Genomic DNA, 139,772 nt, shown 5'->3' on the forward strand with positions numbered 1-139,772 from the left:
CTCTGTTGCTTCTCGAAGGCTATCAAAATTGTTTAGGCCAGCATTCCATGTCTGTCACGATCTGCCCCTGCTCACCTGGCCACATACCTACTGAATCCAGCTATGCAGAACTTTCTTGCAGATTCTCTGGGGACCCCCTCCTCATCCTTCCAGTGTCACCCTTCAAATGTCCCCTCTTTCAGGAAGGCTTCTTGACCTCACTTGAAACAATCAGGGACTTCCTCCTCTGGACACTTGTTCTACTTCGTCCATCTTCTATGTGATGGACGCACCCTAAGGTGACCCCCACGATGAGTCACACGCTTGTATAATCCCCTCCTCGTCATTTTGGGCAGAACCAGTGACTTGCTTCTAACCAACAGTGTCTGTATGTGGCTCCCTTGAATAGGTTCCCTTAAATGGTAAAGATGCAGGGATGGCACTCCTGAGATTACATTATGTTGCGGAAGATTCCATTGCAGCAGACCGGAGGGAGAGACGTCCTTGCTGGCTTTGAAGAGGGCAGTCGCCATGTGTGGGCCACATGGCAAAAAACGGTGGGTGGCTTCTAGGAACAGAGAGTGGCCTCCAGCCAGCAGCCAGCGAAAAGGTGGGGCTCTCAGTCATACTGTCACAAGAGATGAATTCTGCCATTGGCCGAGTGAGCTTGGACGTGGATCCTCCCCGAGGCAAGCTCTCAAATGAGAACGCAGCCTTGCCCACACCTTGATTGCGGCCTCGTGAGACACTGAGCAGAGGAACCAGCTATTAACACGCTCGGACTCCAGGAAACAGTGAGATAATAAATGTGTATTGTTTAAGCCATCAAGTTTGTAGCAATTTGTTACACAGCAATAGATAACTAATACATTCTGCTACAACACATAGTCAGTGTTATTCTTTATGTGTTATTCCCAGTGAGATGGGAGCTGTGAGCACAAAGACTAGAGCAGCTCTTTCAGCCCCTACACAGTACCTGGCACACAGTAGGCACTTGATCCATGTTTATCGAATGAATAAATGAGTATGATCTTTGAGATTCCATCAGTTTTTTTTTGTTTTTTAAAGATTGGCACCTGAGCTAACATCTGTTACCAATCTTCTTTTCTTCTTCTTCTCCCCAAAGCCCCCCAATACATAGTTGTATATTCTAGTTGTGGGTCCTTCTGGTTGTGGCATGTGGGATGCCGCCTCAACGTGGCCTGATGAGCGGTGCCATGTCCACGCCCAGGATCTGAACTGGTGAAATCCTGGGCTGCCATGGCAGAGCGCATGAACTTAACCACTTGGCCTCTGATCAGCCCTTCCACCAGTGTTTTTAAAAAACCACTATAATTCTAGAATGTTGAATCTTCCCTTACTGTTACCTTCACAGAAGGTCAACGAGAATATCAAATTTCCAAGAAATAAGGAAGAACGCAGAGAGCAAGCATTCCTCTGTAACAGATATAAATTCTCTGACACAATTCGCCAAGCACTTGGGCACACCGGGCTCCATAAATGTAACAACAATGTCTGTAATAACAATGACTTTGACCATCTGTTTGAAGATGGTCAAAGTCAAGGGAAAATGACAAAATCTGCTGAAAGGCTGCTAGGACCATTAGCTGCTTTTTGAGACCGGAGGCAAAGAGACATTAAGAGCCTCAAATCCGTCGGAGGCAGAGTCATCAGTCAGCCAGGGAGCCTGGGACAGAATTTCAAATGTGAACCTGGCCAGAACCCCCAGGAAACTCTTCATGCCTCCCCCTCCTCCTGGTCTCCTCCTCCCCCTCCTCCTCCCCCTCCTCCTCCTCTGCCTTAGAAACAAACACACACTTCTTAGAGCTAGGCGGGCCTGGAGAGCATTGCCTCCAAGCCCCTCATGTACAGACGGGAAGACCGAGGCACGGAGAGAAGGGTCTTGGCCAACAGTAGGCAGAGGGTGGCAAGCACAGCATCCTTTTTCAGAATCCCCTGAAGACTGAAGTTAAACATAAAAACAAAACACACAGCTTCCTTGAGGATCAGTGAGGAGGCAAATACACAGAAATTTAGGCATCTCATTATTAAAAAAAAAAAAAAGTTATACAGGATCTATATAGATAAGCAAAGCTAAGGAGTTATTTTCTCAAAGCGATTCTTCCAGTAGCCCAGAGCTGCCCTGGTCCCAGGCACCGTGCTGCGTGCTTCACATGCATTAAATGCCTTCCAACAACTCCGATTTTACAGCCCTTTTTATGGTTCTTTTTTAATAAATGAAGAAACTGAGGCTCCCAGAGGTGACGTGATTCCTCCAAGGTTGCATAACCAGGAATAATTTAACCAAGTCTGTCTGCAGGACGGAGCACTTTGCTGTGACGCCGAGAGGAGCAGGGAGCTGAGGCTCGGGGAAGGGGACGCCAGCTGGGACCCCCACGCCAGAGCTCACGATGCTCCCGCCAGCCCCGCATTAGCACATTTGATGCGCACAACCCAACAGCTCCTGACTGTCAGCTCCAGGAGGGCTGGAACCCTGGTGGTCCTGTTCCTGCTGAGTCCCCAGGATGTCGCCTGGCAGATGGGAGGAGGAGCTAAGTCAGGTGTGAATGATGCCCCAGGGAAGCCTGCCCATGTGTGCAGGGCAAGGCTGTTTCTGCTGGGGGCTTCTCTCGTCCGAACCAAGCTGATGAGTGGAGTGAGTGAGTGCCCCAGGGTAACCAACACATAATCCCCTGATTAAAAGCTCTTCCAGACCTCGGAGCAATCGGATTACAACACAGCAGGCCCGAGAAGGTCACTGCTGCTCCTCTGCCTCTTTCCAGCCCACAAATTGGCTCCCTGCAATTTATTATTGCAATTATTAGAGTTAGCTCTCTCCCCCACAGCTGTGTGAGAGACATCAGGACCGATCCCACCAGCTTTACGACAAGGTGCCACGAGAGCCAGCAGTGGGCTAGGGTGGTGAGAGGCTAAGAGAACAGACGTTGGGGAAACCACCTCACAGCCCAGACACTCAGTTTCCTCATCCGGAAAGTTGGGGTAATAATAATATCCGTTTCACAGCGCTGTTGTGAGGAGTAAAAGAAACCATGCCTGTCAAGTGCTTAGCTCTCTGCAAGCACTCGGTAAATTTCCCTTTTAGCTGCTAATGAGAGAGCCTGGGACAGGCACCACTGGCTCCTGCCGGACTGTGGACAAGGCAGGGAGCCACCTTGTCTGGCCCTTGGTTGTCCTATCTGTAACACAGGGGAGGGAGAGGGAGGGAACTCAGTATTCATTCCACAATTACCAAGTGCCTACTATGTGCTCGTCCAGGAGCTGAGCACCGGACACAGAGAGAAAGGAGATAGCGTCCTATTCTCGAGGAGCCCTGGTGTGGTAAGAGCTTTAAGCAAGATGGATGCAAGCATCATGGGAGCGCCTGATCAGAACTTTGCACAGATGAGCTCAATCAATATGCCTAATAACACAGATGACAATGCCACTGTCCCCATTTTACAGGTAAGGGCACTCAGGCACAAAAGCCCTCGGTGACTTGCCCGAGGTCACACAGGTAGCGAATATCAGAGACGGGATTGGAACCCGGAAATCACCTCTATGCTTTAACGCTCTTCCGGCACAAATATCACACAATTCTCTGTGACCATGAGACAGACTGGAGATTACACCCAGGCCAAGAGAAATACCTGTCTCTCCCCTTCTCTCCTGACATTTTTGTGCTGCTTCTTTTTCTCGCCTCTCTCTTAATCTCCCTGCCTTTCCATCAATGGTCTGTATTATCTGCCAGTCATAGAGGCGAATCTCCCCTTCTCTCTGCTCATCCCATCCCCACTGACATCGCAGGGGAGAGACGGGCTGTGGTCCTGCAGCAGAAGTTGTAATTCCAGCGGCTAACCTCCTTTCTCTAGGGACCTCGGAGCTGGGACATGCGCCCTGCGACACCCCGCATCAGATGGCTCGGAGCCTCCTCTTGCTGTGCCCAGGCGGAGAGCCCCGGGGTCCCCCAATCTTCTCCATCTGCATCTCTCTCAGTGATGTCTTCTTTATTAACCTCCTGCTCATTCTTCCCACCTTAAAAGGTCAGCTTGCCGGCCAGGAATCATTAGAAGGGGGCTTAGTGTTAACCTCTGATATTCCCAACCCAACTTTCGGGAAAATGTGGGCTGCACACCATTTCCATCTGGGACCTTTTAGCCTCTTTGAGCCAAGCAGCTGGAAGGCTGCTTCACAGTGGTTGCGTAAGAACTCTGGAGCCAGACGGCCTGGGTCGAATCCTGAGTCTCCCACTGACTCCTCTGTGACCTTGGGGATAGTTCCACTCCGACGTCTCAGTGTCCCGTCTGTTTTCTTAGGATGATGATGATAATGATGGTATCTCTCTTTACAGAGTGGTTGGGACTGAAGGAGTTAAAATATATGTTTATATTAGCTATTAAATATTACATATTAGCTATATTTTCCTGCACATCCCTTGGGAAATGCATCTCAAATGAAATTAATCTCTATTGCCTCCTGAGGACCCATTCCAGTGGATAAGAGCAGAGGGGAGAAGCTCCAAATGACTATGAAATAGCAGAAGCCTTTTTAAGATCACCATAAAAAAGAGGAGAAGATAATGAACAACTTTATGACACTCTACGAGCTGTGCATGCTTTCATTTACTGCACTGGACGTCGTGCTGACAGCTGCCCTCAGGGGAGACAGAGCAGATCCAGGAGGCCCATTCACAGGCGAGGAGAGAAGCCAATTGCTGTGGGTCACTCAGCTAGGAAAGGGACTTTCTGAGACGAGAATAATGGTTTTCTGCCTGATATCCACAGCGCAAGTCAATGTGTCTCTGGGTTGAAACAAACACGTAAGAAACAAGCAACAAACAAAAATCCGGTTCAACCCCAAACAGCTTCTAAGTTAAGTACAATTCAGTCTCATTCCCTTTGTCTTTTCAACAGATCCAGTGGGTCCAGGTTTCCAGGAACATCCAGAGAAGAAGGGCATTGGTTGGCCACAGTCGGGGAACAATAATAAACTATGAAAAGTGGCTTTGGGGAAGACAGCAAGGGAAGCTGGCAGCGTACACAGAATAATATTTTCCTTCTGAAGAGGGCAGTATGCAAGCAAGGCCAGGTCTGCTCACGTCCTCAGGCTTTCCTTCTAGATCTGGAAGGCGGGGGGACAGTGCAGTCGTCAGGAGCCCGCACATCTTGGGTTTCCAAGACGTTATTTCTGAACGACAAACACAGCTTCAGACATGAAATAGGATTCTGGAGGTTTGAGCACAGTTACACGCTGTCTGTCATCAGAGGGGACGCAGTGCAAACTGACACGGAGGTGTTTCTGCAAGAGGGATGGAGGAAACCCCAGGGAGTTCCTTTTCCGTGTTCTTGGACTCATCTGCCCTCCCAAATCGGCCTCTGTGACATGAAACAATAGCACGGCATCCCAGATGCTCTCTGATGTTTGCAGAGGAAAGTGTTTCTTTCTCTTCTAAGACGTGTGTGCAACGTAGTTTCTGCTGCCTAAGGCTACAGATCTTTTTGCAAACATCCTTTGCACAGAAAGAAAACATTGGGAATGGGGATCTTAGCTTCTGGGATGCATTTATCAAGCGAATCACAGTCATTCTAATTAGAACACAAACTAAGTGAAAGCTAAGCCTGAAATGCATTTGCAGAAAAGCTGAACTGTGTACAGTTAAGCTGTCCTTGGTGGCATCTTTGAGGTGTGCCATTCATATATTTTTGGGGGTAAGGTAGATTGATTCTTCTCTTAAATACCTTTGGCTAATTGCATCGAAGCCTTCAAAGGGAGTTCAGAGGAGGATGAAGGATACACATTATTAATTGCTAAACTTTGAACTGTTAAGACAGATGTTCAAAGGTAATGTCACTGGTTATTTAAAACACCCTGTCCAATACGTCCAGAGCACATTAATTTAACCTACATCTGTTTTAGGGAAGCGAAGAGGAGAATTGAAGATTTGGGGGGAAAATAAAGCCTCACTTCCTAGCCTCAGTTTTGGGAATGCACAAAACTAACAGTGTTGAAAATTCTTCCATGGTTCCCCAATGTCCAGAAAAGAAAGTCCATTCTCCTTAGGGGGTCACTTCTTTGATGGATAAAGTCCTTACCATTTCCCCCTCATCTAAACCTGGACTCTCTGAGCCAGGACAACTCTTATCCTACTGGTTTTTAACTTTATTTATTAATGTGATCTTTCTCCCCTTGCTAAACCGCGACCTCCTTGAGGTCAGAGATTTCATCTTTTTAATCAGGGTCTCCAGCACCCGCACACGAGCCAGCACAGAATAGGTGCTTGGAAAATGTTGAATAAAGTGTGAACGAATAAGTAAACGGACACACAGAGGAGTGAATAGGCGAATGCTCTTCTTTCTGGGCCTAGCTCAAACCCACTCCTCAGGTGACACCCAGTCTGTCCCTCCGCCAGACAGAAGTCAGATGGTTCTGCAAGGGCAATTCCAGAATATTATTAGGGAAAATACAGATTTCTATACAAAAATAATTTAGGAGAGGCAATTCGGGTGGAAGGGATGTATGAGAGGTGCGTGTGTATAGGGGGCGCTACTGGGCTCCTTAGAAAGCCGCCTTTGAATGAGAGCGCAGGGTTTTTTCTTAGCTTGTATTTGGGGGTGGGGTGGGGTGGGAGATGAGACGCTCCGGGTCACACCTTGGAACATCTTCCCAATTCGTCTTGGAATGGGAAGGCACAGAATAGTTTTTTCCCAACCCACTTCATACATATTTTTAAAATTTTGTAGGTTCACATGCAGTCTTAAGAATTAATACACAGACAGCCCAGGTACCCTTCACCCCGTTTCCCCCATTGTTGACAAGGTCGCAACCAAGACACTGACATTGATACAACCCTCCCACCTTATTCCGATCTCACCAGTTTTATATGCGCCCATTGTGTGTGAGCGTGTCGTGTACACTTTCTATTTCTGAAAACAGCTCTCCTGCCTCCTGGAGACCCCACAGGAGGCCAGTCCTATCTACCCTGCACAGGAGTTGGCTCCCGAGGCACCAGTATATACTGGTGTCTCTTTCCTGCACACAGTAAGTCCCAACAATCGTCCACACAAACACTTGAACTTGCACGTCGGGGCGTGCAAGAGGGGAGCGCAATGTTTTAAGGTGGAAAACCAGCCTGGAGCGTTCAGTATTCTAGAGGCAAAAAGTTGGCGATTTTCCCCCACAATTGCAAATTAGCTAGCTGGATAACCGCTCCGAAGCGATCCTGATGCTCACGCTTCGATCGCGGAAGGGCACAATTTTTGGACCAACCCGCCCCTCCTGCCTCCCTCTCCCCATCAGCGTGGCTGGAGAAGTGGGGGGGGGGGCTCCCAGTGTCCCCGGGGCTTCTCCCACCCCTACCCCTCCTTTCACCCCTTTCTTCCCCGGGGCTGGACTGTTTCACCCCGTCTCCAGGCAACCGCCAGGCGCGAACGGGACGTCATTTCCTGACGAGCCCGCGGGGGGAAGGGGCGGGAGAGGGGGAGGGGCAAGGGGGCGGGGCCAAGTCTGGGCTGGCGACAGCGACGGCGTCGGAACTCGCTGGAAGATCGGCCCCGGGCAGCTCAACAGTTCGCGAAGTCCGGGCTCGCGGCCGCGGCTCCATCTGCGCCCGGGGGCGCGGGGGCGCGGGGGTCCCCGGGCTGCTGCCTCCCAGGGCTGCCCCGGACATGCCCCGCACCCCCTGCCGGACGCCCGCACGGCTCCACCAGCTGCGATTCGGGGGGCTCTGGGACTAGAGCACCCCCACCCCAACTTATGACTTTGGGGTCCCCCAGCCCGAGAGGAACGGGCGGCCCGGCTGGGGGAGCCCCAGGCATGGTGTGACGGGGCGGCCAGCTTCGCTGCGCCCCCCACTCCAGCCTCCCGTCGTCTCTGCGCCCTCCAGAATGTAGCTGCTCTCTCTGCGTCCCCCCCGGACTCCAGCCGCAGTCTCCGCGACCTCCGGGCTCCAGCCGCCAACTCCTTGTCCCCCGGGACCTCGCCGCTGTCTGCGCGTTGCCGGAACTCCAGCCGCCGTCTCCGCGCCCCGCGGACTTCAGTTTGGCGACCTCCTCCGTCTTCGCGCTCCCGGGACGCCAGCAGCGGTCTCCGCGATCCCCCCAGGATTCAGGCACAGTTTCCGCGCTCCCCAAACCCAGACTCCAGGCGCCGTCTCCGCGTCTTCCCGGATCCGGCCCGTGTCTCCGCGCCACCCCCCCCCCCGGCGCCCCCAAACCCAGACTCTAGCCGCGATCTCTGCGCTCCCCGGCATCCAGCTGCCGCGCCCCCCGCGCGCGCCCCGAGTGCGCCCGGGCCTCGGCGGGGAGATGAACGCGCCGCTGGACGGGCTGTCGGTGAGCTCGTCCTCCACCGGCTCGCTGGGCTCGGCGGCCGGGGCGGGCGGCGGGGCGGCGGGGCTGCGCCTGCTGTCTGCCAACGTGCGCCAGCTGCACCAGGCGCTCACGGCGCTGCTGAGCGAGGCGGAGCGGGAGCAGTTCACGCACTGTCTCAACGCCTACCACGCGCGCCGCAACGTCTTCGACCTGGTGCGCACCCTGCGCGTGCTGCTGGACAGCCCGGGCAAGCGGCGCCTGCTGCCCATGCTGCGGCTGGTCATCCCGCGCTCCGACCAGCTGCTCTTCGACCAGTACACGGCCGAGGGCCTCTACCTGCCCGCCGCCACCCCTTGCAGGCAGCCCGCCTGGGGCGCCCCCGACGGCGCGGGGCCCGGGGAGGTGCGCCTGGTGAGCCTGCGGCGCGCCAAGGCCCACGAGGGCTTGGGCTTCAGCATCCGCGGGGGCTCGGAGCACGGCGTGGGCATCTATGTGTCGCTGGTGGAGCCGGGCTCTCTGGCCGAGAAGGAGGGCCTGCGAGTGGGGGACCAGATTCTGCGTGTCAACGACAAATCCTTGGCCCGGGTGACACATTCGGAGGCCGTCAAGGTAGGGCTCCGGTTTGGGGACGAGGACGCGGCAGAGTGGTGCATGTCCTCGTGTGGCGGTAGTCCCATGCTGTGTGTCCTTAGGCAAATCACTTGACCTTTCTGGGCCCCGTTTTTCTTAAAAGTGTTTCTTTAAAACAGGAGCGTCTAGTTTTTTTGAGCAAATAGATGCCAACCACTGGGAATGTATGACTAGCAAAACAGACACGACCCTGCCTTCGTGGGGCATAAAGGCTGGTGTGTGGGAGACAGACGTTATCAAATACGTGGACGGATGTATGATTACAAAGTGATGAAAAAGGCTGTGGATTCTTATGAGCATTAAAAGAAATAAGGTCTGCTCTGGACATATGGTTAGTAATCAGCGGGTGGCCTCTGCTTCTGCTGGTGTTATTCTCCTTATTCTGCCGGCTTTTGCCCCAGAAAAAAAGTTTCATTAGCTCCAAAGTGGCCCAAGGAGGCTGTTCTGGTGATCCACAGAGCTCTGGCCTGATCCTGCTGTTTGTGGACCAGGCTGTGCATCCTGGGACAAGTCACTTGCCCTCTCGGAACCTCTGGTTCTCCACTTGGAATATGGGGCTGCTGGACCAAATCAGTGTCCTTAACCTTGTTGGAAATGAGGCCCCTGCCTGAAGGTCAAAAATACATCCCACACCCCCTTGAAGGTAGTTGTGATTTTTGTGTAATTGGGAAACAGAAGGTCATGACAGCAAGCTGCCGGGGCTTTACCCGTGCTGTTGAGAAGAATGCTTGTGTTTGCTAATTGCGTGCCCAGGGCTGCTGAAAACTGGCTGGAGGGTGACATGGATTGTGCTTGGTCTGCGTGTGGATTCAAGCATCCTTTGCAGGCGTTCTCACACACACACACCACCTTTGTGTGCACAAAGTGAAGAGTTTTGGGGGAGAGGGACAGTGACACACTCTCCTGCAGGGAGAATGCTCCCTGGGGGCTTGGCAGGTGGTGACCCAGCTCCTCAGCAGCCCGCCCCTTGCCTCTGCCCCGGGTCCTCCTCAGTGCCGGCGTCTTGAGCTCCAGCCGCGGGCCTGCTGGCTGCCTGGAGGACCTAGGCGGCAGAGGCCTGCGGCTCCTTCCTCCGTGATGTCCAGTGACCTGAGGCCAGGTGTGTCTTGAGCCCCCTTTCTGACCGTTCACCTGGGACGTGACCATCTCATCTCTGACCTTGGCTTGCCCGATTTGCTTCCCGACTCATCTGCCCCCTGGGGAGGCCCATGAGGATTTTGGAAACTTCTTGGCTGCTTTTGGAAAAAGGCTGGTGAGTTTATATCGTTCCGGGGGCGAGTGCAGCAGACACAGCTCCTTGTGGGTTTCCATACGCCCGTCCTGTCGTCCCCGCCCTCTCCTCCCCCACAGCAGTCTCTTCCCTTGATCTGACATTCCTGTAAATTCTGTATAAAGAAATAGTCGATTAGCCTTTGACCCTAAAAGGTCTGGAGTTCCCAGATGATAAATTTATACTGGAAAGATCACTTGATCTAAATGGTCATTTATCAGCGTGGATTTAATTTTGGTGGCAATTTAAAAAGACTTGGGGAACTTAATCATCACAAGGGGTAGCCTTTGGGAAGGCCTTAAGTAGCCTGGATGTTAAACCCACAGGCTCTGCCCTTGCTTGGGGCCCCAGGCCAGCGGGGTCCATGGGGCTGAAGCCGCTTGGCTGGGAATTTCAGCTCGGCCCCCCCATCAGGTCGCTGACGCTCTGCTCTTCTGTCTGAATCTTCCCAAATGACATGCCAGGTGCTGCGACCCCGTGACCCGGAGCACCAGGCCTCAGCTCGGTTCCTTCCCCTTGGTGCATCCAGAGGAAGTCCTTGGCCGGGTGGGAGCCCGTGGGAGCTGAGCAGCCCATTTGTCCCTGACTGTCACTTTTCCTACTGAGACGGGTCTCTGCTAAGGCACCCCTCCTCCGGCCACCGTCACACACACACGTCCCTGCTCCTCTGGACCCTTCAGAAGCCACAGGCAAGATGAGTGCTGCATTGTGTCACCTTAACTCCAGGAGGAAAAGGGGCCAGACTTTCCGTGGGTGGAATTTAAAACGGAGGAGGCGGGACCTCATGCTGGGGCCTCTGGGAGCGAGCGCCTCTGGGTCGATGGATGGGCAGCCGGTTTCAGCGACAGTTCAGAACACCTGGGGCTGTTGACACATTTCCACGAAACTCAGGGGGCTGAGTCCCTTGACGGAAAGCCACCGTGGCCCTGGCTTCTTTGCTAGGTACAGACTGCCTTTGCCCGGGCTTTCTCCACTCCCAGCCCCTCTCTGTCAGCCCCAGTGCTGTAGGGCAGTGCCTCGGGCATTTGATGAGAAAGGTACATTCCTATTAACTGAACTTCAGACTTTATTCAAATGTCACCAGTTTTTCTGCCAACGTCCCTTTTCTGCTCCAGGATCCCACATTGCGTTTAGTACAAGGCGTGCTTTCTTTTTCAATTCTTTTCCTTCAATTTTCTTTTATTTATTTGTTTCTTTATTGTATCTCCCTCCAGCTTGATTGGGGCACAACGAAGAAATAAAAATTGTGTATATTTCAGGTCTACAGCATGAGGATGTAACATACCTCTACGCTGTAAGAGGATTACCATAGTCCAGCTAATTAGCGTATCCATCATTTGACGTAGTTGTTTTATTTCTGTGGTAAGAACACTTAAGATGCACTCTCTTAGCCAATTTCAAGGAGGCAACACAGAATTATTAACTATAGTCTCCATGCTGTGCGTTAGATCCCCAGAACTTAATTCATCTCATTCCTGGGAGTTTGTTCCCGCTGACCAGCGTCTCCCCATCCCCCCCTTACCCCCAGCCCTTGGCAACCACCATTCTACTCTCTGCTTCTGTGAGTTGCACTTTTTAAAATTCCACATATAAGTGAGATCATGAAGTCATTGTCTTTATAGGTCTGGCTTGATGTCCTCCAGGTTCGTGCATGTCTGCGCCAATGGCAGGATTTCCTTCTTTTTCATGGCTGAATAATATTCCATTGTATATACGTGCCCGCCACATTTACTGTCTCCATTCATCTCTCAGTAGACACTTAGGTTGTTTCCGTGTTTGGGGTATTAAGGAGATGTGTTTTCAATCTGAAAATCCTTGTTTTTCTTCTGCAGGTAGAAAGAGGGGGAAAAGATCCTTTGAGCTTCCCAAAGGAGAGATTAAGTGTGTTTGTGTATGTGGGGGGGTGTGTAATAAAAAGAAAATTAAATTTAGGAATCAAGTACTTAAGAGTTTCTGAATCAGAGAGGGTCATCCCCCCCCCCGCCCCCCGCCGGGGAACAGAGGCGATTGACCATAGGAAGGTTTTCCCACTTCGCTCTCCGGTGAACCAAGTGTCCATTGTTACGCAGAGCAGTTCAGCGAGGATTGATCCTCTGGGCTCGGATCAGGAGGGGCTTCCATGTCTCTCCTGAAGCCTGTTTGCTAAATCAGCGGGGACAGGTCCAGATGCGGCAAGCCATTTACTGTTTGCAATTATGTTGAAACGCTTGATTTTTGAAAAATCTATCTTGAATGAACAGGAGCCAAACTAACAATAATAAAAAAAAGTAGACCTTTCCAAGATTGGCAGACAAAAATGCTTGATAAATTGGCCAAGGAGTGCACAGATCCGGGATGCCGTACTGGGCCCTGCTGTCCGCTTGCTGTGTGACCTTAGGCCAGTCGCTGACCCTCTCTGTGTCCTAGTATGGATGGGCCAGGGGCTGCCCGAGATCCCTTCTGGCTTAGACCGTCTGGGATTTGCTCAGCATGTGCTACACAGAAGGCATTTGGAATGTCTGATCTGATGTTTTCTTGTTCTCTTGGAATTGCTTGTGTGTAAGGCAGAGTAGGGAACGTTGGCTAAGGATTGGGAGACGAGAATCTTGGCACTCTTGGATAGCCTCCTACTGAGTCAGGAAATTGCTGGGTTACCTGCTACTGATGAGAACTTGACTGCTGTCCTTCAACCCAGGAACTCCAGCCCTGGTGCCATTCCAGAATAAAGGGGCAAATGGCAACAGGATTGTGGCGGGCACGGCACCGCCCTGGGAGCGCTCAAAATCCACTTGACTTACCCACTTGCTCTCTGAGTCCCTGATTCCATGGGTGGCAGAACGCGGGGTATCCAGATGCTGCTGGGATGTGTCTCTGTACGTGTGTGTTTGATCTCCATCAAAATCTAGCAGTGTCGTTGCAGTCTCTCCCTGGCTACCTCCAAGAACACATTAGAATTTGAAACATTCCAGAACTTAGAAACAGTGGGCTGCCCTTGTATTTCATTAGGGTGATCACACCCTCCCTTCCTTCGCATAATAACCCAGGAAGAATCTGTTTGTATTAATATATAAGTCATTGCATTTGGTTTGGCACGTTCGAAACGACACATTTGTCACTTTCCCCATTGTACACGGTTAGCTGAAGCCGTTACAAATTATTACCCCTTCCAATTTTGTCTCTGAAACGCAGCTTCTCCCGCTGGTGTCATTTTCTGTCTTCCAATTCGGAAACCGTGAGAATGTGTTCATGGCTATGCGCAGACTTTCCCCAGGCCGTGTGCTCGCTCTGGGTCCTGTGGGTCCTCCTGGTAATGACGTGTTGAAAGCTCTATGTTAGTAAACCTCTTATTGAATTGATGTTTGGTTCTTGGATCCAGAGGCTGATGCAGCCCATTGAGAGGGTCCGTTTCTTTAGTTTTTAGTCTTTAGTTATTTGGCTCAAGCTGATGCTCAAGGTTTTAGAAAATGACACTGCCTGTGGAGGACAAAATCCTTTCCACTGGGTGTTTTCTGTGCTAGTCTAAGAAGCGTTTTGTAGGGTGGAAAAGAATGCCTTTCCTTTTTGTGAGTTGATATTTTTATAGACGATTTCTGCCTCCCGATTTTAAGCTGGAGATGAAAGAGTTATAGGCTCACCCCCCGCTGGCTTCTCGTGTTTCTGTCGCCCCCCTCTTCCGACAAACCCGGAGTTGTTTATTACCTGCCATAGATTCATTGTTTGGATGGAGCTGCGAAGGAGCTATGATCCTTTAACCCCTGGCCGGTTGGAGTGTGTGTGTGTTGTTGGTTCCCACCTCTGCCTGCTCCAGCCGCACGGCACACAGCCCGTACGCACCTGTCAAGTGCACGCAGCCCCTTCTGTGCCTGTCTGCTCACGCTCACAGCACGTGTGCATCGCCTCCGAGTCGTAAGCCCCCCTCCGCCGTGCCAAGGGCTTTGTACTGAAGCAGGCAGGGGATTAGGATCCAACGGGCTTCCCGGCAAGGCTCTTTGATGACCTGGACGGGCAACGGCTGGTCTCCACTGCTCAGAGGCCCCAGACCAGTGCCCGGCAAGGACCAGAGGATAAATTAGACAGAATGGCATTTAATGGCTGGAGGTGGCTGGAGGCTGAAATGCAAATCTGTCCAAAGTGATTCTTTCTCTTCCTTTTTCTTTGGAACCCCCAAGCAAGAATCTGATGTTAACGCAGAGCTCACACGGACTTCTAATGGCGCCCCAGGGTGGGGGCTGCTTTGTAAAGATTCCTGAGCTGCAGTTTCCATCCTCCTTTGATAGTGTGGCAGGTGGAAAGGGCTCAAAGAGCAGGAGTCAGGCTTTCCGTTCGTTTCCGTGCACCCCTGGCATCAGCCGCAGGAGGCAGCTCCAGGGGGCCGGGGCACGTGTGTGTGAGCTGTGCTTTCCTGGAACACTGTTGGGAAGAGAGGAGGCTGATGTTAGGGGTGCCCACTCTGTACCGTGCTTTCTCCCTTCCCGGGGAGGCCGGGAGGCCAGCAAGGTCATGCTCAAGGAGGTGAAATGGACTAGCCCAGGGTCATCATTGGCATTAGGAACTACGTGGCCCTTCTGCCTGACCTCCCGGCCGGAACCCAGCCCCAGGGTTGGGTTGCCAGCCTCCTGGAAGACAAGCCAGCCCCTGCTGGATGGCACGCAGACATCACATTTTGTGCCTAACATCTGGGGGCCTTTTAAGAACCATCCAGATGTTTCATTCTGCTAAGTGGGGAGTCTGATGCCCACGCGCCAAAGGAAGGTGGCTTGTTTTAGCCCAGTCCGTGGTCAGGCAGAGCCGTTTGTCCACACCCACTCTGAGCAGTGCTGACCACACCCAGGCCTGTGGCTGGACCTCAGAAGTCAGAGATGAACCATACATCGCCCTGCCCTCCTGGAGCCACTGGGGGGGACATGGACCCCCCATGGCCACAGGTCACCAAGGCTTTTAAGTGCTGTGACATCTGCATCCTGTTGCCCCCTTCAAAACAGTGCCCCTCACCCCATCTGACCCCACTCCTCCATCCCTTTACTGTGCTTTAATTCCCTTCAGAGGACTTGTCACTCCCAGAAGGACGTTTCACTGTTTGTTGATCATCTGCCTTCCCCATTGCAAGTGAGCTCCGAGAACGGAGAGTTGATCTCCATTGGTCACTCACATACCCCAGCACTGCCTCAGTGCCTGGCACATGGTAGGTGCTTCAATGAATAAACAAATATTTCCCGAATGATTGAAATGGTCTTGTTCCCAGTGCAGTGCTGGTGAGCTCCCTGGCTCCTGAGCGTGATATCTGAAGATGGTCCCTGGGTGGCAGCATCGTGGACACTGGGTAGAAACATCGAGGAGTGCCACAGGCTCTCATGTGTGCTTTCCCGCGAAGCTGGCTGTGGGGCTGTGGGCACGTCACGTGACGTCTCTGAACCTCAGTCTTTGGAACTATGAAATGGGCAGAGCCACCTTCCCAGGGATCCAGTGACTTAAGAGTTGCAAAGACATTTGGTGAAGAGGAAACCCATTACCGCTACTTTAGTGAAAGGTCTTTTAAAACAAGGTGGTCTGCGCCTAGATAGGCAACAGCTCTTCCCATCCTCTGCCGCCCAGCTCCACCCTACGAGACCCCTTGGGTTACTTCATTTGTCACTTTGGTCTTCATTTTAAAGCCACATCCCAGAAGGGAGTTATTTCCGAAGCCTCACTTTGTCTGTGATCCCAAAATAGAATCACTCCTGCATCGTGAAGCAATCAATGAACCAGTTTTGGGGGGAGATAGAGTTTCTGGCTTTTTGTTTAAAAAACAACCACCACCCAGTTCAGGTTTCCAGAAGCCCCAGCCTTTCAGGTGAAGGCTGAGCGCCTGCTGACCCCACGTGCGTTTAGAAGCAGCTTTATTCTCCACCAAGGATGCCCAAGTGGGTCTGGTTTCCCTTCTCTTGCAGGCCCAGCCCCGTCACCTCCTTCCCCCTTGGAGAATGGGTGCTCCTTCTGCTGAATGGGCTGTGGTGGCGCTTCACCTGGCAGCCGGTTTCCTAGCTGTTTTCCCTGTCTACCTGGGCTTTCGCATCCTCTGTACTTTGAATGCAAAGCCAATATATTTGCTTCCCGTGAACAAGTCCCAGGGGGGTCCTCTTTACGGGATTCTAAAGCTGCAGGTTACACGGAACAACATGCTAAAATGACACCAGGAAGTGTTTCCAAATATCCAGGTGCTGGGGCCTTAGAAGTATGTCACTTGCTGGGGAATTAACAAGCCCCCAAGACAGGTCCTAACCACCCTGAGGTTACAGCACCACCTTCCTTTAGGATTCGCACCCCCAGCCCAACATTTATCCACAGAAAGACTTGACCAGAGAGGTGGTCCTGCTGTGTCCCCATCCTGAGCTGTTTCGGCACACGATTCCAGATCGACAAGGTCAGCGTGAGATATTGGAAAATGAAGAGAAGGGAGGTCTGTACCCAAGAGGTTAGAGACGGCTTTTGGAGATGGACCCGGGTTCATCTGACAGTGTCCTTGGCTGTGACCTTGAGCAGCTCCTCTGCAGGTGACTCAGACCCCCCCCCACCTCTTGAACCCGGCTCACGGTCCTCGCAAACTGGTCCTCGCCGTGGCACATCAGAAGTTTGAAAAATGTGGCCACGGAGGTCCCACTGCACGCATTGTCATGAAAAATGTTATCGACTGTATTCGCTTGGCTTTGAAAGTCTTGTGTTGTGCCTGCTCAGTTTAAAAAAACAAAAAGTGCCACCGGGAGACAGTGTTGGGACTCGGGGCCCTCGCAATCCGTCGTGGCTGTTTGAATTGCAGAGTCATTTTCTAAGTGTACTTGGTATTCCCACGTAGGCAGAGTTTCTTTAAAGATGCAATTGCTTCTCTCTGGATTTTGGCATCTGCATTTTTGTTTACAGCAGTAATCAGTCACCCAGGGGTTGGGTGGAATCGTGTGTCCTGACCTCCCTTAAAAATGTTGGGGGGCAAGACAGATGCCTGGCCCAGAGGCCAGTGTGTGGCAGCATTGTCCCTCGGATCGGCTGCATTCCCATCCTTGTTCCCGAGCATCCTTCCCTGATGAGGAGGGGAGGGGGCTCTTTGCAGAGCCCGTTAAAGCAATTAATGCAGGTGAAAGTGGTGATTTGACAGCATGGGCATCTGGACTTAAAAAAAAAAAAACCCCTGTAATTTCTTTGACCCACATCTGAAACGTGTGCTAGGCTTCATTAAGAGGTTTCTGATTAAGAAAAGAAAAGTAGTCCAGCTATCAGAAATTAGCCTCCCACGCGGGTAGCGAAGCTGCGCTCAGAAATTCCTGGGAAGGGTTTTCCTTCGGCTATGTCCATCCTCCTGGCCCCGGAGGGAGGGCCTGGTGTCCCGTGGTGCGTCTGGACCCAGCGTGACCTTTATCCTTTCCTTTGTCTCTTTCTGCCTCCTGCCTCTTTCTCCTGGGAGGCCCCAAAGCTTTCCCAGATTTTCCCCAACTCTCTTGAACCCTCTCCCCCCTCCAAGAGTCCTTCCAGCCCTGAGATTTAAATCTACTGGGAAGGTCAGGATGTTTGGATGACCCTCAAATTCCTTCCTCTCTTCCTCGGAGGTCTATATCGTCACCCAACTCTGAAACAATGCTTTGTTTCTTGCTCCCTGTGGGCCCCCACAGCCCAGTGCATCATCCCAGCTGACCAGCCTGCCCACCCAGAGCTGCCCCACCTGTGGGAAACCTCTTCTTTCCCTCTGCATCCTCATTAGAGTGGCCTGTGTCACTTATGGCACAGATGATACATTTCCTACTGTTTCCTTGTATTGCTCTGTGGACCATAATAACCTTTGTCTTGAGGGTTTCCGAGGAGCCAGACACCCTTCTCGTACTTTCTGTGTATAAACTCGAACCTCATGACGGTCCTATCGGGTTTGAGGGAAGTACCACCTGTATCACGTCATTTTGCAAAATTGCAAAGAGTTTTGTCACTTGCCTGTCGTCACAAGGATGGAAAGTGGGAGAGCCAGGATTCAAACACAGGTTTTGTTATCTTGAGGGAATGTGTCCGTCACTCAACACCAGAGAGAGGTGACATCCCGCGATGCCTGGGCCTGGGCTGTGGAGCCGGATGCTCTGGGCTCAAAGCCCACCTCTGGCCACCTGTGGGGCCTTGAACAACCTTCTTAACCTCTCGGATTCTCATATTCCTCGTCAGTAAAATTGTGATGGGAATCGCAGTCAGGTGGCAGGCAAGTTACTTCTTGGTTCATCTCTGAAGTGGGGATGCCGATGGCCACGCGGGTGATGTGTTAAAACCCTGTGCCCATCTGTCAGTCAACATTTAAGGATTACCCACTATGTTCAGACCACTGGGTTGAGGTTTATTTTCCTACCAGATGATGCTCTTCCTGGTATAAAATACCTAACACACAAGATGCTTACAAGCTCCTAACACGGAGCACGCTGATAACCATGGCCACCACGGAGGGTCTCCTGTGCGACCCAGGAGCTCTGCCAGGGCTCCATGCGAGGCCCCCACCAACTCGTCACCGCAGCCCCCCAGGGAGAGGAGACTCAGCATCCGGAGGAGGAGGGGACCAGCCTCCTGCACACAGGTGGAGGTGGCAGGACCAGGATTCGAACCCAGGACTCCTTCCTGCAGACCGTGTGCTCCTTGCTGCTCTTGACCGCTTCTAACAGGCAAGGCAGGCGTGCAGCACAGCACGGCGCTGGGAGTCAGGGTCAGTGCCTGTGCATTTCTTCACTGACTTTTTTTCTTATGGAAAGGGCTTTGCAGCACTTGATGAGAAAGCTCGCTAGGAACCAGACCGCCCAGGCCACGGCCTCCAGCCCCTTTCCGGGGAAGCGCTATGCCTTTGATTGACTAGACGGTGGATATGGAGCTGCCCCTGGGCTCTCTCGGCCTTCTCCTCTCCCTCTATCTTATCTCTTTTGCCATGCCTTTTTGTGTATTGTCTGAAAATTCCCTTAGTAGATAACTGTGACCTCAATTCAACCGCCATCAGGATAAACCCGTAACTTATGAAATCATCCCACTGAACTCTGGAGTCTCTGAACCTGTCTACACTGTCTGCTGGGTGGGCAGGATGAGAACGGGGTCTCCTGGGCCTCCTGTAAAAGGCTGGTGGTCGTCGACCCCGTCGCAGGCTGGACAAATAAGGGGCCATTCTGTCTGGTTCGTAGGAAACATGAGGAGTCGAGGAGTCTGCCTGGGTTTTTAAAATAAAACGTTTGTGTGTGTGTTTTAATGACCTAAGAGATAGGGGTTCAATCTAGAAAGGTTAGAAGCCCCAGAAAAACACAGGAAAAAAACCAAAGATCATTAATAATCCCTACCACCCAGAAATAATAATTATTGACAATCTGGTTTGTGTCTGTCTGGTCCCCCTGTGTCCTTTGTGTTGGGAATTTTCTACAAAACTGCCATTCTGAACATAGTTATCAAGCCTGCTTCTTTCACCAAACAATATGCCACGACTGTTTTCCCACCTTGATAGATGTTTCTAGAACACGATTTTTAGTGATTGCATAATATATTACAGCGAAGAGGTACACAGTTTGACTAATTTCTTCTTGTTGGACAGTTTTTTTTTTAACCTTATCCATATTGCTGCTTTAAACATTCTTGCTCATTAATCTTTACGCGCATCTCCAATAATTCCTCGGGCTGTCTTTCGAGAGGCAACATTGGCTCAGGCAGATTTTTAAGGCTTTGATAACTGTTGCCAAATTGCTCTTGGGGAAAAGTTTGTTTTTTTTTTATAGTCCCTTCTACCAACGTTAATCTGAGATGCTTCATTTTTCCCCAGCCTTGCCAACCCTGGATGTTATATTTCTTTTCCATTTTAGCCAATCTGGTAGCCAAAAAAATATCCTGTTTTAATTTGCATAATTTAAAAAGCAAAGTTGAACTCCTTTGCGTGTTTATTATTTGTATAGTTGTATATACGTATATAAGGTACATAATATATCATATGCAATATTGTATATTATAGTTTGGTGAGTGCCATCAAGTCAGTTCTGACTCCTAGCGCCCCTGCAGACAGCAGAGCGGAACCCTGCCTGGTCTTTTTGCGCCATCCTCTCACCCTCCAGATGATGCTCCACTGCTGTTCACAGGGTTTTCATGGACAATTTTTTCAGAAGTGGGTAGCCAGGTCCTTCTTCCTAGTCTGTCTTAGTCTGGATCTCTGCTGAAACCTGTCCATCAAGGGGACCCTGCTGGTATTTGAAATCCAGTGGCATAGCTTTCAGCATCACAGCTACACGCAGCCTCCATGGTATGATGACCAACAGGTGGGTGGTTCCCTGACCAGGAAATGAACCCCGGGCCGTGGTGGTGGGAGCATCGAATCTTAACCACTGGACCATCAGGGCTGGCTTGTATATTACATAGACATATATAATCATGTATATGATATATGTAACATATTTACTTATTTTTGGTGTATTACTTATTGATGTCCAATGCCCATTTAATCACAAGAGTTGTACATTTCCGTGTCATCACATCTGTCCGTCTTTTTCTGTGTGGTATCTGCTGATAGGTTGTTAGGAGATGGTTGATTCGTCCGCCTGGGTTTGGACTCTTCCGTCTGAGGGTGAGTTGAGTTGGAAGCCCATCCCTTTGTGAACTGAGGATGCACAGAGAGCAATGAGGGCCAGGACTGGAAAGAGTCCAGGAGGAGAACACGCCCCATGCATGTGTCCGCTCATGGACCGGGAAAATCATACTGATAAATACAGGTTTTCCCAGTGGATGGATGAGCTGTGGGCGTCGATTCTAAACAAAATAACACTCCATTGCAAACCCATCGAGGCTCCTCTTGAGTGATTATATTTATGACTGCTCCCACCTTGTTAGTTCTTTTAAAGGAAAAAAGAAAACAATAGAGACAAAATTGAAAAGAACATTCGTAAAGCAATTTACTTAAATTATAAGAGGCTAAAAGCCAGGCTTAGTGGGTAATTGAAGAATTGCGTTAAAAAGGAATCAATATCTTTCTGGAATCTGCTCTGCCCTCATCTTGTGAGTTGTTTTGCAAACGGATGGTCCCTCTGTCTATCACTATCTTGCAGATTTCTCCTAGCCTTATCCCCCAGGACAACATTCTTTTCCTCTCTTCGCTGGTTCGTGGTTTTCCTTTTCGCACAGCCTTACCTCACTGAGACATTTAGGAGCAAAGATGCTGGAGAGCAGAGACTTGAAAGGTCAGGACATTGTTCCAGCCTCTGGGATGCCGGTGTTCCAAGCCCCGGGGCAAAGGTTTCTGTCTGTGTCTTCACCCTGAGCCTCCCGAGAAGGTCAGACTCATAAAGAAAAGAGGGTGGAGGGAACACAGTTCATTTTTTAAAATCTCCTTGCTAAGGCCCCAATTAAAGGCACATTTAAACAGCATTCAAGAAGATGAAAAGAGGAAAAGAAGATAGAAGATTCCCACCCTCGTAACTTGTCATCGCTTTTCTCCCGGATGCCTGGCCTTGAGCTGTGTGCATTCAGGTTCCCTTAATGGTTCAGTCCTGTGCTTTGTTCGTTTATGCTTTGTGTGAATGTTGTCCTGTTGTTTTGTGACCCTTGTGTTGAGCTGCGTTTCAGGGAGGGAGCCCCGGACGGGCTCTCCCAGCTGCTCTGCAGTCCGGTCTGTTTTCCCGGGATGCAGAAGCTCAAGGAGGTGAGGTGGCCACAAAGGGCCAGGGCAGACGGAGAGTGAGTTCTGAACACACCACTGCCCACTCACGTCAGCGTGCCAGAAGAATCTAGACTGACACGTTTTGGACTTTTGTTTAAAGGAATGCTCATACGTGACATGCATTCTTAGGCCCAAGTTAGCAGCAGCAAAGTATTTCTTGGGAGTGGAGGGAGAGAGTAAGATCAGAAAACAGACTTATTGCCCAAGTGCCTGTGAACAACGTTTCTCCCCTCCAGCTACATGGAGAAGGGAGCTAATCTTTGAGATGTGTTTTACCATTCATTCATCCACCACTTGGCAATTGTTTTATTGGGCCTCTCCCATGTGATTGGTGTGATTTAACACCTTCTTTAAACTCTACATATCCCATTTCCTTATTTATTAATATGTTTGTGATTAATATTCCTTTCTACTTCAAAAATAACTGAGCGACTTAACCTAAAAAGCACCTCAAGAAAAAGGCAGAGAGATCAGAAACCATACTGGAAAGTGTGTATGTGTGTGTTGCCTTTACTGGGGACAGTATTTCATATTTAAATGGAATTCTGAGCTTCCTGGCAACCAAGGCAAAAAGGGAAATTAATATATTATTTAGATTCAACGAGAGAACTCATTGGTAATTCAGAAGAGGTAAAATTCCTCGTTGGCAGTCAATTTCAAGAGGAAGCGTTTCTTTGCTGTCTCTCATTTTATGTGAAATCATCCACTATCTCCTATCTTTCCTATTTGTTGATAACACCTGCAACCAAACCAGAAGAATTCCCTGCCTTCTCTGTCTGTTCAGAAAGATGTAGATAAAATGATCGCTCATATAAGTCTGTGTCTGTCTGTTGAGATACATACTTTCGGGGACAAGGAGCTGCACGTGCAAATAGCTGGAGCACTCGATACCGTCAGAAAGCCGGTGGCAGAGGCAGGAGATGAGGCTGGCCCGGCAGGAGACGAGCCGCACGGTACTGAGACGCGCTGCAAAGAGTCTGCCTTTTACGTCAGAAGCCGTGGGAGAGATTGGGGTGGGGAAGGGCTAACTTGCCATTTAAAAGGATGCCGGCCTGCGGAGACCGATTGTGGAGGAGGGGAGGCTGGAAGCGGTTGGAGTTAGCCGGCCCTGTAAGAGGTAATTAACACAGATAAAAACATGGTGCAGAGGGAGGGAGTCTGGAGACAGACTGCTCATTAGGGCTTTACCCTCTCGTGATGATAAAGTATGCCACCGGGGCAGAGAGTCCACACCGCCACTTCCTGTCCTCCCTCCGCGTGGGGCTGAACGGGGGCAGTCTTTCTAGCCCACGTGGCCGCGCCTGGCCCCAACTCAGGGTTCAAGAGCCGGGGGGCTGTCGCTCATTTGCAGCCTGTAAGTCTCACATCCCCGCTTCACACTCTCTCCTTGTCCATCTTGTGAGGCCGAGACATAGGGTTGGCCTTGTGTGCCCTGAACCCCCTTGAACTTCTGGTGAGAGAGGCACGAGTTTGGAGGGTCAAGGATTCACAGCCGACCCTGCCTCTTGCCCTGTCTGTGACCCTGCATAAGGCACTTCTCCACCCGGAGGCTCTTGCCTCATCTGTGCAGCGGGAAGAATAAATTGTGAGGTCATCACAGTAATTTTAATATTACCGATAATATTAACCACCGTTTGCTGGGCACCTGCTGTACGCCGTGCCCAGTGCAAGATGCTCTGGGACTGTTATCTCGCCAGGCCTCATTCTGCCCGCGGGACGACTGCATAGGGGCGGGCATCACAGCCTCATGCGGGGGGAGGGGGGTGGACAGCTGAGGTCCAGAGGGCTTCCGTCACTTGTCCAAAGACTCCTGGCTAGGGACAGGCGGGCCTTTGTCTGGGAATGGCTTTCTAGCGAGTATACCTTCCACTGAAACACTCTTGGGGGGTCGTCACCCTAAGACACCTTTTTATTTCAGTGCTGTGCGATGCTTGGGTGGAGTTGGACAATACGGCCAAGATTTGCCCGGTGTCACAGTGCTGCCCCCTGCAGGTGGCTGTAGGGACTACAACCGGGTGGGACACCCTCCCCAAGAAACACTGGCGTTTATGAAAAAGGACGCACTGCCCAGTGCCCCGGAATTCCACCTTTCTCTAGTCTAGAAAATTAAGGGCTCCTGTGCGCCAGGATGCACGCAAAAGTTTGTTCATCACGGCATCGTTTGTGCTGGCCGGCAAAATGGGAAACAACCTCAGTGTCCAGCAGTCGGGCAGCGGGAATTCAATATTGGTGTCTCTGCCAGAGACTGCGACGTGGTGCGGGAAGAAATGAGCTTAACGTCATTGAACTGGTGAGGGAAAATCCTCAAAGTACATTCTTTAGCTGGAAAAAAGGGTGGTGAAGAAAATGTTAAGTATGAGTCAATGTATGTAAATACCAGACAGCACTCGTTTTGTCCATGCACAGCCGCAGGTTTGTGAAGTGCACAGAGCAAGCGAGGAAGGGCAGACCCCGAACTGCGGCCGTGGTCACGTGGGTGGTGGGTTGAGATTTGTCCTCCGGGTTCCCTATAAGAACAATACCTAAGCCTTTTGGAGCTCTTGCCTGTGTGCCCGGAGCACACACTTTGTGCGTATTAACTAATTTAGTCCTCACAGCTGCCCGTGAGAGAATGCCACTATTACCCTGTCTCATGCCTGGGAAACTGGGGCCCCGACTGGTTCAGGGACTTGCCCGGGCTTGGTGCTGGCAGGTGGCGGAGCTGGGCGGGAATCCCTGTAGCCCGGCCCCGGGGCTGTGGCTATAAACCGCTCCGTCTTCTCCTCTCTCCCCAAATCCCACGCGTGTCTGCGGTGTGTGTGCTCACGTGAGTGTGGGGAGCGTGCCCCAGGTCCGCCTGAGCCCTTGTCTGGCGCACTGTTCACTCTGTGGCCACGTCTGAACAGGCTGCTGGGGGCCGCCTGGCATAGAGAAAGCTCAGCGAATAGCTTGTTGAATGAACGAACAAATGGGTAAAGCAGTGGATGAGACAACGCAAGGAACTTGCTTTGGAGTCTTAGAGACAGGATGTGTGAAGGCGACGCAGAGCCTCCAGAATAGACGGCAAGAAAAGCAGAAGTGTGCTGGGTGCTCTTGGAGGAGAGTCCGTCACCATCTAGGAGGGCTTCCTGGAGGCAGTGGGCAAGGATCTGAATGTCGAAGAGGAGCAGATATGAGGAAGTGTGGATTTAGGGAAAGAAGGCTGTTTCTGAAGGGAGGAAAGTTGGGAGGGAGAGGCTAGAGTTGCTCACGTATTTGTGTCCACGTGGGTTAGAGGTTTGGAGAATTTCTGGGGTTCGTGGTTGGGAGACGGAGCTGGCAGCCTTGGGAAGGGAATTCACGTGCATTTAGCACCTACTATGTGCCATGTACTACGTAGGCAGTTTACATTATCTTCATAATCCTTACAACAGTTGCATTTTAAATACAGGAAGAGGCACAGAGAGGTTAGGTAACTTGCTCAGTGTCGCAAAGCAAGTCTACAGCAGAGCCGGGATTGGTGCTCAGTGCGTCTGGATCCAAAGCCCCAGCTAGGCAAGCTGTGGTCAGGAAGAGCAGGCTGGCATCCTCCCCTCCTCTCTCCTGATCTCTAACCTGAACCTGGGCTCAGACCAGCCCCGTTCCTGAGGTTCGGCATCTCTCTTCCCAAGAGGAGGAAGCTTGGGCCCTCGAGGTCTGTGTCCTGAAATGAGCTGCATGACTCACCGCTCTGTGTCCTCACTGGAGACTTTTCCAGAACCCCGCTTTAGTACACGCCCCTGAGGACACTGGTCATCTGGGGACCTTGTTCCCCACTTCCTGCTGGCTCTTTGGGGCGTGTCCCCAAGTCCTCTACACGGTGGCCGTCTCCCCTCTGTCTCTCATCCTCCGCTGAGCGGAGAACTGTGTGGCCTCCCGATGTGGGGGTCTCAGGGTCGACTCTGAGGAGCTGAGTGGGGCAAATCTGCCTCCCGAGGGCATTAACCCAGGTGGCGGGTTACGCAGTTTGAAAACGGACCCGGATAATCTGTGTTTCCGTGATCATAACCTGCTGCCCACACCCCTGTCGGCTGACGGATGGGGTCTTAGCCGCGCCAGCTGCCGGGGCCGGGCCACATGGAGATGCTCCCTGGTCTGACGTGGTGGGATGCCTCCCAGCCCCTTGGTCAGGTTTCACCAGGAACCGCGTGACGACAAGCACGGCTCGAGGCGCTCCGAGGCCCCCTCTGCTTGCAGTGGACCCGCGCTCCTCTCATGCATTTTCCCTTTTAGCCGTAGCTCATTGAACTCTTAGATGACAAGCACTGTTCCACCATGGCTCCTCTCCCTCAAAGGAGTGGAATTATGATCTTTGTTTTACAAGAGAGAAACAGAGGAACAGAGAGGTTCAGTAACTTGTGTGAGATGGCACAGCTAAAAAGCAGTTGATTCAGGAGACTGGCTGATTCTGTCCTTGCCGCAGCGAGAGAGGGGCGTGCTTGGCAGTCACCAGAAGGGGCAGGCAGAGCACCGGGTGCTTTAAGGGGGTGTTGGGTGTGGTTTCCCACCTGTAGACAGCTGCCCACAAACAGCAGGGCCCTCAGCCGTAGTCCCATTGGAAGGATGTCGCCCCAGCCCCCAGGTCCCTTCAAAGGTCCACCACTGCCCGTGATAGTGCTGAGTTGGGGTGTGCATCTGGCCACCCCAAGACGTGCCGTCTGCCCTTCTGGTGTTTTCTTAAACCCTCTTGGCCCCTCCCAACTGCTGTGCAGCCTCCGAGCCCCCAGGTTGAGATCTGGTTCAAGGACCTGATTCAAGGACCAGCCAGCACGGTTCTGAGCCCCCACTCCTTCAGTGGGGGCAACCGAGGATGGCTTCCTGCCTGGAACCTGTCCCTGCACGCCCCAGAGCCCCTGATCTCTTTGCCACCACGCCTGTGACCCCCGTGCAGGTAAATGCAGCCTTGCCTCCTAAAAATGTCGAAGTTTAACGTGGCGCGGGACCTTAGCAAGCAGTGCCAGTTGGCAAAGCCAAAGCTCAGTGAGAGGAGGACATAGCCCCGGGTCACCCAGCAAGCCAGCGGCCCGATGGGGATGTGCCCGGGTGTCTGTGGCACAGCCGGAGCTTTCTAGCTTGCCCTGCTGTGTAAGGCTGCCTGCTCCTGGCCCTGGCGGGAGAAGCTGCTGGTTCTCTGGGAGATCAGCGGCCCTGTGCACCTAACCGTGAGCGTGGACCGCAGGATCCCCAGATGGCCTGAGCGTCAGGGGTCAGCGTGGCGGTGGCAGTGAGCGTGAGCTGGTGGCAGGGTTGTCAGGGCCAGAAGGCACCAGCAGCTCTGTTTAGAAATGAACACCTCTGTTCGATGCCGCCTTGTAAAAAGCAAGAGGTGGTTTGTAAAAATAGAGACAGGAAGGCGAGCAGAAGGTGGAAACCAGCTTCTGAGAGGGTCCCCCAGCTCCTCACGGTCCCCGGAGGACACGCACGCATCTCAATTAAATTAAAGGGTCGCGGATGGAGCCCTTGGCGGGGTTCTGGCGGCCACCGCGCTGAGACCATATTCCCAGAGCCAGCTTAGATGCTGAAAGAGCTGTCTCAGGAATCTCGGTTTTCTTTCAGTTCTACCAGAAAAATAAAGAAGGTGGCCACAGACGACGACATTCTTGCTCTCCAAGACCCAGTGAAGACCCCTGTTGACCCCACCAAACAGCCAACATCAGAGGTTCCAGAATGGTCTAAGCTTGAGTGGCCACCAGACTTTCTGGTCCCACAGGCTCATGGTGGGGAAACAGGTGCAGAGCAGACGGGGCTGCCCAGGGCTGGCCTCCTGTGCCTGGGCTGTCCCCACCCCGTCCCTTCCCATCTCGGGTTTCCAGGGTCCCCTTCCGCAAAGTATTGGGGCCCGGCAGCCGGTCGGGGCTCAGTGACGTCCCAGGCTCCCTCGGGCGCCCGCTGTCTGTGGTGTCCTCATCAAAGGCATCACCTCCTCTCTGGTCTCAAGGTTGCTCTCACCTATTTATAGAACTGACCAGAATTCCACTACTGCCAGCGACACAGAATACAAATCAGGTGCCATGCGCTGGCTTCCATTCTCTCTCCCACCCTCGTCTTTAAGTCCCTGGATGAAGCTTTTCCACGCCCGGCTTCTCTTACTGATGCCGACACTCCGGGGAGGAGAGGGCAGTGGGCTCTCTGCCGCTTGCTGAGCTCCTACTGTGTGCAAAGGTCCAGACCTAGTGCGCACTGGCTCATTTAATCCACACAAGCCTGGCGGGGTGGGAGGGTTGTCGGCGTCTCACGTGGGCTGCCTCGCCAGAGGGAGCACCAGGCCCGAGGACTCTCAACGAACAAGTGACAGGAGTGCGACTTAAATCCAGTTCTGCCTGAATCCACAATCTGATCTCCTTCCGGATCCGAGGAGTCAGGTGGCTGCAGGGTGAGGCCTGTGGATATTATGGTTTCTCTGGGGGCCGTATATTTACATTCTCACCCAGTGGAGTCAACTAGGCTTTTCTGAGGACCTACTGTGTGCAGGCAAAGCCCTGACTGTCACCAGGCTGCAAGTGTCATGAGGCCATACTGTGCACTAGGTGAAGCCTTTCTCTTACTGGGCTGCAAGTGTACTGAGGTTACGCTCACTGTGTTCTCTCCAGGCCTGGCACACAGTAGGCCCTCAGTCGACCCTTGTCGAGTGAGTGATGGGGCTCAGACTCACAGTCCGTCGATGGAGGGAGCAGAGAAGGGGGAGGCCAGTTGGAAGAGCATCGAGCAGCCAGCGGTGCCATCATGGGGGAGGGAGCAGTGGGCAGGGAAGAGGGGCCAGGAAGACCACAGAGGTCACAGTGACCTCTCAGGCTTCTGCCCTCGGCCTGTGCCCTGAGACCCAGTTCCCACTTGGCTCCAGCAGAAGCCCAGTTGGTCTCCGGCTGCCTCCATCCTCATCTCAAACTTCACAGCGACTAGATGTCACCAGCTGTTCCATCCAGGGCATCCCAGGGGTGCTGAAAGAACGCTGTAAATCTTGCCCTGCTCATCCCTCAGAAATCTATTTTAAAAGCAGAATGTTCGAGAGCTGCCATCCTCTCCATGTCCTTCTGCGGGGAGTGGCATGGAGCTGTGGAACCAACTGAGGGACCTGGTGCCTCCCAGCTCGCTCCTCCTCCTCTGGGAGGGTTCAAATGTCAGGGCGTCCAGTCCTGGGCTGGGGGTCCTCCTTGGGCAGGCCCCCCCACCCCTACCCAGCCAGGGCTCCCCACTGTCTTTGAAAGCTCCACCCTTGACCCCTTCTGTCTGAGTATTGGGGCTCAGGAACCTGAGTGTGTACCAGATTCAGGCAAGCTTGGGGTCGCCAGAGAGCTGGGTACTCCCCGCCCCCTTTTGGGCATATTGTTGTTTTCTAATACTGAAAGTAATATATCCTCATTCTGGAACATTTGGAGAATATTGAGAAACAGGAAGAACAAAGTAATAATCACCCATAATCCTACCACCCAGAGAGAAGCACTGTCGGCTTGTTGGCACGTCACTCCTCAGTTTCACTTTGTTTGTTTCCTGTGATATTTTTCTCTTGACATGAGTGCGATCAGGCTGTAAGACAGGACTTATATCCGTTTGACCCCACTTAACGTTAAAATGTATCACGTATCGTTGGCTTTATGAACTCTTTGTAAAGATGTTAAAATGTGATTTTAACCACAGCGTGAACTTTCCCATGGGTGGGTACTTTCATTGACTCAAATAACCCCAGGTTTGGGGGTGTTGGCTGTCAATCCTGGTGCTAATTGACTGTTTCCTTGAAAAAATGGCTCATTTCGGCTACAAGTGCATTATGGGAAAGCCACATGGCGCATCTCAGCTTCCACCCGGGGCACAGAGTTTGGGCTGCCCTCTCCTTGGGGTGGGTCCATCCCCAGACTGGAAAATGCAGAGCAAAGGTGGCATCTGCACTCAGCATTGGTTGCTCTGGCAAAGGAACCGCTTCCTGGCCGTGTGGTCAGGCGACTTCCCTCTGTTTCTTCATCTGAATCGTGGGATCCCTGGCCCCCAAGGTTGGACGCCATGGGGATTTTAGGAGCTAACCCATGTCAGGTCCAGAGCAGAGGGTCTGACACGTACAGGCCCTTTATAAACGTCAAGCTATGATGATCATCAATACTTTTATCCCTTGACTCTCTCGTCTGGTATTTTATCGGCGTTGCCAAGACCACCCCCGCGTTCCGTAAGGGCTCACAGTTCAGCATACAGTTGTACTGGTGGCTAAGCTTTGGGACAGCGAAAGGATACCCAAGGAAATGAGCACAGGGAGCAGCCATGAGGTGAAGTCTGCAGGAAACCAGGCACAGGCTTCTGGTCCTTTCCTTTGCAATCACACAGGATGCGTTTAGCTCCTCCAGCATTGGATGGTGACAACACGTGGGTGATCTTGTCTACCAGGGGTGCTCATTGGAAAGACTCAGCGCCCAGGGTTTTTATTTGGGGCTGGTCACATAGGCATCCTCTGCCTGTATGCACATTCCAGACCCCACACGGTTTGCACAAATAGCCTAGGCAGCTGAGCTCCCTTTATCAGCTAGGAATGCTGGGAACACGCAGAATCCAAGGTCCCAGGTGCCCGCCAAGCAGGCCTTCCTGAGGATGCTGGTACCTTTTCTCTGCACAGGGATGCTAAGAGATCACATTTCTTGTGTTTGGACCACTTCAAGTTAGGGATGGAATGGATGTCCTCGTTCCCATAGGACGAAACTGAGGACTGGAAGAGGGCAGGGATTGGGGGGCCTCCTCTTCCCTCTGTGGGTCCTGAGACGAGGCAAGATCTGGGGAACGGGAGGGCGTCCCTCACTGCCCCGCTTCCTGCTAACCCGCATGTCTCTCTCTCTCTAGGCTCTGAAGGGCTCCAAGAAGCTGGTGCTCTCCGTGTACTCCGCAGGGCGCATCCCTGGGGGCTATGTCACCAACCACATCTACACCTGGGTGGACCCCCAGGGCCGCAGCATCTCCCCGCCCTCCGGCCTGCCCCAGCCCCACGGCAGCGCCCTGAGGCAGCGTGAGGGGGACCGGAGGAGCACCCTGCACCTCCTGCAAAGTGGGGATGAGAAAAAGGTGAGCTGGCAGGCTGCCTGGACCCGGGGGCGGGGTGGGGGGAGGCCGGCCCCCGAGACCCCATTCTCCCTGCCAAACCCAGAACAGGGAAGCTTCCTAGAGGCCGGAAGAAGGGGCTTGGCTCTGTCCTTCTCTCCCCCAAGTCCCTACGGAAGGATTTCTTTGCCTGTTGACCTGTGCGGTGACTATTATGGTACAGGCTGAGCTGCTGCCACAAAGGAGCCGAAGGTGGTGATTTAAATAAGTTGGGTTATTTCTCCCTGACACAGAACAGAGGGGGAGGTCTAGGCTGGGGGGCTGCACTGCTCCACATCTTATTCTGGGACCCACATTCCGTCCATTACCATCCTTGAGGGTCTGGCCCCTTCTGATGGTTGAAGCTGGGCCGCACTGGGTCCCCATTCTAGCCCCTAGAATGGAAAGGGGAAGAGCGGAAGCTCAGAGCTTCCCTTTAAATTAGAGATCTTTTAACTTCTCAGTGGTCCGGACCCAGGTGCGCGGCCACACACAGCTGCCGGGAGCCCACACTCCACCGGGAACCTTTTGCGGTGTGGGTTTTGGGTTGTAAGGAAGAGAAACTGGCCCTGGTCACCTTCCACAAAGTAAGAATTTACTCGAAGGGTGTGGGAAGTTCCAGAATTGAAGCTGAGGACCTTAGGTGCAGCCTCAGGGAGGAACACGCCTCCACCACTTCAGTGTCTGCATCCTTCTGGGTGGAGCCATGGTCCAGGGAGGGAGCTCCTGATTGGCTGGTGGGGAGGGCTGGGCACTTTGATTGACAGAACCACCAAGACTGTAGCCAATGGGGGAGGGGTTCTTGCCCAAAGCACCACGGGGAGATGCAACCTGAAGAAGGGGCCAGAGGCATCAAGGCATGCCCCGTACCGCCCTCCTCCCCCTAGACCTTGGCTGTTTCTTTTATTAAAAAAAGGGCAGAGAGATGGTCCCCCTGTGTTTTCAAACTTCTCTCTGGATGCAGTGTGCTTTGCACTCCGTGGCTGCCCAGAACTCTTTACATCGTGCAAAACTAAAACCCATTAAAAGGCAATTCCTCCCCCCTCTCCCCTCCAAACCCTGGCAGCCACCATTCTACTTCCTGTCTCTGAACTTGACAACTCCAGGCGCTCATCTAAGTAGAAAGACAGCTTTTATCTTTTTGGGACTGGCTTATTTCACTTAGTCTGATGTCCTCAAGGTTCATCCGTGTTGTGCATGTGATAGGACTTCCTTCCTTTTTTACGGCTGAATAGTATTCCACTGTAAGGATAGACCCCATTTTGTTGGTCTGTTCATCCATCGACGGACACTGGGCTTCCGTCAGCCTTTTACTGCTATGAGCATGAGTCTACAGATATTTCTTTGAGACCTTGCTTTCAGTTCTTTTGGGTACTTCTCCCGGAAGTGGAGCTGCTGGAGCATATTATAATTCTATTTTTAATAGTTTGAGGAACCCACCGTGCTGTTTTCCATAGTGGCTGCATCATTTTATATTCCCACTAACACCACCCAAGGGTTTCAATTTCTCCACATCCTCACCAACGCTTATTTTCTGTCTTTTTGATAGTAGCCATCCTAGTGGGTGTGAGGTTTTTCTCTTGCGAATCTTCACATTGGACCTTTGTGCGATCCTTTAGCGGAGCAATGACAGTGCCCAAGGTCACACAGCTGGGCGGTGGCAGCGTTCAGGGACAAAGCCAGATCCGTCTCTTTCTAAGCTCTCCATCCTAACATTGGCCCATGCCGCCTCCCCAGTGGGGGAACCCAGAGGAGGCAGGTTGCGGTGTCCCAGTGAATCATCAGTCCAGGGAAGGGCTTGTTCTGGCACGTTCCATGAGACCCGATGTGATACGTGTCCTGTGAAAGGGACAGAGAGACTGACATGGTGTGCAGAGGAGGGAGAGCTTTGGGAAGCCTTCTTGGAGGAGGCAGCATTTGGAGTTTGCCACGTGGCAGTGGGAGGGAAGGTGGTCCAGACAGAGGGAACAGCACAACAGTGGAGGGAGGTTAGAAAGAGCAGGATGGCTGTGGGAACCCCAGCTGGTGCTGTTTGTGAAACGAGGTTGGAGAACAGTGGCTGCGGGGCTGGGGTGCCAGGCTCGGGGGTGGGGTGTGTGTCCGGGAACACTTTTTCCTCTGGGCAGCGAGGACTCTCTGAGTGTTCTCCTCGCTGATGGGGGACCAAGGGCGAAATCAATTCCAGGTTTGCAGAGATCTTTACAAGATGGTGAAGAGAAAGGGGGGCGAAGCTCATTTTCAGGAGGGGTGGGACCAGTTGGAGTGAAAGCAGAGACAGAAAGAGCCTTTGGAGCCAGTAATGATGCTTCTGGATCTAGTCAAGATGACCCTTGAAGGTGGAAAATAAACCCGGGGGGAGGTTCCGGGGCGCTGAGGGCCCTCGCTCTGCGTGGATTGTCAGAGGGAAATGTTCTCGAGCCGGGGGCGGGTTCCTTTTAAATTCCTTGAAATGGGGCTGGTTTGAGGTGGATTCTGAGGCTGGGAGTGTGGCCGGAGAGAAGGCAGGCCGAGCGAGGGGAGGGGGCTGCGTCAGGGTGGAAGGGCAGGGGGCCCACGGTGGCCTTTGGGGTGGAGGGGTGAGCCTGTGTTTCCAGATCCCTCTCTGGCCGGCGTCCTCCCCGCTGACCTGCCTCTAGAGTCTGAGTTCCAGGGGCCTGTTCTGGGCTCTGCCTGCCAGGAGGGGTTCGGCGGGGCCCTTGCAGGACGCCCACAGAAACACAGGAGGGCTCTCAGAAGCCTTCTTTCTCTGCTTCTGTGTTTCTGTCACCCCTTTTATTGGAGAGGGGTTATGAATCATGTGACGGATGCCGGTCACCAGAGTGATGGAGCCCCAGCCTCCCGGCGGGTCGCCTCTGCACTGCGGGTTTTTAGATGTCAGTATGGTTTCATGAAATCGTTTGCCTCCTAAGCCAAACCTATGAAGTATTTGCAGATAGTATCAATATTCCCATTTTTCAGATGAGAAAATAACGGGGCAGAAAGGCTGAATGCGTTACCCCAGGCCACACAGACGGTGAGCGGCGGGGCGGGGTCGTCCTCAGACCCTAAGGCCTGTCTTCCTTACCTTCGGGTGCGTGAGTGGGGAGAGCCCCCTGGCTCCTTCGGTGTCCCCCGGCTCTGTCCCTCTGGGCCCTGGCTATGCACAGCTTCCGTGGATGCTCCCTCTGGCTAGAGTCATGGCACGGCCTGACTGCTTGTGTGCCAGTGATCTGGTCAGCATCTGGGATCCCCTCAGAGGAATGTTGGGGCAGGAGCAGCCATTGGCAGGAGTCACATGCCCCTTACCGCCCCCTATCTGGGTTGTTTTCCTGTGAACCAAGGGGCAAGTCTTATTCCATGGTGGTGTCTCTGGCCTCTGGCCCCCACTCCAGGCTGGCAGTCAGGCCCTGCTGCAGCCACGGCAGCCCCCCGAGTTCATGTGCCTTCAGCAGCCGCAGAGACAAGATGGGACCCAGCCTGAGACAGAAGGAGCAGGGGCTTTGGGACTAAGTTTGAAGCCTGCTGTGTAAGAAAAACCTCCAGCTCTCCTCCAGTTTCTCCTTTACTGTCACACCACCACCCCGCTCACAACGGTCTGACACCAGATCTGAGGGGGGGGTTCCCACCCCAAGCACTTCTGCAACACCAGCGGGGCGTCCTACCATTTATCTCAGTTCTGACGCCCTCTACCTGGAGACGGCGTCAGATCCCTCAGGTTAAGGGCTCGGTCCCTCAAGGCTGCCCCCGCCCCCACTTCGGATGCCGGTCGCAAGCCTAAGTTGTGACCTATGCTTCTGACCAGTCAGCTGTAAATCTGAGGTCCCCACGACGCCCTCCTTGAGTTCAGTTAATTTGCTAGAGCAGCTCACAGAACTCGGGGAAACTGTGTCCTGTTTACCAGTTTATTGTAAAAGGGTGGGATAAAGGATACAGGTGGACGTGCAGATGGGAGAGATGCGCAGGGCAGAGTAAGTGGGAAGGGTGTGGAGCTTCCGTGCCCAGGGATGGGGTTGTACAACAAGACAGCAAGGGAGATGGCCGTGCCTGACTCCAGGTAGGCTGTGCGATCCTCATTTCACGGATGGGGAAACTGAGATGGGAGAAGCCATGGGCCTGGCCCCACGGTCCCCAGAATAAAGGGCAGAAGCAGGATTTGAACTCAGGCCCCTGGGGGTCAGTTTGGCACACTGGTTAAACGCCTGGGCTCTGCCAGCTGTCGGCTGCGTGACCTTGGCTGCGTCCTTTCAGCCCTCCAGCCTCAGTTTCCTCATCGGGAAAGTGGGGATAGTAAGAGACACCATGGAGAAAGAGAGGCTTAAACAAAGTCCTGTGACGTGCCGAGCGCCCGAGACTTGGGAAATGGTACACTGAGTGAGCAGTTAATTTAGTGAGTTATTATTATCTGCATATTGTTAGGGGGCGTGGTGTTCTTGTCCCCGTGCCAGGCTGCCCCCACAGCTTAGTTTCCGTTCCCATCGGTGAGTTTTGTTTCCTGCCGGATGCTGCTTGAATTTCCAGCAGGTGGTTGAGGCAGCTCGCCCGTGGTTGGTGGGCCTGTTACTGCCATCCTGTGATGAAGACCCCCTCTGAGTCCCATGGCAAGGATTTATGAGGAGGTTTGTTTTCCACTTCAGTCTTTAGAGGGGGCTGCTGCAGACCATCTGGGTGGTCCGGCGCCCCTCTTGCTCTCTCCCCCCACAATCTTTGTGTCCTGGAGCTGGAGGGACCAGGTCGGGTGGGGACAGGGGGTAGGGACTGACCCCAGGTCACCCAGGGAGCTGGGCCAGAGCCTTGGCGTGTAGACCCCAGCCAGGCCCGGAGCAGGGGTCCGTCCAGCTTCGAGGGGGGAGCTCCCACAGTGTCCTCGGCCCACCTCACTCACCTCCCCAGGTCTGAGCCCCCAACCCCCCGAAGGTACACGCCTTCCTCTGCTGTCCCCCTCCCCCACAGTCTTCCTAAAATAGGAATCTGAACCCATCTCCCTCCCGCTCAAAGCCCAGGGTTCTTGGCCTGGCTCACGGCCCCACACAGGCTCATGTCATCCACCCCACCTGCCCTCGTCCCCTCCCCGCCACACGCCAGCCAAACAGAACACCGAGGTGACCCCAGGGGGCCAGGTTCCATCCTGTGTCTGAGGCTTCACGCGTGCTCTTGCCCTGCCGGCCCCCAGCAGCCTGCAGGGCTTGGTGGTCCTATTTCTGGAAGGTTCTGCCTGAGGTCAGGCTCTCAGGAAGGGACTCTGGGACCAAGATTTCCCTGGAGGAGGTTTACAGGAGAGAGCCCGTGTTAGCCAGAATGGTGACTCCCCAGAGACCTCCACCTCCTAATTCCTGGAACCTTGAGGATGTCACCCTCCATGGCAAAAGAGACTTGAGATCGGGAGAGTCTCCTGGAATATCCAGGTGGGCCCAGTGTCATCACAAGTGTCCTTATAGAAAGGAGACGGAAATGTCAGAGTCAGAAAAAGGTGACGTGATGCTGGGAACAGAGAGAGAGACGGGAAGATGCCACCTGCTGGCTTTGCAGATGGAGGATGGCGCCATGAGCCAAGGAAGGCAGGTGGCCTCTAGACGCTAGAAAGGACCAGGAAACGGGTTCTCCCCAAGAGCCTCTAGAAGGAATGCAGCCCTATGGACCCAGGGCTTCTGATCTCCAGAACTTTTAAGCTGATAAATCTGTGTTGTTTAAAGCTGCTAGATTTGAGGTCATTTCTGACAGCAGCGAGGCAGTGCTGTCGTAACTGGGGTCAACGTTGGTGATGGCAGGAGGGACGCAGACCTGGGCAGAGGGAGGAGTGGGCTGCGACGCCATCACGGCAGAGGCCTCGGCCCGTCCCACGGGGGCTCCGGGGCGGGGGTGGCCCTGCAGAGCTGTCCTGAAGTCAGGCAGGGGTCCAGCTTTCGCCACCCGCCCCGATCTACTAGTCGTTGGATGGGAGCTACTCCAGGCAGGGGTGTGACCTCAGGTGGGGCAGGTCCAGGAGGCACTCAGCTGTGAGCCAGCAGCAGCCGATGCTCCCAGCCCTGGGGCGCGTCCCGAGGGCAGGGACCCAGTCAGCTTCTCCTCTGACTCAGGCTTGGGCTCCCTTAGCGTTTGGATGGAATACCAGCGACAGCTCGTGTCTGCAAGGCCGTCCGGGCCTGTGAAGCAGCCCAGGTTCCTTATCTCCCTCCTTCCTCCCAGATCACACCTGGGTGAGCTTAGCCGATGGCTCACCCGAGAGGGCCATTTTGGAGATAACCACAGTAATAGTCAGTGTTTTCTGAGTGCCTCTGCTGTGCATGTACACTTCTCACCGCTCCACCTAGAGGGACCCATTCATCCCTCCCAACAACCCACTGAAGGGGGTGCAATCATTTCCCCATTTAATAGAAGAGAAAGCTGAGGCACAGAGAGGGACAGTAACTCGCCCAGGGTCACACAGCTGGCAAGGGGTGTTGCCGAGGTTAAATTTCGAGTCTCGCTCCGGAGTCTACACACATCGTCACCTCCCAAATTCACAGATAAGCACGTCATTGGGGCCTGGGGTGTGCCTTGAACCTGGGTCACCTCAGACCTGTGCTGGCCCTAGCTGTGTGGGGGCAGGAGAGGGCACATTGCAGGGGCTGGGTTGTTGTTCCCGAGTCTGACCTCAAGCGCCCTCACAGCCTGCTGTTTCCAGAACATCCATCTCTGACGCTGCTGGGTGACTGCTCGCTGCTCCCCCGAGAGCTCCGTGGGCCTCGCAGGTGCTCGCCTTTCTAATGCGATCGTCCTGTCTGAGGAGTGAATCGGGAGCCAGCTCTGGCCTAAGGGGGCTGGGGCCACCCCCCTGGGCAGCACTGCCTGGCACTGTCCCGCCAGGGACGGGCCCCCCGACATGCCGCACAGTCTTAGGACCAGACCCCATAGAGTCACTCTGTCTGTTGAGCTCTCTCCCCACAACGGTCTGCCAGCCAGTAGGAGTCCGCTGTGCTTGTGTGGCCTTGTCTGGTTTTGTCACGCACAAAATGGAGCCAGCAATGGCTAATATCTATCCAGCATTCACTGCGGGCCGGAGACTAGCCTCCACCTGTCTCAGTCTGATCCGCTCCACAGTAACCGTACACGACACACACTGTTTTCATCCTCATTTTACAGGTGAGGGGGCTGAGGCACAGACAGGTTAAGTAACTTGCCTAAGGTCACACAGCGCGACCCCCCACTGTGCAGTTTGGACTTGAGTCTGTCCTCTTCACCCCCTCCACCGTAACCTCCAGGGCAGAGAATGAAGTGAGATAATATATGTAAAAGGCCACTTCTGTGACCAATACAGATAACTCTATATAACAGCCCTGGATAACTCTTAGCGGAATGGCTTTTTGGAGGTAGAAAGCTGGTTGGATGGCGTCCCCCCTGACATTTGCCCTCCCCTGATGCCCCCAGGCACCCCCACCGCCCCCTCTTCCGTGAGCAGTCACACTGTGCTCTCTTCGGGTTTCTTACGTGTCCCTGGGTCTTAACTTGTTGCAGGGTGTTTTCTGTCCTCTGGGGGTAGGTCCCAGCTGCTCTGGCCCTGCTTCTTCTTTGTCACAAGTCCCCCTTCCATTTCCAGAGCACACTTAACCTGCCGGTTCCTTCCCGGATCAGCCCCCAGCCTCCCCTGCCCATCCTCCCCGGTCCCCCCACACCCCCCAGCACCCTGGACGTGACCGTGCTGCTCCCCTCTGAGGCCCCCAGCCGAGCTTGCTCCCCCACCGCCGAGCGGTGACACCTGTTGTCCCATGTCCCCGAATGCCCCTCTCGCGCCAGCCTGCTCAACTCCTGCTCACCCTCCCATCTTGTCAGAAACGTCACTTTCTCCAGGAAGCCCCGCCCCCAAGCACTCCCACCCCCGTCTGTACCATTGCCCTTCTCTGCCCACAGGGCCCCCGAGCCGCCCCGTCACGCCCAGATCGCGCTGTCCCTGTGTACCGGTCTCTCTGCCCCTCTGGACTGTGAGACCCTTGCGACCAGGACCGTGTCTGGGTCATCTCGGGGTCCCCTGGCTTGGCAGCGGGTCTGCACTTAGTGGGGGCTCCCTGTGTTTGTAGAACGAGGGGGTGATGGAGCAGCATCCTCTGGTCCCTCGGGGTGGGTGGCAGAGCAGCAGGACCCTGGGGAGGCAGGAGACCCCTGGGCTGGCAGGATGGTGGCACCCCGAGCCCGGACTCAGCCTCCATCCCAAGGAGGGAGAATGGAAGGTGGGGAGCCTGGGGCCTGAGCCGGCATGCCCTGACCAAAGGGTCCAGGGAGGGGCGGCCCCCTTGGTATAAGAACACGTGGAAACCAGAAGCATCCAGGCGTCTAGGATGTCAGCATCAGGGCATCCCTGGAAGTCCTCTCCTGAAGCGCCTTCCTTCTACTGCACGTGTAACAGTGGCCCAGAGGGGGAGAGCCACTTATCCAAGGTCACTCAGCAAGTTGGAGGCAGAGCTGGGGCAGGGGATGGGAATGTCCAGGACATCCTGCAGGCCCCGGTCGGTGGTCAGTGTGCCCTCCAGGGTGTGGGAGGGGCTCTGCAGCCCTCCTGCCCCCCAAAGCTCCTCCAGGCCTTTGAACGCTGCCTCCTCTCCCTCCTGCAGGTGAACCTGGTGCTGGGGGATGGCCGGTCCCTGGGCCTCACGATCCGCGGGGGAGCTGAGTATGGCCTGGGCATTTACATCACTGGCGTGGACCCGGGCTCCGAAGCAGAGAGCAGTGGGCTCAAGGTGAGAGGCCCCGACGCCCATGGGAGGGACAGGGAGGGGCGCCCGGCTGCATGCGTGTGGGGAGGGAGGGAGAGATCCGGGCCTGGGGCTCTTTGCAGCTGATGTGAGTCAGACTTCCAGCCGAGCAGTCAGCGCCGAACCCTGAGGGGTGGTCCCAGGTGGGGAGCACCCCCCGCCCCCGCCCCCGGGGCCATGTGCCTCTAATTTGTGGTTCAGAGTGAGCAGCGGGAGCCACCCCCTGCCTCCTGCGCCCCGAGGTCTCCTGGCTGTCCTCTCCCAGCTGTGGTTTGCAAACACTGCTGATGGCCTACGGTGGCCCTGACCTTGGGGTTTGTGATGGTGCGTGGAGAGGGGACAGGAGAGCCGTGAGCTGGGCTGGGGTTGTGCGGGCAGCTTCGGGGCTGGCATTCGACCCAGGGCAACCAGCAATTATTGAAATAACATCATTAGCTTGCGTTTGAAACAGGGCTGTGTGCTGGGCATCCGTAAATGACTTCACGCGGATCATCTCACGGAGCCCTCATGCCACGCCACGGGGCAGGCTGTTGTGACCCACATTGTCCAGTTGGGTAAACCGAGGCACGGAGAGGTTAAACAGACTCGCCCAAGGTCACACAGCTGGTGGGTCGCAGAGCAGGACTGGAGCCCAGGCAGTCTTAATTCCAGAGCCCACAGTCTTAAACGCTCCATGGTCCCACCCTGCTGGGGAGGCCCGGGGACTTGCTCAGAGCTCCGGGGGAGGAGACAGTGAGTGAGGCAGCGAGCGACTGCCCACGAGGATGCTGGACCAGGACGTAGATCACCTGAGTAAATGGTGGCGGGTGTTTGGGTTCAATCCTGATGCCAGGGGTCTCAAGGCAGCATCGATGTGGAGCGGTGACCATGGGCACAGGTGGCATTTGCGCCAGAGCCGTGCGGTTTGACTGTGGGCGACTAGGTGGGCGACTAGCCCGCGTGTGAGGCCGGGAACAGAGCCCAGGATGAGATTGTGTCTTTGTAACGAGGGGCCTTGAATGTCCCTCTCTAACGTGGGCAACCTGACTCTACGCAGAGGAGAAGAAAAGCGCGTGGTGGGTCAGAGCGGCGGAAAGGAGACCCCCAGCCCCGAGGTGGCCGACAGGCTGGAGTGGAAGAGGGACGGGGTGTCCTTCGGCTTCTCTTAGGGGATACGACGTAGTGGGAAGAGCTCTGCATTTGGGGTTGGGAAGATGGGGTTCAGATCCCAGCTTTTCTGCTTTTCTTTTAATAGCCCTGTGACCCTGGAGACTGCCTCCACCTGTCTGAGCTTCTCTTCCTTTTCCCCGATAATCATAAAAAATAGCATCTCTTTCTCAGGGTTACTGAGAAGATGAAAGGAGGAGGGAACTGGCGAGAACATTAATAATAAAGGTGCAGTGTGTTGAGGGTGCTGTGGACGGAATGTTTGTGTCCCCGCAAACTCATGTTGGGTCCCTAAGCCCCACGGTGAGGTGGGGCCCTGGGGGTGCTCAGCTCATGAGGGTGGAGCCTCATGAAGGAGATGAGTGCCCCTATTAAAGGGACCCACATTGCTCCCAGCCCTCTTGCCATCACGTGAGGACACGGGAAGTCGGCTCTGCAGCCCACAAGAAGGTTCTGCCCAGAACCGGACCATGCTGGCACCCTGACCTCAGACGTCAGGCTCCAGATGTGAGAAAGAAATGGCTGCTGTTTCTAAGCCGCCCCGGCTGGCGGGGGGACTTGTCACAGCATCCTGAGCTGACTCAGATAGTCCGCTCCTGGCCAGGTGCTTTCTGTGTTGTCACTGAAGCCTCACCACGGCCTGTGACAGCGGGGTCTTTCGTCAGCCGGTGCACAGCTGCAGGATCAGAGACTTGGAGAGCTGCACAGCCAGTGCAGGGCAAAGCCGGGGTCCCCAAGCCAGCATCCTGGGGCTCCCAACCAGGCCGGCCGGGCAGGGCGTAGATGCTGCACACGTGCTGGTTGGGTCTCGTGGATTCCGGAACGCCCTGCCTCTCGGGTTTGCTGTGCCCTCAGCAGGTGGAGATGCTGACTTGGTTGAGACTCCGAGAGGAAGCCATGTCGTGGGATTCTCTATGCAGATTGTGTGAAATAATTTTATTTCGGAATAATTTGAGATTTACCGAGAAGTTGCCAAGACAGTCCTCATTTATGCTTCATCCAGCTGCCCCTGATGTGAGCATCTCGTATAAGCACGGTGCGTTTGTCAAAACTGGGAAAATAACGTTGGTGCAATACCATTAAACCAACTACACGCTTTATTCAGAGTTCCCCAGTCTTTCTACTAATGTCCTTTTCCTGTTCTGGGATACGGTCCAATCCAGCATACGCCCCTGCCTGAGCCTGGAAGCTGTTTTAATTCCATTTATTTTCCCCCAAAATTAAAAAAAAAAATTGAAGCCAGTTTCTAAACAAAGTGCTTTTTAAAAAAAATTATTTTGTTGAGGTCATAATGGTTTACAACATTGTGTAGTTTCAGGTGTACATTGTTATTTATCAGTTCCTGTACAGACTGCGTCATGCTCACCACCAATGGTCTAATTTTCATCCGTCACCGTACATATGTGCCCCCTTACCACTTTTGCCCGCTCCCAACCCCCTTCCCCTCTGGGCACCACTAATCTGTTCTCTTTGTGTAGAGGGTTTTTGTTTGTTTGTTTGTTTTTCAAGCGAGTGAGGAGATTGGGAGGAAGAAGAATGGGGGCAGAGAGAAAGAGATGGAGCCGGAGGGAGGGTCTGTCCTAGAATGCTTGCTGTGTGGGGCTGCAATCTGACCTACAGGCAGGATGCAGCTTTGGCTCTGAGCTTCCTGGCAGCCAGCACAAAGAGGGAAGCAGGTCAGTGACATCTGTAAGATGAAAACAGACCAACTGTGCCTGGGAAGCCTGGTTATTCCTCTTCCTGAGGCCTGAGAGCAATTTTCCTCTGGTCCCTCTTAGAGAAGATGTTGTGTGATGCCATAAACAGTGTCCTCAGTGGCGGGAAATGCATGAGCAGGTCCATACTTTGTTGATGGTGAATCCGTTGTGATTGGATCCGTGTTAAGAGAAGGGGAGAGGGAGCATGCGAGAGAGGATATGCTAGGGCCTGAGAGATCGAGCAGGCCCCTCTCTCTCTCTGATTATGGACGGTGGTGGCTTTTACTGTCATGTTACCCGCTCACTGAGCAGTTACTGTGTCAGGGACTGTGCTCATGCTTCACATTAGCTTACTTTTTTTTTTTTTTTTTTTGGTGAGGAAGATTGGCCCTGAGCTAACATCGGTGCCCATCTTCCTCCATTTTGTATGTGGGACGCTGCCACAGTGTGGCTTGATTAGTGGTGTGTAGGTCCGTGCCCAGGATCTGAACCTGCAAACCCTGAGCCCCAAAATGGAGCTCATGAACTTAACCACTAAGCTACCAGGCTGGCCCTATCTTACTCATTTTTGCAACAGTGTATGAAAAAGGGATGTTCTTATCACTGTTGTAGAGGAGAGGCTGATTCAGGAGCAATGGTAGGCAGCTAGCTCAAGGTCACCCAGCTAAGAGGTGCGAGACTCAAACTCATTCGAGCACTCCCCAAATCCGTGTTCTTCACTGCTACGTTCCCCAGCTCCCCGTGGGGAGGCAGGAGGCTTGTGGAGTTAAAGGTCACATTCCTTCGAAGTCACAGCTGGGATTTGAATGTAGGCCTGACGGAACCTGGGCTCGCCTGGTGCAGGGGAGGGCAGGAGCCCTGGGATCTTGGCCCTGCCCGGCTGTGTGAGGGTGGTGTGGCCTTCCCCTCTCTGGGACTCAGCATCTCTTCTCATCCTGCTCGGTGAGAAGTTGAACACTCGAGCTCTGTGATCTCCGAGGTTTTCTCCAAATCTGCAGGTTTTCCAGCCTGAGAGGGCCTGAGGGTGCCCAGACACCAGGAACATGCTCCATTCTCCTTCATCTGCGGGCTCCCGTGTCCACCGAGAGATGCCGAAGTAGGTAACCCGCTGGCGGATCCCTCTTTTGTGCGAAAGGAAGGACGGAAGTGGACGTTACAGGTGGACACTGGGTGTCCATGGCTGCCCCTCCCTCCCCTCCTTCCATTTAATGGGGGAGTATGTCCTGAGGACTCCTGGGTGCCAGGCACTGTGCTGGCCCTGTGCCTGCTGAGCTGAGCAAGACAGAGCTAGTCTCTGACCTCCAGGAGCGTACTTTCGAGTGGGAAGACGAAGGGGGAAAACTTAGCACCTGTTTGTTTCGTTACCATCGTGATAAATACCAAGGTGGCCAAGCCTCTGCAACCGTGTGACTCTATAATAGGGGAGACCGGCTCTGGTCTTGGATATCCAGGAGGTCTTCCGGGAGGAAGAAACTGTTCCGTTGCAGTTTTAAAGAAGAGAAGAAAATTAATGGTGTGAAAGAGGAAATGAGAATTGCAGGCAGGAACAACAGCCCATGCTAAGTCCCTGGGGTGGAAAGAAGTGTTCCAGGATGCAGAGGAGGGCCAATGAAGCTGAACTCAGAGAGCCAGGCCGGGAGAAGGTACCCGGTGATGCTGACGAGGCGAACAGAGCCAGATCACACAGGGCGTGTCCTTTCACCCAAGACTGCAGCCGGGAAAGGATGCCCCAGGTCTGCAGTTACTAATACGGAAGGGTGTCGCTGGTCCATTATTAAGTGGGAAGCGCAGGCCGCAGAACCACACGTCTGACAGTATCTCCTTCGTGTTGTACACGTGTGCAAACAAACGCCCAGAGAACATCTACGCCGACATGGACCAAAGCCCCAGCAGTGCTTGTCTCCAGGTGGTAAGATGACAGAGCAGTTCCAGTCTGTTCTTCACATCCTCGTGCGGGGTCTGAATGGAGCCAGCATTCCTTTTATAATCATGGAAACGGCAACAATAAAGCCATTTCCGCTTTGAAACAAGGCAGAGGAAAAACATTCTCTGGACGTTTCCCCGTCACTTTAGCTTGCGTCTCAGTCGCAGGCCATGGGAGGCGTCATTTGCTCGTAAAATGCCCGCCTTCAGTGAAGTCCTTTCCGTCTTCAGTTCCCACCTGGGTCAAGCGTTTTACATTCCGATGTTTTACTTCCCCCTGCAGGGTCCCTCGGATCCGCTCACCCCTGCCGGCGCTCCCTGGGGCGTCCAGGTCTGATTAATTCCACTTATTGCCAGCGCCCTTTTACCGGAATCGGGCACATTGAGATGAAATGAAGGGGCTGCGCTGTGTGGGTGGCAGAGCCAAGAACAGGCTGTATTTGTAAACAGGGCTCCTTGCTGCCGGGCAGAACTTTCCTGGGGTGAAAATGCTGCCTTCTGCCTGGCTTCGGGCCGCTCACTTAGCTCCTGGGGCCCGGGGTGGGACCATCCACACTGCTGGGAGGAGAAGCTCCCAGAGCAGGTCAGGCACCCTCCAGCGTTCACCCTCCCTGGGGGTTCCCGGGGGCCCTGGGCCTCCCCCACCCTCCCGGTTGGGGCCGACTCCCCTTTGGCATTTATCTTTAGGCCTCTCTTATTTCCCTGCACCTGCCCCCCGGCTTCCAGCCCCACCGAAGAATGGATCTTGTTTGTTCCTTTAAGAACAGCCCAGAGTGGCATTTAAACATAATGGTAGCTATTATTGCTATTTATTAACCAGTTATTATGAATCCGGCGCTGTGCTAAACACTGTAGCTACATTTTTATTCAGTCCTTCCAATAGCCCTGTGCAGGGCATTCATAGTGCCTTTTAGTAGATGAGCAATGGAAGCTCAGAGAGGTGCAGGAACTTGCTCAGGATCACACAGGGATCCCAGGCCTAGCCCCTCAGGCCCCCCAAAGGCCACCGGCTTTGCTCTCCCACCTCCCTAGGACCCTAACTTGAACAACTATTGAAAGAATGCAGAGAGAGGAAACGAAGGACTGTGGTCTCTTAGAAACCACTTCTGAAGCCCAGTGTGGTGGTCACAGATCCTGCCTGGCCCCAGGCCGTCCCCGCTGTGGTCATCCCAGGGTGGGAGGCCCTTTTCATTTCTGCCGGAGGAAGCCAAGCTGCTTTCCTGGCTGGGGTTCCTTGGAGCAGGATCTCTGTTGCAAGATGTGCCACTTTCGGGGTCACCGCTGTGCTGCTTGTGGCTATGGGCCAGGCTGTGGAGTGTCTGGGGCAGAGTCAGTGTCCCAGTGATGGGGGATGGACTGCCGCTCTGCACACCTGCTGGGCATTGCTGGGGGCCCACGCTGTGTGTCGGCTTCACTGGGGAACCCAGCAGGGCTGGGCTGACCCCTCCGTGGACCGGCTTTTCCAGGGTCTGTTCTCCCACCCGGCCTCTCTAGACTGAGCTGGGGCAGCACCCCTCTGCTGACCCCCACCAGGGTGCAGGGGATCTACACGGGTCATCTCTGCACCCTCAGCCCGGCTCTGGGAGGCAGGGACCCTTCACCCCATTGTAAATTGGGTGCATTCATTTAATGGCTGTCTCTTCTCCCAGATGGTGGCTGCCTGAGGCAGAGAGTGGATGTTCTTTACACGCTGTGTCTCCCAGCCCAGGACAGCGCCTGGCACACAGTAGGTGGTCAGGAAATATTTCTTGAATGCAGGAGGGACTGTGGCCGAGCAGGGCTTTTTGCCTCCAAAGCTCCATCTTGACCCGTGTTGCATTTGCATCTGGGCCTGAAGGCGGCACAGAGCCTGCATTTTTTGAAGGAATGAATCTGACTAAGAAGTGTTAGTGGTTTTGCCCTCGCCTGGGCTGTGGGTCAGACCCCTCTCCCCGAGACGCCTGCCTTCGTGTTGCAGGATGTGGAGGAGCGGCCGTGGGCGCAGCGAGGTTTGCTCATCGCAGGTGTCCCCTGGGCATTCGCGGCTACCTTCAGCTCTTCGCTGATGGACGGTAGACACCAGGAATCGATTTACACTCACAGGTCCAAGCCCCCAACCTCCCATTTTTCCCGTGGGAAGACTGCGGGCCAGCAGAGGGGCCAGGACTGGCAGAGGGTCCTGGGGAGATGGTTCCGGGTCTCTGGACCCCCAGCACAGAGCCCCTTCATTGTCAGGCAGTCTGATCTTGCCTGCTCTCTGTGTTTCCACGCTTCCCTGAAATAATTTTGCTGGGAGACGAGAACAAGGCTGACACTGTCCAGAGCTGCTTTCTGCTTGTTCTCCTTGGGGAAGGGGGGTGGCTGCTACATATTACTTGTTTCATGAGGATTCTTTAGGGGTATTTTCATCTGTGATTGTGGCTGATTTCATGGCAGTCCTAATGGACATGACAAAAATAACGTCTTAATATTTATATAATTCTTGACAGATTAAAAAAACTTAGATGATAAGGGCATATTACAAATAACTCTCTGCCTAGAAATTCTACAGCTTAGATGAATTGGCCAATTTCTTGAAAGACGCAAGTTTCTAACACCCAAGAAAGAAAAATAGATAACCCGGAAGTCCTATATAAGTATCAAAGAAACTGAATTTGTATTTAAAAATCATCCAAAAAAAGAAAACTCAGGCCCAGACACTTTCGCTAATCGACTCTTCTGAACAGTTAAGGAAGAAATATTATGCAATCACTTCCTGAAAATAAAAGATGAGGAAACATTTCCCAGCTCACTTTTTTAGGCCAGCATTATGTAACACCAAGACGAAACAAATACACGCCAGGAAAAGACAGCTACAGACCACTTATCGTTCATGAACATAGATATAGATGCAGAAATCCTCAACAAAATATTAGCAAGTCAAATCCAGCGATCTTTGAAAGAGATCTATACCACGGCCAAGGGCATTTTAGCCAAGGAATGCAAGGCTGGTTCAACACTTGAAAATCAATTTCTTTAACTGATGAAAGGAGAAAAGCTATATGATCAGAAAAAACATTGAACAAAAGTCAATGTCCACTTTTGATAAAAACTCTCAGCAAACTAAGAATCAAAGGAAACTCTCTTGACCTGATCAAGGGCATCTACAGAAATCTACACCTAACATTTTTAATGGTGAAAACCTAAATGCTTTCCTCTAAGATTGAAATAAGGCAAAAGTGTCTTCTCCACCACTCCTGTTCGATATCATACCGGAAGTTGTAGTCAGTGCAATAAGGCACTAGAAAGAAATTAAAGGCATACAGATCTGAAAAGAAGAAATAAAACTCTCTATGTACAGAATCTGATTCTCTACATAGGAAATTCCAAAGAATCTATCAAAAAATCTCCTAGAACTAATAAGTGAGTTTAGCAAGGTGGGAGGCAAAGTGAGCATGCAGAAACCACTTATATTTCTATAAGCTGGCAATGAGCAACTGGGATTCAAAATACATACAATTTAGAGCAGCGCCAAAAAATACTTAGATATAAATATATCGAAATATGTGCAGTATGTCTGTGCTGCAAATACAAAACGAAAAAGACCTGAGCAAATGGAGAGATATACCATGTTCGTGGATAGGAAGACTCAGTGCTATGAAGATGTCCTCTCCCTCATTTGATCCAGATTCAACGCAATCCCAATTCCAACCCCAGTAGGCTTTTTTTGTAGATAGTGACCAGCTGGTTCTAAATTTTTTAATGGAAAGGCAGAGAAATTAGGAGGAAGCCAAAATGATTCTGAAACAGAGGAGCATGTTGGAGGACTCACGACCTGATTTCAAGACGTACTAGAAAGCTACAGTAAGCAAGGTAGCGTATTGTTAGTGAAAGGACAGATGCATAGATCAGTGGAACAGAATGGAGAGCCCAGAAATAAACCCACACTAACAGACAATGGCAGTCACATAAGATAAGACTGTACAGCCTCGCTGTGTGGTAGGCTGTACCACATGGGTTTGTGTAAGCACACGCTGTGATGTTCACACACTGCAAAGTTGCCTAGTAACGCATTTCTCAGAACATATCCCTGTTGTTAAGGGCGTGTGTCTGTAGTTTTTGGTTCTGTCCATTGAGAGGGGCTAGAGGCAGGGACACCCCAATAAAGCTGAGGATACCCAGTGCCCTGATTTAGTTTCTAAATACTCTTCTCCAAGTAAAAGGAAGCAGGGCTCCTTGGAGGAGTGGTGACTGCAGATCCAGGCAGGTACAGGATGAGCCTGGGGTGTGTTGTGGTCCCAGCAAGCAGAGACGTGCTCCAAAATCCATCAGCCAACCAATCAGGGCCAGCCTGGAAGCGCCCCCTAGCGGCCAATGGAGCACACAGTAGGTCTCCTTGAGTCCTCACGAGTGTTATTACATAAAGAAATGGGGGAGATGCAACAAGTCTTCCTTGAAGAATCCCCATGAAGCAATGGAGAAGGAATAAAGGAGGAGAGCATCACCAACAGAACATGACATTACTGTAATAATTGCTAGACACGGGATGCACCAAATTGATGCTACATAGCAGGCAGAAGTTTAAGCCGAAGCGGGATTTTTTGGCATAGTTTTAGAGTATCTCTACCAGTGTATCTTGTAATTATTATAAAGGGAAAAATAATAAGTTTACAGTGGGGAGTCCTGGCAGATATCAACTTAGCCAAGTGTAATACATGTTTTAAATACATGGAACATTTTTTTCTAATTGTGGACATCATCCTTGCCAGGCGTAGAAAAGTCAATTCTCACATGGGCTCATGTTTGCAATGACAGCCCTTCCTCCCTGCCCCTGCCCAGCCCCGGCACATGAAGACAGTCAGCAGTGGGCACGTCCTTCCAGACCTTTGTGCACACAGAGTCTTGGGACCCTTCTTGTTCATTCTGTTCCTTTTGTGACCCAACCTTCAGCTTCTTAGAAAATTGCTTCCTTTCTCCGTTGGAAACCTGACATCTCTGATTTCTAAGAGTGTGACTAAAGTGTTGCTGTTTCAGACTGCCGAGATGGGCCTTCAAAAGGAGAAGCACAAAAAGGCAGCCAAAGTGTATCTTAGCAGCCTTAGCATTTCTTACTATGCGATTTGGGATTCGTGCTGCTCTCCTGCTGTCAGTCAGTCAGAGGGAGAAGACCCTCAGAATGTCCGCTGAGTGTGCCCGTCTTCTCGTCTTTCTCGAGCGGAGTTCCAAGAGAGCCTTGTCACCTGGGGGGCTGAGGGGGAGGACGTGTCCCTCCCCGGCCCCCAGTCCCTGGGGTCTTTCTTGTCGAGCGCTGCAACATTTGGGGGGTGATCCGGGGAACAGAGTGAGGTGCGTGCGATGCAGAACCTGGATCTGCATCCTCTACGTGGATGGGGAGGATGGGAGTGGGAGACAGAAGGCAGTGAAGACTCCTGGTGTCCCAGGCGATGTGCTGGCTGAGCATTGGCGAGAGAAATGGTGACAGCAGACGTCCGCTGAGTGATTTTTCTACGCTGAGCACCCTGCTAAGCGCTTTTTATGTTCCACCTTAATGAATCCCTAAGCAGTCCCCGAGGTAGATGTCCTACCTTCCTGCGTTGAAAGATGAGCCAATGGAGGCTCAGAGAGGTCGTCGCTTGCTCAAGGTCACACAGCAAGGACATGGTGGAGCTGGGATGGGGATCGGCTCCAGAACCTCCTCTGTTAGCCACTAGACCCTGTAAGCCTGAACTTGTGTGATGAGAAAACAGCCAGACTGACGGCCCTCGGCAGCTGGGCGCTCAGCCCTGCCCGCCTCTGCCCGGGTTCTCTGCTGTCGGCACGGTGGGGACGCCTGCCCGATGTTTCCGCACGCTCTGCTTTTGGATTTGGAACTGAGAGGATCCCTGTGGCTGTTCAGACTGCATTGAAGTAAGAGCGTGGTGAAAAGGGCAGGAGGGACGGCAGGGTGAGGGTAGTAATAATCGTAAGGAAAGGAAGGAGGTTCGGGCAGAGCAGTGTTCTAGTTATTTCTAATTGACAGCAGTAATAATAGTAATCACCAGCATCTGGGGGGCTCTCTCTGTGCCAGCCAGGGTGCCTAGGGAGTGCTGTTCCTGTACTGAGTCATTTAGTCTTCCCAGCAACCCTGTGAGGAGGCACTAGTATCACCCCCACTTTAGAGATGGGCACTTGAGGCCCAGAGAGGTTAGGTAACGTGCCCAAGGTCACACAGCTAGTAGTTGGAGGAGCTGGGATGGGAACTCAGGCAGGTCCGGTGCTTACTCACAGAGGTCCTCTTCCCACCTCTTCCCTCCCCTCACACCCTCTCCTCTGCCCAACCCCGGTGGCTCTTACAGAACTTCGAGGGGTCCTCCCCTTGCCAAGTGGTTCTTGGGCAAACTGGGGGAGGAACACAGGACAGAGTGACGGTTCTGAAGTCTGCATGGTGACCGTGGCACAAAGGCAGTCATTGCTTGACCACACACAGCCAGGCCAGACCCGTCCAGCTGCTTTCTGACCATCTTCTTGTGTCCTCATCGCAGCCCAAGGGGAGGTACCAATTGTCATCGTCCCCATGTCAGGGGTGGAGAACCGGAGGCTCGGTGGGATGAAGCTGCTTGTCCCAGAGCCTGTTCTGAATTGTTGGAGAAGCAGCGATTCGGGCGCAGGGCCCCTTCTGAGCACCACTGCCCACGGGGATGGCCAGCGCAGAAGGCGGGCACCTCGCTTGCTGGGTTTTTGTCTTACATTGGCAAAGGGTTTCTCCGTGTTTTTCTGCCTCCGAATCCAGTGCTCTTTCCACTTGCAAGGGCAGCAAATCATCTGCTTCTCGCGAGCCGGCGCCGTTTGGTCAGTGTGGCTGCACAAGCGTCCACACTTGTGTGGTTGCTGCTGGGCTCTGCGGGAGAGGACACGGCTGAGCCCTGGCTGGCTCGGTAGGTCGGCCCGGCTGGAGGGGACCTGGGCATGAGAGCCGGGCCCAGCTCGGCTCTGAAGATTATTTACATAAGAACCGGTGACTAAAGCTGTTCTTCAGCAAAAATGTGTCACTTTGGGGGAAATTAATAGCAACAACAGTAGCAACCATCTCCGATACCCACTGTGTGCCAGGCCCTGTGACGTCCTTACCAGACAGCATCACGGGGTGGTTACACGCCGCCACTTCGGGGTCAGAATAACAGGCTGCGTCACTTTCTCTCCCTGGACTTGGTTTCCTCATCTGTAAGTCTGGGATAATAATCCCTCTGGGGAGGCTGTGAGGACGTAGCCAGAGGATCACTATAAAAGACAATACCAGTAAAAGTATTCAAAATACACTGGCTTTAAAAAATCTTCTCTGGTTTTTGGTATAACCAGGAAAGGTAACCAGCATTAGTTTTGTTTGTGGATGAAAAAAGGAGGCTCAGAAAGGGGGGTGGTTTGCCCAAAGTCCCATGCCGAGAAGGCCGACCCAAGGTTGCAGGCCTGGCTCTCTCCTCCTGCACCTGCTCACACAGTTCCCGCTATGGGACCTGCCTCCCAGGCAGAGGGGCACTTTTGTGTCACCCCTCTGGGATGGAGTAAACGGGAGGCCGTCCCTTCTCTTCCTCACTGGCATGCAGCCCTGGCCCCACACAGAGCCCGCTGGCGAGGAATCGCAGAGAGCAGCCCCTGATTGCTCTGGGGCCTTGAACATCCCCGGCTCCTTCAGCGAGAGCTGGGATAATGACCTGCTGATCATGTCATCGCTGAGCTCCGACTTCGAGCACTGGCTTTGCTCCCTCTGCAGCTTTTCCTTGGGGCCGCCTCTCTCCGAGGGGCAGCGGCCACCTCTCCTTGCCGGGCAGGGGTCCACAAGCTGTGAACCCCGACAGCTGGCATCTTGCTTACCTTCCAGGGACCCTGCAGGACGAGTTGTGCTTCTCGTAGATTCCAGGCTCTCTAAAAATAGTGACGTGCAGTCCACCACCTCCATCACCTACGTCCAAGGTCCTCTGTTGATAGGATGCGAGGAACTAATGCATGGGGAGCCCAGTTCCTGGCACATGATAAGCCCCCCAAAACGGTAGCTCTAAGCATGTGAGTGACTTTCATCATCCACACGAGTGTGTGCGCTGGTGGCTGAGACTGGTCCGTGATGGCCTCCGACCCTCAGGCAGCTGTTGCTGATGGATCCGCAAGGATGGGGAACATCTTTCTGGAGGAGCCAGAAGGTGGTGTCTCTCCTGAGAAACCCGGCACGTGCTGGGTGACTGTCTCAGCCTCTGCCCCCTGGCTGGGCTACCTTCTCCGGTCCTTCCATGGGATTCTCTCTTAGCTGAACTCTGAATGGGTGTTAATAAATTGCAAATGCTCAAGTTGCTTAGTCCTGCTGCCTGCTTTTTAGAGGGGCCCCTGCTAGGGCGGTAATTGCTCCCATGGAAGGCTGCTGCCAAAAGGAGAAAGACTTCATTTCTACAAAGAGGGCTGTCAGTGGGAGCCCAGCGGCCCTGGCCCTGGGCACAGGGAAAGGTGACAGCGTTCCCTCAGGTCCCCAGGGCCCCCGTGCACTGTGCCGTCCACCTGAGGGGCTGGCTGCGGGGCTTTCTTCTGGTCCCTCCTTCCCCAGTGGCAGAGCCAGGGGCCTGGAGGAGCTGAGGGGTGGCCGACCAGTGTGGGAGGCTTATCATTGCCGTTCTGCTTCCACGTGCAGCCGCGCCAAGTTCACTGCCTGCACAACGAGGACTTGCGTGGTTTGCTGCATCTGAGGTCAGCCCGTTGCCCCATTTCGTAGTGGGGATAACTATCAGCATGCATTTCCTCAGTCCCACTCTGGGCAAGCGTGCCTGTGAAGGGCTCTTTGAGAGATCCACACCACAGTGCACGGTGCCTCAGGCCCTTGGCCGTGCACACGAATCATTGGGACCTTGTCAAGAGCGGGTTATGATTGAGCAAGTGTTGCCATTATTATGGCTGCATAGCCACCCCCAAAGCTGGAGGTGTGCGAGAACCAGGGCTTCTGCTCCCCAAACCGTGGGCCAGGAGGTGGACGGGCCACAGCAGGGGCTGCTCCGCGGCATCTGGGCGCTGGAGCCGTGGGGAGGCTCATTTCCTCTCACGTGTGCAGGTGGGTGCTGGCTGCTGGCAGGGAGCCCTGCTTCTTCTCTGCGTGGAGCTAGTTCGGGCTTCCTCTAAGCGTAGTGGCCTGGATTCTGGGCATTTAGGGGGCACAGGTCCTGGGAGAGAGGCAGGTGGAGCCGTGTTCCTTTTATGACCTGGCCTCGAAGGCCGGCTCAAGGGGAGGGGCGTAACTCTGACTTCCTGTTTCAGTTTCCCAGGGCTGTTGTAAGTGATGGTCCCAACCTCAGTGGCTTCAAACAACATAAATTTATTCTCTCACCAATGGAGGTGTCAGCAGGGTCAGGCTCCCTGCGAAAGCTCTGGGGGAACATCCTTCCTGGCCTTTCCCAGCTTCTGGTGCTTCCTGGCCTTCCTTGGCCTGTGGCCGCATCCCTCCAGTATCTGCCTCCATCCTCACGTGGTCTTCTTCCCTGCGTGTCTCTCTGGGTCTCAAATCTCCCTCTTCCTTCTCTTCCATGGATGCCAGTCATTGGACTCAGGGCCCACCCCAAATCCAGGATGGGCTCATCTCAGGATTCCTAATTTAATTGCATCTGCAAAGACCCTATTTCCAAATAAGGTCGTCCTCCCCGATGCTGGGGGCTGGGGCTTGGACATTTCTTGGGGGGGCGGGGGACACAGTTCAACCCGCCACACCTCCTGAAGGGGAGTGTCAGGGTTCTGGGGGAGCCCGTGAGACCTGGGATGGTTCTGTGGCCATTTCTGGAAAATGCAGCCCGCCTCGGTGGATTTGGGACGGCACTTGACGTTCTGCGTTTCTCACGAGCTCCTAGGTTGTGTGGGTGCTGCTGGCCCAGGGACGACACGTGGAATAGATACAGGGTACCACGCTCAAACTGCTGACAGCCTAGCGAGAAAGCGGGAGAGGAGATAGCGAAGTAGACACCATCCTGTTAGTACGACCTAGTACTTGAGTGACACATAGCATCTGCTGTGTACAGGCCCTGTTCTGGGCGCTTGGCATGTATTAGTTCCATTAACCCTCACAGCAGCCTTATAATCAGGGTTCTTGTCCCTGTTCACAGATGTGAGGCTCAGAGAGGTTAAGTGACTTGCCCAAGGTCACACAGCCGGGGCGTGGTGGAGCCAGGACTTGAACCCAGGCAGGCTGCTCCGTCTTTGCAGTTTGGTAGCTACACAGCCTCGGCTGGGACCTCAGGAGGGAGCCATCGGTCCAGGGCGGGAGGGCTGGCTGGGGCTGCAGAGAGGATGTGACTCTCCCGCTGGGCCGTGCAGGACATTCACTCGGTCAGCAGTGTTCAGAGGTTGGGACCCCAGCGACCTGGGGGGTGCTGTGCACTAGAGCTGTTAACCCAGCCCCTTTGGGGAACTTCGTGTCTTTTTGCTTTTATTTTTTTTCCCAGCTACTCAAGTAATAGGTTCAGAGCGTAAAACGCAGACACAGGCGGGCAGTGGAAGGACCCACACGTCCTGCCTGCTACGCCGAGCTTTATTAGCAGCTTTTGTTTTTTTAGATACAGTTCTCATGCCATAAAATCCACCCGTTTAAAGTGTACAAAGCAGTGGCTTTTAGTATACTCCCAAGGTGGTGCAACCATCGCCACTATCTAATTTCAGAACATTTTCCTCACCCCCAGAACTCCTGTGCCCATTGTGCAGTCACTCCCCGTTTCTGTCTATAGATCTGCCTGTTTGGGGCATTTCATGTCACTGCATCGTAGAATATGTGGCCTTTGTGTCTGGCTCCTTTCTCTTGGCATAATGTGGCAGCATATATCGTGAAGTCGTTCTGATGACTGAATAATATTCTGTCTATGGCTGTACCATGTTTTGTTTATTTGTTTATGAGTTGATGGACATTTGGGTTCTTTCCATCTTTTAGCATCTTTTTTTTTTTTTTTTTTTGGTGAGAGAGATTTGCCCCGAGCTAGCATCTGTTGCCAATCTTCTTTTTGCTTGAGGAAGATTATCCCTAAGCTAACATCCGTGCCCGTCTTCCTCTTTTTTGTATGTGGGACGCCACCACAGCGTGGCCTGACAAGTGGTGCCATGTCCGTGCCTGGGATCCGAACCCACAAACCCTGGGCCGCCAAAGCAGAGCCCACGAATTTAACCACCATCCACCAGGCCGGCCCCTGTTAGCATCTTCATGTAGCTTCTTTCATTCCTTTCTGTGTACATTTTTATGTGATTGATATTATACAGTATATACTAGTTTGCATCCCACATTTTTCACTTGCATTTTCCCAGGTAATGGAAAACTCCTGAACACAATCTCTAATAACTGCGTGATAATATTCCATCTTGTGGCTGAATTATCATTTACCTAACTGTTCCCTTGAAGTCAGGCATTTAGTTATTTCCAACTGAAATAATAAGGTTTTACAAGGAACCACAAATGAGAGAAACCTCAGAGAATCTTTCCAGAAGAGCTCCCGCCAGTAGGCCTGTCTGTGCCAGCAGGCTGCTGAGCCCAGTGGGGACGGGAACGACTCACCGCAAATTACTAAGAGGCGTGGATTGGACCAGGCGGCATAAAGACGGTTCTTCCCCAGGCACAGCAGGGCGGCCAGCGGCCCACTTGTCCCCAGACCCCCAGATGTTGAAGGAGATGTTAATATCATGTCACGCCCCCGCCCTCCCAATTTTTACGTTTCCTTTTAGGATTTTTTTTCTTTTTGCCCTCCACAATATGGTCATACACACCCTGGAGAGCACAGAGCATGCATAAAGAGCTCAAAATTAAAATTGCCTTGATTATCTAAACTAAGAATGATTCCAAAATATCAGGGACTTGTTTTTAATTTCTGAATATGGTATAATTAACTAATGCTATCAAGCTTTATTATTTGGAAACCTGATTTCTCTGAGTAGCAGAAAACCCTTGCATTTGGCCTTTGCTGGTACATTTTCTTTCATCATTTCCCAAATAGAAGGAAAGCACTTTTTTTATTGAGATATAGTTGACATATACCATTGGGTAAGTTTAAGGTGTACAACGTGTTGAAAAAAATGAAATAATAAGATGTCTTGCAATTCACCGCTGAGAGACAACTCCTGCGGACACTTGGGCGTTTTTTTGAGTCCCTTTAACACAGTGGAAGACGATGTGAGGTGGGCGGTTTGAGGGTAGTATTTAAAAGACTGAATTTGAAAGTAAAGCGTGTCCACTGCAGAAGATGTAGAAAATCCTAGGCTTAGGGGAAAATCAGTGCAGAGATTTTGATGTGTGTCCTTCCGGAGTGTCGTGCTCACATGGGATGTGATAGGATAAAAACAGTTCAGCAAAATTGGGTTCAGACTGTTTGCCTTCTCCCGCCCTCTGTGACAACATAGCATTGAGATCTTTCCATTTCCGAAAGAGCTTTGCAAACTGTTAAGGTACAGAGCAGTGTTATGTGATCCCATTTTTGTTTTTTTTTAAGGGAATACAGGGGCCAGCCTGGTAGCATAGTGGTTAGGTTCATCCGCTCTGCTTTGGCAGCCGAGGGTTCGCTGGTTTGGATCCCAGGCATGGACCTATGCACCGCTCATCGAGCCATGCTGTGGTGGCACCCCACATACAAAATAGAGGAAGATTGCCACAGATGTTAGCTCAGCAACAATCTTCCTCAAGCAAAAATAGGAAGATTGGCAAAGATGTTAGCTCAGCAACAATCTTCCTCACCAAAAAAAAAAAAAAAAAAAAGGGAATACATTCATTTGTCCATACTTATGTATATATGAAATGAGTTCCTAGGAGAATGCCCAAGAAACTGTTACTGGTGGTTCCTTCTGAGTCTCAGTCCCGGGGCCTAAGACTTGATGGTTGGGGGCCTGAGATGTGTGAAGATTGCAGAGGCAAGATTTTTACAATTTGTACCTAACCCTTTTTTCCTGTTTAACTATTTCTACTCTTTGCTTATGTTGTTTTGTAACTTTTAAAAAGTTTAATTGGAAAAAAGTCACTATATGCCATTCAATATTCTGTGTTATTTTTTATGGCCTTACGATATCACCGCGTGGATATACCATACAGTATTTGACGGATCAATTCCTAGACATTTAGGAGGGGGTCCAAATTATTTGTGTAACTTTTTCTTTTGCCCTAGCCATGATGATTTTCTCGGGGTTAATTCCTAGAAGTAAAGTTGCAATGGTTTTTGCACCATTTTGTGCAACATTTCTTAGCAGGTTTGAGCCAGGTTGTGTTCCAGCTGGAAAGTGCGAGTTGCGCTGTTAATCCTGCCTCACGCAGATGGGGTAGTGGAGGCGTTTTGGTGTTCAGTTCCGTTCCGCTGACCATAAATGTCAGCCATGTTTGAGCACCACCCAGGTGGTGGGCAGGATAATGAGCCCCGAAGATGTCTCGTCCTGATTCCCAGAGCCTGTGAATAGCTTAGGTTCTATGAGAAAGGGGAATTAAGATGACAGATGCAATTAAGGTTGCTAATGAGCTGACCTCGAGGTGGGGGGAGGAACCTGGATTTCCCAGGTGGGCCCAATGTAATCACAAGAGTTCTTAAAAGTGGGGGAGGGAGTCAGAAGAGAGAACCAGAGAGATGGCCACGTGAGGAGGACGTGGCCTAAAGATACTGGCTTTGAAGATGGAGGAACATGGCCACCAGCCAAGGAATGTGGTGGCTCTAGAAGCTCAGACAGACAAGGAAATGGACTGTGCCCTGGGTCCTCCAGAAGGGAACTTAGCTCTGCTGCCATCTTGGTCTTAGCCCAGTGAGACCGGTGTCGGGGGGCTGACCTCCAGAACTGTAGGATTATAAATTTGTGTTCTTTGAAGCCACTAAGTTTGTGGTAATTTATCACAGCAGCTACAGGAAACCAATACGGTTCCTACTGTGTCCCCAACACCTGGCATAGTGCTGGCCTTTAGGAGGTGCTTGCTTCTCGTCTAGATGGTTCTATATATTTACTCATTTGCCCAATCTTACAGGAAACAAAAGTAGTTTCAGGGGCCAGCCTGGTGGCGCAGTGGTTAAGTTCATGCAGTCCACTTTGGCGGCCTGGGGTTCACCGGTTTGGATCCTGGGTGCGGACATGGCACAGCTTGGCACACCATGCTGTGGTAGGCGTCCCACATAGAAAGTAGAGGAAGATGGGCATGGATGTTAGCTCAGGGCCAGCCTTCATCAGCAAAAAGAGGAGGATTGGCGGCAGATGTTAGCTGAGGGCTAACCTTCCTCAAAAAAAAAAAAGAAAAAGTTAAAAAATATATATATATTTAAAAAAAAAAAAAAGAGTGGTTCCATCTGAATTCCCACCAGCCCTGTCTGAGCGCGCCTGCTTCCCCACAGCTCGCTGACAGCTGCTGTCAAGTTTAATTGTTCCCAATCTGATAGGTGAGAACGGTATCTTGATGTAGCTTTATTTTGCAGTTTTCTTATTATGGGTGAAGTTGAACCTCTTTTCATATATTTAATGACCATTTTTTATGTCTTTTTTTGTAATTCATTCATGTCTTTTATTATTCTTTTGCTATCAGGATTTTGGATTTTTTCCCCCTACATTTAAGAACTCTTTCTATATTAGGGTTAATTAGCCCTTTATCTGTGATAGATCCATTACGAGTGTTTGCTCCCTAGTTGTCCATGTCTTTTGACTTACAGAGTTTTTTCAACATGAAAGTTTTTTGTTGTCCTATAGTTTAATCATCAGTCCTTTCTTTGGTGGAACCTGAGTTCAGAAAACCTTTCCCTGTGCCCAAATAGAGAGGATTTTTGCCCGTTCTTTCTTTTAATCCTGGTCAATGCATTTTTTCTAGATCTGTGGTTTGTTGGGCATTTGTTCTTGTGTAGGGATCCGATGTGGGTCCGAATGGCTACGTGGTTGTCCCAGGCTATTCAACAAGCCCGTCTTTGCCACCGTGACTGGCGATGCTGTCGACGGCGTTTCTGTGTGTCCCGGGGCCTGTTTCTGGTCCGTTCCCCCGTCTGTCCATCTCCTCGTGAGTCGCTGCCACACATCAGAGGACAGAGGCTTCGGCGTCAATTTTAGTATCCAGCACCCCCTCTTACAGCTCTTCTGTATCAGGGCTTTCCTAGCCATTCTTGCATTTTTATTATTTTTTATTTTAAAAAATGATCACTTAAAAAATTAATAGCTTCATTTTTTTAGAGCAGTTTTCGGTTCACAGAAAGATTAGCAGAAAGTACAGAGTTTCTCGTAGACGTTTTCTCCCCCCACTCCTCCATACACAGTTGCCCCCAATGTTAGCCTCTTGTGTTAGTGTGGTACACTTGCTACAAGATGAGCCAGTAGTGATTTATTGTTACTGACTGAAGACATCGTTTACCGGCCCTGATGGTCCAGTGGTTACCGTTCGGCAGCTCTTACCACCTGTCGCCCCGGGGTCATTTCCCAGTCAGGGAACCACACCCCGCATCTGGCTGTCTTACTATGGAGGCTGCCTGTAGCTGTGATGCTGAAAGCTATGCCACCAGATTTCAAACCCCAGCAGGGTCCCCACGCTGGACAGGTTTCAGTGGAGCTTCCAGACTAAGACAGACTAGGCAGAAGGACCTGGCCGCCTACTTCCAAAAAAATTGCCCATGCAAACCCTGTGAACAGCAGTGGGGCGTCGTCTGATACAGTGCTGGAGGGCGAGAGGATGGAGCGAAAAGACCGGGCAGGGTTCCACTCTGCTGCCCACATGGTCACTAGGAGTGGGAATCCGCTCAACGACACTAACAACAGAGCCCATAGTTTCCATTAGGGCTCCCTCTTGGTGTTGTGCAGTCTCTGAGTTTGCATGACAATTGCATAAGGTCATGCAGAATATCCTAAAAACCCTGTGCCCTACCTACCATCCCTCCCTCTTTCCCCACCCTCCTGGCAACCACCGATCTTTCTTCTGTCTCCACGGTGTTGCCTTTTCCAGAACGTCGTATAGTTGGAATCGTACAGCATGCAGCCTTTTCAGACTGCCTCATTTCATTCAGGCGTGTGCATTTAAGCTTCCTCCACGTGCAGCTTTATTTTTTCACATGAACTTTTATATCAGCTTATCAAACAAAAGCTTATTGGTGTTTGTTTTGGGATAATGTTAAATTTTCAGCCGAAGGGGAACTGACGTCTTCATGATGCTGAATCCTTTCCAGGCACGGGGGATTTTTTCTCTCTTTGTTGAGTCCGTTTTGAGGTTTGCAGTTTTCTCCACACAGGTGTTCCACGTGTCTTGTTAAGTTTATTCCTGAGTATTTCTCTCTCCTGTTGCTGTTGTGAATGGGGCTTCCCTTCTGTAACATCTTCTAACCCGGCACTCTGTGTGTGTCAAGGCCATGGACTTGAACTGGAGCATTCCCCGGTTCCTGCAGGTCTGCGGAGCAGCAGAAAGCAGGGGTGGGGCTGGGCTCCAGGCCAGCTTTACCCCCACTGACCGGAGGCCCTGGGCCCATGACCTCTTTTCTCTCCCTCGCGCCCTGGTTTTCTCTCTTCCTGACTGAGGGGCTGGAGAAATGCACACCCTTTCCCGCAGTGTCATTTCAACCAGAACAAAATGGTGATTTGTGTTTTTACCTCTTTGCCTTCCCTTGGATTGTAAAAACCGGATGCTCTTTCCCTGCGGCGATGTGCAGAGCCGGGCTGCACGTCCCAGCCTCCCCGCGTGCCTGGCCTTGTCAAACTAAACCGTCACGTAAATGGAACATGTCTCCTGCCTGTCTTCAGGAACTGGCAAGGACAGGACTCCGTTCATTCGTTTATTCCCTCCTTCGCTGATTCGGTCAGGTGCCTCCCATGTGCCATGCAAGGGGCATGCAGCACACTGGCCCTGAACTCAGTGCTCCCAGCCCAGCAGGATCTCAAACCATGATGAGGGCTGGGGGCACACTGCAGGGTGCTCGGGGGGAAGACCTTCCTTGGAGGGGGTGTCATTTGATCTGAGATCTGAAGGTTGAGTAGGAGACATTCAGGTGAGGAATGGAGGGAAAATCTTTTGGGCAGAGGAATAGCATATGCAAAGGCCCTGAGGTGGGAAAGGGCTCCATGTGTTCATAGAAATGAGAGGTGACAAGTGTGGATGGATTGGAAAAAGCCGGAGGAGAGAAACAAGAGATGGACTGGCAAGGTAAGGCTCTCTCAGGCCAGGTAAAGGAGGAGCCTGGAGGTCACTAGGAGGTTTTAAGGAAGGTCTGACGAGATCAGATTTGCAGTTTAAATGGATCCTCTTGCTACATAGGGAAGCGTGTTAGTCAGGGTTCTCCAGAGAAACAGAACCAATAGGAGATAGGTAGATGGATAGATGGATGGATGGGTGGATGGATGGGTGGATGGGTGGATGGATGGATGGATGGGTGGATGGGTGGATGGGTGGATGGGTGAGTGGATGGGTGGATGGGTGGATGGATGGATGGGTGGATGGGTGGGTGGGTGGATGGATGGATGGGTGGATGGATGGATGGGTAGATGAGTAGATGGATGGGTGGATGGGTGAGTGGATGGGTGGATGGGTGGATGGATGGATGGATGGATGGATGGGTGGATGGATGGATGGATGGGTGGATGAATGGATGGATGGATGGGTGGATGGATGGATGGATGGGTGGATGGATGGATGGATGGGTGAGTGGATGGGTGGATGGTTGGATGGATGGATGGATGGACGGATGGGTGGATGGATGGATGGGTAGATGAGTAGATGGATGGGTGGATGGATGGATGGGTGGATGGATGGATGGGTAGATGAGTAGATGGATGGGTGGATGGGTGGGTGGATGGATGGATGGATGGATGGATGGGTGGATGGATGGATGGGTAGATGAGTAGATGGATGGGTGGATGGGTGAGTGGATGGGTGGATGGGTGGATGGATGGATGGATGGATGGGTGGATGGATGGATGGATGGGTGGATGGATGGATGGGTAGATGAGTAGATGGATGGGTGGATGGGTGAGTGGATGGGTGGATGGGTGGATGGATGGATGGATGGATGGGTAGATGGATGGATGGGTAGATGGATAGATAGAAGAGGAAATTTATTATAGAAATTGACTGACGTGATTATGGAGGTCACACATTCCCATGATCTGCCCTCTGCAAGTCAGAGACCCAGGAAATCCAGGAGTGTTATTCAGTCCGAGTCCGAAGGCCTGAGACCCAGGGGAGCAGATGATGTAAGTTTGAGTCCAAAGGCCAAATAGTTGTGGGGCCAGTGGTGTAAATCCTCATGTGAGTCCTAAGGCCCGAAAAGCAAGGGCAGCACCATCCAAGGGCAGGAGAAGGGGCGTCCCAGCTCCAGCAGAGAGCGTGAACTCACCCCCCTCCGCCTCTTGTTCGCTTCAGGCCCCCAGTGGGTGGGATGAGGCCCACCCAGACGGCGAGGGCCATCCACTTTCCTCGGTCTCCCTGTTCAGAGGCTCATCTCTTCCAGAGACACTGCACAGACACACCCAGAAATAACGTCTTCCCAGCTCTCTGGGCGTCCCTTAGCCCAGTCCAGTCCCCACGTCAAATTAACTGTCACGGGAGAGTGCCGGAGGGGGCGTCGACGGTGGAAGCGGGAGGCGGGTTAAGAGGTGACTGGGTCCAGGGGAGAGGCCACGGTGGCCTGGCCCAGGGTGGAGCAGTGGAGACAGAGCAGAGCGAGCGATTCGAGCTCCTTCCAGAGGGGAAGGTAAAATGGGTGGGCTTGATGGTGGACCCGTAGATGTGGAGGTTTTGGGGCTTGAGCACTGAGACGGGAGCCCTGGACGGAGGGTCGGAGAAGGGCAGGGCCTCCATCTGGGGCCCCAGCCATAAGCTGTGCTGTTCCAGGCAGCAGCAGCCAGTCTCCTGTGGCTATCAAAACGGAGCTAGCGTGAGTAGGGAAATGAATCTTTAATTTTATTTCGTTTTAATGAATTTAAATTTAAATAGCAGTGGCTGACGTCTTGGACAGCACAGATATGGAACATTTCTGTTACTGCAGAAAGTTCTTTTCGACAGTGCTCGTTTCGAGAGCCTTTGAGTCATCTGTTGGAATGTCAGGTGAGCAAATACAAGCCCGAGGCTCCAAGTAGCAGTTGGGCTGGGTGCCAGTCCTTCTCTGCTGCTTTGCCTGCTGGGTGTCCTCGGGCAAGTGACTTCCCCTCTCTGAACCTCATTCCTTCATCTATAAAACAGGACACTGTTTGCTGCCTCCTGTGGGGCTTATTAAGTGTATGTGTGTTTAGAGCTAAATAGTGGGGGGCAGCTGACTCTGCGAGGCCCTCAGAGGGTCCACAGCTGTCACTCCTCCTGGGGTTGACCTTTGTAATTGCTCTGACGCATTGACTTGGTAGCCAGACTCTCCTGCGGGAAGAGCCCACGAGTGGCTGCTCCACCCTGCTTCTGACCTTGACCCAGAGTTTGACCTTGGACAAGTCCTTCCCCTTCTCTTGGCCTCGGTTGACTTAAAGCAGGTGTTGACCGAGGGCTGCCCGTGTCCCGAACAGAGCGAGCCATGCTGACAGTGGAAGTGCTCATGTCAGAAGAAGGAACCAGAAGGAAGCAGGCGCCGTGCTGGAAGTCAGCAGCCATCGCGTCTGCCGGTTCCATCCGCAGCCTTTCTGGTCGGGTTCTGCCCTGTGAGGGCACCAAGCCTGAGAGACCCAGGCCTTTCCCGCAGCCGGCTCCAGAACCTTCTTAGCTCCACCTTGATCCTCTTTTTTAAAAAATATGCACAAGGTTTACTGACTTCTGAACTGTTGGGAAAAACGCATGTTGTCTCATTAAAACTGCATTGCTCCCTTGTACCAGGAAAAAATACCCCAAAGCCCATTAAAGTTTCATACCTGACACAGAAGACTATTAAAGATTCATAAATGCAATAAAACTCTTTAACAGAATTTGAATTTTCATTGTGGTGATGATACAGTCAGCAGGGTCCTCAGTGGAAGCTGCAAAATCCATTTGTGTGAAGCCTTGGGCAGGTGGCGAAGAGGGCCGGGACCGGCTTCTTTCAGGCCCTTGCCCAGTGTGGCCCCACTGTGCGCATGTGTCCCCACTGTGCGTGTGTCCTGGGAGGATGGAGTCCTGTGTCCCAGCTCCGCATGGGATCGAGTTGTTACAGATTTCTCTCCCGACTTCCTCTGATGGGGGAGCTCGGAGCGCTGCCATCCACCCACGGGTTCTTTTTGCTCATTTGCGTTCAGGTCCATGAATAGAGCGCCTACTGTGTGCATAACACCAAGTGCAGGGCTGAGAGGTTCCGTAAGAGGTGGAGGATGGAGATGCTGGTTTTCTTAAAGGAGGGGTTGACACTAGGTCGAGCAGAGGCTTTGCACGCTGGCAGGACGAAGGCCAGTGCCGGCTCTTGTCGCCTCCCTTTTGGCCTCAGCCTGCCCACCTGTAAGATGGGGTAACCGTTGGTGCCTTGTGGGCGTGGTCAACATGTGGGGGTCCGTTGAAGCTGCAGGCGGGGCCCAGGGCGGAGGCAGTTGGAAAGGTGGGGGGATAGCTGGGGGAGACCGTGACAAGGCAGAGTCATAGGTTTGGCTGGTAAGTGACCCAGGGGTCACTTCACAGGTAAACATGGTGCTTCAAAAATGCAGCTAACATTGATGGAGCACCTACTGGGTGCTAGGAACTGTTCTACCTGCTTTTTATGCGTCCATTCAGTAAATACTCATTGACTACCTACTGTGTGCCAGGTGCTTTTTGAGGTGCTGGGAATCCAGTGAAATGTATGAACTCATTTAATCCTAAGACCTATCTGTGAGGTATCACTGAGGCTGTCCCCACTTTCAGAGAAGGTAACTGAGGCACAGAGAGGGTAGGGAAATGACCCAAGGTCACACAGCTAATAAGTGGCAGAGTCTGGAGTTGGACCCCGAGGGCAGACTCCTGGGTCTGTCTGTGCTCATAGCCACACATTGGATGGCCTCTCATTTAGTCTGTATAACACTCTAGTACATGGTGGTCTTGCTTCCATTTGGATGGAGGGAAGGCTCAGAGTGCTAAAATTATTTTCCCCAGGTTTCTTGACCCTTAAGGAGACCGGCTCACTCCCAAGCCTGCTGAGCACTTTCTGCTGCTCCCTGGGCCTCCTCCCGCCGCTCCTGGGCCCTGCTCAGCCTGAGGGGAAGTGAATTCCTGCATCCTGGTGCTTGGCCAGGTTCAGGGGAGACCAGTGTCCTGTCCTTGCCGAACTCTCTTCACGCTGTCCTTGGAGCGTCCCCAATCCAAGCCTGTCACTTGAGCTGTGGATGATGGAGGAGTCGTTCCTCTGCCTTAAAATGAAGGGCATTCCCGCGGTCCACCCTCTGCTCCTCTGTCACTGGTGATAAATAGGATGCCTCGGTGACAAATAAAATAAAGCCGCCTGTATTCCTTTATCCTTCCACGCCTCCGTCGGCGCCGTGTGCAAGCTGAGTGATGCTAGACACTCGCTCACACTCTCACCTGTCTCTTCCTTCTGCGGTGGGTCATGTTGGGTGAGTTCTGGGCGGCCTGGTGTTTTCTTGGTTAATTAGCCTCAGGGTCTGGGCATTGCTGTCGCCTCGCTCTGTGGCCCTGGACACGTCCCGGTGCTTTCTGGGCCTCAGTCTCCCCATCTGTAGGAGACCCCTTGGAGGCCCTGACAATCACAGCATCTTCACCTCTGGACCCCCGTGTCCTCTAACTCAGGGCTGGCTTCGGCGGGTCAGAGAAAGTAACTTTCCAATGAATAAACGAATGGAGCTATTCGTTTTCAAGACCTTCAAACGTGCCACCTCCAGCTTCACGTCGTACAAACCGTCGGAAAAGGGGACACGGTCAGCATTGAGACTGGGAGAGCACGCAGGGCGGGGGTCTCCCGTCCGTTCGCCATTTACGAAGTGCCTTCTGCGTGCCAGGCATGGTGCTGCGATAAAGGGGGCACAGGCTGGTGGACAGAATGTGGGAAATCCGGGCCCGCGTGCTGGCTCGCTCGTTCACTTCCTGGGCGACCGTGACCGTGAGCAAGTCGCCTGACACCCCTGAACCTGTCCCCTCCGTTTGCAAGGGAAGCTCATGAAAAGCTGTTGAAAACCTCTCGTGGGTCAGGCTCTGTGTTGAGGGTCCCATTGGATTCTCACAGCCCCCTGGGAATTGCTGGTGGCGTCGTGCCCATTTTACAGGTGTGAACAGTAAGACTCAGCGGGTGCTTGAGAGCTGTGCAGGGCCACACGGCTGCTACGGCCAAGTCACCTGGCCTCAGAACTCAGGCATCTTTCTCCTGCACCCTTGGGATGGGGCTCCGCACCCCACTGGCCTGGGGCTGCTGTGAGCAGCGGGGAGACCCTGGTTTTATTTGAAAGTGGTTTGTGGGCTCTCGATGACAGTGAGCCTGCAGACACCTGTTCTGACAGGCCTCCCGGAGCTCAGAAGCTTTCCAACAAGTAGAGGAAAGAAGAGAGGGCTGGACACGGAGAAATGGGAGTAGCTCAGCTGCTGCGGAGGGCTGCGTGGGGACCCCAAAGCTAAGCTCAGCAGTTTTCAAACAGGCCCTGGAGGAAGAAGAAAGACAGGAGAGGACTGGAAAGAGATGGGAAGATGGGCCCACGGGCCCCCATGTGGTTGGGGTTTCCGGAGCGTGACTCCCGTTTCACACCTGCTCCCCAGGCGGATGGCACGTGGACGCCACGCCGCCTCTCACAGATCTACTGGGGTGCGTTTCTTTAACCAGCGTGAGGGGAACTGTGACTAGCACAGCAAACCTGTGACTTCGGGGATGTTATTAGTGCTTAGGAGGAGTCTGCAGTAAGCAGCGTGTTGCTGAGTCACAGGACTCTCCGAAAATGACAGGTGCCAGGCTCAGGGTCGGGGAGAATAATCAATTTGGAAACCAAGCATTAAATGAGCACCCTCCCCACAAGAACCATTGTCCCCCATGGTTACTGACCCCCCCAACCCCAGGGATGCCAAATTTAGCTAACGTGAATTCAGGACACCCATTTAAATTTGCATTCCAGATGAACAATGAGTACTTCTTTTTTAGTGTACGTGTCCTGTACCACCTTTGGGACATTTCCACCCCCCCCCAGCCCCCTCTTGCTGTGGAGGCCCAGGTAGATGCTTGTGGAATGGGGTTGTCCCTGTCTGCTTCCCTGGACCTGTAGGGAGAGGCTTGCGATGCCCTGACACATCTGGTCTCTTGGACGCTGGTTCCTTTAATTAAACTGCTAGGATGAAATAAATGTGCGGAGAAGATTTTAATTAATTCCCTCAGCTTAAAAAAAGCCAAAGCTATGGAGAGGGATGCTTAAGAAAATAGAGCACTTCAACAGATGGAAGGTGCCACCGGGGCTCCAGCTCAGAGCTGTGGGGGCAGCTGGGTGCAGAGGAGAGGGGTCCTGCCGGCAGAGGGGAGAGGTGGAGCCGCTACACCGGGACGCTGTTGAATGCTTTGTGCGCAAGTGGGCACGGCAGGACGGGAGTTACCCCTCCGCTCTCCGTAAGGCCCAGGTGCCTGCAGACATACTCCTTCTCACATCTCTGCTTCTCAGCATCTGCAGAGAGGCCGGGAGGGGGCTGGTGAGGCAAGGGGGAAGAGGCAAAGTCCCTTCCTTCATGCATATGCACTTATTGAGCACCGTCTGTGTGCCAAGCCCTGAACCAGGTGTTGGGTCTCGTCTCAAGTTCTTTACAAGGAGACTGGCTGGGGTGGCCTAAGTTCTCGGGGACCCGGGTTTCTCAACTAGGGAGCTCAAAGATGTGTAAAGAGAGAGAATTGTGGATATTGTTGGTGGCATTAAGAAAGAGATGCTGATGACTGTGGAAATTGGGAGGAGTACAATCTGGGGCATGGACCCCCTTTTTACACCCGAGGACTCTGAGACACGAAAGCTGTCGGAGGATTTGCTCCAGCTCCCATGGCGCGGAAGTAGCAGCGCCAGGATTCGAACCCGGGTCTGGTGGACTTTGAAACCCTTCCCCATGGTGCTTGGCTGCCTCCTGGAGGATGGGGGGTTGTCGGAGGTTTTTAAGTGGGGAGGAATGTCACGAAAGCAAAAAGTTGAGGAAAAATAAATCCGGTGTTAGGTCCGAGGCCGGTTTAGACGTAAATGCCCAGAGGAGGGATGCTGGTTCAGGGACCCAGGTATGAGGAGGCAGGGACCCAGGTGAGGGCACCGGCAGGGCTGGAGGCAGGTGACAATGGCGTGGGACTTGCTGGAGGGTCTACTCAAGGGAGTAAAGACAGAGCTGACGGTGGGGGCAGGGTTTCAGACCTGGGTGCTGCGTGGCAGGACACTGGCGTTGCACATGCTGGATAGAGGCCACGCCACGTGTGCCCGGGCAGAGCTCCTGACAGCAGCCTAGTAGGGCCAGCCTGACTTGGGTCTGCACCCTGGCTGTCCTCTTCACTAGCTGTGTGACCACCAACTGTTTCTTTAACCTCTCTGAGCCCCTGTTTCTCTCTGATGAGAAGGAGAGCAAGGATGCCTGCTTCTCAGAATGGTGAGGATATTGAGTATGGAAAACTATGGAAAGAGACGGATGAGGTGCCTGGCACACAGTCAGCATCTGATAAATCGTGGCTTGACATTGGGGGCCCCAGGCCGGTGTCCCATGCTGGTCCCCACCGGGCTGTGGCAGACATGGTCCTGGAGCCAGGAATGGAGGGGAATGAGGGTCGGACTTTTCATTCATTTGAAGAACTTTGATTGACTTTCCCCCTGGGTGCTGGGCCCTGGGGACACAGTGCGGAGAGGCTGATGGGAAAACCCGGTTATAGCACAAAACTGAGCCCCATCTCGACTGGGAGCAAGGTGAGAGCAGGGGCGGGTCTGTCCGGCTCAGCACGCAGCCTGGCGCAGAGCCTGGCGCCTGGTAGGTGTGCCCTACCAGCTGTCGGATGGGGAGGTGGAGGCAGAGATGCAGCGGGCCCTCTGGGAGCCCCTCAGAGCTGGTGCAGGGGGCAGACGGGAGGGGTGAACTTATAACCACTTTCTGTACCAGAAACTTCCCCCCTGCTGCAGGCGACGGGTCAAAGACAAGACGGGAAACTGGAGTCCAGGTTTCAGCTCTGTCTCATTGTCCCATCTTTTTTTCTCCTCTTTCTCTTCCAAATTCCTGTCTGGCTCACTTTTTCCCAAAATTTGCCTTGGAAAATGCTGGAAAAAGCCCTGGGGGGTTGATCACGTGCCGTCAGCAGGCTGGGAGGCCAGGGAGAAGGAACAGCAGCCACAAATAATTGTTGCTATGAGGCTGCCCTTCAAGGTCACGGGCGCCTGTGACCCCGGCCAGGCACCTCATCTCCCCAGCTGTGAAGGGCAGAGAAACCCCGGACCCCTGAGTATAAACGAGCCGCAAGTCCTTCATCTCACACTGCAGGGTCCTCCCGTCCGACCTCTTCGATCTTTGTCACGTTTTTATTTTTATTGGAAGGGTAGTTTGTTTCCCCACCCACTATTTTTTTAATCCATTCATTGAAAAATGTGTTTTTATGTTACAGAATAAAACTGCCTGCTTGTTGTAAGAATCTTAAGCAATATGTTATGCTTTAATGGGAGCTTAGTTTTCTCATTTATTGCACCTTTTTTTTTTTGAGTAAATTAGAATGTCGTTTACATTTTAAGATAATATAAGAATGCATGCTTGGGGTGAAAATCTCCACAATGTGGACTTGCAGGAGGAAAGTCCGGGAAGTGTGCTTCACGCCCCGCCTCCTCCTTCCCCATTCCACCCCCACCAGGCCTCTGAGATGACTCTCGTCTTCTAGATAAGGGACAGACCCTTGGGAATCTTGTTGTAGACCCACACCTCTAAGCCACTGCTAGGTTGGGGGAGGTGGGCCTTTCTAGTAACAGGAGCTCAGGAGCAGGATTGGAAGATTGTTGACTTGCAGTGTGACCCTCAGGCATCTACATAACCTCTCTGAGCCTCGGTGGCCTCCTCGGTAGGCTGACCAGGGAGAGAATTGAGATCACGGCTCTGAAGCCCCTGGCGTGAGTCCGTGTCCTGTCAATGGCCCAGGTGACTGTGTTGTGTGGTGGTCTCGGCAGGTTGGGGACCAGATTCTGGAGGTGAATGGGCAGAGCTTCCTCAACATCCTGCACGACGAGGCGGTCAAGCTGCTCAAGTCGTCCCAGCACCTCATCCTGACGGTGAAGGATGTCGGGAGGCTGCCCCATGCCCGCACCACGGTGGACGAGACCAAGTGGATCGCCAGTTCCCGGATTGGGGACACCGCCACGAACTTGGCAGGGTCTGGCCGCCCTGCTCCCTCTGAGCCCCAGGACCCCACAGCCATTTCTGAAAGCCAGTGATGGCCCCTCCCATCCCCCCAGCGTCTCCTGATCCGTCATGATGGCGCCGACTCTCAGAGCCTGTGGTCCCAACACCGGGGTTCCTTTCATTTGTGGGGCATGCATAACCTTGACACATCCCTTCTCCTCTGCTGGCCTCAGTTTCCCTTAGAAAGCTGCACTGCACGATCCAGCTCTCTCGTTCTTTATTTCCCCTGGGGGAAATCACTTACTTCTGAGTCCTTAGTTGCTTGTCTGAAAAGTGAGGATCCTAATAACCCTGCCCCCATCCCAGACCTGCTAATGAGGATCCTATGAGTTACCTTGGGGAGAGGATCTTGGAAGTCATAGTGGGACCCAGTGGCCAGATGGCTGCAGAGTTGCTAATAATCAATGTGTCTCTTTTGGGTTTCCATGGGAAGTCTCAGACTGGCCATGTACCCCCAGAGCATCTCTCTTTCTCTATCCCTTTCTTTCTTTCTTCCCTCCCTCCCTCTCTTTTCACCTGCACAATGTTACAAATTTTTTCAATTAGTTGCCAACATTTAAAAAGATATCAGGTTCTCCATAAAAAACTGGGTTTCTGGCTGCTTCTTCAAAATCAGGAATCGTGGCAGCTCAAGTCCGTGTTTTTTTTGTGTGAAAACGGGCTGGAGCTGAGCTGCCCCTGTGAGCTGCGTCTCGGGGGCTCCTGTCATCCATGTCCCCACCCTTCCTGGAATTGGCCTGACCTGAGGCCACGGGGCAGTTGTCATTTATTCCCTCCTCAAATTGCCTGCCTGGTCCTGTGGGGTCGGAAACAACTCAGGAGCCCACTGGGCCCGGGTTTGGGAGTGCTGTCCACATGGTTGATGGCAAGCCGCCCATCTGCGCCGGGTTCACAGTCCCTTGAGAAGCCCCAGCAGGTGGAGGCTGTGGTTCTCACGAGGCTTTGCTCATCCCGCAGTCCGTGCCTGCATGAGCTGCCCCAACGGCAGCTGAACGTGCTTGTCTTTCTCCATAGGTTTCCTGGAGATCCCACAGCAGACGGGACGAACAAGGTAAGATGCTCCCCGTCCCTGGGGAGCTTCGGCGTCTTCACAGCGCCCCGTGTGTGGGTCCCTGGGCCCGGCAAAGTGGGCCGAGCAACCCCCGGCCGTGACCTCATTTTCTCGGGGAGTCAGCCTGCTGACTGTCCTCCGTCCCCCGTGCCACACACGCCTGTGAGTGCCCCCAGGTGTTCCGGGTACCACCCCAGGTACCGGGGGTGAGGGCGGGGAACAGAACAGGGCATGTCCCTGCCGTCACGGAGGTCACAGCCCATGAGGGAGACACATGTAGAAACCAACCAGCCTCCACACACAGCTCATCACAAAAGCTGCTCAGGGCCATGGAGGCAAGGTATGAGGAGTTGGGAGAGAGGGTAACAGGTGAGACCCCTGACGGGGATGCGAGGAGGGGAGGGGGCAGGCAGAGGCTGTCTGAGGTAGTGACGTGGTGTTTGGGCTGTGGACCGAATGTTAAATAGAAGTTGGCGAGATCAAAGCGTGGTGCAGGAGCCGGAGGAGGGATGTCGTCGGAGGGCACAGTGTGTGCCACAGTCCTGAGGCAGGGAGAGGGTTTGTTGAAAGGAAGGAGGGCTGGGGGGAGTGTAGTAAGCGAGGAGGTGTCAGGGAGGGGCTGGCGGCGGGCAGGACAGCCCATCACACCTGGCTTCCGGGCCACAGAACAGGTTTGGCTTCCAGCCTGAGATGACGTCTGGGCTGCTGCTGAGGGGCTTAAGCAGGAAGCGGGACGAGGAGATCTGTGTTTTTACGGGCTCCGTGTAGGTGACAGGAGAGTCTGAGGGGGCAAAGGGAGCCCAGGTGGCATCCTAGACACTGCCGAGGAGGGTAGAGGCAGTGGCGGGCAGCGGGTGGAGTGTGTGTGCAGACTGGAGCTGTATTTTGGAAATAAAGTTGCCATTATCCCCAATTTCCCAAGGGAGACTTGAAACCTAGACCATAAAACGGGAACCCTAATAAAATTGCTCAACCCTGAATGGTTGCAAGGATCTGATGAGGTGACGCGTGTAAAGTGCTGTCTAAGCCGTAAAGCACTTTGCAGCCGCGTGAGGCCACGTACTCAGAACACATCGGTGCATCTCCCGCAGGTGTGCCGCGTGGGCCGAGACCACCGAGGGACCACCCCATCCCTCTGCGGTGTGGTCGCCGACGTGGCCTGGCCCCTCGGCTCCCCAGCAGCTCCCAATCCCGGGCCTCTGTCCTCCTACCTTTCAGCTGGGGTTCTACAGGGGGCCAGTCGGCTCCCAGGTCACGCTGAGCAGCCTGGGGAACCAGACCCGCGTGGCCCTGGAGGAGCAGGCCCGGCACGTGCTCACCGAGCAGGAGCGCGCCACCATGGCCTACTACCTGGAGGAGTACCGCGGCGGCAGCGTCTCCGTGGAGGCCCTCGTCATGGCCCTGTTCGAGCTGCTCAACACCCACACCAAGGTGACCCGCACCGAGGTGGCCCGCGCCCCCTCCTCGGGCAAGACCGGGGGCTGGCGGGGGGCTGGCTTCGGCTCTCGAGGGCCCTGCGTCCTTGCCTGCCTCCCTCCCTCCATCCCGCACTCCTCTATGGAGAACCTGCAAGCCCTCAGGCCTGAACTGAACCCTGGGCGAGGACGGGGGACCCAGACAGCCCCCTGGGAAAGGGTCAAAGTCCCCTGTGACTGGGGCCTAACACAGTGGCTTCCAGTGCTGAGCGTTCATTTAGAATCATCTGGATTGCTCTTTAAAAGCAATGCCTGGGCCCCACCCCACTGGTTAACGCCACACATCTGTGGATGGGGCCGGCCCCCGGGTGACTGCCGTGCTGCCCACTTTGAGAACTCTGCTCTAGTGGAAGCCTGTGTGAGGGTCAGAAGCTGCACCGAGGAGGAAGCAATTAAAGCCACTGGGGGTGGTTACATTTGGGAAGACTTAAGACAGGAAACCTGAATTGGAGAGAAGTGGGGGAAGGGCATTCGAGGTGGAAGGGAGGGCCAAGGACTTCCTGCTGAGATGCTGGCCAAGGAGAAGGTGAGAAAGGAAGCTGGAGAGGGAAGCAGGAATCAGGCAATGCTGAGCCCGGCATCCAGGCACAGGTGTTTGGACTTTGTCCCAGGACAGTGGGGAGCCATGGAGGGTTAAGGAGGGAGGCCAGTGGTCAAGTTTGCACGCAGGTCATTTCGGGTAGCAGGGAGCTGGTCGCACCTGCTGGTGGAGCTCCCTGCTGAGTGCCCCCTCTTGCCCCCCACCTCCAGTTCTCTATCCTCTCTGATGTGAGAGGCACCATCTCCCCCCAGGACCTGGACCGATTCGACCACCTGGTGCTGAGGCGGGAGATCGAGTCGATGAAGGCGCGGCAGCCCCCGGGCCCTGGCGCCGGGGACACCTGCTCCACGGTCTCCTACAGCGACACGGGCTCGTCCACGGGCAGCCACGGCACCTCCACCACCATCAGCTCAGCCAGGGTGAGCTGCCCCTGCCCGTCCCTGGCCTGGTGGCCAGCAGGGGAGTTCAGAGACTGGCTCTGGAGTGAGCTGGGTCCCGCACCACCACTCACCAGCTCTGGGCCCTGCCTCTCCGAGCCTCGGTTTCGTCACCTGTGAAACCTCCTAACTGTTGAGTGCCAGCTGCGTGCCAGGCATGGGCTCTAGGAGACCACTGAGGAACAAGACAGATGTGCCCCTGCCTCCTGGGGCTCACAGTCTGGGGGGGCGGGCTGGGGAAGAAAGGTAAAAAACAGAGTCCTGGGACAAGTAGAAAAAAATGATGGCAATCTGTGGGAGGACCCCACGAGAAACGGTGGCAGTGAATTCATGGTAGTGGTCGTGGTGACTGGGTTCTTCCCTGAGACCCACTCTTGTCTGTGGAGCTCCAAGCCTAGCCAGACTTCCTCCCAGAGTCGCCAGCCCCCCGAGAAAAGCATCTGGTCCATCTCAGGGTGTGTTTCTTGGATGGTTGGAGGCCAATTAGTCCCAGAAGCCTTTGCAAGGAAGGGGCACAGGAGATGCCTGGCTGTCTATCATGGGGGACCAGCAGTTATTACCGTCTGTGTGGTGGGAGGAGCAGAGCTGGAGGTCAGGAGAGCCGGCTGGGCTCCCCGCTCTCCTTTCCTGTCTACATCATTCGTCATCACTCTCCTGTGGACGGGGAGAGAGAAGGTCGTGCTTCTTAGACGCTGTCGCTCCCGGATGCTGAACTCTGAGCTCCTAGGGGTGGAATCTCTGTTAGACCAGGGACAGACACAGTTAGTTGTCCTGTTGGAGGAGCAGGATCTCCGAGGGTGCGGTGATGTCTGAGGTTGCAGACGCACGTGGTCCGTGGGTTAGATGGCCCGGGAAGCTGCCATGCATCCCTCCAGGGCCCAGACGTGGCTGCAGAGGAGGCGAGGTCACGCTTTGGGAGCAGGTCACTTCTGGGCCAGGGAGGAGTCTGTCCCCCGCCCGGGGCTGCAGGTGTGGCTCTGTGCCCCTGCTTTGAGGGGGCACCTGGGTGATGAGCTGGCTTCAGGCCGTAGGGCCCTGGCCCAAGGGCCCATTTCTCTCTGGGTCCAGCTCCACCGAGATCGACCTTGCTAATGTCCCCATGGGGCTTCAGGAGCCATGAGTCACTGCTCTAAGACCAGGGGGATTGCACAGAGTCCGGTCATTCTGGATGGTCCTTTTAGAATCAGGGATGAGAGGTCCAGGGGGTGGGATGGGGGGTGTTCCAGCCTGGGAGGCAGATCTAGGTTTAAGCCATGGCTTCTCGGAGCCTCAGTTTCCCCCTGGGTGCAGTGGCCCTAAGCCGTGATGGCAGCTCAGGCTGCAGGGCTAGAGCATCTGGGTAGCTGTTCTGCCTGGACAGGGCTCAGTGCCAGCTCAGCGCTAGCCCACAGTGACCTCGTCCCAGCCCAGGGGTCCCTCCATACCTGAGGAGCATGGCCCCGGCCAGTCTGGGCCCCAGCTGTGGCAGTTGACTCTGCCCTGCCAGAGGCACCCTCTCTGCGGACTGGGGACCCTGGGGAGGCAGACCTCACAAAGGCCGGGGCATGACTTTGAGCAGGGAGTTTTGGGGGCCAGATGGAAGGGGTCTCCAGGCTTCTGAGGGGTGGACAGCTAGGAGAGCCGGTGCGTGTCAAATTAGGATAACGGAGACCAGCGGGAGCTCTTGGAGGCAGAGTCTAAGAGAAGGTTGTGCAGGTGGGAGAGGAAGCATGGAGAGAAGGTCCCTTCACCCCTCAGTGCCTCAGTTTCCCCACTTGCCCTTGGGCTGCCTTCCCCAGCTTGTTGGGAGGACTCCATGGCTCTCAGTGCCAGCATCCTGGAAATACGGCCCACCCCTGAGGACAGGGGAAACCCCTGTTCTTTCTGACCTGCCCTGAGGATTGGTACCCAGAGCCTGGCAGACGCCTGAAGGATTCTGGAAGGTGGCGGGCTGAGATCTGCCTGCCCCTCCCGTCTTCATCCCGTGTCCGGCATGCACCACGTGCACAGCCCGGGCCCTGTTTCTGACTCTGAGCTTCTCTGCCACCACAGGGCTGGGCCTCCCTGCAATCTGGGTCTTCTCAGATGCGACAGGGTCCTCCGCAGGCTCAGCCTTTCCTTAGTGAGTGTGACCTCGGGCGCATCACTTCCCCTCTCTGAGCCTCAGTTTTTCCGTCTGCCAAATGGGAATCATGATCCCAGCCCCCAGCTGCTTGGGAGTCCCAGGGTCACCCCGGGGTGAATGACGGTCCCCGATGCCTTTCTGCAGGACAAGGGTCATTTCTGCAGAGCAGTGAGGACGCTCTGGTCTCCTCCAAGGAGGCAGTTAGAGCGAAGCAGGACGGGTTGTAGCAACGGGGCCTTTTCTTCCTCATCCCAACTTCATCCCTGCACAAAGCGTTCCAAGGAAGGAGAAAAAGGATTTGGAGAATCATGTTTCTTTTCCGTGTGTGTGTGTGTTTTGTGCACATGCTTGTGTGCTCAGAGAAGGGGGTTTGCTGTGCTCGTCCCATCCCTAATATTTATTTGATGTATTTTTCTTTTTGCCTTTTGCCCCCCTCCCTCCCCAGGAGCGGCTGCTGTGGCTTATAGACCTGATGGAGGTACCGTCTGCCTGCCGGGTGGGGGCCGTGGGAGTCCCTAGCTGGGGCGGAGGTAGGGGGCTGTGGCCCTTCCCGCCACTGCCTCTCGTCTGCACCCAGCCCTGGTGGGGACCCGGGGTTCTTCCTGGTGCCCACTGCCTCTCCCCTACACCAGTTCATCAGCTTTTCTCAGGCTCTGGCGTGCAAATGCCCTTCGTTTCAATCCCAGCTCTGCCGCTTCCTTGCTGTGTGACCTCTGAAAGTGCTTTCACCTCTCTGAGCTGAGTTTTAGGCTCTGTAAAATGAGGATGAGACTTTCTGTGCTGTGGAGCTGTTGAGAGCCCTCTTGGCCTTTGCGTATGCCATGCGGTCTGTCTGGAATGTTCTCCCTCCTATTTCACATGGCTTGGCTGTCTCCTGTGTGTAGCTCACATGCCACCTCTTCTGAGCAGACTTCCCTGATCCTCTCAAGGGGGGTGACTTTCAGCCTGTGGCTCCTCCAGCCCCCAGCTTCCCGTGGCCATGGCTCTTGTCTCATTATGTTCTAGTAATTTGTACAAGCCTGGCCAGCTCCCGCCTTGACCACAGGCTGCTGGAGGGCAGCAACTGTGTCTGGAGTCACCACTGAATCCCTAATGCTCGGCAAGGAGCCCGGACCGTGTTCATAATCTGGGCCTGTCTTAGTAATAGTAGGAGCTAGCGTTTGTCAGGAGTCCTCCGTGGAGCTGTCATAATGCTTTCCGATTGTGTCTTCTTTGACCCTCCCGGTAACTAAGAGTGGCAAGTACTGCTCTGATCCCCATTTTACGGAGAAGAAATCTGGAGCTCAGAGAGGAGAAGCGACTTGCTCAGGGTCGCTCAGCTAGTGAGTGGTGGAGTGTGGACTCTAACCCAGGCCTGCTGGCCTCTGAGCTGGTGCTGTTAACCCCTGCAGTCCTGCTGGGCTTCTCCCTGAAGGAGCCCACCAGCTGTGTGTTAAGCATCATCTATCTATCTATCTGTCTGTCTATCCACCTACCTATCCATGCATCTATCTCTATCTATCCAGCTATGTATCTATCTATCTATTTATCCGTTTACCTATCCATCTATCTGTCTTTCTATCCATATGTCTATCTATTCATCCATCCATCTATCTTTCTATCCATCTATCTATCTTTCTATCTGTCCATCCATCCATCCATCTATCTATTCATCCATCCATCTATCTTTCTATCCATCTATCTATCTTTCTGTCTATCCATCCATCCATCCATGTATCCATCCATTCATCTATCTATTCATCCATCCATCTTTCTGTCCATCTATCCATCTATCTATCTATCCATCTACCTATCCATCTATCTATCCATTCATCCATCTGTCCCTCCATTCATCTATCCATTCATCTATCTATCCATCTTTCTATCCATCTTTCTATCCATCTATCATCTGTCTATCTATCTTTGTATCCATCTGTCTATCCATCTTTCTATCCGTCCATTTATCCATCCATTCATCTGTCCATCCATCCATCCATCCATCCAGCTCCTCTCTCCTCTCTCCTTCTCTTCCTTTGATTCTGTTAACAAATATTGAGTGATTGCTATATGCCGTATACAGTTCTGGGTGCTGGGAATACAGTGGTGAACAATAAAGAAATCCTTTCCATTATAGAACTTAGGGTAGAGCAGGGATGACAGTAAATGAGATAAATTACGGAAATACAGAGTATGTTAAGTGGTGAAAGTGCTAAGGAGAAAAACAAAGCAGGGAAGGGTTGGGGTGGTCAGGAAGTGACACCTGAGTAAAGATCTGAAACAGGTGAGAGAGCCATGCCCACAGCTGAGAGAAGAGCGTTTCAAACAGAGGGAACAGCAAGCGCAAGGGCCCTGAGGTGGGAGCATGCCTGGAATGTCTGAACAAAGTCCAGGAGACCACGAGGCTGGAACAGAGTGCATGTGGGCAAGGGCAGTGGCAGGTTCTGTCCTGAGGACTTTGACCCTGAGTGAGATGGGAGCCATCGGCAGGTTAGAGCAGGGGCCGACATGGTGTGACTTCGTTTTAGCAGGATGCCGCTGACTGTTGAGAATAGATGAGAGTGGGTTTGTACCAAGAACAGGTTCGTTCCCAGGAAGGGCCTGGGGAGGCTGTGCAGCCTGAGCTGCCACGAGATGGGACGATGGGCTCTGCAGGCGCCAGCTCTTCCGGCTGCCTGCTCAGCCTTGGCCTTGGTGTCTCCTCGGGGCCCCGTCCCTCCACACACTCAGACTGGACACCCCAGGCTGCCTGCATGTGGAGCCGCAGGACAGAACCCTTCTCCTGGGAGCCCATCCTGTGGGAGAGCAGGACCCCAGGCCCCACCCTTGGGGTCAGGAGCCCCACACCCTTCCTGGGCTCTGTCCCTACTGTGCAGTGTGCCCTCAGGAAAGCCCCTCACCCACCCTTGGCCTCAGTCTGCCCATCTGTACAACCAAGGCAGAGCCCCATGTCTCCTCCGACTCTGAGCGTCCTCTCTGTCAGGAAGATATTCCAGGGGAGGCACGGCAAGGAATGGCAGCTCTGTGTCCCCCCACTTCTCTGTGCACTTGAACAAGGGCTGCAGCATTCCTGCAGAGAGAGGGCACGAAATAATATTCAGTGATTCAGCACTGAGTGCCAGGTGCTGGTCTGCAACAATTCCATGTATTAGTGAGCTTCTGCTGCCATGATGCTGAGTGACAAGCAGCCCCCCAAATCTGCATGGCCAACAACCCAAAAACCCTTCTTTCTCATGGCCAGAAGCCCTGCCCTCCTGGAACTTCGTGCTTTTCATGTCCCCACTAAAACGCCTCTCACGTTGTTTTGATGTCTTCCTGGGCTTGTCTTCTCCAGTAACCAGGGAGAGCTCCTGGGGTGTGGGCAGGGACCACATCTTTCTCTGCTCTCTGTCCCCAGTGCCAGCCCGAGGCCTGGAACAGAGTGGGGGAAATGTGGAGCAGAACCTGAAAGGAAACCACACTCCCCAGCCACTCAGGATTGAGTCTAACGTCCCAGCCTTCTGAACCTTCCCCTCCCACATCGTAGGAAAATGTCGTTGGCCCTGGCGCTCAGATGGGCAGGCTGGCAGGCGGCTGGCTGTCATGACCCAGATGCCCCAGACGGCTGCCCCAAATGGAGCCACTTTCCGTTTAGCCCAGATTCCCCAGATCACGCTACGCGGGTCTCAATTCCACGTTACACGTGGCTCGTGCTGCAGCCGTTTTCCCGCAAACCAGATGCAATCGATCAAAGGAAATCAGATTTCAGCCTTCCCCTGGGCGACAGCTTGCGTTCATTTTCCATTTGTCTCTTGTCCGTTTCCAATAGAGAGTCAGCCCTGGGAATTTTTTGCCGCCTCCAAACAATATTGCTCCCCTCCCATAAAGATGTCGGCCAGGAGAGCTGAGAGGCGGCCGAATTCAAGAATTCCTTCTTGAGTTTTTCATCTGGAGGCGGAGGGCCTTGGGTACCCAGGCTTCGGAATCCCACAGATGGGGGCTGGCTCTCCCAACTAGTAGCCGGGCCACCTGGGGCAGGTGACTTAAGTTTTGGAGCCTCAGTTTCTGTACATGGGGGGCGGGGGGGGGGGGTGGGTAGGCTCAGCCAGCTGTGGGTCATCATGGCGATTGAGCGAGCTCAGTAGCGGGGTACATGGGAGCCGATTCTGTCATTATTCTAAAGGCTGGAAAGGGCACAGCAGAGGGTTGCAGAGGAGCGGGGCTTGTCGAGGCCAAGACCAGCCTTGTATGCACGGAGCAGAGGCCACCGAGGGCGGGGTTGGCAGCGGGACTTGCCCCGGCCTTAACCAGCCCTTTTCCGCCTGGATTTGAGAGATTTTGCCCTCCTGGCTTCTCATGTGCCTGGAAAGGGGCTCCCTGGACCTGCCAAAGGATGCTGGCCATGGGGCCCCTGCCTCTAAAGCCCTCGCTGCCCTCTCCCCCTGCAGTAAGGCCGGAAGGGGCCCTGGCGTGGCTGGCAGCGCTTCGCTGCCTCGGCCGGATCCCCTGTGGCCTCACCATCCTCCTCATCAAGGCAGAACGAGGGGGAGACGCTCAGGCCTGTCTCAGACCTCGGCTGCAGCGACCCTTGACTGTCAAGGCAGCTCTTCCCAGAAACAGGGAGCAAACCATCCTAGGATCTTCTCCCAGCTCCGGCATCTGCCTTTGGTCCAGCCTGGATGGTTTCCAGGCCTCTGCTGGGCGAGTCCTCCCCCAGTAGGGAATTGGAAGGAGCCCATCTATTTACTCGCTCATTCATTCAGCCTCTTCTGTGTTGGTGCGGCAAGCATTCGTTGAGCACCGCCTGCATGCCAGGCTCTAAGGGGGGCCCTGAACCAAAGAGAGCACAGCTTGCGTGCCCTCCTGAAGCTCAGCAAGTCTGGTGGGGGGGGCAGCCTCGAGTCAAGTCACACTCTGGACGAGGCCAGGTAGCTTAGGGGACCAGACCAGCACGTCCAAGGGCCCTGTGCTGTGAGGCTCTTGGACACTCAAGGAGCTGGAGGAAGTCAGTGGGGCCAGAGTGCTGGACGTGAAGGAGAGAGGGGTGAGGGTGAGACGCAAGAGGCTCCAGGGACTTGGGTTTAATCCTAAAACTGTGGGACACCATTGAGGGTCTTCATTAAGTAAGTGACATGATCCTGTTTGCATCTTTTTTGTTGTTGGTGGTGGTGAGTAAGATTGGCCCTGAGCTAACATCTGTGCCAATCTTCCTCTATTTTGTATGTGGAATGCCACCACAGCATGGCTTGATGAGCAGTGTGTGGGTCCATACCTGGGACCCAAACCTGCCCAACCCCAGGCCACCAATGCGGAGCACATGAATTTAACCACTACGCCACCAGGCCAGCCCCATGCATCTTTTAAGATGCCTCCCCTGTGTGTGGAGAGAGCTGAGGGGCAGGCGGGTGGGGGTCACCTGGTCCAGGTACGCAGGTACCTTGTCAGGTAGACTAGCTCCATAGCCCCCACCCAGGAAGCGACCCTAGGGTGGCTGCAGCTCTGCTCCTGCAGAAACGAGGACTGGTCCTCAGCCCGCCTTTTATGGAGCCTCTGCCTCCCTGGGCGAGGACTCGGGCTGCGGGAAGCTGTTTTCACCAAGCAGAGCCCAGACCCCAGGGCACAGAGCCTGTTGGGACGTGGCCAGCCCTGCTCCTCCCGCAGCCCTGATTTTCCCAGCTATAAAATGGGCTCGTTGGACTCAGCATTGACGCACGACTGGGATTCTTCTCCTTTTCTGTGCCCTGGGCCCCACTGGCAGGCTGGCAAAGCCCTGGGACTCCTTCTCAGAATAACAGTTTGAAATGTTTAAAAGTAAAATACATAGGATCCGAAAGGAGACAAATTATATAATGAAATGCCATTTTCAAAATAGCGGAACCAATTGCAAAGCGTGTGCTCCTTTCTGAGCACACCCAGGAATGGGGTCTGGTGGCGGTCCATGGCGGCCGTGATCGGGAGGAGCATGAAGGGGGTTCTGCAGCATCTGCAACAAAAGGAATGTGACAGGATGGATCTGGGATGTCGGTGGGTGACAGCGTCACAGGCGCTGCTGGCTCGGCTGGGCTGTGTTGCCTCCATTCATAATGGAAGGAGATGCTCCATTTTGGTTGGAGGAAAGGAAAATAGAGATGCGGTGTTGCCCCCAGCCGGGTTCATGGTGCCTGCGTTCCCTCCTGGAGCCCTGGGGTCCAGCGCCTGTCCTGAGGGCTCCTCCAGCCCTGCTGATTTGGGGTCACACTCTGTCAGCTGAATGCTGTCCTTTTTCCTAAGAGCGTTGGGAGCAGGGTGCGAGGGGCAGAAGGAATAGTGGCCTGGCTTCCTTGGGACGAGGCAGTGACCCTCGTCCTGGGTGGGCATCATGCAGGGGCTCCCCGGGACTTTTCGGCTTCTGTGGTTTGGTGGTCCTGTGGACACGCTGGTAAGAGGCCTGGTCCCTGCCTGGCGTTGGGGCCGTTCCCCGCGGTCTCAGCCAAGCCAGCCAGTGTGGCCTCCCGTCCTCTGATTGGGGTCCTTTCTCTCCCAGTCCACTCCTCTGACCCTCCCCTGCGGCTCCAGACTCTCACGCCCACCCCATGCTGGAGAGGTGGGAGCAGGGCCATCACCCCGGGGTCTGCCCCCATGATCCTTTTGGGCCCCAGACCTGTCCCCTTCCCTCTGGACAGCCCCGCGGCCCCCAGGAACGCCAGGACTGTCTGCCTCTAGCTGGTTCCCACCACCCCGTCCTTCCTGGGGTGACGGGGTCCCCTCCCCAACCTGCCGTGCCACCTTGCCTAGTTTTTCCCGTGTCATTCGTTCCTCTCTCCCTCCCTCTCCCCTCCTCTGTCTTTTCCCCAAATCCTGTCCCTTCCCTCTTTTCTCCCTCCTCCCTCGCAGGTTCTCTCCTTCTCTCTCTGTGTGTCCCCCTCTTGCCTTCTCTCAGCAGCCCCTGCGGCAGAAATCTCAGCCCCCACTGGTGACCATCCAGAAGGCTTTGTGACTCTGTGCCTCAGTTTCCCCAAATACAGACGGGGGAGGCCCCTCACGCCCTGGCCTCAGGCCTCTGGTGCATTTTGGCCCAGTGGGTGGGGGAGAGGTGGGGAGGGGGGTTGGGCAGCTTATTGTCCTGACATCAGAGTAAAGAAGCAAGAAGAACAAAGAGCCGAAAATAGCCCTTTACGTAAGAGCTCTCCCGTGGTAATGAGGGGACCAGGGAGGCAGAGAACCAGGTGCTGGGCTGCGGGGGGAGGGGGGCTCCTCATTTGGCTGAGGTGGCACCTGGGCCATAGCGGCCTCTGTCGCCAGGATCACGAGTCCAGCTGGCAGAGGTCGGCACAGGCCATTGCCCCCCATCATTTCGTTGCGGCCCCACCGTTCCCTCAGACCAGACCCCTGGGATACCCAGGCCCTGATTGGGCCGACTCAGACAGAAGGGAGCTCTTTTCTGGAAAGGCAGGGGTTTTGTGAAGCGCCACAGATCGGAGGAGGAGAGAGGTGGGGGAGCAGGTCCTGAGGGCATCCTGGCTCTCGGGGCAGGCAATCTGGATAAGAGTCAGACCTTGGATAGGATTCAGCTTCCTGGCCCGTCCTTGCTGTGTGACCTCGGGCAGGTGGCCTTCCGTCTCTGAGCCTCAGTCACCTCAGCTGTAGGAGGGATGAAGGGTCCCACCTGGCAGGAATCACTGAGCCGCTGGATCTGGGCCCTGGCCTCCCCTGTGGGTGCAGGAGGAGGGAGCCCCAAGCAGCTAGCTTGCGTGTTGGGGAGGCTCCCGCGCGAGCTCTGACCTTGATCCTCTTCTGGAGGCCTGTTTGGCGGGCGTTTGTGCTTACACATGCCCCAGGTTCTTAGCCTGCTGTCTGCCGCTATTTCAAAGGCACAAGGAGCACGGCTCGGGGACTCAGCTCCGAGCGTCTGGATTCAGCAGATGGAGTCTGGCTGCGCTGGGCTCCGACCCGTCTGCCATTTGCTCCACTTCAGGCCTCCCTCGCAGGGCTGGGTGTCTGTCCCGCTCCACCCTCCCCTCCCCTCCTCCCATCTCTGCCTCCACTCCCGGCTCCAGGAGCCACTAATAGAGAATGGCTGCGGCCAAGGGCCAGCGATGGCTCTACTCTCTCTTGTTTCAGAGAGTGTCACTCCCAGGGCCCTCTGGGCCCTACAGTATCAGGGCTGTGTCTAATTCTGGGGTTGGGGTAAGACTGCATGGGCTTTGGGGTCACCGGGCTGGAGAGAAACCCGATCTGCTGTAGGATAGCTGTGTGGCCTTGGACAGCTCCCTTCCGTCTCTGAGCTTAAATGTAAAAGATGGGAGCCAGGGAGAATCGTAGTGCCTGCCTCCCAGGGTTGTTGGGAGAATCAAAGGAGATCGTGTAAGTACAACGCCCGGGGGGGGGGGGGAGTGGTTGGCGCACGGTAGGTCCTCCGCGGGCTGTAATTCTCCGACATCCTTCTTCCTAAGAGAAGGTCGTGCTCATATTGTCGGGTTCTAGATCCTTCCTTTCGCCTCCCTACGGCCCTGCGACAACTGCTGGCCCCATCAACGATCCTGAACAAGAGTTTGCAGGCAGCTACTGTGTGCGTGGCCCTCTGCTGGGTGTTGGGGACATGGTGACCTGCTCATCTCTGCGTCCCCATGAGCTTGCCTCATCAGTCAAGGCTGCCTGATAAATGCTTGTTGAGCGACTAAGGGAATGCTCAAAGCTCCTGACGTTCTAGAACAGGACAGAATCCCATGTCTGGCCCCACTGTGGACCCCAGGTGCCTGCAGGCTGAGTTCCTGCGGCCGGTGGCAGTGGCTCCGTTGGAGGGTGGTGGCAGCCCCGTTGTCTTCGCTGCAGACACTCCCCAGGCCTGCGACCCCCCTCAGTGCCTCCCACTGAGGCCAGAGCCGTGGTTGCCGCGTCCTGGAAGCCATTGCAGGTCCCCAGCCCTGCCTCGCCCTTCGCCTTTGCTCAGGATGGTCCGTGCTGCCCCGCTGGCCCATTTGCAGGGAGCACTGACTCATTGTGGTCTTGGAGGACGGGTCGTATGGGAGCTGTGCCCTTTCTTTCGGCTGAAGTGTCCACACCGGCCAGTGCATGTTTTGCTGGCTGTTTGGTTGCTGGGGGTGTTCGCAAAGTCCCAGGCTTCCAATGTGTGTGGCAGTCACCTCCCCTCATCCGTCGTGCCAGGCTCTGTTCCGAGCACTTTTTAGGTGTTAATACATGAAGCGCGTGAGGGAGGGACTGCTGTCACCCCATTTTACAGAAGAGGAAATGGAAGCACAGAGGGTTCCGGGTTCTGCCCACTGTCCCTGAGCTGTAAGTGGTAGAGCTGGGTGTGAGTTCAGAGAAGCCTGAACTGGCGCCATGAATCAGTGGATGCGAGAGCAACCCCATCACCCCGCCCCGGGACCCCCCGCTGTCCTTGCCTCCCGGAGGCCATCCGCAGTATCTTCCTGGGAGGCAGGAGGCGGGCAGCGGGCAGGAGGCTGCGGTCTGCATGTCAGCCTCAGCTTTGCTGGTAAAATGGGGCAGCTGTTGCGGCCTGACGTTGCCGCAGAGGCGTCACAGGACCAGAGGAGGAGCCTGCGTGTGACAGGCGCAGAGCCGGAGGGCCGAGCGTATCATGGGTTGGTGGGTCCCCGTGACTGGCCTTCAGGATCACGTGCCCTTTGCTGGCCAGAATGCTCGAGGCTGCAGGAGGATCATTCTGGATGGGGTCAGTGTGGAGGGGCTGGTGGCCTCTGCCCTCGGGGTGTGGAGTTGGGGGTCCTTCCATCCCCACCCGCGCCTTCGTCCTCCCTCAGACCCCCATTTCGGCTCCAGGATGACGCGTGGGAGCCGTCTTCCTCCATTCTCTCCCTGCTCGGGCCTCCTCCCCATGATGGCCAGAGGGCTCGATTAATTCCTCCGCCCATCGATTCGTCCCCGATTCATTAGTTTGCTTAGTAAATATTTATCCAGCAGCCACTCGCCTGTACACTGAGGGTAAGGTGGGGACCCTTTAGTCACAGGTTTTGCCTGTGAGTTTGTATCCCAGAGGGAGAGACAGACAACAAACCAATCAATAGTAACATCAGCTGGTGATCAACCTTGGACTGAAAAATGAAGCAGCGTCAGGGCTTAGACAGAGGGGGGTGGGGGCAGGGAGGGGTGCTGTTGTAGGGCTGGGCCTGAAAGGCCTTGCTGGAGTCAGAACCATGTGAAGTGGGGGGGTGCGCCAGGAATCCTGTGTGCGCAGAGAGAGCAGTGAGTGCAAAGGCCCTGGGGCAGGAACAGTCTCATCCTGTCAGAGGAGTGGCAGGAAAGGGCGCGGATGAGGGCAGAGTCTGGAATTTCCTCCAAGTAGAGTGGAAAGGCCTTGGAGGGTTATGAGCTGGAGAGAGACGTTATGCGACTTATATTTCAAGGATTACATCCTGGCCTCTGGGTGAAGCATAGTGATCAGGGCAAAGGAGAAAAATAAAGCAGGGTGGGGGAGGGGGTGGTGATTTGGGGTTGGGCTATCAGGGTGGACCTTTTGGAGGAGGTGATATTTGAGTAAGGTCTTGAAAGAGGTGAGCGAAGCGACCGTGCCTGGTGGCTAGCCCAGGGGAAGAATGTTCCAGACAGGGAACAGCCAGTGTGGAGGCCCTGACGTGCCCATGTTTTCCTGGTGTGGCTGCAGAGGGAGTGAGCCGGAGCATCTTCATGGAAGGCAGGCTGACCACGTCTCCATGGCAACCCACTGCCCTCAGGCTCAGAGCTGAGCAGCTCCACGCTGGAAGATTCTCAGCCAGCCAATCCTCTGTCCTTCCTGCTTTGAGCACGCCTGCCCCTCTGAAACGCCCATTGTTCACCCACAAGACTCAGCTTGAAGTTGTGCCCCCCTCCTCCGGGAAGCCCTCCTTCATCACTGCTCCCTGGCTGCATTCTAGGCCTGTGTTTCCTTAGCCCGTGCACAGCCGCCTCCTTGCTTGTGTGTGTGGACCCCGCTGTCTCTAAGCTACTATAGGTGGGGGTGGCGGTTCACCTCCCCTGTGTCCCCAGGAGCATCGCCACACCTGAACTTAAGCAGGTGTTGGTCACAGGGGTTCATTGCCATCCTGGGCTTTGTGGGGTGGAGAGAAATGGCTGCCCTGAGGCCCCAAGAGCCCGGGTAGAGAGGAGCGCTGCTCAGCCTCTGGGGGACGGCCTGGAGGTAGCCTTAGGGCAGGTCAGCATCCCTTGAGGGAGCACTGGGCTGCTCCTGGTGCGTTAGGGCAGAAGGGAAGAAATGGGGGTTTTTGCAAAATAGGGTCCATTTAAACCCTAACCACCCCATCCCCCATTCAAACCATTGACATTAAAAGGAGGAGGCACTTTCCCATCCTCTCGTGGGCATCTCGCCATCTCCACACTCCCTGGGCTCCTGTCTGAGCGGCAGAGGGAGGACCCCTGGGTCCTGGAGGCCGTGAGCGTGTCCCACTCGGGGTTCCGGCCGAGCTTCAGGAATCCCCGGACACGGCCGGAGCCACCCCGGCATCTCCAGGTCGCTCAGCGGACGCCTGGAAGGTCTCAAAGAAAAGTCGATTTCCAAACGCCGGGCAGGAAGGTTGACATTAACTTTAGCGAGCAGCGTCTGTTCCGACGGAGTGGGCGCGTCGGGAGAAACAGGCCTCGCGAAGGTGTCCCGGGGGCCGTGGATTTTGGTGTCCTAGAGAGCAAACTGGCTTTTCCCTCTCGGTTTGTACCTGCTCACGTGGCTTTCTTCCCCGTTTCTAGAACACTCTGGACCTGGAGGAAACTGGTGAGGCCGTCCAGGGCCATAGGAACGCCCTCCCGGACGTCTCCCTGGTAAGACCCTCTGTGGGATTTCACTGTGTTTGGCCCCCCCGGCCCTGGGGGCTGGCCCCTGGGACAGAGGCCCTCCGCCTGCGCCCACGTGTGTCCCTCGGCCATCTCCAGCAGGGCCCGGGGTGGCTCTCCGCTGGTTCATGGGATCTTAGGCAGATCTGCGGGCTGCTGGGCTCTTGGCTGCATTGCTGTGACTTTTGATTTGCTGTCTGAACGTTCTGGTAGCAAGTACCGCAGCAAGGAGGGTGTGCAGAGAACTCTCCCCGAGGGGCCGCACGTCCGCGCTGGAGATCGAAGTTAAACGTGACCTCTTCACACCCGGGCGGCTCACACACCTCAGCAGCCTGGGCAGTGTTCCTCTGTGATTCTGACCCAAATAACTTTTCAGTGGCCTGGGCTCTGGAGCTAGATGGCCTAGGTTCAAATCCCACCTCTGCTGCAGACTGTGTGGCTTTTGGCAAGTTTCTTAACCTCTCTGTGCCTTGATTTTCCCATCTGTAAAATGTGGATAATGATGGTGTCCCTACCCCATACGTTTGTGGCAAGGGGGTAAATTAGTTAATTGAAGGAAGGCATTTGGGGCAGTGCCCACGCAGCCATCCGAGCTGTGCAAGTGTTGGGTGTTGGCACGGGCAGAGAGGAAATAGTAAGGATGGGTCCATAGCTGCCGCTCACCAAGCGCCTGCTGGGTCGCAGGCATCTTGCTAGCACGTTATATACTTGGCCCCTCACATCCGCACAACCCTGCTGGGCAGGCACGTTTTCGCCCATTGCCCAGAGGCCCACTCAGAGAGGTACAGCGCCTTGCCCAGGGCCACACAGCACCCCAGCCCATGTGTCCGTCCATCTTCTATCCATTCTCTCCCCCTCCAGTCCTGTCATCACACCGCCTGTCTCTAGTAGCCACGATAATCCCTTAAAAAGAAAAGAAAAAGAAAAGCCAAAGAAGTGCCTTTTTGGTTTTTCCATCCTTTGCATCCTGCGTCTGATTAAGTTTAGTCCCCTGTGACAAGCCCTGGCCGATGCCAGGAACTTCAATTCCCTAAGGAGACGGTGCCATCCCCCGAGACGCCGGTGCTTATCAGCTGCCGAGACACCGGGAGAAGTTTTCCACTCGGGTGTTGCATTATTCAGAGCAGCGTGGCCCAGAGCCGAGGAGAGGAGAGCGGGGACAGAATTCCAGCCGGGCCGGGCCCACTTGCCCGCCTCGCCTCTTCCAGCCGCCATGGGCTCCGACTCCTTCTACTCCTGTTGGGTCTTTTGGCAGGATGATGTCCGGTCCACCTCCGAGGGGCTGCCTGGCTGCAGGCCGCCGCCTCCCCCGCCCCCTCTGGGCCGAGGCCACGACCACCGCCCGCCGGCCCAGCCGAGGACACCGGGGAGAGAGGACCTGCAGCCGCTTTCCTCTGCGTCCTCCCACTCGGGCATCGTCTTCTCGGCTCCGCGGACCCACAGCCCGCCAGCGGGCACCGCGCTGGCCTCAGAGGCCTCCCCAGCACAGGACTCGCCCTCCTCCCCCATCTACGCCTCCGTGTCCCCTGCCAAGCCCGGCTCCAGGGGGCCACTGGACGCCCACCTGGCCCTGGTCAACCAGCACCCCATCGGCCCCTTCCCGAGAGTCCAGTCCCCCCCACACCTGAAAGGCGCCCCCACAGAGGCCGTGCTGGCGGGGGCCTGCCTTCCGCCAACCTCACCCTCCGGCCGGCCCGACCCGACGGGCACCAACCAGCACTTTGTCCTGGTGGAGGTGCACCGGCCAGACAGCGAGCCCGACGTGAACGAAGTCAGGGCGCTGCCCCAGACGCGCGGTGAGTGCCCGCAGGCCCGGGCTGGCTCGGGGTGCCGCATGCGATCTGGGGGGCTCCACGTCCCCTCAGGGTTGATCTGCCTGTTGACACGGTGAAGGTGGGACCAGCTGCTCCCCCAGTGAGGGCCTTCCAGCCCCGGCCTGCCCTGCCCAGGGTCGGTGGCCTGGGGACAGCGTCTTGCACCCGCCCAGATTGAGGGGTTTTGGGGTCGGAGATGCGAGTGTAAGTCTGATTCTGCCGTCTCCCAGCTGTGTGACCGTGACAAGCTGCTGTGCTTTCCCATCGGGAAACGGAGATGACAGAATGGCCCGCCGGGTCCCTCTGCGAGTCGGGCTCCTCCTCCAGCACCCCCAGACCTGGGCGCCCTGCTTTCACCTACCTGTCTCCCCACTAAGTCTGAGCTCGCTGGGGGCAGCGGTGGCTTCTGTGATCTCTGTCCCCTGGGCCTGGCACGGAGCGGGTGCGGGGGCAAGGTAGGGGCTGACGTTGCCGTCTCTGGACCCCTGGGGTCTCGGGGCGTCAGGGTCAGAGTGCAGGCTGGACCTTCCAGATGCCCAGGAGGCCAGTGGAGGCTGCGGCCCCTGAGTTGCCAGAGGTCATCCGGCTGCGGGGGGCCAGGGAAGGGTCCAGCTGGGTTTCCGCCCCTCCCTCCGCAGGCTCCCATCTCCCTCCTGTTAGCCAGACAGGGACATTTTCTTGGGTTCTGCTGCCATCTTGTGGCTGCAGGGGGGCATGGGCCGCCACGGCCAGGGAAGGTGGCCGGCCAGGCCAGAGGACGTTTCCTGAGCGCCCGCTGGGTGTCGAGCGGTGGACAGACTAGGATGCAGAAGGCAGGCTGCCTGCTCGGGAGCGAGGGAAGGCAGCTGAGGGGAGAGCAGGCAGGATGTGGGCGAGAAACCCGAGCCGTGGCAGAGGCATCGCTCCTGCCCCTCGGCCTGGCACTGGGCCGGCACAGGACACTAAAAGCCACCCAGTGGCCTGCCCTCCGTCTGCCTTGCCTGTGGACTAGCCCGTCTGGTGCTCCCAGCAGCACCCGGGAGGCTGGTGCTGTTATCATCCCCATCTTACAGAGGAAGAAACTGAGGCAGAGAAAGTAACTGGAGCCAGGCCATCTAGCACAAGTCTGTTCTCTTGACTGCTTCGTGCTGTACATTGTGTCTTTTAGTCTTTTTGATAACCCCGGTGGTAGGCATCACTGCTCCTGTGTTAGAATAAGAACACGGAGGCTCAGAGACACTGTGTAACTCGCCTAGGATTACACAGCTGGTCAGCGGGGATTCAAATCCCACTTGCCAGACTCTAGAGTGTCTCAAACTCTGGGGCCGAGCCCTAACCCACAGCAAAGCAGCTCAGGTTTGCCGGGTGAACCAGAGGCCCTGAGCCCCGAGTTGGGGTCACGAAGGGGTACAGACTGGGCGTGGCAGACCTTCCATTTTTTTTTCCTCAAGAAGCTTGACATTTAAGTTTTATGTGAAATCTCCTAATTTGAACAGGTTGGCTCATCATTAAAAATCGAGAATATTGAGTTTAAAAACAAGCAGCCCATCTCTGTGGGTTGGGTTTGCTTCCTGGCCTCTGTTTTAATCATTACACCAGGTGCAGTCAAGGCAGACAGCCTGGAAGTGGCGGCCTTGGGGCCAGGCCCAGTTAGAAGAGCAGATCTCCGTAGGTGGAATGGTGATGGGGAGTCCCCTGCCCTCTAGCCCCCCGTCTCTGCCCTGGGGAGTCCCCCCAGCCTTCCCGCCTGCAGCTCCATCACCTCCTCCAGGAATCCCTCCCTGCCCCCAGCCATGTAACCACTGCCCTCGTCCCTGTTCCCCGCTCCCAGCAGCCTCCACGCTCTCCCAGCTCTCGGACAGCGGGCAGACCCTTAGCGAGGACAGTGGTGTGGACGCCGGCGAGGCAGAGGCCAGCGGCCCAGGCCGAGGCAGGCAGATGGCATCCACCAAGAGCAGGAGTGGCAAGGAGCCACCTGGGAGCGAGAGGACCACAGAGGGGGCCACCAAACCGGTGAGTGTGGAGGAGGGCCCCGGGTGAAGAACAGGAGGTCCCCAGCAGGGGCAGCCTGACAAGGGGCACAGGGGAGGGTGGGAGCCCCGTCCCTGGAGGGATGAGCGTACCCGGATGAGATGCTAGGTTAGGAGTCTGGAGGCCCAGGGTAAGTCCTCCCTGACCCCTGATGCTGACAAGCCGGGCTTGATGCTGACAAGCCAGGCGCTGAAGGTCGGTCTCCAGGATCTTGAAGCTCAGCTCTGACGTGTCTGGTGGCTGAGGGTCAGGCCTGGATTCAAGTTCCAGCACCACTGCCAGGCAGCCTTGGGCCAGCGCTCCACGTCCCGAGCCTCAGGGCCTTCTGTAGCATTCACATTGCTGAGAATACTAAGTGCTGAGCTACACTCTGGCATCCCCGAGGGTCCCAGCCCTGGCGGATGCTGAGCTCTCTCGACCCGGAGGGCCTGGCCTGGCCTGGCCTGTCCACCGAGAAGGCCTTGGTCACTGGTCTCCTTCCTCACACGTGCAGCCTGGACTCCTGGAGCCCACGTCCACCCTGGTCCGTGTGAAGAAAAGCGCCGCCACCCTGGGCATCGCCATCGAGGGTGGCGCCAACACCCGCCAGCCCCTGCCGAGGATCGTCACCATTCAGGTACATCCTCAGGGCCCACCTGGCCACCTCCCCTTACCCTGGGAGGCCCCTCTCTCAGCATCCCCAGGCTTTTGCCACCCCCAGAGGTGACCCAGGGCAGACCCAGGCTCATCCTACCTCTGCTCTCACTGAGCCTCAGTTTCCCCAGTCAGGGCAGTGGACACCCGGACTGTAGCTGCCTCGGTGCCCGCGTTGGGCCTGACCCCGGGGGAGGCAGAGCCAGGCCAGCCTAGCCCTCAGGCGCCCCCTGTGCCCCCTTCCCTGTCTCTCGCCCCTGCAGCGAGGTGGCTCGGCCCACAACTGTGGGCAGCTGAAGGTGGGCCACGTGATCCTGGAAGTGAATGGGGTGACGCTTCGGGGCAAGGAGCACCAGGAGGCCGCGCGCCTCATCGCGGAGGCCTTCAAGACCAAGGACCGTGACTACATCGACTTTCTGGTCACCGAATTCAATGTGATGCTCTAGGGCCCGAGGCCCGCGGGCTCCCATGGCGGCCCGGCCCCTGGCCCCGGTCCCTCCTCCCGGCACATCAAGCTCCATGAGGGGCCGGGGCTGCATGGCCAGGGTGGCAGGAAGACATCCCCCCAACTCCTTCCGGGCCCGCTGGACCAGGAGAACCGGGAGATGAGAGCGGGGCAGGCAGATGAGGTCAGGTCGGGCACTGGGGCCGTGCCCGGTACATAGCAGGTGCTCCATACAAGTGTGGGTTTCCAGACGGGGAGAAGGGTGGGGACAGGCGGGGCACCTGTGTCCTGACACGTCCACCGGAGGCGTGCCAGGGCCTGTTACTCCGGGTTGGATGTGGGGCTGCTGCCCCCCGGCCAGCCAGGACCCGGTCCATCCCAGATGCTGGAGCCTTTGTCTGGAGGGAGTCACGCGAGAATTCATGCACACAGCCCCCAGCGGGGGGCATCTTGCAGGACCTTTAGTGCCACAAATAAGCACCGAGCACCCCCCGTTCACACCCCTACTCCTCCCAGCTCCTCATCCCCCGTGGTATTTATTATTTATTTCCCTCTCCACCCCCCTGGGGACCCCAGCTTCCCACCGCACCCCCAGCCTACCCCAGAGGCCTTGCAGGTGACCGGCGGCGTCAGTGTATTTATATACAGAGCTTATGACTTTAATTTTTCAATAAAGAGATCCAAACAAGATTAGGGTCCAACGTGCTGTGTGGCCTGCCTGTGTGGCTGGGGTTTTGATCGCTCCACGTGGAGAGGGCGTGGGTAGGACAGAGGGAGGTGGCACAGCACCCCACACCGCCACGCTTTCCCCTTGCCCCCATGCACGGCTCAATCTGGACCCACAGCGGGTGGCGGGGCACCTGAGCATCTTGGAGCACCTTACTTGAAGGTGGTGCACCGAGAGTACCTGTAGATTAAGACTGACAGGCGTGTTATGGGGCCGAATGCACCGTGTGCGAGGATGTTTCAACATGGACAGGTGGCCCATCTTAGGGCGGGTCCCAGGGTCTGACTCTGAGATTGTTACTGGACACAAACACAGATTCTTTACCTGCCACACAAGAGGCGCCAAATAAAACAGGAACGCCAGGCCTACGGCAAGGAAAGGGTTTTATTTTAGGTGACATCAGCCGGGAGACGGGACTGAGCCCTCAAATTCCTCTCGTCTCCCCAAAGCATGGGAGGCAAGGGTTTTAAAGGTTGTGAGGATTGCGGCTTCTTGTAGGGGTGGGGAGCCTGTGGCCTTGCTGGTTGGTGCTTTCCCACTGGCCTGCGTTTGGCCTTGTGAGGCTGCTTGCAGGAGCGGGGGATGGCAAGATAAGGGAATCTGCGGGTGGGTATCCTTGGTTGTCTGCCTCCATGGTGGATGTTGGATTCTGGTGCCAGGAAGCTGAGGAGTAGGCAGGGAAAGTGGATGGGTGCTTTTGGTTTTAACCCCATATGTGCTGGGTTTGATGCAGGGGAACTGGTATCAGGGCCAGCATCAAGATGAGGATCTGTATGCAACTGATCCACTAAGGAACGGGCAGCGGGGAGGCCAGGAAAGGAGCAGGGGATCAGGAGGGAAGCCAGGCAGGGTGGGACTTCAGGCAAAATCCTGGGAGGGCAGGGCAGCTGCAGCCCCATCCCACGGGGGACGCGGGAGTGTGACTTGGGCCTAGAGGGGGGACTCAGGTGCAGGGGCCAAGGCTTCCATGCTGTCAGTCTGTGGATGAGGCCTGGGGGACGGCGGAGAGGCAGTAAATTCCACTCACTTCCCACCCTCTACCCGTGCAGGCCGAGCTGTTCCAGGAGCCAGGGCGGTGGGTGGTAGAAGCAAAAACACAGAGAAAGGGGCAAGGAGGGAGAGGGGCAAGCAGGGAGAAGGGCAAGCAGGGCTCTGCCACACAGCCCCAGCACCAGCCCGGGGCCCGTTTCCTCCATCCCCAGGGTTTCTGTGGGGCAAGAGAGTTTGAGAAGTCCTGCTCTGTCCAGCCCTGTGCCCAGGGGTCTGCCAGAAGTGGGCTGGGGGCAGTTGATTCCACAGCCTTGCCCCAGATCTTGCTCTCAGCTGCCCCTGTCCCCTCCCCAGCCCAAGGAGACCACCTGAGGCCGGAGCCCTGGATTCCACTTGACCTCCAAAGCAGCCGGTATCCCTGAGGGCTCCACCCCTCCCAGGGGACTCCATATGCCCCTTCCCAGTCCTAATAGCCCTGCAGGGACTAACTGTGACCTGGCCACAGGAGCCCCAGCTCTCCCAGCATCAGACCCCAAATCCTGTGTGGTCATAGGCAGGTGATTTCATCCTGAGCCCAGTTCCCCATCTGGAAAATGGGTGTGGTAGGCTGAGTAATGGCCCCCAAAGATAGCGAGATTCCTGGAAGGTGTGAATGTTACCTTATACGGCAAAGGGACTTCACAGAAATGATTAAGGCAGTTAGGCGGGGAGCTTATCCTGCATTGTCTGAGTGGGCCCCGTGCAATCATAAGGGCCCTGGGAAGAGGGGGCCAGAGGGAGATCTGACACAGAAGAGGAGAAGGTGCTGTGATGCTGGGAGCCGAGTCTGAAGATGGAGGAAGGGACCACAAGCCCAGGAATACAGACAGCCACTAAAAAAGCTGGAAACGGTTAGGAAATGGATGCTCCTTCAGAGCCCGCAGTGGGAACCTAGCCTGCTGGCACCTTGATTTTAGTCTGTTGTCCCTGACTTTGGACCTCTGACCTCTTTTTGTAAGAGAACGAATTAGCGTTGTTTTAAGCTGTGAACTGGCAGCAATTTGTGACAGCAGCCACGAGAAGCGAATACCACGGGGAAGCTGCCCCTGATGGAGGTTGGGATGCTGTGTGTGGGCCACGCACCAGCTCAGAGTCAGCCCCAGGGGATGACGGCAGTCGGGATGAGGGTGAACAAAGAAATGCCACCCCTTTTCCAGGCCCGAGTCCTTGTGCCTCGGTTCTGAACCGAGAGGTTTTCATCTATCACTGGCTCACTGTGAATTTCAGGCCAGTGACTGCCCTGCTCTGTGAACTCTGGGTAGGTCGGGATGGCCTGTGCCTTGAACCGGCTGTTTCCCCACCCGGTCCAACCCCAGGGGACAGAGAGCCCCCCACAGCTGCTGCCCACGGTCCCAGGTTTGTACTCTGAAAAAAGAGTTTCTGAAACTGTTGCCTCTGAAATTCCTGGGGCCGCCTCCAGGGCCGGGGCCCATTGGGTGCGAGGGCCCCCCTCCCAGTGGGATTTTAGACCTAAAAAAATTCCTTTGCAAGGGGGCTTAGAAAGGTCAAGTGGCTTGGCCAAAGTTGCATCGTTAGCGAGTGGTAGAGGACGAATTTGGACCCACGGCTGCCTGAGGTCCACAACATGCAGCCAGGGACAAGCACGTGTCCTGTTGTCTTGTGAAAGGACCCGATGCTATGGGCTAAGGCAGCTTTGAATATTGGGGGAGGGAGGCGTACCCGAGGTCCACCTGGCCACGAGAACCTGTGGCCCTGACATCTTTACTCATGTTGCCAGAACTTGGGGGAGAGGTAAGGCTAGAGTCCCAGGGTCAGCTGCTAGATGAAGGACGAGGCGAGGGGAGAGTGAGTTTTTGCCTTGAGCCGGGGTCTGCCCAAGCAGGGGCCCAGTTGGCCTTCAAGTCACCTGAAGCCCTCTCTGCTTGCCCAGAGTAGCCCGATGTGGGGAGCACAAGGACAGAGAAGGCACAGCTCAAAGAGTCCCCACCACAGAGTGTGACACCTGGGATCAATTCCACCTCCACTACTTCCTGGCTGTGTGATCTTGGGAAAGTCATTTAACCACTCTGAACCTCGATTTCCTCATCTTTAAATGGGGAGCATAATGCTTACCTAACTTGAAAATCGTTGTCAGGATTAGCTAAAATGTTTGGCCCCGGCACACAGTAGGCCTTTAGTGAACAGAAGCTGCTAGGATGGTTTCCATGAGATATGTGTGTACATGGTCACGGACAACCTGGGGAACTGAGAAGAGCTTTTCTAAGAGGAAAGAGAACAGGGCTGCAGCACAGCTGCACGTGGGACCTCAGGCAAGTCACTCCTGTCCCGGGGGCCTATTACCATACCCTCGCTGTGAAAGAGGATTGGTGGAGGAGCTCTCTAGATTAGCGCCATTGATTGATTTTTGATAGGCCTGGGTCTCTGTTTTTAATTATTCCCATCAGCTACCCTGTGAGGCAGGAGTCAGGAGTTTGACGTTCAGTGGCCGCCAGTGGGAGAACTGGGACGAGAGCCTAGGCCAGTGTGACAGCTGACACCGCCACCTGGAAGGTGCGCTTTCCGGGGACAATGGGTGATTTCTGTCCTGCCTTCACGGAGGCACGTTGGGCCAGTTCTCGTGTCTCTGGGCCTGGGTTTCCCCGCATGTCTAATGGTGGTTTGGACTAAAATACACCTGGGGTGGGGGAAATGACAATACCCACCCGCCCCCTAGGAGAGGACTGAGCATAGCGAAGAGCTCGCATAAGTGTGCAAGAAAAGTTGATTATTACTACCGTCTCGAAGCGGTCCGTTTCAGCCACGAAAGTTTGTGATTCGTGGCTCGCTGCGGCTCCGTGCGACCTTGCACAAGGTCTTCGCTCGCTCCGGGCCTCGGTGTCCCGTCTGCAGCCGGGCGGGTCCCGGGCGGGGCACGCACCCTCCCGGATCTGGGCGATTTCCAGTCCGGGAGCCACAGCCCAGTCCTTGGGGGCGGGCCCCAGGCAGCCGTCTCTCTACGATTGGTGGATCCTCCCGAGGCCACGCCTCCAGGGGGGCCGCGCCCCGCCCGTCATAGGCCGGCCTCGGGGATTATGCAAAACGTCGCCGCCCCGCCCCGCGCCCCGATTGGCGGCCTTTGTTTGCCGCTCAACTCCAGGAACCAGCGGCGCGCGGCGGGCGGCCGGCCGGCAGGTGAGCGGCGGGAGGGGTCCGGCGGGGCCCGGGCGGGCGCCGGCCCCGGGCGGGGTCTCAGTTTCTCCGTCGGGGGAATGGGGAGGGAGCGTGGACGGCGCCGGCGGGCTCCGATCCGCGGCCACGGCGCCGCTGTCGGGCTCTCCCACGTGGGCACCCCACGCGCGCGGGAAGGAGACGGATGGCCGCTCCGGGAATGGGAGGGGGCCCCGGACGGGCGATCGGGGTCCGAGTCCGACCCTGCCGACCGCGGGGGAGCCGCAGTCTCCACCCTCCGACCTCAGTCTCCGCCTCCGCACGATGGGGGCGTTGGCTGCGTCTCTCCGGCTGGGGCTGGTCGCAGGGAGGGCGCAGGGAGGGGAGGGGTCCCCAGGGAATCCGGGGGTGGTCCTTGGCGGGGCCTCGGGCTGTGTTTGGGCGGAGGTGTGGCCCGGGTAGCTGTGGTTACCCGGGAGGTGGGACTTCTCGGTCCTGCGATTTGCGTGAGGCTTGCTCACCCGGCAACAACCCGCGCAGTCTGACAACTCGAGCCGCGCGCCCTCCCCGGACGCCTAACGCAAGTTTCTTTTCCTCTTTTTTGCAGGGGGAGGGAGGGAGAGCGAGGCCCAGCGGGAGGGTGGGCAGCCCGACAGCGGGAGGAACTGGAACAGACTGCAGAAATCGGGCCAGCCTCTCTTGGTACACAGCTGGAGAGACTGAGGCCCAGAGAGGGGGCACGGCTTGCCCAAGGGCGCACAGCAGGCCAGGCGCAGAGCTGGCTTCTCCCCAGGGGGGCTGGCGGCGGCAGAGCCAGAGCCTGTTGCCGTGCGACCCTGGACGGGACTTTTCCCTGCTCCTTTCCCTGGTTTTTGTTGAAAGTCATGACAGGTTGGAGCAGATCATTACCTAGTTTCAAAACCTTCTGCTTCTGGGTGAGAAAGTTGGAGAGGAAGGTTGCTGATAACAAAGCGGAGCTATTTGGGTGCTGAGGAGAGAAACTGAGACAGGCTGCGTGAAAAGAGACATTGTCCCTGTCCTCTAGAACAGAACGAGAAGAAATGGCCCAAACTGAAGCACGAAGGACTGAGGTTAGATACGTACAGGGACTTCCCAAGAGCCTCCTCTTTAGTTGGTGCGTTTTATTTTTTTGGCTGTTGGTTTCGTTTTTGTCAAGCAAACAGGATTTCTGCCCAGCCTTCTGAACGGTCTAAGTGTGGCTTGGGGGATGGAGCCCATGGTGTTTTGGGGACGATTTGGGTTTCTTCCCAGCAGCGATCCTGGCTTTTCCGCAGGAGGGAGAAGGTCCCTTGTGGGGCCCCTGCCTCCCGGAGGCCAGCTGTTAGCGTTGGAAACATGTGATTTGGGCTGATTGTTGCAAGGGGATTTCATCAGCTCCCACCGGCCTGCAGGGCTGCCGGGCGACGGGGTTGGGGTTTCCAGAGAGACCGGAGCCGCCCGGCCCCGCGGCCGTCATGCTGAGCGGGTGGTTTGGGGACAGCGCGCACGGACGGAGCCGTTTACCCCGTGAGCGAGGAAAGAGCATCTTTCTAAGGCAGCCAGCTGCGTCCCCAGCACGGTCCCAGGTCCTCTTCTGTTTCCCCAGGCCCTTGACGTGGGGCAGATCTGAGGTCGGGAGTCAGAGTCTGTGGTTCAAATCCCCAGCCCGGCTTGGGCTCTGAGCGCCTCAGTTTCCCCCTCCGTAAAATGGGAGTGGGAATGCCCGCCTCAGTGCCACCGTAAGGCTCAAGGGAGGTGGCATCCTGGAAAGCTTTGCTCCGCCCGCATTCTAAGTTTGGAGATGAGGAGGCTGAGGCCCCAGGAGTTTACTGCAAGGAGTGAGGGCTGAGAGGGCAGGAGCTGTTGTCTGTTTTATCCCCGGTCCCCAGCCCTACACATGGTGTCCCATACACTGTTGTGGATTGCCTCAGTTATATCACTTAGTGTTCACATTGTTGCCATGGATGGGTGCTGTTGTCCTCCTTTTACAAATGAGAAGCCTGAGGCTCAGAGAGGTTAAGTCATTCATCTGCGGTCACACAGCTCTTTGGGTTTTGTTGGTCCTTACTGGGGGATGTTACAGGAGTGTGTCATCTAATGAGAGCTGACTATGTGCCTCTCTTCCCCCTGCTTGCTCAGTGGTACCATGTTGGTGGCTTGAAATTGGCCATAGTAAGGGTGTTTATACTATGGAAATCAGTAAATGCCACATCAGGACTTTTTCTTTTCTTTTCTTTTCTTTTTTTAAGAGAGTTGCATGTGAAGGGTGTTGGGGGATGGAAGGCGGGCCTTGCTCTGCATGGCAGCTAGGAGTTGAGGGTTCCTGGTGGTGCGGGAAGCCCCAAGAGAGCCAGGCCACGAGGCCCACGCCCTGCGGCAGCTCCCTGAAGTGTGGGATTTGGGAAGGAAGCCTTTATGAGAGGTGGCTGCTCGTCTGTGATGCCAGCAGCACATCTCTGTGACTTGGGGACAGGTTAGCAGAGACCTGAATTTCAGGTCAAAACGTGTGGCCTCTAACCTGAGGGTGACAGCCGTGGACGGTCTTTAAGCAGAATGATGCTCTAAGAAGATTTACCGGGCAGCATGTGCCGAGGGATTGGAGGCTGAGTCGGGGGTGGGCCGAGAGAAGAGGCGCTGGTTGGCCGGAGGAGCCCCGAGGAGGCTGACAGCGCCCCCCCCCCCCACCCCGTGCTCAACTGGGCGAACGCCTTGTCCCGTGACTTCACTCTGAGAGGAGGGTATCAGAGATGCGTGGAAACACGTCTACGGTCAGAGCTGCAGGAGTTGGACCCAGGCCTTTCTGCCCCCAAACCCTCGAAGTGTTACTTCCTCGGTGCCTCCTCCACCCCAGCCCACAGTCCCTTCTTGGCTCTGATCTTCCTTGCCAGGCGTCAGCCGAACTCCAGCTCGGGTGCTGAGAGGCCCACTGCTCCCAGGGCGGCCCACACCGGCCCCGAGAGCCTGGTCAGCATTCTCCCCTTCGCCCCTCCTGCTGAGCCTCTTGTGGGGGAAGAGCCGGCGATCAAAGCCAGAGTGGGATGCTCAGCTGTCAGTCTTCTCCGAGTCATGGGACCACAGCCAAGGACCAAGGACCAGGAGGGCCCTTGGGGTCCAGGAGGCTGCACTCAGCCCCCCTAAGTCAGGGATTCCTTTGGAGGGTAATGCTTTACTTGTGGGTGCAGACTTTAACTGTGCCCCTCATGTGCTCTGTGACTTTGAGAGAGTTGTGTAACCTCTCTGGGCCTTTCCTTGTCTGTTAAACGCCTGATGACAAGGCTCCCATCAGACAGCACACACTGTGCCCTGAAGTGTTAAATGGCTGAGGCGGGGGGCTGATTGCTTCTTTCCTTTTTGTGATTTTCACACATTCCTACATGGCGCATCGTGGCTATATGTGCAAGAAAGAATGCACAGTATCAGAGTTTAAAAAGAGAAAGATGTGGGATGGGAGTTGTCACAGAATGTCACCGAATGTCACCAGATGTCAGAGCTGCAAAGAGTTTCACAGAGCCAGGCCACCCTTCCCAACTTTCGTGGGCGGGAAACTGACAAGGGGTGTGCCCCAGGCCTCAGAAGAATGGAGCACTTCACAGATGTGCTCAGTGATGGCTTACGTTTGTTTGGGGTTTTTTTGTGTTTTTTTTTTAAGATTTTATTTTTTTCCTTTTTCTCCCCAAAGCCCCCCAGTACATAGTTGTATATTCTTCGTTGTGGGTCCTTCTAGTTGTGGCATGTGGGACTCTCCTCAGCGTGGTTTGATGAGCAGTGCCATGTCCGCGCCCAGGATTCAAACCAACGAAACACTGGGCTGCCTGCAGCGGAGCGCGCGAACTTAACCACTCGGCCATGGGGCCAGCCCCTGTTTTGTTTTTTTAAGAATAGTAAATATTGGGGCTGGCCCGTTGGCGCAGAGGTTAAGTTCGCACATTCTGCTTCGGTGGCCTGGGGTTCACTGGTTTGGATCCCGGGTGTGGACATGGCACCGCTTGGCAAGCCATGCTGGGGCAGGCGTCCCACATATAAAGTAGAGGAAGATGGGCACGGATGTTAGCTCAGGGCCAGTCTTCCTCAGCAAAAAGAGGAGGATTGGTGACAGGTGTTAGCTCAGGGCTAATCTTCCTCAAAAAAAAAAGAATAGTAAATATTTGTTTTACTCTTATTTTTAAAGCAACTCTTAGTTTTAGCAAATACACGTAAGGATAAAGAATAAACTTGCCTATAGTTCTACCAGTGAGTGGTGATTATTGTAAATAGTTTGGAGCACCTTTGTCTCTCTTTTTCCCTTCCTCCCTCCCTCCCTCCCTCCTTTCCTTCCCTTCCTCCATATTTCACTGTTTTTTTCTTTAATGGACTCAAACTAGATCTATATTATATTATAACCGGCTTGTTCACATAACGTATCACAGTTTTTTACATCACTTCATATTCTTCTACCGTTTGACTTTTAATAGCTGCCTGATCTTCCTTTGAGTGGAGTTATAATTTATTTCAACGATCCCCTGTTACTGGACAGCGAGGTTGTTTCCAGCCTTTTAACCCACTTCGAGGTTCAGTCGCAAAGTGGTTAAGATCGTACTGTCTGGATTCAGACAGCTCGGTTCAAACCCAGCCTCCCCTCCTGTGAAGCGGGCGTAACCGTTCTCCCCTCCTTGAGGTGGCATGAGGTTAAATAATTGCGTCCTCAGCCGCGGAAAGGCTGTGACATCGTAATGCTGTCAGCAATGCCTCCCTGGCACATGCACAGTTTTTTGTCTGCTGCTTTTCAAGGGGCGTGAATTTCAGTGTGTATGTGGGTGTGAGGTGGGTGTGTGCATAGTTGGGTGTGTTTTGCTCCCGGTGGCCACACCTTCCTCGTAACCCACGATTCAGTTGGCTGAGGAAGGCCCGTTTCCTCCCCCCCTTAACTGTTCAGGGCAGGGACACAGTCTCTAGCTGGGCCAATGACCCCTGCAGGTAGTTGGGGGCCCCAGGGAAGAGGGTCCCAGGGTGATGGCACATTTTTCTCCACTTGGGGAGGCTGGCTGTCCCTTTTGGGTCCAGGACCCAAAGCTGGATCTGTGGCTGATACTGAGGAAGCTCCAGAGCCTTGAAGATTAAACTTGGTCCTGCAGGGAGCAGGCCATATGGGCGTTTCACGGATGTGGCCAGAGTCATTTGTGGGTGAGCTCTGTGCCAGCTGGGCACTGGGCCAGGACATAGGCATGCAGTCTCCTTTCTCATCCCAAGGAAACTGTAAAGTCAGTATTACCCCTCATTTTACAGATAAGGAATCTTGGGTTCAGAGAGGTTAAGCAACTTACCCAAGGCCACACAGCTTTCAAGAGAGAACCTGGAGGTCTCTGCCCATAAAGCCCATGTGCCTTCAATCCCTGCGGCCTGCAGCCTCCCATGTGCACGCGTTTCTGCTTCCGTGGGCAAGTGGAATCAAATGAACCCGGGAGACTGAGTGCTGGAAGGTCATTTCTGAGACCCCCAGAGAGAATCTCATTAAGCCCCAAGGTTACAAAGCTAAGAGAGGGGAAGATGCTTGTCCAGTGTCACTCAGGCTGGAACACGGGTCTCCACTTCCCAAGCCAGGCTTCTGCTGGTTCGTCTCGGTCCCCTCTGAGACCCTCACCATCTCCTCCGCCCCTCTGGATTTTAACTGCGGGGGTAAATGCAGCCACCTGGGCAGCAGGGAGTGGGTGACTTCGGGGTGGGGTTTCGTCTCTCTCCCAGGGCCAGGAGGTGTTGGGAGCTCAAGGAGGGCCTAGGACGGAATAACCTCACCTTCGGCCCCCAGGATCCTGAAGTTACCCGCCCCTGGTGCCCCCCAGGGTGGCTGAGAAGATTGATGGCCCCACAGTACCCCTGGGCATCTCAGGACCTTGTGTGCAGGAGTGACTGACTGTCCAGGGCTCGTCACGTCAACCAGTGATGGCCTTCCGGTCCTGGGCCGTGTCCGGGGCGGCACTGGAGGCTTCAAGACAGACAGACTCACCTGCAGTGTGGTCGCCGTGCCGGCACCTAGCGCGGCTCAGGAGTGACTGTGGAGGGAGGGAGGACGGAGGGGTGGCGGGGCGGGGGGCAGTGGGACAGCGGGTGGCGTTAGAGCATTGTGACCCAGGGGCCAGAGGGGACAAATGGCCAAAGGCTCGATGGGCTCCTGTGGTCAGCACGGCAGGATGATGAACACACAGCCGGACGTGGGCAAGATTCTGGTCAAAAAGTACTCAGGCCTCCTAATGGGGCCCAAGGTGTTTTGTTTGTTTGTTTTTCCTGGGTGACCGGGCACAATCGCTTCCCCATCTCTGAGTCTCAGTTTCCCCACCTCTACGATGGCCTCCCCCACCTGTCCTGCCTGCTTCCCAAGGCTGGTCTTAAGCACTGAGGGCTTGAAGGATGAGAGAGCGCTTTAGAAAACCAGCAGGCTCTGTGTGGGGCCAGAGCCTCTTATCAAGTTAGAACCCGGGTCTCATCCCGCCAGGGTAGCAGTGCTCTCCCGCGGGCTGTGACAGTGCGAGCACCCGAGCGTGGTCCTTCAGAGTCAGTCTTTGTGGATTTGAATGTCTGCCGGCACTCGCTGGCTCCGTGACCGTGGGCGAGTTGCTTGGCCTCTCGGGGACTCAGTTTACCGGCCTGTAAAACGGGGACGTCACACCGGCCACACTGGGTAGTTGTGAGGGCCGAAGCCGGGCTAGGCTCGGGCTGGATTCCGTAGATCACACAGCGTTTGTTTGCAGTGCCCTGACTGCGGGTCAGGACTTGTGCTGCATGGGCACTGCCATCACCAGCGCTTCCCAGAACCCCGTCGTCAGGGAGCCAGACCTGCCGCTACCTCCACATGGTGAGTCCCCGGGGAGGGCCCCCCCCGCCCCCCCCCCCCCCCCCCAGCGCCCAGGGCTGAGAGCTACAGGTCGCCCGGAGTTAACAGGGAGAAGAAGAGTGGGGTTGGGCGATGAGGAGAGCACCGTGCGTTTGTCCCAGGAATGGCACGGAGCCCGTGTGGCCAAGGGAGGGTGGAGGGGGACCGGTGGAGGGAGAGGAGGCAGGGTGGCTGCCAGGGGACGGAGTCCCTGCGTCTTTCTCCGCGATGGGCAGCTCTCCGAGTGTTGCAGGCACGGAGCGTTTGGGTCTGGACGCTGTTGTCTCGGGAAGACGCCTTTGGTGAGTGAGAGGAACAGATGGAGGAATGCAAGAGCTGTCCGGGAAGGGCACTTGCAGGAGGGCTCGTAGGGGCGCGGAGATGGGCAGACCCTGCTGAGCTTGAGGAAATAAACTCAGTCGGAGTTGCCGATGTCTGGTGAGGGGCTGTCAGGGAGAGGCAAGTGTCCAGGATGACAGTCGGTCTGGCTTGTGCACCTGGGAGCGTCCGGGGAGAGATGGGCGTGGAGGGCCCCGTTTCGGACGTGTAGCTTCAGTTAAGTAGAATTCGGCCTGTGGGTGGAGATGGTACCTGGAGGAGGCACCGCACGGGCAAAGGCAGGGAGGAGGGGCTTGAGGCTCGGCGGTGTCGAGGAGATGGAACAGAGTGTGCCGCACAGAAGGCTGTTTTCCGGGGGGTTCGGAGCCGCCCTGAGATGAGTTTGGGGTTATCCAGGGGCCAGGGGGCGTGCCTGGCAGCCACCTGGTGTTGATGGCAGTCCTGCCTGGGTTATTGGCCAGGGAGGGAGGGCAAGTGAGTGACGGGTGTCAGGGGAGCCCGCCCTTCGCACAATGGCCCACAGGGTTGCCGGAGCTGGCAGGGAGGGGCCTCATTAGGGTTTGGCTCTGCTCCACGTGGGGCTGGGGGCTGTGGGTACAAGGCAGGGAAGGGAGTGGGAGGGGGGTGACTGTTGGAGGAGGGTGCCTGGTTCTGGCCCTGGCTCTGCCAGGTCGTCACGGGTGGACCTCGGGGAAGTCCATTCATTCATCCCTTCATTCATTCATATCCCAGGCCCCTGCTCTGCCCTCTGCAGGGTTGGGCTGCTTGAATCCGGGCAGCAGCCCTGTGGGCTGGCTACTCTCCTGATCCCCATTTCCCAGATGGAGAAACTGAGGCTCAGAAAGGTGGAGCCTGAAAGGTCACAGAAGCAGCAGGAGGCGGGGCAGGATTGGAGCCCAGCTCTGCACTGACTCTCAGATCCCCTTTTCTCTCCACGCTGGTGGTTCCCAGACCTGGCTGTGCAGGTGGATCACCTGGAGGGCTTTGGGGGCGACACAGAGGCCACAGTTTTTTCCTTTTTCTTTTTGTTTCCTGAACCGGAATCCCTGGCTCCTGGGCGGGGCCAGAGTGGGGAGCCACTTACGGGGCCTGGAGCCCGAGCTGCTCCCCCCGCCCCACGCCCCCCATCTCCGGCTTGGCTCGCTGGCTCTGGGCACACAGCTTCGCTGTTCCCCAGCTGGAAAGCCCTTCCAGAATACTCTGCCGCCAGCCCTTCTTGTGGCCCGCTCCTGCCCCTCTCGTCCTTCGGGTCCGTTGCTCAAATGTCACCTTCCTACAGAGACCTTCTTGGCTGTCCCCACACCCTCCTCCCCACCCCGTTACTCTCTGACCTGGGGGTTCTCCACCAGGGCCGCCTGTCCCAGTCCCCTTGGACACTTTAAATTCGCCGATGACCAGAGACTGATTCTGTGGGCCTGGGTGAACCCCGGGCATCAGGATTACCAAGAGCAGCCGGCTGTGGATCCCGACGCCGTCGCCCCCTCCCCATCTTGTTCACAGCTCTCTCTGTGTCTGTTTGTTGTCTGTGTCTCTGCTAGAGTGGAGCCAGGGCTTAGTCTGTCTTGTGCCATATTCCCAGCACCTTGAAAAGCACCCGGCACACAGTAGGAGCTCAGTAAGTACCCGTTGAATTAGAAACAGGACGAGGGGGGCTTGGGAAAAGGCAGCTTACCCTCTGATGAGTCCTGGGAACAACAGGGAACATTTGCCTGATCAGCCAGTTCCACACTCCATGCTGCCGGGGAAATCCCACAGTAGCTGCAGGCCCAGCTTGGGGCGAGGACAGTGGGTGGGATGGCAGGAGTCATTGCAGCCTCCCTGAGATGTTGGGTCACACATGGGACAGAGCGTCAGGGCTGGAAGGTTGCCAAACAAGCATCCAGTCTGAGCTTGGAGGCCTCGTGAGGAAGGGAATCTTGGCCAAGCTCACACCCTACAGGACAAGGGTTGTAGATAAAACTCCCAGAGGGTTGAAACTGCTAGAGGCCTCTTAACAGGCTCAGCATGCTGTGTGACCTTGGCCTCGCCTCTGACCTTCTCTGGGCTTCAGTCCGCCCAAGCTGTATTTTGGCTGAGATGGTCCCCATCCTGCGAAGTTTCCACAAGTCCTTCCTGGGCCTCGCCGCCGAAGCCCTGCACGGGGTAAAGCTCCTCCCGCTCGCTCGCACTCTGCGCAGACAAACCCCCTCCTTCTGACAAACACTTGTAGGAAATCAGGCTGGGCGCTTCCTGCCAGGCGAGGCGGCCGCAGCCGCAGCTGGGGCGGGGGGCGGAGGCGGGGAGCGATGCTCGGCTGTGAGCCGCTGCTCGGGCTGGCAGAGCAGCCTGGAGGCGGGCCAGCGCGCCATGGAGGCAGGGGGCTCCCCAGGTTTGGAACAAAGACCTCACACGTGGGTCCCCTGAGCTGGGGCCGCGGGATGGTGGTGGAGCCCGAGAGAGGTAGGGAGCTGAGGAGGGCGGGTAGGCCATTCCCTCTGGACGGGCCAGTCACAGACTTTGGGACAGTCCGGGGCGGCTGGACCAGCCCAGCCAGGAAGTTGCAGCTACGACAGCGACAGCTGCGTTACTTCTCTCCCAGAGGAGGGGCACCCGGCGCCCGGGGCCGGGGGCATTTTGGGGGGGTTTTGTCAAGTCTCGGGATGCTGGGTTCCGCTCCGAGCTCTGATTCTGATTCTGTGTGAACTTGGTTGAGCGCTGGTCCCTCTCTGTGCCTGGGGCGTCCTCAGCTGCACATGCAGAGTTCGTCCCACAGCTGCTAAGGGGCCCCAGATGTGATGCCCGATGAGGAGCAGGCAGCAAGGGGTCCCCCCACTAGAGAATGGCCCCCTTTGCCACTAAGGGCAAGGAGCGGAGCCAGGGAGGGTCCGGCAGATGCAGCCCAGCTCTTCCGGCTGGCGGGACTGGAGTCCGCAGTAGCCCGGGCATCTTTCCTCTCTCTCCTCGGCCTCTGCTGCTGGAGGGAGCTGGGGGCAGGCGGGGGCACGTGCAGGGGGGCGGTGGCTGGAGGACTCATTTCTGCACAGCTGGCGGGGACCCCTGAGAACACAGGTCTGTGCTCAGCAGCTGTCCAGGGAGGGCAGCCGAGTTCGGAGGAGCCGGGCCACTTGATATGGGGGCTGTCTTCCTTCCCCTTCCTCTTGCCCCACCCCCAAGTCTGATGGACTTGGTTTCAGAAGCACAGCACCCTGGGGCCACACTTCCTGGCTCGAGGTCCTATGAGAGCCGACCGCTCCTCTGTGGCTCAGTTTCTGCATCTGGGAGATGTCAGGGTCCGGGTGGGAGCAGCGGGGGTGCCTGGACAGCCCTCGCTGGATGGGAAGGGGCTTCAGAAGGCATGGGGAGGCAGCGCCGGGCTGCATGGCGGCAGTTGGCAGAGGAGAAACCAGGAGATAGAGCCATAAAGGGAAGGGTCCTCAGGCTTGGAGCCGCCGAGGGGGCAGAGAAGCCCTGTGGGGGTGGCCGACCCGCTCGGGAACTGGAGAGAGAGACCACAGGGGTCTCACAGACCCCAAGAGAGAGCCGGGGCAGGCTGGCGCCGTTGGAGGGGGGAGACTACAAAAGGAGAGGGGAGTGGTTGATGCCTCCTTGTGGCGCCGGTCGCTCCACGGCTGGCAGGGGACCCGGACCCCCACAGCCCAGCCTTTGAGGGGACTCAGTGCTAACGGGACTCTCCTGGGCTCAGCCCCCAGTTCACGCAGCTGGAGGCTGGAGCCAACCCACTGCCCTAAGGAAGGCTGGCTGGAGCAACCCTGCCTTTGCCTGCCATTCGAGGACCCCTACCCGGAGCTGTCAAGTTCTGTTCATGCTCTCAGACCTCTGTGCCTTTGCCTATGCTGTTCCCTCTGCCGGGAATGCCCAACTCCATTCTTCTCCCCCAAATCCCCTTTGTCTCTCAACCCCGACTTAATGCTTCCTTCTTTAATGCCTCTGCTGGAAGGGACCCCCCATTTGAAGTTTTGGAACACTTTTCCTCTTTTCTGTATTCCTTGTATCTCGTGTGGTGCTGGCGCACAGTCCGAGGTTCTTAAAGTTAATTTGCGCCCACCGGGTGCTCAATACTATCTTTGTTACTCTGAAATGGGACCTCAGGGAGGAGGAAGGGGGTTCACGGATCTGAGGCTGTTGCCCCCGGGAGCCGATGAGTCAGCAGGAATCTCAAAGTTCGTTTAGCCCGTCCCCTAGCCCCCAGCCCACCCGAACAGGGCGATATCGCCTTGCGGTCACAAGAGCAGGTGGCATTTCTCCGTTTCACAGTGACGAAAACGTAAGCGCAGCAGTTCACTGTGGAGTAGCAGCACCAGGCCCAGAACCTGGTCTCCGGTCGCCCGGCCTGCTTCTCTTTCACAGCAGCCAACTGAGTGCCTGTCCTCGTCCCAGCCTGAGGTTGCCATGTGGTTGGCACTCATGTGTGTTTGTTGACTGACTAGCTGACTGACCGGCCCCAGGCTCCGTGGCATCGAGGGCCGTGTCTTGCATGGAAGACAGAGTCCTCACTCAGGAGAGGCTCACAGGTTTTGGGGCCTGGGGAGCATGTGCAAAAGTCCAGCTAGGGACCACAACTGCCTCTGACATCAGGCTTCCCCTGGTCACAGTGAGATTTCTGTGACGACTGAGTCATCCCAGGAGACAGGATGTTCCTCTTTGTGCGCCCGGAGGCCTCTGTGATTGGGCAGGCTGCTCTGTGGCTTGGCTAGAAAAAAGCCCTTGAAAAAGTCAAAAAACCACACAACTCCCCCGGCCCCTTGTTTGGCGGAAGTTTCAGAACGAGAAAAGCAACGGGTCTTAGCGCCTCTCATACCTGCCATGGTGGCAGGAGCAGAGAGGCCTCATGGGCAAAGGGCGGGCCTTGCCTGGGGCTATGATGGAAAATGCAGACTCCTGGGCCCTCCCCCAGGGCCACTTTGGGTCAGCCTAAGCATCTGCATTCTCAGAGGATTCATAAGAACACTGGAGCTTAAGGCCCACCAGCAGGGACTCCCAAGACGGGCACAGGCCCCCTAGAGAGTGTAGGAAACAAGGATTAGAATTTCTCTTTAAAATATTTATTTTCTATCACATCTTTTAAAAAACCCATTTTTGGATATATTTTTTCTAATGCACATAATGTGTTATGCGAATACGTGTATATAAAGTTAAAAGAAACGTATATTGGGGGTGCCAGCAAATATATTTTGGCTAACGAGTTGTGTGATTTAAAAAAATTTTTTTTTGGAGAGCACCAGGCTAAAGTTGACAGTTCCGAGTCATGCTCCGTCACCAAAGGGTGATCTCGGCCCGGTCACTCTGCCACCCTGACCTTCAGGGTCCTCATCTGAGAAACAGTCCTCTGGCGACCTGCTCACCTGTTTGGGGTGAGGGCAGAGGGAGAATAAGTGGGTACGGCCTCCAGACACAGCCCACAGGTGGGGGTCGTGGGGGGCTCCCAGGGGGACCTGGAGGAAATTCTGGGTGCCGGGGGAGAGGACAGAGGCCCTGTCCAAGGAGACGGGGGGACTGTTTCCCTGTCTGTCCCCCACCCTGGGGCACTCAGCGCTTCCCTGGCTGCGAGTTCCCTGGGGAACCTTCTGTCCAGAAATAGTTGCCTGCTGACTTTTCTCAATGTGCAAATTGAGGCTTTGACCCTGACGCAAGTGCTCACGAGGCCACAGGGATGCACACAGACGCGTCTGTTCCCGAGGCCTGGGGTTACCCTCCATTGTCTCTGGCCCCTGGAGGAAAGAGCCGCGACCTGGGCCGCCAGATGACTTTCCACCCAGCTTGTCCTGACCCCCGTGGGGCTTCGTGCCTGCCACAGAGGAGGCTCTTGCGGGGGGTGGGGGGGGGTGTCGGCCACAGCGGGAGGGTGAGACAGGAGGAGGCCGGAGGAGATGCGAGGGAGAGGAGGGCCCTTCCGCTGCCACAGGTCCCTCTGTGCCCAGGCTCGCCGCGTCTGGTTCACTCTCCTGAGCAACCGGAGAGACACTTCTAAGCTGGACCTCGACGTGCTCTCTCCGGCCTGGGATGCGCTTCCAACACCTGAACAGAACCGGGGGGGGGCACCCGGGTCGGGCCACCACCTCCCCTTGCCCGCACTGTCTCTGCCAAGGTGCCCAGCCCCTGCCCTGTACCATCGCCATCCATAAACCACTTCTAGGGTGCGCCCCCCCCCCAGGCCTTTGTGCTCGCTGGTCCCCCTGCTGGAATATGCTCTTTTTTTTGATTGACGTGAACTTCACTTAACATAAAATTAACCATTTTAGAGTGAACAGAGCTCAGCGGCATTTCGTCTGTTTAGAATGTTGTGTATCCACCACCTCTGTCTAGTTCCGAAACATTTTCATCACCCCAGAGAGAAACCTGTGCCCGCTCAGCAGTCACTCCCCATTCCCGCCTCCCTCAGCTCCTGGGAACCGCCAGTCTGCTTTCTCTCTGTGGATTTACCTATTTGGGTTATTTCATATAAAAGGAATCAAACTATTTGTGACCTTTTGTGACTGGCATCTTTCACTTACCATAATGTTTTTGAGATTCACCCTTGTCAGGGGCGGGGGTTGGCCCTCCATTCCTTTTTCATGGCCGAGTAATATTCCACATGTGTGTATACCACAAATTGTTTATCCAGTCAAACATGGAGGAACATTTGGGCTGTTTCCAGCTTTTGGCTCTTGTGAATAGTGCTGCTGTGAACATGTGGGGACATATATTTGTTTGAACCTCTGTTTTCAATTCTTTTGGCTACTGGAATGTTCTTTTCACTGTTCCCCCACTCCCAATCTGAATTGTTACCCCATGGGGGGTTAGGGGACCTTCCAGAGGAAGTGGCTTCACAACAGGACATTCCCCGACTTCCTAGGCCTGCAGTGGACCCCTCCCATGCCCCGCATCATTTCTCACCTCGGTTTGCAGTCGGTTCTCCATTCCCACGTGAATGTGGCCTGTGCCCCACGCCTGGAGGCTGCACACAGTGCCCACTGCTAGCACGCCTTGAACACCTGCCGGTGTGCCGGCCGCTGGACCCCTCACCCTCTGTCTCAGGTGCTTTTCCAAACTCTCTCAGGAGAGAATTACCATCCCAGTTTTGCTGGTGAAGGAAGTGAGGGCACAGTGACTTGCCCAAGGTCACACAGCCTCAAGGGGCTGAGCCAGCGTCTCTGATTCCAGAGTTCCTGCTGGTGACTTCTTGTTCTGAAAAGAGGAGGGGACTGGACGAGTAATGCTGTCCCTTGATTGTGTCCCCGCCAGGCTGCAGGCAGGATGGTTGGTGCTGAGAGGAGCCGGCGGTGACTCTGGTGCCCATGGTGGCAGCCCTGTCTCCCAAGGATGAAGCAGCCCAGGTGAAGTAGAGGCCGGGCCCCATGGCCAGCTCGGGGACGCAGGTCCACTGGGCCAGGCCGGGCCTGGGGGAGGGGTCCCGGCGGCGGCGCTGGGCCTGGGCCGAGGAGCAGCAGGAGGCGGATGGGCGCGGCCCACACAGCTGGGGAGAGGAGGGCCCATTTGCCAAGGCCACCAGCCCCGAGCTCCTAGACGACTTCCGCCTGGCCCAGCAGCGCCTGCAGCCGCTGGAGTGGGATGCGGAGCCGCGGCCCGACGGGCGCCAGGATTCCGGATCCGGAGAGTCTGCAGGAGAGGGTGAGACTGGCCCCCAGACCCACGTCGGTGACCCCCAAATGTCCCACCTCCTGGCAGGAGGAGGGGAGCGGGAGGGAGTTCTAGAAATTTTTTAAATTACAATCTATGGAGTCCGTGATTAAAAACTTTAAAAGATTTAAATTCCGCAAGTGATGCTGTCCATTGCAGAAAAATCAGAAAATAGGAGCAAAAACAGGAAAAATTAAAAATTACTTATTATCCAAATAACTACTCTTTTCCATATGCATATCTATACAAATGTAATATGAATATGGAAGAATCTTCTAAACTATCTTGTAACCTGCTTTTCATAACTTACTAGGAGCATTTTCCCAGCTCCTCAAATCGTCTTCCACAGGGCATTCCTGTTGCCTGTGTGGGAAGTCTGTGGTGTGGATGATCTGTAATTTGTTGGCCAATCTCTTACCGCTGGGCATTTAGGTAGTTTCCGGTTTTTGCTATTGTAAATAATGCAGAGATGAATGTTATTAATACCTCTCTGTGCACTTGATTTGATAAGATGCTTGCTAATTTAAATTGCTCTGTCCAAGCTTTATGCCCATTTTAAAATTTTTTCAATTCCCAATTAGCCGCCAGGAAGGCTGGCGCCTCTTGCTTTCTGAAATAACTGTTCCCTTTGCGTCAAGACCAACTTAGACTGAATTCCTAGTCTGGCTGGGCGAGTCCCTGCTCCTCTCTGAGTTTTAGAGTCCCTGTCTGTGAAATGGGAGCGGTAATACCGCTGAGAATAGGAAGAGCTTGTACGTGGTGCCTGTTGCACTGGGAACGGGGGTGAATCGCCCCGTCTCAGGAGTCTGTGAATCAGGCAGGCGCCACGTGGATGGCAGAGAAGCCATTAGGCTGATGGTGGCTGATGTCGTTACCCAAAAGGTCCTCATGCCTGGTCTGCTTAAGGTGGGGTTGGCCCACAGCTCCCTGCTCGGGAGCCATTTCCGAGCTCTCCCTCAGGGCACGGTGGCCGGGATGCACTGGGATGACAGGGCAGGGGCACCTCTTCCTGAGGGCACGTGGTAACCCCTGCTGTGATGTAACAGATGCTGCCTGGCCTGTGCCCTTACTGGGTACCAGGGCATAGGCCACGTCTCCTTTTGCCCTCACCACCCTCGGATGGACTAGCCTCCAGCTGGAGTATGGACTCCCAGAGAGGTCAGCTCCTTGCCCGTGGCTCCCAGGGAGGGATCCGAGGAGCCAGGATGGGACCAGGGCTCCCTGGCTCCAAAGCCCACTGTCTTCACCCCATCGCATGACCCCCAGCGGCAGAGACTAACTGGCCTGTGTGGCTGGGACCTGGGTTCTAGGTCTGGGACTGCTCTGAACCACTGTGTGATCTTTGGCAAGTTACTTAACCTCTCTGGGCTTCAAATGTGCTGCTGTAAACAACAGTGGCTGGCTGAAGGGGATTTTAAGGAGCAGGAGGACGTGGAGGTGCCAAGGGTAGGGGAAAGAGCATGGGGGAGCAGGGAGCGATACAAGGGTTATGACAGAGGTGCGTGTGGCCAGAGCAGAGGCTGTGCTTGGCGGTATCCAGATCGTGTCTCACGAAACTTGAGCTCTATCCCAGAGGCTGACACAGGGTCTAAGACAGAGTGGATGCTCAATAAACGTTGGCTGCATGGATGATGCATAGATGGGTGGGCGAGTGATGGATAGGTAAATGGATGGATGGGTGAGTGAGTGGATGGATAGGTAGATGGATGGATGGGTGAGTGGTGATGGATAGGTGAGTGGGTCAGTGGATAAGTAGATGGATAGATGGATGGGCAGATGATGGATGGGTGAGTGGGTGGGTGGATAAATAGATGGATAAATAGATGGCTGGGGGGGGTGATGGATAGGTAGATGGATGAATATGTGGGTGGGTGATGGATGGGTGAGTGGGTCAGTGGATAAGTCGATGGATACATGGGTGGGTGGGTGGTGGATGGGTGAGTGGGTGGGTGGATAGGTGGATGGATGGATGATTGAAAGAATGGATGGGTGGATCAGTGGTGAGTGGGCGGGTGGATAGGTGGATGGATGGGTGGGTGGATGGATGAGTATTTCTTGAGCACCTACCATGTAATAATTACAACAACTATCTATTTTCTGGGAACTTTGCATACCTTGTTGTCCTCCGTCCCTCCCTCCCTTCTTTCATTCTTTCCACTCAGTCAACAAATATTGAGCACCTACTCTGCAAATACAATAGTAAACAAAAACAGAAGGCATCCTTGCCCTCGTGGAGCTTACAGTGTAGTGGGGAAGGAAAAATATTAATGAAACAATCACATGCATAAATGGAAAACTGCAGCTGTATTTCAAAGGAGAAGTATTCAGTCCTGTTTAAAGCCTTTCAGATGGAGAATTGGAGCTAGTTAGGGAGATCCGAGATGACTTCCTTGATGAGGTCAAGGTTGAGCTAATGCCTGAAGGACAAATAGGAGTTAACTAGGCAAAGGGAGGGAGAGAAGACCCTGGCAGGGGGATCAGCATGTTCAAAGGCCCTGTGGTGGGAGAAAATGTGGCATGACTAGAGCAGGGAGAGACTGAGGGGGACCATGGAGGGAGATGGATCAGGAGAGCCAGTGGGGGCCAGAGGCAGGGACCTGAGGACCAGATTAAAGGTTCAGCTCTACCTGGGAACAACAGGAAGGTATTGGTGAGTTTCAGGTGGGAGATGAGGGGGAGGATTGAGATGATTAGGCGGCTACTGCAGTGGTCCAGGCGAGAGAGGATGTTGGCTTGGGCAGAGGTGGTGGTGCTGGACTTTCGAGCAGTGGATGAGTTTGAGAGCTCTGTAGGAGGTGATCGTGACAGGACCCGGTGACAGATTGGATTATGGGGGTCGGGGGAGAGAGATGGCAAAGATGCCTCCCAGGTTTCTGGCTGGTGCAACTGGATGGGATGGTGTCGCCATTTGCTGAGACGGGACACACTGGGGGGACAACCAGGTTTGAGGTTTGAGTTTGGAGGACCTTTGAGACAACTAGAGGAGGAGTTAGGTAAGGACTTGGCCATATGGGGGGCTCACTGGGGTTCTTGCCATCACTGTGTGATGAGGAAGTGAAAGCCCAGAGGGGTGAGATGACTTGGGCAACGTCACACAGAGTCCAGACCCGGGACCTGCTAAGCGATGACCTGTCATTTCAGAATTCGAAGCAGAGGATGTGGATGGCCCAGAAAGTTCCAACTTGCCTCTCAACTGGCTCCCCCAGCAGCATCCTCAAGCAGACGTGACTGAGGAGGAGCCAGATGAGGTGCTCGGAGGTCCCGAGGTCGAGCCAGCTGGAGAGAGCTCCCCGAGGTTGGAGCGTGAGACTGATCTCAGCTCGGGGGGCGATGGAAACGCCAGCCCCGTGGCTCAGGGGTGGGGTCAGGCCACAGGCTGGGTGGCTTCTGGTAAACAAGCCAGTGGAGACAAACTTCCAGAACATTCTGAGGTCAACCCAACTGTTGATCTCAGCTCTGTTAGGTCCTGGAGCAGTGGGACTGTGAGCCTTGACCACCCCAGTGACAGCCTTGATTCCACCTGGGACGGAGACACCAGTGTCCCCCAGCCCACCGCCCTGGCAGAAACTTTATCACAGAGCCCCAGCCACCACCGCCTAGACTCGGACGACAGAACTGGGGGAAGCGTTGCTGTGGCAACCCCCTTGGAGTTCCAGGACTCTTCAGCATCCCCGGCCCACAGCCTCCGGTGTCCTGCAGGTGCATGGAGGAGAGAAGCCACCAGCCTCTCCTGCCCTCAGCCCGGGGACGGAGCCTGGAAGCGGACCCGGCCATCACCGAAGCCGCTCCCTTCCCGATTCACCGGTACCATCAGCCCCCTGAATTCTCCGCCAAGGCCCACCCGGCAGGACAGGCCGCCACCCAGGCAGGGAGCCACTCTGGCTGGCCAGTCATCTTCTGATACCCCCAAGTACGGCCGGGGGCGGCTGAACTACCCGCTGCCCGATTTCTCCAAGGTGGGACCCCGGGTGAGGTTCCCCAAAGATGAGAGCTACCGGCCCCCCAAGGCCAGGAGCCACAGCAGGGAGCCTCAGGGCCATGCCAGGCCGCTGATCTTCAAGTCACCTGCCGAGATCGTGCAGGAGGTGCTGTTGAGCAGTGGAGAAGCCTGCCTGGGGAAGGACCCACCACCTGCCCACCCCATCACCAGGGTACCGCAAGAATTTCAGACACCTGAACAAGCCACCAAGCTGGTCCATCAACTCCAGGTGAGCCGCACTCATTTCTGTAGACGTGTCACCAAGGCACCTGCTGGCCTGGGTTGGAGGCTGAGTGGGTGGGTGGGGGGCCTTGGGGCTGGCCCAGGAGCCCCTTCCTGGTGGAGGGAGGGTTGTACCCCAAGCCCTTTGCTCAGCATTCACGCTGCAAGGGTCGTCCTGTTTGTTTATTTTTAACTTCTGCTGGGAAAAAAATGCAAAAGTTATACAAGGCGAAAAGTCATATAATGAACCCCCTGTACCCGTCACCTGGCTTCCACCCATGTCCCCGTCACCCAGCTCCCGGCAACCCTTTTCATCTATGGCCTCACCCCTTACCCGACTCGCCTTACTGGAGTATTTTGAAGCAAATTTCAGGCATCTAATCACTTTACCCAAAAATATTTTAGCACATACATCTAAAAATAAGGATTTTACTTTAAATATAACCACAATACCATTATCATACCTAAAAGTTAACGCCTGTTCCTTAATAGTGTCCAATAGCCAGTCAGTGTTCAGATCTCCTATGTGTCTCGCAAATGGCTTCTTGGTTTCAGTTTGTTCAAATCAGGGTCCAAACACTGCTCAGTTGTGTTGCATTCCCCAGTGTGTCTTTCAAGCCCCCCCCCCACCATCTTTTCTGTGCATTTCTTTTCAAATCTCTTTCTTCCTTGTTGTTTATGTGTTGAGGATGCAGTTCTGTCGTGTAGCATTTCCCACATTCTGGACCTTGCTGATGCATCCTCTGACGTCTCTTCATCTCGCCCTCTCTTTGTCCTGTATGTTGTTGGGCTGGGCTAGAATCTGTTTATTTCCCCTTTAGACCGGGAGCCCCGTGCAGGCAGGGGTGTTTGGGCAAGAGCACGTCATAGGCGGTCCCTTCAGGAAGGATGGGATGCCTGCTGGTCCCTCATTCGTGATGCTGGCGGCCACTGGTGGTCATTGCCTTGATCCAGTCCCTCCAGGCCACTGGGGCGACAGAGTGGCAGTATTGTAACACCGTCATTCTGTCTGCATTGATTTGCCGGAAATCTTTTATAAAGTCAAACTTTCATCATCTATTTGGTTACCAAGGTCTCACTCTCATGCAAAAGACGGGGAAAATGCTTGATCCTGTCGTTCTCATGACCAGTTTTCAGAACCATGCGCCAGTTCCCTAGCATCCTTCAGAGGTGACCAGTGACGGACATGACATGCTTGAATGAAGCTCCTCCGTTTTGTGTGAGGGAAGTCGTGATTCTGAGCCCATGCAACTGTGATGTGCAAGTCTTATGTTTTCCCACCAAGGGATCCTTGAATGATTCACTCAGCCATTAAAAAACACTTATGAGGGGCCGGCCCGGTGGCTCAGTGGTTAAGTTCGCACGTTCCGCTTCAGCGGCCCAGGGTTCGCTGGTTCGGATCCCAGGTGCGGACATGGCACCGCTTGGCAAGCCATTCTGTGATAGACGTGCCACATATAAAGTAGAGGAAGATGGTCACGGATGTTAGCTCAGGGCCAGTCTTCCTCAGCAAAAAGAGGATTGGCAGCAGTTAGCTCAGGGCTAATCTTCCTCAACAACAACAAAAAAAACACAACACTTAGGAAGCACATGCTGCTTAATTACCGGGAATAGGGGCGTGGGGAAGGCAGAATGGGCCTGAGCGCTCAGAGCTGACAGACGGGCCGGCAGTTGGGACAAATAAGCAAGAAACTGTGGTCCTCTGGAATGGGGGTCATGCATCAAGGTAAACCAGCCAGAGCCTCGCGTCCCAGACTCGTTGTTGGGGACAGTGGATGAGTTGACCTCCTGTCTCTGACACTCCGGAATGTGGGCAGCGGGGTCTGTACTGCACGTGAGTCTGAAGGGGTCTGCTCAGCACCCACCATTGAGCTCTTCCACTTTGAGGAACGCAGAAGCTGCCTTTGGTGGGGTGGGTTCCCTGCCGGGGGTCCCACAGCGAGGAGCCTGGGCGGGTGACCGCGTTGCTGTCCCTTCCTGCAGGAGGACTACCACAAGCTCCTCACCAAGTACGCTGAGGCCGAGAACACCATCGACCAGCTGCGCCTCGGGGCCAAGGTACAGGCTGGGCTGGGGTGGGTGTGTAGGCCCGGGGTCCCCCCAAGATGACACTTTCCCATCGTCTTCAAGAGGGGCCACTGCCTCCTGAGACCCTGGGGACAGTGGAACCCAGTCCTCATTCTACCACAAGGTCCCTCTGTGACCTTGGGCAGCGACCTTGCCCTCTCTGGGCTCAGTGTCCTTTACGGTTGAGGATCTCTGAAGTCCTTGAACCCTAGAATCCGGGGTAGCCAGGAATTTCACCAGAAGCTCTCACCTTCTAGATGAGCTCTGGCATGAGACCACCTGGGCTCAACTCCTGGCTCAATTACTGACTTGCTGTGTGACCTTGAGGAAGTTGCTGGGGCCCTCTGAGCCTTAAGAGAGTAGCACAGAATTTCTGCTCAGCTCCTGGTACTTGTTTCCTGGGCCTGATCCTCCCTGGGTCACACCTTTGCTTTTCTCCTTCCCGGCTGTCTCACCCCCAGCCTGGATGCCCCGTGTGCGGGCAGGGGGAGTATGGATGGGAAATCGATCTGCCTCCATCCCACCCAGCCCCCACCTCGACTTGAGAGGAGGCTGTGAGTTCTGCACTTGGGACCTTCCCCTTTTCTGGGGTGAGACAGGAAGTGGGGCCCCTGCAGCCCCTTGTGGCTTCCTGCTTCCTCCACCCCGCTCTTGCCCCATCAGACAACAGGGAGCAGGGGGGGATGGGAGCTGAGGTGCAGAGATGTGGACCCTCCGTCAGGCTCAGCCCCCTCCCCAGCGTCCCCACGCTGGCCTGCCCCTGTCGAGCTCCAGGCCCCCTCCCCTATCACAGCGTGGGTGGGGGGGGCGGCTCTCAACCATCTGGAGGGTTCTGCGAAGTGTGGGCGGAGGCAGCCTTGTTGAGAAGATGAGAAAATGGAAGGGGCCCTGTTCTAGGAGCATGAGTCCCACTTTGTCCCCATACTTGCCTCTTGACCCAGGCAGGTCCCTTCCCATCCCGGCCACCCTGGCACCTCTGTGATAGGGGTTAGTCAGGCCGTCCTCCTGGGAGCCAGCGGCTCTGCCTGATGTCCTGAGGCTCCTTCCAGCTCTCTGCAATGCTGAGCGCGGTTCAGGGGCAAAAGGGATGGGGTGCTGGGCGAGGACAGAAGAGGGGACTTGGTGAGGCATCTTCCCCGGGGAAACCACATTCTCATGGCGGCAGACTCCTAGAAGGTCCGAGGGGAAAGGAACTGGTCATCAGGTCCAAACCTTCAGCTCCCGCATCTCATCTTACAGATGGGGAACCGGGTCCCCAGGAGGGGCCGAGGCTGCTGAAGGTCATGGTCAGGGGCAGAGGCTCGGAGCATCTCCTCCCTCCTTCCCTTCCTTCCTCCTTTACTTATTTAAGGGGGTGAGTCAGTATATGGAAAGCATGGAGCTGGCACCTGGCAAGTGCCTCCTACGAGAGGGGCAATATTATTATTACTAACAGTATTAACATGAAGGTGTCTGTTGCGTGCCCGTATGTGCCAGGTACTGTGTGGGCCCTGGCAGGGGTGGACAGTGTGCTGCCTCCTCTCATGGGCACTCCCTGACCCAGTGGTTGGGACTCAGGGCCACCCCATATGCAGTCCCCCAGGCCTGGCTGGTGACCCAGACCCCTGTGTGTGTGTGAGGGGTGCACAGGAGGGAAGATGGACGAGGCTGGGATTGGTCCCGCGTCAGCTCGCCCACTTCCGCTTTCTGGAAGAAGATTCCTCGGCCCGTAGATTCTCCTCCATTGATGGGTGAGCACAGGTCAGCTGGCCTCTGCTGGAGGCAGGACAATGCTCTGTGGCACCCCTGTCTCACAGCCGCCCTGGGGCAGCAATACAGTCAGAGCCCACTGTTCCAACGTGCTGAGGGGGATGGAGCCTGAGTGGGGAGGGGATTCGCTGGGTCCCATGGGGCCTGGGGGAGCCAGGCTTCCCACTCTGTCCAGGGTTCTGTAGACGCTACACCCCAGAGGTTGGGAGACACCAAGTGGCTTCCTGCTCCCAGCCTGTGCCAGGGTCCCTATTCACGGAAGGGTTACTGCTTCTGGACGGCTCCCTGGTAACTCTACTCGGAGCCCCCAGGGGCAGGGCTGGACCTCGTGCGAGGGAGCCAGGCTGGGGACGTTGCCCCAGACACCCAGGCCAGGCCCAGTGGGGCCCTGGGGCAGGAGACTGGCCTTGGCAGAGCAGTGAAGGGTGCCTGGCCAAGTGCACTGCCAGGGCCACCTCACTGGAGCCCCGTCAGGACGGTGGCGGGGTTTGCTCAACACCCCCAGCTGGTAAGGGGTTGAGAGTTGGGGGTTAAACCCGTGTCTGTCTGATTCCGGAGGGGGTGCTCTTTGCCCCATGCCTGGGTGAGCCGGCGGGCCCTGGCTCTGGGCCTGTGGTAGAGGCACAGGGACAGGAGGAATGAGGGTGTTACAGTGATAACAATAATAATACGTGATGGTTACTGACTGCTGTCCTAAGTGATTTACCGTTGGGGAAACTGAGGCACAGGGAGGTTCAGTAATTTGCCCAAGATCACTCAACAAGTAGGTCCCAGAGCCCAGCGGTGTGGCCCGAAAGCCCACTATTGCCACCACACTCTCCGGCAGAGCCAGACTAGATAATTTCGGGGTCTACAGCTGGAGAGGCTGACCAGGGCATCCCGGGGCCTGGCTGGGGAGCACCCCTGGATCTGGAGCCTGGCCGTGGGGCTGGAAGGCTGCGGGCAGAAGCCTGGGTTGGTGGAGGGTCCCTGCCGGGCTCCGTTCTCTAAAGCAGGCGGGTGTCTCACCAGAGTTTATGGTGGTTTTGAGCGTCAGCTGTGCGCTGCCACCTCCCTGCTGCCCCCGTCCCCCATCTCAGCTGCAGGGGGCCTGGAGGGGCTGAGGAGACCAGAAATTACCCCAGAAAGAATGGGGGATGACACCACGCTGCCTTTCCTAAAGCGAGCATTCTGCTGGTTGCTGGTTGGTCCAGAAGCCGGGGTGGAGCGGTGGGGTGGGGGTGGGGGCGCGGGCAGGGGCATCCGAACGTTCAGAGGAGGTGGGGAAGCACTTCCTGTTCTCCCCCTCCCTCCCCTCCCCGCCCCATTCATAAAGCCATTAGCATTTTAAAGGCAGAGAGAAACCCATCTGTGCAGAGAATAGTCACTTAACCCAATGTTTCCCACACTCGATGGCCCACCCCCAACCCAGGGTCCTGATTAACCCCTGAGGGAGCTACTCCAGGCTCAGGGAGCACTGGGGGGACACGTGGCTTGCAAGGGGCGCCCTGGAGCCCTGGGCTGGGTCCTGGCTGTGTCCTGGGAGATGGCTCAGCGTTGCCCACCCCCAGACCCCGGCTTCCTGGGCCTCTGCACAGGCGAGGGCCCCTCGGCTTCAAGCTCCTCCCATCCCTGACACAACAGGGCCTGTGCTGGGAGCTACTTGTTCTGTGGCTGGCCAGGTGGGGCCTTGGGGGGGCTGGGCCTGAGGTGGGGGAGGGGCAGAGTGAGGTAGTGGGAAGTGCACAGGAGGGCTGGGCCTCCCCCTGGGATTTGGGTCACCTCAGGAGGAGAGGAGTGCTGGTGGGCAAGCCCCCACAAGCAAGTCTGAGCAGATGGCCAAGGGGATTATTAAAATCCAGCTTTGTTCTCATCAGAGGCTGGGCCAGAAAGAGGGGGAGGCAGTGGGGGCCAAGCCACGTGGGCCATTGTCTCTTTCTTTGGAGTAGGTTTTTCTGCCATAGCCGGGACGTGAAGAGCAGCTTAAGCAGGGTGAGGCTGCCTGCCCGGGCGTTAGGGAGCTGCCCCCACCAGGCCCACCCTCCACAGCCCACGCCTGACCTTGGGGCAGCCGGGGCAGCAAGATAAGCTACCTGACATCATGAGGAGCGGGGGGCACTGAGGCACCACAGGGGCTAGATTTTCCAGGGACCTGCCTCTGTGATCACCGCATAAATGACGATGGTGGTGATGGTGGTGATGGTGATGATGGTGACGGTGATGATGGTGGTGGTGACGATAGGATGGTGATGGTGATGATGGTGATGATGATGATGATGGGGATGGTGATGATGATGGGGATGGTGATGATGGTGGTGGTAATGATGGTGGTGGTGATGATGATAGGATGGTGATGGTGATGTTGGCGATGATGATGATGATGGGGATGGTAATGGTGGTGTTAATGTTGGAGATGGTGATGATGGTGATAATGATGGTGATGATGGTACCGGTGATGGTGATGGTGTTGATGAATATGAGGGTGGTGGCTGCTGTTTACTGAGCACTCACTTGGGGTCCAGGGACGTTAGGTAAGTCAGCTGCTCTAGGACTCGAAGCTGGGCAGTGGAAGAGCCAGGACGTGAAGCCAGGCTCCGCAGAGCTCACACACTAAGCCAGGGATCAGTGAACTTTCTCTGCAGAGGACCAGATAGTGAATATTGTCAGCCTTGTGGGCCACACAGTCTCTGTGGTAACAACTCACCTCTGCATGTCAGCAGCCCTGGACGATACGTGAACGACGAGCATGGCTGTGTCCGTTAACCCTTACTCACCCAAACAGACCGCAGGCTGCCGGCTCCTGCTCTAAACCGCGGTCCCGCATCTGGGGCTCCTCCAGTCCTGAGCTTCAGATGGTCTTCCTTGGCCGTCTGCCTGCTTCCAGACTTCTCTCTCACACACTGGGCTGTTTACCACGTGAAACCCATTCTCAAGTGATGGAGACCTGCTCCAACTGAGAGATTAGTTCATTCACTGGTTGGTTTACTCATCCAATCCAGCCATTCATTGCTGTCGTTATCACTATAATAATGATTACTGGAAATGTTCTTTTTTTTTTTTTCCCCTTCTTCTTCTCTCCAAAGCCCCCCAGTACATAGTTGTATATTCTAGCTGCGAGTGCTTCTGGTTGTGCTCTGTGGGACCCCACCTCAGCATGGCCTGATGAGCGGTGCCATGTCCGCGCCCAGGATCCAAACGAGTGAAACCCTGGGCCGCTGAAGTGGAGTGCGTGAACTTAAACACTCGGCCACGGGGCCAGCCCTGTACCATACAAATATTATTAATAAAATTATTAATATAGAACGCCATAGACTTTGGGGTCAAAGCGGGGTTACAATCCCAGCACAGAGATTTATCAGCTGGAGATTTTAAGTCAGTGGTTTAACCTCTCTGAGTCTCAGTTCTCTCTTCTGTAAGGGGGGGATGATGGTCCCTGCCCTGCCTCCCTTTCGGGCCTGCCATAAAGAGAATGAAAGGCCATGTAAGCTCTTCATGCAATGTTTGGCCCCCACCAAAGGGCTCCACTAAAAGGTAGCATTTATTGTTACGAAACATGTTTGTTGAGTGCCTGAGTGATGGTGTGAATGAAGGTAGGGCCTTTTTAGTGGGTTTGGCCCAACCCTGACTTGGCCCTGCCTGTACCTCCCCTCCCTGCCAGGTGAACCTGTACTCGGACCCGCCCCAGCCCAGCCACAGCATGCACATGGGGACAATGCCCCAGGGGACCAAGGTCTTGGCCTTCACCATCCCACAGCCGCACTCTGTGGAGCGGAGGCTGGGCCCCACCGAGGCCCTGCCAGCCGCTGAGGCCTCAGGTGAGTCTGGGGGACGAGACGTGGCTGGAGGGTGTCTTCTGCCTGTGATTCTGCTCTGCGGGCACCTGGTTCACCTTGGGGATGGGACTGGCTTCATGCCAGGGGAGGGAGGGAGGCGAGGCCCCACTCTGGGCCGTTTGACTTGAAGAGGCCAAAGGGAGGTGTGGGCAGTGTCCCGCTTTGAGCCAGAACAGCCGGGTGAAGCCCACACTCTGTCACTTAGCCGCTGGGTGATCTTGAGCAAGTTGCATAACATGGAGCATTGTCACTGTGGAGCCACATTAGGGCCCTGCTCCCACCTTTGCCACGTGCCATCCCCGTTACTCCCTGCCTCAACCTGGGGGAGTGCGCACTGGTGTCACCCCACTGACGGCTGAGACCAACGCTCGGAGAGGGGAGGACATCCTGCAGGTCACATTGCTACAAGGGGGCAGGGCGGGATTTGAGCCCGCACCTTTCTGAGTTAGAGCCCACACCGTTGACCTGGAGCCCGGAGGCCTGGCTTAGCTCCAGCTGCATGATCAGGGCAGATGCGGCCCTTGTTCTCTCCTGTAAATGGAGACAGTACTGCCCAGCCACTTCCTCGCGCCTATGTGAAGATGGCGTGATCGCGAGATGACCGAGCTGTCACTTGATGATGGAGGGGGTGGCGGTTTGAGGTGGAGCATCCATCTCTCAGCCCAGGAGGGACTCTTCTTGGCCCCAACTGTCAGTGGTTGTGTATTCCAGAGTGGCCATCAGCTCAAGGAGACCTGAGCCGCCCCTCTGCCACCAGCTCGAGCACCCCAGGCTGTCTTCTGGAAAACCTGGGCATCGCCCAAGACCAGCCCTCCGCGGAGCCGACCGAGGCACTGGCTTCTCAGGCCAGGTGGTTCCTGGCCAAGGTGAGCGGAGCCCCAGCTTTGCCCGGCTGAGACATAGCTCACGGGAGAAAGCAGAGCCTCTGCGGGGTGGTGGAGGGGCCCACTTGTCACTCCCCAGCCAGGGTTAACCTGGCATCTCGAGAACGTGACCATTCCTCCTGCGTTTTGGGACCACACGAGTCCAGCCTCCTCCTCGTCCCCCAGTGCTGGGCTGAACTCCTTTCTTTGGCATGTCTCTCATCTACTCTCTCCGGTTGTGCTTGAAAGTGTGTCTGCTTTGCCCCCGGGGGGACCCTTAGTGCTGTCAGGGTTCTACAAGGATGATAGAAGCTCCACGCTGCCTTTTCCCCTTCAGAATAAATTGCCCGCTTCTTAGTTCATTTCATTACAGAAATCAATTCTCAGCCACCTCTCAAGGGGCCTATATATTTTCATCAAACCGTCCAAACAACTGAATGGTTTGCGGGTCTGTTTATAACTATACCCTTGGCCTTATTCCAAAAGTGCCTTAAAGCAGCTTAGAAAATACGCGCATTATAACCACATTCTGAAAATGGAAGTGAGGAACTGGGGCAAAGGGGAAGTAAAAGTAGAAAAAAAATAAAATGAATGTAGGGCGAAGCGAGTAAACAGAATGTTCCATTGGACCCTGAGCACTTTCCTAGATTCACATTTGGCTTTGAACTTCCCAGTTGGCAAGGCAAAAAGGGAAATGCCATAGTTACAGACATCGCTGTGTCCATTGAACCAATTCCTTCAGGGAAACGCAGCCATTCTTTTCTTTTTTTCTTTTGGTAACAGCTTTGTTGAGATATAATTTACATCCTGTACAGTGCACTCATTTAAAGTGGATACTTCGGTGGGTTTGCGTTTATTCAGAGTCGTGCAGCCATCACCACAATCAGTTTAAGAACATTTCCATCATGCAGATAGAAACGCCACATCCGATAAGCAGTCGCTCTCCATCCCTTTCCCCAGCCCCTGGCAGCTGCTCCGCTACGCTCTGCCTCTACAGTTTGCCTCTTCTGGACATTTCATATAAATGGATTCATAGAACATGTGGCCTTTTGTGTCTGGCTTCTTTCACTTAGCATAATGTTTTCAAGGCTCATCCCTGTTGTAGCAGAATGAGCAAGCACTTTATTCCTTTTTACCACCACCATTCTGTGTCCTGTAACTGGACAGACGTTTCTCCCGTGTCCGGTGTGTTGTAGAGTAAAGCAAAGCCAAGGTCATTGCGATGAGCAGGAGCTGGGGCCCCACTTGACCCCTAATGATCCAGAGCCACACTGTCCACTACAGGAGTCACTGGTCACACATGGCTCCTGAGTCCCAGACGTGTGGCCAGTGCAAATTGAGATGTGCTGTCAGTCACACACACGCACACCGGATTTCAGCCTTAGTGCAACAAAAAGAGTGTAAGAGCTCCTTAATGAGTTTTTCTATTGATTACATGTTGAAATAATATTTTAGGTTTATAAAATTATTATTAAAATTAATTTACCTATTTCTTTCTTCATTTTTAATATGGCTACTAGAAAATTTTAAATTACATATGTAGCTGACATTACATTTCTATTTTATGTTATATAAATTATATAGTATATTATAATATATTATATACATTTTTATATTATATTTCAGCACTCATCTACAGCTTTCCTAGAAATGATTCTCAAGTCATCCTTTGACTATTTTTCCTAATTAAAAATTTTGGGGGACCCTGGCCTGGTGGCATAGCCATTAAGTTCGAGCACTGTGTTTCACTGTCCCCGGGTTTGCCAGTTTGGATCCCAGGCACAAACCTACGCACCGCTTGTCAAGCCATGCTGTGGTAGCCATCTCACGTATAACGTAGAGGAAGATGGGCATGGATGTTAGCTCAGGGCCAATCTTCCTCAAAAAAAAAAACAAAAGCCAGGAAATTCTTCTTTGTAAGGGTAATGGATGCACACAGTAAAGGCCCTCACACGGTACAAAGGGGATATTCAGTGAAAATGTTTTCTCCCTCCACTGCCCTTCTGTTCCGTGCAAAAATGTTCCATGCACACACATGCTTTTATCGAAATGGCCACATAAGTATATGTATTATCCTGTACCTTGACTTTTTTAATGTCCCAAATTTGAATGTTTGTTTCTGAGTAGGCAGTGAATTCACTTCGTTCAAAGTTCAAAGGATTCATGGAGTAGAAAACCTCCCTCCCACTGCTGTCCCCCTACCACCCAGTTCTCCTCCCCAGAAGCAATTAATGTTTCACTTTCTTGCCTTCTTCTAGAGACGATTTCTGGTACATAAGCAAGTATATTTACATGTGTCTGTAGATTTCATACAGACGGTAGTGAACTGTAAATGCTGTCCCGTACCCTGATTCAATGCTGAAAAGTAGGTCTCAGAGGCGTTGATACATCAGGACATCCCCATGTGCCCTCCTCTTCTTGATGGCTGCGTACTATTCCACCGAGAGGCATTTCGAGTCTTTCCTGTCGCCCGCTGACTGTGCCGCCGTAAATTTCCTGCCTCCGAGGTCTTCCTTCCTGCACATGAGTGAGCGTGCTTTGCTGTCGATAAATTCCTGGAGGTTCCACTTCCGTTTTTCCTAAGGCGGCCGTGCCCGAGGCCCATCGTGGAGTTGTGGAGTCACTGTCAGTGGTGGACCCACCTCCTGAGGCGGGACCCAGCTCCTCACGCCAAAGTGTGAATGTGGCTGCATGCGGGAGTCGGCGGGGCTCCTCTTCCAGGGTCTGGATTCATGGAGCGTGTTTCCCCCCGTCCCCATGTCCAGGTGGAGTCCTTCATGGCCCTGATGCAGACAGGACGGCTGACGCCCCGGGACCAGCTCAAGGTACGGCCACTTCAGGAGACGCCCTGGGAGCCGCAGACAGCTGCTCCGTCTCCCATGGCAGAGTCTCTGGAGCCTCGTTTGCCACAAGGCTGGCCAGGGAATCCCAGACACAGTGTCTCCTTCTAGAACAAACAGCCCCGCTGAGCTTTCCACGATGGTGATCGTTGTCGACTAGTCGTTACCACTTGTGAAGCATGTGGTGGCGGGCCAGGCACCTCAGTACATTATTGCCTTTTACCAGCATCAAAACCCGGGGGGCAGTTACAATCATTGCCCCCATTTAACTGGGATGGACCTGAAGCCCAGAGAGGTGACTCAGAGGCCACAGGGCTGGTAGGCAGCAGAGCTCAGACCCAGGTCCGTCTGAATCCCAAGTCCAGGGGCGTCCTCGCTGCCCTGCACAGTGTCCCCCTGAGTATCCTGCCTCTCAGTGACCAGAAAAAGGCCTTTTCTTTTTTTAAGATTTTTGTATTATAAAAGTAATTGCCCAAAATTTGAAAACCAGAAGGAAAAGGGAAGAGGAGACCCCTAATCTATTATTGACCTGTTTCCTTTTGGACTTTCGTATTTCTGGATAACTATGATCAGATGTAAAATTCAGGTTTCTAGTGCATCAGCCGGGGTCCCAGGAGGGAACAGACGATGCTCTCGAAGCTGAGAGTGGGGGTCATTGAGGGGCTGTGAGCAGGGCTGTGGGCAGCATGAGGGGGCCCGACAGGACCAGGGAAGCCCGGGGACTCGCACCTGCCTGAGCTGTCCCTCCCAGGTGTCTCTCCTCCCACCCCGGACCTCTTATGGATGCTTCCCGCTGCACAGACCCCACAGGAAGCCGGTGGGTCGAGAGCCCAGTGATGCTGGAGGCACAGAGCAGGGTGGGGACAGGAGCTGAGGGAGGGCTCGGAGGGGCCAGGGCATCGCTCTTGGTTTGTAAAATATATTATGATTTTTTTACTATCTTATTATACAGATGTCACCTACATCTTCTAGTACAAAATGTGTGCTCTGTATTATGTTATCTCATCGAGCGGGTGATCAAGGGCCTTGAAAATCAAAGCCATCCTTCTCCGTCCCCTTTATCCTGGTTCCCCCACATCCAGGGAGGTTGGGAGCTCTTGGAAGAGCAAGCTTGACTGGGGACCAGACTCTAGTTATCCTTGGCCTCAGCCTGTCGTCAGCATCAGATGAGTGAGCTGGGGATGGTTTTAAGCCAAGGATAACGGTCCTGCCTCTGGTAGTTTAAGCTGTGTATTAGCTGTCCTTACGTTTACTCTGAGGACCTGGTGTAATTGTTAGGACCATGAGCTCTGGAGCCAGAGGACCTGGGTTCCAGTCCTGGCTCTACAACTTACTGTGTGACCTTCACCAACTTAAATAACCTCTCTGTGCCTCAGTTTCTTCCTCCTTAAATGAAGATGATAAACTACTGCTCTCATTAAGATTATGTTGAAGATTGAATGAATAATGCAAAGTGCGTTAGCGCAGAGCCTCCAGGCTCAATGGTGATAATGACGTCACGGATCGTGGTAGTCTATAAGGATTGGGGGAAAGAGTGACTAATGTTCCAAAATCCACAGTTCTGAGAATCGAGAGTGAGGATCCATGGTCTCTCCAGTACTTGGTCCTTATGGGGACATGGTGATAGCATATTTGACATTACGACCATCATGGGACATCAGGGTTCTTGGAGGTCTACCCAGGAAAAACGGGTCCCCTCTGGAGCCGGGGCCAAGACTCTAAGCTGTGCCCCTGCCATGCTAGTCTGATGGCGGAGAGCTTGCCCAGGGCCGCCAGGCTCCAGAGGGTCCTGACCCCAGCCTGCCAGGGACTCGGTGGCCAGGAGGCCGCCACAGACCCAGGGTGAGCCCCGTGGCCCCCCATGAGCTGTCCCGTGCCCTGCGTCTGCAGGGACCGAGCCCACGGGGCCGGGCACTCAGCTCTGCCTGGTCTGGTCCGGTTTCAGGGCTTCCAGCGGCTGAAGGCTGCCCACGCAGCCCTGGAGGAGGAGTACCTGAGGGCCTGCAGGGGGCAGCCCCTGGCCCAGCAGCCCACCGGCTCCGAGGGGACGCCTGGGAAGTTCGACCCTGGCAGGTGCGTGCTGGGGAGGGAGGCCCGGGAGGCCAGATGGGGCGGGCCGGGGTTCCCTTGGTCACCAGAGGCACATCCCATCCTCATAATTCAGACACTGGGGCAACAGGAAGAAATCCTATCCCAGTTAGCAACATATCCAAATCGGGGGATGCTGGAAAGCTGAGATTTGTCACCTTTTGGACTCACTGCAATGAGAAGTGACCTGGGAGATAAGAGCTGAAACCTCTCATTAGAGAATGGGGAAACTGAGGCCAGAAGGGGGAGGGATTTACTCAAGGTCCCACAGCCTGTTGGTGGCAGAGGGGGGCTCAGGCTGAGGCCCCCTCATTCCTAGTGAGTCCACTTTCATCTTGTTTATTTCGAGTTCTCCGCAGACTCTGAATGATCACGTTAAGTGGACCCTCCGTGGGCATCCTCTGGGACCTCTGCTCTGAAGGCCCCCAGACCTGCCCGATGGGGCTGCTGTCCAGCCTCCCACTGCTGATGTCTCCCCCTTCCAGGGAGCTGGAGGCAGAGATATTCCAGCTGGGGATTCGCCTGGAAGAGCTGAAGGACCATGTGGAGCAGAACCAGCAGGAGCCGGAGCAAACCGGGTCGGACTCGGCTCTGGACAGCCCCCCAGCCACGCCCTCCCCCCACCAGCCGACCGGCCTGCCCTCTCCTTCCGGACAAGCCCCCGAGCTGGCCACCCAGATCCTCTGCCCTGAGGTACCTCTTTGCCCAACCATATTGGACTGTTTCTTCGTTCCTTCTTTTCTTCGTGAATTGGCTTCTTCCCTACCTCTTTATGAAGTATGAGCCATATGCCAGGACCCATGACACATGGTGGGATCTCAGTGGGAAACAAACAAACAAAATAGGTGGCCTCTACCCTCTTGGGGTTTTCTGTCTAGTTGAACTAGTTCCACACCGTTATTTAACTGTAATTTTGATTAGTGCTCTGAGGGAGAATCGTGGGGTTCTGTGAGAGGAGGTAATAGGGTAACATAACTGAGTTTAGGGGGTCAGAGAAACTTTCCTTAAGGAAGTAATGTTGAAAGGAGATCTGAGGGTGAGTAGGAATTAGTAGGTGCAGAAGAGGAAGTCATTCAGCATAGAAAACAGCCTGTGCAAAGGCCCTGTGGTTGGAGTATGGAAAGTGAGGGGGCAGTTGTCTGAGAGATGCGGCTGGAGAAGCAGGTAGGGGCTCCATGAGGTAGGGGCTTGTGGCTCACATCAAGGGCTTGGTCTTAAACGCTACTGGGTTTTTGTGCAGAGGACAAGGTGAGAAGATTTGCAGGTGGGCCCATCAGAGGTGGGGAGGTGGCGGGCAGGTAGAGAGATGCACGTGGACTTGGGGGAGGTTTAGAAGGCACATTTGACTGGACTTGGAGTGGTGGTGACGTGGGAGGGAGCCCAGGCTGACCTCCAGGCTTGGGGCTTGTGGTACTGGGTGGATCTGGGGACTGTTCACAAAGGTGACAGGGCCGTGCCTGGAAGGGGCCTTGTGGAGTCCTTTCAGCCCCCGTCACAACCCGTGAGAGGCGATCACTGTGTTGCAGTTGAGCAACCTGAGTGTAGAGGGGGAGGCTGCCTTGTTGCTGGTGCTCCTTGCTGCCTCTGCTGCCAAGACTTGTCAGCTGGGGATGGAGCAGGAGAGAGGCGGGGGGCTGCTGGAGGCTGGGTGCTGGTAGCATGTCCCCGATGCTGAGGTCTTGGTGCCCGGGATGTGGGGGAAATTCTCTCGCTGCACTCTGCCCCAGAGGGTAGGAAAACGACCAGGCGCTGTCTCAGGCACTAACGGGTGAAAACCCACGCACATCGTCCTGAGGGGCTCCATGCTCCCGCCGTGAAGGCGTTTTGGGGGGCGGGGTGTCCCTACTGGAATGGAGCCGGGTCAGGAGAGGTGCTTCTGGCAGGAACTCAGGGTCCACATCTCAGCCCTGCCTCTTGCTTTGTGACTTTGGGTGAATCATCGGAGCCTCAGTGGCCTGTCTGTAAAATGGGTTGCAGTAACCGTCTATACCGGCGGGGTTGTGCTGAGTGGTGTCTGGCAGTCCTGGGCACAGAGTCGGTGCTCAGTTCACAGCAGCCAGTGTTGAAGGTCACGTGGTCCGGTCCCCATGTTCTGCACACACATAAGGGCGATGGGGTTGGTGGGTCTAACCTGTTTCTTCCACTTCAGCACCGGCGTGAGCCTGGCCTGAGGTAGGTCCTTAGAAAGTGGCATTTAGGTGTCTGCTGAATCTCTGCTCCTCCGTGTCTCTGGCCCCAGCCTGACGCCCCCAGCGTCGGTCCCTGCCCGTTGCACGTGAACGTGGAGCTGAGCGCGGCCAGCAGTGAGGTGGGGGACACGCCACTGGGCCTCCCGGCCCCACTCAGGCCCACGGAGCTGCTGATGGAGCAGGATTTCCACCGCCTCCTGGAGCGGTGAGTGCCCAACAGGAGGGAGGCCGGGGCGTCTGGCCCGGGGGCTGGGCCTGCTGCGCAGAAGTCACACTCCTCTGTGCGTTCTTCTGCAGGTACCTCAGCGTGAAGTCCCTCCCAGAGGCCCTGAGGACGGAGGAGGAGGAGGAGGAGGTGGAGGCGGAGGGTCAGGGCCACACCCAGGAAGTTGACGGCCTGGCTCCCCCTCCGGGGAAGGCAGAGGCCACCAGGCTCCCCACAAGGCCGCTCCCGGCGCAGGCCGAGAGAAGTCACGGGGCCCCGCTCGAGTATGTCGGCAGCCTCCCCACTTATCCCACACCAACCCGGCGACCGCAGGGCACGGATGGCGACTGTCATAGTGCGCCAGCCACCCCTTTACCGTTTAGAAAGGGCTTTCCTGACCCGTAGCTCAGTGTCTCCCCAAAATGTGGAACTTATGCCACTGATAGCCCTTGACATGATTTGGGTGACATGAGACCTTCGATATGACAGACGTGGCATTAAATAACATTATTCTCATTTTCCGTCTCAGACCTTCCAACTCCGTCAAGGAGAAGGTCTCAGTTAGGGCTAGTATGTCTTCAAGACCTCTCTTGATCTTCCTTTAAAAAGAGAGAGAGAGAGGGGCTGGCCTGGGGGTGAAGCGGTTAAGTTTGCATGTTCCACTTCCGTGGCCTAGGGTTGGCTGGTTCGGATCCCAGGTGCGGACGTGGCAAGCCATGCTGTGGTAGGCATCCCACATATAAAGTAGAGGAAGATGGGCACGGATGTTAGCTCAGGGCCAGTCTTCCTCAGCAAAAAGAGGAGGATTGGTGGCAGATGTTAGCTCAGGGCTAATCTTCCTCAAAAAAAAAAAAGAGAGAGAGAATAAGCGAGCGGACTCAGGCCCAGAGGCTTAACAGGCAACAGGATCTATCTAGAATATAGTAATATTGTTTTCGTGTTTTCTGTATTTATTTCCAAAGTTAGTTTCTATTTGTAGTAGGAGATACTGGTCTTCTGTTTATAATAGTGACCTGAAGTCGTCTTGAGTAGATTGAAGTTTATAGAAATGGCTGATGTAGGGAAGGTGGTATGCGCGTTCCTGGAACCTGGGAAGCAGCGTTCCAGCTCATTTGTTTCCACGCTGTTTCTCCTGTGGCATGTTGGGTGGGTTTTGTTGGCATCCTCATTTTTCAGTTGAGAAATGTGAGGTTCAGAGAGGGGCGGCGCCTTGCCCAAGGTCACACAGCTAGAAGGTGGCAGAACCAGGGTGGGCCCGCAGGGGTGTCTGCCCCCAGAGCTTGTGTCCTGCACTCCCTGGCTCCCGGGACAGGGCTGCCCGGTCGTGCCAGGGCTCAGGGTGGGTGTGCCTCTCCTTCCCTGCCAGGGAGACCCTGGAGCAGATGGTGCCTGGGAAGCCAGCAGGCTCGCTCACATCCATGGCTAGAGATGGGCACCCACAGGGCCTGGGCAAAGCTGAGGCGGCCTCTCCAGGCCCTAGAAGACCACCCCCCACTCGGGACACCAAGTCCGCTGCATCCCACCAGAGCAGTCTGACCAGCCTAGAGGGAAGTGGCATCTCTGAGCGCCTTCCACAGAAGTCTCGTCACCAAGCGGGCAGGCCCCACGTGGAGGTGAGCGTCCACAGGAGGCATGGGCTCTGAGCCTCGAGGCCATTCCCTGGATCGCCTGGCACTTTCTGCCTCAGAGCCTTGGCTCATGCCATTCCTTCTCAGAATCCCTGCCATTCAGAATGCTGCCCAGTATTCAGGGCTTGTGCCCAGTGCCACCTCTCCGCCGGAGCTCCTCGCACCCCATCCCTCTGCCAGGAGGTCTTGTTTCTCCTCTGAGAGCTCGGAGCCCATTTCCTGTTTTCTCTGAGCCCGCTCTGAGCTGGGGGGGGGGGGCGTGGGCCGTCCTTGACTCCGTGCCCTGTTTGTGCCATTAGTGCAGCGATTTTGAAACTGTTGCAGGGGTCACAGATCACATGGAAATGTGACTTACGCTATGGATCCTCCCCGAGGATAACGCGTATGTCTCCATTGGACACACACGCACGCGCCTGCCCACGCATGCGCACCTGTGGTGCTGTGACCCCCTGGTGAGGAACCTGCACCAGACCGTGAACGCCCTGAGGACAGCACCGGTGTCACTCTGTGTTCTGTGTGCCTTGCGTTAGGCCCCGTGTGTAGGAGGCGTCATGGTTGATGGGTTTTGTCTTCCCGGTTTTTCGGGCCTGGGTTTCTGCATCAGGACCACGGCGTTCCAGGCCCAGCCAGGAGGCGTGTGGAGATGCGAGTCCCGTCCCTGCACTGGGACCTCTCCCTCCTGCCCCTCTTTCTCTTCCTCAGCTCAGGAAATCGGCTCCAGGGCTTCTCCCCAGTGCGCTGGTTCCCCCTCTTCAGGGAAGTGGGACTTCTGCGGGGTCCTCTCGGGCGTGCAGTCGCTGCTGCTGACCCGGGGCTCAGGCTGGGTCCTGAGCCCGAGGACCCTCCCACCTGGGCCTGGGTGTTGGGCGACGGGCCAGCCCCCGTCTGTGAGCCTCGGAATGGGAGGCCCAGGCCAGGGCTGGAGCGATTCCCAGTGTGTCTCGGGCACATTCCTCAGACTTAAAGGGATCCTGCCTCCTTCAGGAGCCCTGGATGGCATCCCCCGAGACAGACAGTGGCTTCGTGGGCTCAGAAACCAGCAGAGTGTCGCCCCTTGCCCAGACCCCGGAGCACCGGCTGTCCCACATCAGGTATCCTGGGGACCCCCACCATTGTCCCATCAGTGTCACACACCAGGGATGGCCTGCGAACCAACGTGCCTGTGAGCCCAGAACAGGGGCGGACAGAGCGGGCATTCTCAGATCCCTTGTTTCATCCCCCAGTGAGGGCTCCCTACCTCCATCTTATTGATAGACAGGAACTGAGGTTCAGAGAGGGAGAGTGACTTGCCAAGTGTCACTCAGCCGATTAGCGACAGACCGGGAAATAAATATTTGTTGAGCAAATGAATGAGTGAACAGTGAATGAAGGACGTCTACAGGGAGAGTGGCGTGAGGTGAGCAGACACAAGGATCAAGGGCAATCAGGGTGGCTGCCTGGAAGAGATGGGCTGGAACTCAAAGGGAAGGGAGGGGATGTGGGTGAAGGGTGGGGTGACGGAGCCACCATGTAGAGTGACAGCCTCCAGAGCTGGGTGCAGGCCCCTCAGGAGGCCCACCTGGTGACGGGAAGAATGGATTAGAAATTCTATTTCTCTGAATATTTTCTAAAAACGAAATTGAGCTTTATAATTTTGCATACATGGGTGGGCAGTACAGCTGTGCCGTTTATAAAGAAATGCATGTATAACAGGGGTGCATCCTCAGAAATTCTGTCCTGCCGGGATGCGAAGTCCCAAAGGTCAGGAGCTCACGGGGGTAGCGTGTGGAGGGGCTCGGAGGCCGCGGCCTTTCTCAGGGTGACCTCAACGTGTCTCTCCCTCCATGGTCCCTCAGCGCCCCAGGGCCACTAACCCAGCCCTTCACTGCGTCTGCGCCCCGGAATGCAGCCTCCCACCCCCAGACCAGGGGTCCTCCGGTCCCCAGAAGAGTCTCTGAGCCCAGCACACCCAGGAGCCGAGCCCAGAGGCGCCCCTCCGGCCGGGACAGTCCCCGCCGGCAGAGGGCACCCAGCTTCCGCCTGGAGCGGGCACTGGCGGCCGAGATGGGTGAGTAGATGCAGCTGAGATGGGCAGCCCCTGGGGGGTGGCCAGATTGCATGGATTAAAAAATAAAACCAACAAAGGGCTTACCTTCCCCTTTAGGATACAAAACATCATAAAGGTTCATTGTAGGAAAATTTGAAATTACAGACAGAGTGGGCAAAAGGGAAGGAAAGGAAAAGATACGCTGGAAACCATTGCTGCTGACATTTTGGTGTGGAACCTGCGGGTTGTTCTCTATGCTAGCGTGTGTGTGTTGATTGACACGCACTTAAAACGAACATGGGACCATATTATACACGAATGTCTGATAACCTTTTTTTCTCTAAACATTGTGTCATGCACACTTTCCATGTCTATAAAATCTATGATTTAGTTTTTACATTTAAGAAATGCATTTATTTCCTTAAAAAGAAATAAAACAAATAGACAGGAAAGAACATAAGTGGGTGAATTTTCACGAGGTGAACACAGGCCAGGAAAGTCAACATGGTCAGAACCCCAGAACCTGCCCGCCCAGGCCCCCTCCAGCCACTCCCACCCCTCCCCGAGGGAACCCCTGTCCTCGCTTCTAACACCCCACATTTGCTTTGCCTCTTTTGAAAGTTCAATGTTTAAAATTTTTTTAATTAAACTTTAATTAAAAATTTAATTAATTACTGGTTCCCAGAGATCCCACGTGTCCTTCACTTAGTGTCTCCCAATGATATCTTGCAAAACTACTGTGCGATGTCACCACCAGGTGTTGACATGGATTTGGTCCAGATACAGAACAAGCCACCACCGGCTCCCTCGTGTTGCCCTTTTATAGACACACCCGCTTCCCCCTGCCCCACCCCCTCCTCAGCTCCTGGTGACCGCTAATCTGCTCTCCATTTCTCTAATTTTGCCATTTCAAGAATGTTACATAAATGGAATCATATACCATATGACCTTGTAGGATTGGCTTTTTCACTCAGCATAATTCTCTGGAGATTCATCTGGATTGTTCCACATCTCCATAGTTTGTCGCTTTACTGATTGCTGGTTGTTTTTAATGCACGGGCCAGACTAGTGGTTCGGACCTCCAGCCGCCCATCCCTTTGAGAGGCTGCAGTTTTGAACCTCTCCCCAGAAACACGCACACAGGCAAGGGTGTGACTGCATTTTCAGAGGGAGGGGGAGGCTGTGAAGCCAGTCCCAGAACCACGTGGTGATGCACCACAGAGCTGGGGGTCCCACGTGGAGGAGCCACGAGCTCTTTGCTATTCGGGGAAGGTCCCGAAGACTTGGCTCTGATGCGGAGATGGCGGGCTGGAGGGGGCGCTCTCACCCGCAGCAGCTCTGCAGGCCACGCTCTGCACCCCAAGCTCCCCGCACAAACCGCATCTTCTGGTTTGAGGTCAGTGGGTCATTGACCTCATCAGGAACTTCATTTGTGACCTCAGCTGGGCACCTTCTCTTGCCCCCCAATCCTTCCACCCACACACGATCCCGCTTCGATGGGCGTCCCTGCGTGAACTCACTTGGGTCTCTTTCTGCCTCCCCAGCGCTCCCAGGCTCCGAGCTGGAGGGGCGAAAGCGGGTTTCTGAACAGCGGCCCCGCAGCACGACCGTCAGCCCGCCCAGCACCCCGGCCCCTGCACCTGCCGTTCTGCCCTGTGGACTGACAGAGACCACCTCCACCCTGCTGCTCACCAGGACAGGGCGAGAGTAAGCTGGGGACGTGGGCACTGGCGATTCAAGCTCATCATAGGGCTGGGAGAGTGATGCCCGGGAGGCAGGGCCTCGGCCCGTGGTGGCTGTGCTGGGCCACACAGACCCGGGTGTCCCGCCTCCCAGCTCAGGGCTGTTCTCCTGGGACCTCAATGACCTAGCCTTTGAGGAAGCTCCTCCAGCCGTGGGCGATGACCTAGAGGTTTGCCTTCCTGGTTTTGAGACCTCACTCTCTGCCCTCCACAGCTCCCTTCCAGGCAGGTCTGCGCTTCCCACAGTGTGTTTCCTGCAGTTCATGCATTCAGTCTAAGACCTGAAAAGAGACTTCTCTTCTTTTTAATCCTAGCACAGTTTTTCTTTTCTTTTCTTTTCTTTTTTATTATTTTATTGAGGTCTTAATGGTTTATAACATTGTGTAGTTTCAGGTGTACATTATTATTTATCAGTTTCTGTATAGACTGCATTGTGCCCACCATCTAAATGTGCCCCTTTACCCCTTATGCCCACCCCCCAACCCCCTTCCCCTCCGGTAACTACTAATCTGTTCTCTTTGTCCCTGTGTTTGTCTTTCACATATAAGTGAAATCATCTGGTCTTTTTCTCTCTCTGTCTGGCTTATTTTGCTTAACATCATACCCTTAAGGTCCATCCATATAGTTGAAAATGGCACAATTTTGTCTTTTTTGTGGCTGAGTAGTATTCCATTGTGTGTATATACCAGATCTTTATCCCATCATCTGTCGATGGGCACTTGAGTTGCTCCCACATCTTTGCTATTGTGAATAATGCTGCAATGAACTTAGGGGTGCATAAGTCTCTTTGAATTGCTGATTTCAAGTTCTTTGGATAGATACCCAGAAGTGGGATAGCTGGGTCGTATGGTATTTCTATTTTTGATTTTTGAGAAATCTCCATACTGTTTTCCACAGCGGCTGCACCAGTTTGCATTCTCACCAGCAGTGTATGAGGGTTCCCTTTTCTTTGCACCCTCTCCAGCATTTGTTACTTTTTCTTTTGGTGATTATAGCCATTCCAACAGGTGTAAGGTGATATCTCATTGTAGTTTTGATTGGCATTTCAGTAATACTTAGTGATGTTGAACATCATTTCCTGTGCCTGTTGGCCATCTGAATATCTTCTTTGGAAAAATGTCTGTTCATATCCTCTGCCCATTTGTTGATCCTGCTGTTTGTTTTTTTGTTGTTTAGTTGAGTGAGTTCTTTATATATTATGGAGATTAACCCCCTGTCAGATATATGATTTGCAGATACTTTCTCTCAGTTGGTGGGTTGTCTTTTTGTTTTGTTCATGGTTTCCTTTGCCTTGCAGAAGCTTTTTAGTCTGATGTAGTCCCAGTTGTTTATTTTTTCTTTTGTTTCCCTTGCCTGAGTAGACATGGTATTTGAAAAGATGCTACTAAGACTGATGTCAAAGAGCGTACTGTCTATATTTTCTTCTAGGAGTTTTATAGTTTCTGGTCTTACTTTCAAGTCTTTGATCCATTTTGAGTTAATCTTTGTGTATGGCGAAATATAATGGTCTACTTTCATTCGTTTACATGTGGGTGTCTACTTTTCCCAACACCATTTCTTGAGGAGGCTTTCCATTCTCCATTGTATGTTCTTGGCACCTTTGTCGAAGACTAGCTGTCTGGAGATGTATGGTTTTATTTATGGGCTTTCAATTCTGTTCCATTGATGTATGCGTCTGTTTTTGTCCCAGTACCATGCTGTTTTGATTACTGTGGCTTTGTAGTATGTTTTGAAGTCAGGGATTGTGATGCCTCCAGCTTTGTTCTTTTTCTCAGTGTTGCTTTAGCAATTCAGGGTCTTTTGTTGCCCCGATATGAATTTTAGGATTTATTGTTCTATTTTTGTGAAGAACGTCATTGGGATTCTGATTGGGATTGCACTGAATCTGTAGATTGCTTTGGATAGTATGGACATTTTAACTATGTTTATTCTTTCATTCCCTGTGCATGGAATAT

The 139,772-nt window shown here is 54.9% G+C and overlaps 2 protein-coding genes across 16 annotated transcripts in view; both read left to right on the forward strand.

Moving 5' to 3' along the window:
- Positions 1-7,489: 7,489 nt before the first annotated feature.
- On the forward strand, positions 7,490-93,442 carry WHRN (whirlin). 6 transcript variants are annotated; one of them, XM_044778951.2, is made up of 13 exons: positions 7,881-8,894; positions 30,647-30,865; positions 39,442-39,567; positions 70,266-70,468; positions 71,512-71,548; positions 72,767-72,979; positions 73,774-73,983; positions 76,551-76,583; positions 87,758-87,829; positions 89,097-89,637; positions 91,466-91,647; positions 92,159-92,281; positions 92,562-93,436. In XM_044778951.2, the coding sequence occupies exons 1-13, from the start codon at positions 8,280-8,282 to the stop codon at positions 92,742-92,744; spliced, it is 2,757 nt and encodes a 918-aa protein (XP_044634886.2). In that variant the 5' UTR covers positions 7,881-8,279; the 3' UTR covers positions 92,745-93,436. The 6 variants fall into 6 exon arrangements, with proteins under 6 accessions (XP_044634888.2, XP_044634886.2, XP_044634887.2 ...); XM_044778952.2 differs by having other exon boundaries at positions 8,130-8,894; positions 91,469-91,647; XM_044778955.2 differs by having other exon boundaries at positions 8,130-8,894; positions 73,816-73,983.
- A 4,087-nt stretch (positions 93,443-97,529) lies between these two features.
- The window catches only part of AKNA (AT-hook transcription factor), a 54,202-nt gene continuing 11,959 nt past the window's right edge, over positions 97,530-139,772 (forward strand). For 2 of the 10 annotated variants that reach the window (XM_044778956.2, XM_044778963.2), the window contains exons 1-15: positions 107,092-107,229; positions 112,012-112,398; positions 115,549-116,615; positions 118,592-118,666; positions 124,062-124,218; positions 124,948-125,102; positions 127,865-127,924; positions 129,885-130,012; positions 130,513-130,720; positions 132,267-132,421; positions 132,514-132,705; positions 133,788-134,034; positions 135,034-135,140; positions 135,885-136,096; positions 137,620-137,782. In XM_044778956.2, the coding sequence (XP_044634891.2) occupies positions 112,125-112,398; positions 115,549-116,615; positions 118,592-118,666; positions 124,062-124,218; positions 124,948-125,102; positions 127,865-127,924; positions 129,885-130,012; positions 130,513-130,720; positions 132,267-132,421; positions 132,514-132,705; positions 133,788-134,034; positions 135,034-135,140; positions 135,885-136,096; positions 137,620-137,782 (3,200 nt within the window). In that variant the 5' untranslated portion in view covers positions 107,092-107,229; positions 112,012-112,124. Of the gene's footprint in view, positions 97,632-98,054; positions 98,188-104,329; positions 104,434-107,020; positions 107,230-112,011; positions 112,399-115,548; positions 116,616-118,591; positions 118,667-124,061; positions 124,219-124,947; positions 125,103-127,864; positions 127,925-129,884; positions 130,013-130,512; positions 130,721-132,266; positions 132,422-132,513; positions 132,706-133,787; positions 134,035-135,033; positions 135,141-135,884; positions 136,097-137,619; positions 137,783-139,772 lie in introns of those variants that run through there. The other 8 variants (XM_044778960.2, XM_044778957.2, XM_044778958.2 and 5 more) reach the window with 8 other exon arrangements.

This window comes from Equus asinus, chromosome 10 (genome assembly GCF_041296235.1).
Source record: "Equus asinus isolate D_3611 breed Donkey chromosome 10, EquAss-T2T_v2, whole genome shotgun sequence".
Lineage (NCBI taxonomy): Eukaryota > Metazoa > Chordata > Mammalia > Perissodactyla > Equidae > Equus > Equus asinus.

Excerpts from the sequence above, each read along its gene's own strand:
- WHRN (XM_044778951.2), top strand. The coding sequence starts at position 8,280 with ATGAACGCGCCGCTGGACGGGCTGTCGGTGAGCTCGTCCTCCACCGGC. Across the intron at positions 30,866-39,441 it reads AAAGTGGGGATGAGAAAAAG|GTGAACCTGGTGCTGGGGGA; the intron begins GTGAGCTGGCAG and ends TCCCTCCTGCAG. Across the intron at positions 71,549-72,766 it reads CAGCAGACGGGACGAACAAG|CTGGGGTTCTACAGGGGGCC; the intron begins GTAAGATGCTCC and ends CCTACCTTTCAG.